Source organism: Mytilus trossulus, chromosome 10, assembly GCF_036588685.1.
Source record: "Mytilus trossulus isolate FHL-02 chromosome 10, PNRI_Mtr1.1.1.hap1, whole genome shotgun sequence".
Lineage (NCBI taxonomy): Eukaryota > Metazoa > Mollusca > Bivalvia > Mytilida > Mytilidae > Mytilus > Mytilus trossulus.
The window spans coordinates 30,726,678-30,832,058 of record NC_086382.1 but is presented as its reverse complement, the minus strand read 5'-3'; the positions used below and the strand labels follow the sequence as shown (position 1 = coordinate 30,832,058).

Below are 105,381 nucleotides of genomic sequence, written 5' to 3'. Positions count from 1 at the left end.
ATAGTTGACATATTGCTTATAGGCAAAACAGACTAAAAATTGACCAATGAACCATGAAAACGATGTCAAGGTAATGTGAACCATGCCAGACAGACATGTACACCTTACAATCAATATATGCATTAACTATAGTTGACCTATTGCTTGTAGTATCTAAGAAGCAATCTTCACCATGACCATTGACCTATTGCTTGTAGTATCTAAGAAGCAATCTTCACCATGACCAATCTAGAAACAGTATATCTAACTGTTAATATGTATGTTCCAGGACCAAGGAACCACCAAAATGAGGTCAAGGTCAGATGAAACCTGCCAGGCAGACATATACAGTTTATGATACTTCCATACAACAAATACATTTGACCTTTTGTTTATAACACTAGAAAAAAACCCAGACCAAAACACGAAAACTCAAAACTGAGCAATGAACTGTGAAAATGAGGTCCAACTCAAACAAAACTTTCGAAACAGACATGTACATCATAAAATATTCCCATACACCAAATACGGTTGACCTTTGGAATATAGTATTAGACAAAAAGACCAAAACTCCTTAACTTATTTTGACCACTGACATGAAGATGAGGTCAAGGTAACATGACACCAACCTGTTGAGTACACCTTACAATCATTCCATACACCAACTATTATAGTAGACTGCATAACAGACCAAAACACAAAAACTTAACTATAACCACTGAACCATGAAAATGAGGTGAAGATCAGATGACACCTGCCTGTTGGACATGTAAACTTTACAATCCTTCCATACACCAAATGTACTACACCCATTGCTTATATTAGTATCTGAGATATGGACTTGACCATCAAAACTTAATCCCCTAATTCATGAAATAGGATCGAGGTCAAGTGAAAACTATATAACGGACATACCAAATGTAGTTATCCTATTACTCATAAGAGAGAAATTAACATTACAATAAATCTTTACTGTTTTCCTTATCTTCCTGCGACAAAAGCATAAAATTTAAAGTCAGGTCATTACCGAAATTCTGACAACTAAGCTAATGATAGTCCACCTGGATGTGTGTTTGGTGAAGTTGTTGCTTGTAAAACACAATTTGTAACTGGGTTGCATTGTAGAACCACAGGCGGATAAAGTGACCAATAAGGTGACTATGAAACCTTTCTAAATTACACACGACTGTGTTCAAGGCTTTGTTGGGATCTTTCTTAGACTACATAGATTTTAAGGCAGTCACAGTTGCATTGCTCAATCTTTAGTTGTTTTGTGTGTCACTTGCCTCTTTCTACTGTTGTATTCGAAATCATGTAAAATAAGGTCAAAATATTTTTTTAATAATATTATATACATTTATGTACATCTGGATATTATATAGTCTAATGTACCCTAATAATGATTTAATCCAAGCTTGGTTTAATTGGCCCAGTAGTTAAATTGAAAGCAGGTCATCCCATTGTAGTCTTACAACAGTAACTGAAGGCTCCTAATCATTATTCAAATTTGTTTTCCAGTTGTGACCATTTGAAATTATATTTTTTTATAATTTTTCCTTTGACTTTAATTAAACCCCAATGTTCTAGTTTTAGCCATGATGGCCATGTAGGTTGGATGACTAGTTCATCGGATACATTATGCAATCAAAACACCCTATTGAAAATTGTGGCCAAGATAAATTCTATTTGGCCCGCAAGTAGAGACAATTTTGTAAAAGATTACAAAAAATGACGAAAAATTTACTATCAAGAACAATAACTTCTGAAGGGGTCAATTGACAATTTTAATAATATTTTACTTATTTGTAAATCATACTTGGCTGAACATTATTTCTGTTTACAGTTTATCTCTATCTATAATAATATTTAAGATAATAAAACTGCAAAATTTACTCAAGGGGAGCAACCCAACAACGGGTTTTCTGATTCGTCTGAAATTGTCAGGGCAGATAGATCTAGACCTAATAAACATTTTCCAGCCACAAATTTGTAGATGTTACTTTGCTGAAGATTATTGTTGTTTATTCTATCTATAATAATATTCAAGATAATAACCAAAAAACATAAAATTTCCTTAAAATTTCAAATTCAGGGACAGCAACCCAACAACATGATGTCTGATTTGTCTGAATATATCCCTTTAAAGATTTTCTCTAGATGCTTTAGTTTCAGAGATATAAGCCAAAAAATGCACTTACGATGTTCTATTTCAAGCCATGTTGGTTAGCAGGCGGATCATCAGAGACATCTTTAACTAGATATCCTCATTGGTGGATCAAGGGTAGGGGTTCCGGGGTTGAACCCCCCTTTTTTTGGCTGATCAATGCATTTGAAAGGGGACATATAGTTGGACTCCCCCCCCCCCCTTTTAAATGGCTGGATCCGCCCCTGTATCCTAATGATGAATGTGGCCAAGTTTGGTTAAATTTAGCACTGTAGTTACAGAGGAGAATATTTTTGTAAAATTAAGCCCTGACAGACGTCACACGATGAGAAGGTTCACTTGGCCCTTTTGGGCTAGTGTGCGCTAAAATGCAAATTCTCATTTGGGCAATGTTTTGTTAAGTTTATTGTTACTATCTTTCTTTTTTCCTTTTGTTTGCTGCATGTCTGCCTGCAAAAATCTGAATAATGTTTCCATTACACAATGTTAAAAAGCAACTCTTCTTATTTTTTAATCCTTTTAATACTCAATAAATAATGTATAAAAAACCATAACTTATCACAGCTAATCAACAAACAATTGTATAAATAATAAATTATACGTCAAATTCCATCCCCTGCAATACAGTGTTATCTATAAATTATAAATGTCAGCATGTCTGAAGTGTAGTGCACATATGTTATAAACATTGAAATGGATTCTGTTGCTTTCAGGGTCACATGATAATATGATGCTATGATACATTGCAATAAATTTTTAAAAGACATCCTCTGAAAGGAGTAGAATCAATAAGGCCCATCATGTATTTCTGCAAATTTAAAATGTAACCTTATGTGATCTTTAATTTGTCTGACCAACCCTTAGGTAAAATATATTACATTAAAAAAAATATTCACATTTAACAATTTACCATGGCAATTTATTTGGTTTTGATAATTTCAGTTTCTTGGTACACAGACAGGCCTTAATGCTTAAATCCTCTTTTTTAGAGCAAAAAGAATTTCAATTTCACAAAATTTACTAATCACCAAGCAAACAATTAAATAACCAAGAAAAATTTGAGGTATTATTTTGTATTTTGTGGTCCAAATTATGCTTGACAACAAAGTGCAAATGTACTTAGAAAATTTATATATGATTAAATTTTTTAAACTTAACAACTTCAGCACAAACGTTAAAATCATGATATTAAATAATTCTTTGGTGTTCAGCTATAATGTATATACAGTGAAACCTGTCTAAACTGAATTTTGCATAAACCTAAAAAAAATACCTTTTTTACCAGATCTTGTTCGTCCAGCCATATGAAATTTTATGTTTTGTGAACCTGATTTAACCAAACATCTGTCAAAAACCAACAAAACCTTAAGTCCCAACAAGGTTCTGTTCAGACAGATTTCACTGTAATTATGAATATTTACTTATGGCATCTGACAACACAAATATATCACAGAAACATGAATGCATGAAATTGAATATGGTAATTCTTCGTTTCCATGGTTACTACAGCACTTTTTAATTAAAATGTCAATGTGCAGCACATTTCTATATCAATATAAATTTCAATATGAAAAAAAGGAGTTACTTCAAAGAGGCAATGTACAACACATTGAAAAATCTCCACAAAAAATATACATGCCATGCACTCACTTATTACCTTGGTACCAAATATATATCTTTTTAGTATAGGTGCAATGATATTACAGTAACCTAAATTTAACGCTTATTTTTTTAATACAATGTAATTTTTAAGATTTTTTTTCTCAAACTGTCATCTTTTTATAAATTGATAAGTATAATTTGTTGTATATGAATAAATGAATAATCAATTTAAATACCAAAGGGATGTAACTCTAATATTTACTGCTGCTGCAAATCATAGCTAATGAACTAAACTTTATGTATCGAAAACATTTCTTTTCGTAATCTCAATAAATTCAACTAGCATTAAAGCTAACACTTCACTCTCCACATTATAATATACTGTATAGCAGATTATTTTCGCAGGTGTAAAATTTCGCAATTTTTATTGAAAAAAGGTATACAAAATATTTTGGAAGTTATCATTTTGGGAGATTCAAACCCTTTATCAATACCTTTGAATATACACTTTTAAATTGGTAGAACAGTTACTTATTTTGGCGATTTTGTTCTATCTGCCAAAAGAAGCGAAAATTTACTCCCAGCAAAAATTAAACCGCTTTACAGTACTTTTAGAAATTGAAAGAAGTTTAAGTTATTTTTATAACAATAAAAACAGAAATTGTGCAACTAAAACCCAAATGAAGCAATCATGTTAAAGCCTAAGAATATGTGTTACAAGGAAAGAAAATTTAAGATGTTATGTTTGTAATTTTCTACCAAAATCTTTACGACTTTGAAACTTAAAAAAATTAATTAACTATTAATCAATCTTCACAAAATTAATATAATATTTGTTTTTGGGAAATAAGCAACATTAGATCAGAACAGGTTACAAGCTAGTCAATTTGTTATTATTTCACAAGTCAGTACATCTCCAATACAAGATTGGGACTTTTAATTTGTTAAAAGGGGAGAAATGGGGGAGGTGTTGCTGTAAAAAGTAAAATAAAGGATTATTTTTATTATCTTTGTAGATTGCAAATAAAGTCATGAATATAACCCTTTTCTTTAAAGTTTTAATTGTTTAATTGTTTATGTTGTCCTTTCAGGCTCATGCTCAGGCTCATACTTCTTAAATGATGGCAAAAATCCTTAAAACATCACTAAAAACCAAAAAGCAATAAAACCAAAATGCACTTAAATAAAGTTTTTAACTGAACTTCATAAAATGAGATGTTTAAAAGTTTTGAAATTAATTAAGACGAGTAAAGCATCTGAGATTCTATGCATGTATATAGTATACAAAAAAGTTAATTTTAATCTATTATAGATATTTGTAATGTTATTATTAATGAGATAAGGTTAAAAAAAGATATAAAAATAAAACTAACATCATTATTGGCACTAAATGTTTATAAATAACAAATAACAAAGGTAAATATTATGACTGATGTGCATATCGCATGAGCACAAAACATAATTTTTCTCAATTTCTCCTTTTAAAGAAAACTCAAGTATGATTAAAATTTCGGCCATCATAACTTGAATATTTTTTTGCAACTAAATTCAGTAATTTACATGATTTATCTAAGGATTTGTATAGTATCAACTGATTAATCAACTGGTTTCCTTTTTTTTTTTTTTTTTTAATTTCTCACTCTATAACTAAACTATTTTCTTGCATGTAGGCAGTTCCATTAAAAAAGTTTCCTCTTTATAATATAATCTTCAAATAAATATTTAATGGAGAAATTGTTAAAAAAAAAATCCTTTGTACTCATGACAATGATTCCTCAGCACACTGAGATTTTTTCTACCACCAATATAACACTGGGTTTTTCTTGTAAAAAAAAGCACACACAAAAGTCTTGACTAGCTATATACTAGGACATTAACAATGTGGAACGTTACAAAGAAACTATTACCTATTTGCATATTAACCTTAGAGGCCAACAGCCTTTCTGAAAAAGAAAGCAAAACAACTGTAAGCTCTTATTTTCAAAACAATGAAATTTCAATTTTTTTTAAAAAGTTTTTGATATAACGTAATCTTATTAATAATTTTTCATGGTATTAAAGAAATTCAAAAAATTTCAAATAACTTCTCATAAATGAATAACACAAATAAATGTTTAAAATTAAACAATGAGTCACCTGACATTACACACAAAACTGAAATATTCATCTGGAGTTTCTGTGATATACAAGATACATACTGGTAGGTCAAAGTCATTTGTAATATTTTTCAGTATATCATTGATTTTTTAAATTAAAATGATGTAGGTGTCAAAATAGAATAAATATTTAACAACACTATATGTATTTTAAATATATACTATAAATGAATAAAAAACTTTTTCATCTTTTGAAAACTGGTTATTCTGTATTCCAAGTATAATACATCTGTTAGAAAATATTAGATAAAATTCAACCATACAAAATAACTTAATACATCCTTAGAAACAGCAGGTTATTATAGTTAGCAAGAAACCATTTAATTTTATTAGTAGCAAGTTCTTTTTTCATAGAATCACTGACAAATGTTTTCTGACCTTAAATACAATACAACCATATTCAAAGGATCAGATTGTCAATGCCAAGTCATGGAGGGAAATCTTTCTTATACAAAACCCTTTAATTTAAGCCACCACAAATATTCATGAAGGTCTGAATGGGTGGTCATTTTTGTACCATTTTTTTTAATTTTACCCATAGTTCTATATTTTTTATTTTACCCATAACTCTCTATTTTTTATTTTACCCATAACTCTCTATTTTTTATTTTACCCATAATTCTCTATTTTAAAAAAAAAAATTGCTTTTTATTATGTACTTTTGAACTACTATTACATGATTACCCCCATCCAGACTCTCATACATGTATTTCTTTCAAAAGTCAAGTGAAAAATAAGTTTTTCAAACAGATATTAAAACACCTGATTAAAATGAGTTCAAACTGACTAAAGAAACAACATGGCCGAAGTTCCAACACATGAAAATACATTTGATTAAAATTAGTTCAAACTGAATACAGAAACAAAATGGCCAAAGTTCCAACACATGAAAAGCCAGAGGAAATGAATACCTACTGATGTATAATCGAATTCATCGTTCGGATCAATGAGATTGAAACCGATGAGTGACCGCTGTAAAGATACGGTGATAATTTTGACAAGTTATTTGTGATAGGATAAAACATTGTTAACAATCAAATTAAAATGAGTTTCCCACACTAGCTCCTCATTTTTAGTTGTGTATCCTAAAAACAATCAATTGACAGAAAATGAGGAGCAAGTGCAAATAACTGATTTTTTTTTTACAGATGTGATGGTGTATATATGTAGTTTGTGTGCATGTGTACATGTAGTGTAGTGTAGTAAAACAGGATTTGTTCAATTAATTCAGATTCGTGTCAATTGAAAATATTGTCCCATTGATTAACTGCTCTGATGATTAATCACACTCTGTTTCCATTTTTCAGTTTCCATCAATCTTAAAACCATAAACAAGAATTTCAAATAGGGAAAACAAGAGTTACTTCCCTTTATCTATTTTCCCCCATTTTTAATACAAGTTAAAAACTCTTTAAAGAAATTGCCTGTTTCAATTCATTTTCTCCACCTTCATACCAGCACTAAATCTGGTCATATATATAGCATAAATCACAAAATAAGCACATCTTAATAATAAATAAACAAAAAATAATTTTAGTGTAAATGCACTATGAGTATAAAAATGACTAGACACGTAACTATTCTTCTAACAAGTAAAAAAACATTATTAATAATTTATGTTAATACAAAAATACATATATCAAATTTCCAATGTCATATGCATCTTATCGTACTCCAATAAAAAAGAACAATACATTAGAAAACAAATACTTTTACAAAATGTTACAGCAGTGTGCATTCTTATAAAAGTTTTCCAGGCACAAAATAGAGATAGTAATGTGCATTCTTATAAAAGTTTTCCACGCACAAAAAGGAGATAGTAATGTACATTCTTGTAAAAGTTTTCCAGGCACAAAGGGCAGATAATAATGTATTCTTATTAAGTTTTCTAGGCACAAAGGGCAGATAATAATGTATTCTTATTAAAGTTTTCCAGGCAAAAAGGGGAGATAATAGTATATAGTTACTGACTGCATCACAATAGTATTTCCTGAATGAAAAATGTAATTATATATCACTTCAATATAAAGAACATTGACAAAATAATTCAAATTGAAAAAAATTTGCTCTCTTCTTATGAGAGACCATTGATAATGCTGAGTAAGCAGTTTTTAACAATTTTAAAAAAAATACGTACAAAAGGTCTAATTTTTAAACATCGAAAATCTTTATCAGAAAATATAAGTCTTAGTTCCACCAAAAAATATTAAAAATCCATGCAAAAGGTGTTAAAATCTTAAAAATTCAAGTTTTGTTTTAAATGATATGAAATCAAGAATAGTTATGACTTTTATGGAATTACAAAAACCTCTAAATGCAAAAGTATCATGAATCTTATGAAGAAATTTGACTCAAATTCCAAGAGTCAATATTGACTCTTTGAATTTAAGCTTGAGAATTCTTCTAATTCCAAAAAATCTAAATATTGTTGAGGAATACAAATATTTTAGTTCATTCATATTCATAGTGAGATCAAACAAAAACAATTAATAAAATTAGAACATTCAGAAATGTTTTACTATTAATGAACAGACAAACCAACAGGAAGAAATTTATGTCAAATTCTTTTACCCTTACAGACTGTAATTTTAAAAGTTTTGAAATATAAGGGTATAATATGTTGGACCAATAATTTAAAGTCATTGCAAAAAGGAAAATAGTAACCATATTAACCATTAAACTGTCCAAATGAGATGGTTTTTTTATCTAAAGTAATCAGTGACTGTGTTTAAGTATCTAATCTATTTGTTTTCCAAGTCAAGTTCTCCAGTAAAATGGTTGATATTCTATTTCAAACCCTTATCATTAGAATAAGTTAACAAGATTTCAAAGAAAAAACTATGGTATTAGTGAATTATCAAAATATAAGTGGACATTTCAGAGATGAATATTAAATATAATCTATCAAACATTTCCAGGAATTCTATAAAAAATATTGAAGGACTACGTAAAAACAAAAGCCTCCAAAAATTTCTTTAAATTCATTAGTAACTAAAATGTTCAGCTTCAATCATTCAATATTCAGAAGGTTAGAGTAATTAATTCTACCCTGTATTTCATATGAACCATTCTCAAATGCAAGAAGTGACTATTTCAAATAATGCATAAAGGTATAATAAACCCTAAATTAACTATTGATCTATATAACTAGAGGCTCTAAAGAGCCTGTGTCGCTCACCTTGGTCTATGTTAATATTAAACATTGTACACAAATGAATTCATGACAAAATTGTGTTTTGGTGATGGTGATGTTTTTGAAGATCTTACTTTAATAAACATTTTTGCTGCTTACAATTATCTCTATCTATAACAGTAGTTTCTGTGGAAAATGTTAGTAAAAATCTACAAATTTTGTGAAAATTGTTAAAAAATGACTATGAAGGGCAATAACTCCTCAGGGGGTCATTTGACTATTTTGGTCATGTTGACTTATTTTTAGTTCTTACTTTACTGTACATTATTGCTGTTTACAGTTAATCTCTATCTATAATAATATTCAAGATAATAACAAAAAAACAGCAAAATTTCCTCAAAATTACCAATTTAGTGGCAGAAACCTAACAACCGATGATCCAATTCATCTGAAAATTCTAGGGCAGATAGATCTTGACCTGATCAACAATTTTACCTCTGTCATATTTGCTCTTAATGCTTTGTTTTTTTGGTTATAAGGCAAAAACTGCATTTCCCCCCATGTTCTATTTTTAGCCATGGCCGCCAATTTGGTTGGTTTGCCGAGTTTTTATACTAAATACCCCAAAGATGATTGTGGCCAAGTTTCAATTAATTTGGCCCAGTAGTTTCAGAGGAGAAGATTTTTCTAAAAGATAACTAAGATTTACGAAAAATGGTTCAAAATTGACTATAAAGGGCAATAACTCCTACAGTGGTCAACTGACCATTTTGGTCATGTTGACTTATTTATAGATCTTACTTTGCTGAACATTATTGCTGTTTACAGTTTTTCTCTATCTATAATAATATTCAAGATAATAACCAAAAACAGCAAAATTTCCTTAAAATTACCAATTCAGGGGCAGCAACCTAACAACGGAATGTCAGATTCATCTGAAAATTTTAGAGCAGATAGATCTCAACCTGATAAACAATTTCACCCTTTGTCAGATTTGCTCTAAATGCTTTGGTTTTTGAGTTATAAGCCAAAAACTGCATTTTACCCCTATGTTCTATTTTTAGCCATGGCGGCCATCTTGGTTGGTTGGCAGGGTCACCGGACACAATTTTCAAACTAGATACCTCAATGATGATTGTGGCCAAGTTTGGTTAAATTTGGCCCAGTAGTTTCAGAGGAGAAGATTTTTGTAAAAGTTAACGCCCGACGCAGGACGACGACGGACGACGACGACGACGACGGACGACGACAGACGACGGACGCCAAGTGATGAGAAAAGCTCACTTGGCCCTTCGGGCCAGGTGAGCTAAAAATGTAGTTTTTCTTAAATAGCACTACAAAAATATACATCTGGTATAAAATAATGGCACTTTAAAATAAAGCTCTTTGGTACAAATAATATGGCAAATATAAACAAGTTAAAAATAATATTTTAAATGCAATATATATATGCTAACAATATCAAAAACAGGTTCTCAGAAGTAAGTATCTATCTTTATTTTCAGTTAAAAAAGTTTACTTACTTAAAAAACATTTCAGGAAGTATCTATTAGTCAAGAAAAAAATAAACCCTTCAAATATTTTTCCATGATTAAGTTTTCAGTTCTACTGAAATCTAAGAATTCTTTTTATGAATTATAATAATGAACTCTATCGCCAAATTTAAAAAAAGAAGAAATACTCACAATAACAACATTTCAAGTTTCTGAAATTTAGTAATAATACAGAGGCAACGCTGATATGATGAAATTGTTTTTTTTAAAGAAGATAATAATGCTGAAATGTTTAGAAAAATATATTGACCGATCAAAATTATCAACTCAAAAGGAATAATAGCATAATAATTCAAATCAGTATTTGAGTATAATACTTCAATCTATACTTTATAACTATGGCATTCATACACATTTGTTACATCTTACACTATGGTAAATTGTTTGTGCGTCTGCTACATGCAGATTTCGTTCTTCTTTTAGCAAGCAAGTTTGTATTTTCTTTTGACTTATTCTGGGTTAATTGAAAAAATGGACTTTCAAAAGTTTTAAAATCTGAATCAAAATAAGTAGTCAGATCTGGATATATAAATTTTTCTGGTCCATATTCCATAACATTTTGTCCATTTTGAGAAGAATCTTCAGGAGGAGAATGAAATACAGAGTTCTGATTGGCTGACAAAGATTTAGTCCTAATCACACCAGAGTTTGTTAATGAAGAAAAGTCCACACCATGACTGTCATTTAGCACTTTTTGAAGCATTACCTCAGACTTTTCACTCTTATGTTTGATGATATCACTCAAATCACCATCATCCATTGTTCTAGCTGACCTTGACCTTTTATCTCCTTTCTCATTGGATGAATGTTCTCCTGAATCTTCACCAGATATAATAGTTGTACACACGTTATGATTGAAAGCTGAAGGTAATGGTTGTTTGCTGAGATGTAATGTTCCGTTTGTTGTGGACATCCAAGATTTTTGTTCTTCTGTGAGGTCCAAGAGAGGTGGCAGCATGTCTTTTCTTCGTGGTGTAGTCCATGCATTATTATTATTTGACAAATTACTAGACACCTGTGCAGTAGATTTTTGTGAAATATTTTCTAGATCATTCTTTATGACCTTGTTCACAGGTGACTTTAATTTAACTGACGAATTTGAGGTAAATGTCTTCTGAGAGGCCACTGAGGTACTAGACTTAGTTTCAGACTTTTGAGATCTCAAAGAGATGTTTGACAAGTCTGATGACCTTTTTGATTTCCCTGAAATTTCTGAATTTACAGATATTTCTGATTTTAAAGATTTAAATGATTTGACCGACGAAGAATCAAAAGATTTTAAAGAAATGGTATCAGCTTTATCATTAGGGTTACTACAATGAGATACAAAACCACTATCAACCCTTGGGTCTTTTGTGTTGGGTTGCTGGCTTATTTTTTCTACGGGCGTGTAATCAACTTGACTTCCCCCTTCCCTTGAATCACTACTGCCATAACAATAGTCCTCATATTCACTACCGGCAGAATCCGTGGACAGACTACCTGTGGGACTACCTGTTTTGACCCCTTTAAAACGTCTTCTACGAATGTGTCTCACCTTATCAGTACCTATTCTTCTTCCTTGTTTAAGGCGCCTAATGTAGGCTGCTGGCGCATTTTTTTTCTGATGGTGTAAATCAAGCCCATTTAAATGGGCAATGGCTTTCAAATGTTTTTTGTAACGATTTTCGTTTTTCATGAATGCTGGTAATTTTAGACAGTCTAAGCGAGCTATGCGTTTGCATCTTTGAACTTCATCAACACAAATTTTTCCACTCATCATTACGTTAAAATCTATCATGTCCAAACTTCTCAGAATTTCAACAGCTCCTTAAAGATATAAAAGTTTATAACATTAAAATCTAAAATTTCATAACTCAATAGTACCGGGGTACTTTGATAGCTCCTGAAACATATAAAGCTTTGTGTAGAAATTTCCCCAAATACATGTATAGAATTTTTAGATATTATAATGTTATACTGGCATAGTCTTTTATTCTGTTTTCTTTCTATGGATTCATTTATTTTTGTGGGTAAATGTACCAATTATGGATTGTGAACTGAGTTATGTTGTTCATATTATATTTGTTTAGTGCCAACAGTGGTTTTGCTAATTTCTGTTTTGTTGACATAATGACATTAAATTTGTTTTAATAGGCTTTACCTTTATCTACCTAACGAACATAAATTGATACCCTATGAATCATTATTATCAACAGTATAAATTTGTTTTTGGGCCAGCTGAAGCCGTCTGTGGGTGCAGGATTTTCCCTCTGTGTTGGAAGACCCATTGGTGGCCTTTGGAAGTTTTCTGCTCTTTTTTTCAGGGTTGATGTCTCTTTAGACGCATTGCCCATTTTTATTGTCAATTTCATTGTTCTATTCTGTTGCAATTGCATTCAGTATCAAAATTTTCACATTACATTCATCAGTATTACCTTCAAAATAGCACTGATCTTTTCCATAGCCTCCTAAGTCATTAGGATCTAGGAGTCCCCGTTTGACTCTCATACAAAGTCTCCAGCGATGTTCAGGACTTTTGACATAAATGGTCAGGTGATCATACAATTGTTTAAATGTCATCTCTGCTGCTTTACAAGCTGTGTCTGTAAAACATGGAAATAAAAAACTTAATTTACCTCTTTGAATTCCTGAATTAAATTTAGCATAATTTTATTTTTAAATTTTACAAAAGAATTGACTCTAAAATTCTTGATTTTTTAGTATAGACTGCAATGAAATTGATAAAAAAAATCCTAACACAACATTTTGTTATTAAAAATACATAAAAAATAGGAGAAATAGATAAGAAAAATATGATAATTTTTTTATACTAATTTCATCTTAAAACTGCTATTGCTGTAAATTTGATACTGCTTTCAAGACCTTAATTATGATAAATTAATATGTTAAAACAAAAAACTCTAAATGGGAACTGAAAAAATAGTAATAACAAATTTATAAAAAAAAATCATGTGCAAATTTCAGATATTTACTACATGCCATAACATATTTAAACTGTATTATATTATACATCCTGTTTTAATACAAATCAACATTTCCTTCTGAGTAGATTTTAACATCTATGACATAATGTCTGAATTTCTCAGTAAACTTTCAGAAGTTACTAAAATAGGATGTTCATATCAGCTTAATATAATGACAATTAAATCCTTCTTAAATGTTAAAGGATAGATATAATGATAATATGAAAGTCAATACATTTGAGTTAAAGTACACCCAACATGCTAATGTATATATGTAATAAACTTGAGATTGATGAATAATCCATCCACAAAATAACAACCATGCATTAGTTTGTACATGTTAAAATACAAATTCTATGCAAGACAAAAAAAAGTACAACAACCAGTCTTAAATACAAAGACATTGAAGAGAGCTACGGTTAGTCACTGAAACATACAACAGTAATATTAAAAGTTACATAGAAAACACATGTGAGTAAATGCAAATCTGTTATTGTAAAAACATTTAAATTTAAGACCATAATGTCTGTTGAATTTTTAAACTTGTGAGCATGAAATTATTGCAGTGCAATTAAACCCTTTCCAAAAGAATCACTGGAGTTTACCTGTGTCTATATCATTTTTTGCAAAGTGTACTGTTCCTTTTTGATATTTTTTTTTTGTAATTATTATCTCTTACTTAGAATATTTATTATTCTGTTACTTTGCTACATGTATTTTCATCACAAGGAGATTATTTTTTTTCAAAACATTTTGTACAGCAAATTAATCAATGAATGATTGCTTTTCAAGGAGAAATTCAAAGTTTTCATTAAATGAATTTCACATAGAACAAAAGCTTTTGTGTCAATTCAAAGGACAGAACATCTTGTTAAAATATTAATGGACTGGTGAACTCCATTGACTCAGAACTGGTTCTATGAAAAGGCTTGATATATAGCCATCACAATAAAAAAAAACTTTTTTGTTGAATCAAAATTACAGATTACAGGTAAAGTTTTAAAAAAAGTCCCTGATGAATCTGTTACACTTGATGCAATATTCAAACATAGATTAAACAAGGATGTGTCCAAAGTACACGGATGCCTCACTCTCACTATCATTTTGTTTGTTCAATGGACCGTGAAATTGGGTAAAAAATCTAATTTGGCATTAAAATTACAAAAGATCATACCATAAACAACAAGTGTACTAAGTTTCAAGTTGATTGGACTTCAGCTTCATCAAAAGCTACCTTGACCGAAAACTTTAACCTGAAGCGGGAGGAACAAACGCATGCACGGACAAACAAACAGATGGAAGGACGCACAGACCAGAAAACATAATTCCCCTCTACTATCGTAGCTTGGGCATAAAAACAATATGAACTAGGTACTGGTGATTATAAGCAGTATAAAATTAGTATTTTATAATAAATTCATACACTAAACAATGAAATATTATGAGAATGATATTGAGCAGATACTTGGTTTATAATAATAAAGCATATATACATAGAAATGGGGTAGTTTAAGCAGGGGTTATCGAAGAAGTGGCACAGTTAACTGTAGTAGAAAAATAAAGAAATTAATGCAACTTCTACACAGTAGAATATTAGTGTTTTTCAATACATTAAAGATTAATAATGCATTTTGAAGGGACAATGAATATATTCATGCATATAAAGAAATGCAAAAATCAAAGAAACATGCACAACATGCACAATGTTAGATGGTCATACAAAGCAAGAAAGATATAAGGGATACAAAGAAAGAAAACTTACAGTATAAAAGAGACGGACCCCAAAGGAACCTGGTTTTTGCATTTAATATAGTGTTTATTGCAGCAAGGCCTTCTTCTGCTCGTAATTCTTCTAAACAATTTCTTCCTCGGAGATCAAATCTTTTCCGGTCACTATACCAAGGTTGTAGGCCATCATTAAATGATCGAAACTGTGCAATGGTCAAGGAAACAAGTGCAAAAACAAAAATCTAATGGTAATTCAAATGAAAAATGCTAGTGTATATATTAATATACATACATACATTGTTTGTCATATGATATCTTATAAAAAAAAAATCACTGATAAGCGCTGAAAAAAATAATAAAGAACTTCCTATGAATTAATGACAAGCTGTCATATAGCTGTTCGTATTATCTCTTAAGTCTACAATATGAAAAGTATAAATTGATTAATGAATTGAAATGAACATGGATGGAATATTCCATGATATTATTTATCATAAGTCCAATCTGATGTGAACCTGCAACATAAATGGAATATTCCATGATATTATGTATCATTACTCCAATCTGATGTGAACCTGCAACATAAATGGAATATTCCATGATATTATGTATCATAAATCCAATCCAATATGAACCTGCAATATGAATGGAATATTCCATGATATTATGCATAATAAATCCAATCTGATGTGAACCTGCAACATAAATGGAATATTCCATGATATTATTTGTCATAAATCCAATCTGATATGAACCTGCAACATAAATGGATATTAATGCAAATTAATAGCTTGCTTGTCAAAAATGCCAGGGAGTTGATATAATCAATGCATTCTATATATATTGGTGTTGCAAATTTTTTTTCTGCCACACAACCTTTTTTGCACAGCTATACTAACCTAATATTGACATAAACTTTGCCACGTCTTTGTTGATTATGACTTTCAATTATTCATTTCATTTAAGATGCATATGCATATATCTTAGTATTGAAATCTGAGAGATCAAAATATGTAATTAAAGTGACTTTTAATTAGTAATCTAATGAATTAATATCAAACAACTGTGCAGTATTTTAGTTTGCAAAATGGTACATGTGTACTACACTTACAATATTGGAGAGCTGGTAACCATAAGTACTTAACATTAGCATTAAATACTGAATGAATGGCAGCAAGGCCTTCTTCAGATGCCAATCCTTCTAAGGTGTTTTGGTCCCTGAGGTGGAATCTTTTCCTATCAGAATACCATGGTTGAACACCTTCATTGCTAGACCGTAACTATTGGTTAGTCAAGGATTAAAAAGTAAGCAGATTTTCTAAAAATAGTTTAAAGCTATAAAAAAAATGGCTGTTTCAAAATCTATAGGATTGTGGGTAAAATCAGTGTTTGTGAATTACAATACTATCACATCCATTATTAACCAATTGAAAAAAATTATGCAAATGCTTATGAAAAAATCACCAAGAACGCATTAGATTCTGAAACACCAAATTTGATGGTGAAAAAAAAAGGTTTACAAGTTTAAATTGTTAGACCAATGATCAGTAAATTGATCAGGTCATGAAATTGGTGCATAGTGCACTAATTTGCAGAACATTTTATTTAAGTGAAGAAAATCTTGTTAGTAAAGATAGAAAACTATATTCATACTTAAGTGATGGACTTCAAAACCCTGGATCAAAAAGAAAACACTAACACCTAGTGTTGAAATGTGCTTTAAATATGAGATGCAAAATATCTTACAATTAAGATAACTTCGAAAGATGCATGCTTACAATACTGCTAAAATCTGTGTAGTATATTGCTTTCCATTTTAACCAACTTTATTCCACACAAAAAAAGCTCATTAGCTAAATTGATAATGCCCTCTACGAAAGTACTCCATCTTCATATAGATTTTACAAGATTTAGATATATCTTAAATCACAACAAATATATATAAAGACACTCTTTAAAATACTTTGTTTGCTATTTTTTTTTTTTTTTTTTTTTATAAACAACATATTAAAGTTTCAAAAACATGCCTTAGACAAGAAAACCAAGTTTAAGCAGACAAAAATCTTTAAAAAAAACTTGAAATGATTTTTGTTGTAATTTTATTAATTAGAGTGACTGCTCTAGATCTTTAGATGGCAACATCCAACAATTTAAATTTCATTTTTTGCTTTAAAAATATCCTGATTGTTGGCATCTGAAAATTTGAAAAAAATAAAATCTTACTGTTAGTGTTTATATGAAAGTTTAAAAATAAGTCACAAAGGGGGAAAAATCAATTTGTGAAAACTGGAGTACTTTTTCTGAGAAAAAAAAGATACTTTTAAACTTACAATATTGTAGAGCAGGAAGCCAAAGATATCTAACCCTAGAGTTCATTATAGTGTTAATGGCTGCCAAACCTTCTTCAGACCGAATAGCTGGAAGTGTTGTCATTTGTGAAGCACGTAGACTAAACCTTTTTCTATTGCTAAACCAAGGTTGAAATCCATCATTATAAGCACGTACCTGTGTTAGAGGGTCAAGGATTAATCTTTCCTTATTAGTTATTACTAAATGAATGAGGTGTGAATGATTTTGTAAAAAAAAACTTGAATGAAAATTATGCCAGTGCAAGTGTTGTGAGAAGATGGGAAAAGCGTGTGCTGATAAAACACTACAAGCTGTGTATGTAAATATTTTACATAAAAAGCAGATAATTTGTTTACTAACTCTTTCTGTCAGTTGAAAGCCTTGTTATAAAAGTGTACTATTTATTTTAGAATTGCAACAAACTGTCAATTCAGAAATTATTGCGATGTTTGTATCATTGTGAAAAATGCAACAGGGTGATAATCGAAATAATTCAAACTGGGATTTTGAAATTTTTATATGAATAATCTAAATATCGCATTAAATCAAATCACATTTTAGGCTTAAAGGACAAAATCTCAATGATAAATGCATGCAATAATTTCTGAATTTAAAGTATTGAACGTTAGTTTTGTTATAAATCGAATAAAATTTGGAAAAAAAGCTGAAATATTACTTTCTTTTTCAAATAAGGTTACTACTAAGAAGTAGATGACGTGAAAGAGTATTAGACTAGTTTGGTTTCATGATCACATTAAGTTGACTCTGTTATGTGTTTGTAAAAGTCAAGTTTCATCAACTTATTTTAAGCATTTAACTGAAACAGATTGAAAATAATCAATGTAACATAGAAGCTTTGAATATATTTATGAAAATGGTTGACACAAACATACTGATGATTTTAAGAGTTATTTCCCTTAACCTAGGTCTACCTCCTTAAGTTGACTCTGTGTGGTTCATGTCATAAAAAAATAAACAGATCTCTACTACATTCCAACCCGTACAAAGTTTGGTCCATCTTTACTATCAATTTTCTTTTTGCACATCACCCCCCTCCCTCTTGCCCCTTTCAGCAATTATGTTTGATACCTGAAATGAGACTGTTCTGTAAAACACAAAAAGCTCCAGTTCAAAGTACAGAGAAAATCAGCAACTATACGAAAATCCCAAGTACTGTGAGTGAAGATCAGCAACTTGAAGCAAAGCATGGCTAAATTTTAAAATAAACAAAAAATACATAAATAAAATGAAATAAATATGATGAAATAATCATTGGTGTGCATGTATGACTATAACTATGTAACTATGGATTCTTTTTGTTGATTTTGTGGGTACACATGAACCACAAAATTTGCCATAGGCTTGTATGTAGACTTTGGCAGAACCACGAAATTAAATGTCTAAGAAGGTGTAAGATTTGTTCAAACCCGCAAAAATTGGTACCCATGAAAATAAAAGAATCCACAGTAAGTGCTTTACAAAAATCAATGGAGAAAACACATCCTGCAACCATAATATGCATGTATGTTTAATATAAAAATTCAAGGTGAAAACACATCTTGCAACCATAGTGACAGTGTATATATAGAAAGATATTACAAATTGTTTGAAGGATACAAAATGTGTTCCTATTTCATGGTCTGCTAGACATCGTATACCCTGTTCCCTTAAAAAGTTGTTGTCTGTGGAATTCTTAATCCAGAATGAGTAGTTTCGGGCCTCTGGTCTATTGTGTTTACAATGGGGTCCAATCCACATCATACGAGCACTGAAATTAAATTAAGTCAACTGTAAACTTGCGTAGCATATAAATATAGAAAACAAATTTTTATTTACATATTTACATTCAAATTGTTAGATATGTCCTATTTTCGGTGCAAAATATAGTTAGCATGCATTTTGTGTCCGGGGATACATGGACACGTATGTATAAAACTATATAAACAGATAAACAATCAATGTCTATTATAGTGGTAACAGAAGCCCAGTGTTATATAAAACGTGTGATTTAGACGGACACAGCTGGACAAAAGGTTACTACAGAAGCCCAAGTGTTATATAAAACTTGTGATTAAGGCGGACACAGCTGGACACACGGTTACTTCTATATAAAACATAAAAAAAAACTACTGACTGCAGGCGGACACAACGCAATTTCTATATAAAACTTTCAAAATCTGCTGGCTACAGGTGGACACAGCTGGACACCGTGCTATTTCAATATAAAACTTCTAGAAATGAGGGTATACAGTCGGACACAAGTGGACACAACGTATTTCTCTATAAAACTTTATGAAATAAGGGGTTACAAGCGGACACAGCTGGACACAGTACTATTTCTATATAAGACTTATAAAATCTGCTGGCTACAGGTGGACACAGTGGTATTTCAATATAAAACTTCTAGAAATGAGGGGATACAGGCGGACACAAGTGGACACAACGCAATTTCTATAAAAAACTTATAAAATTTGCTGGCTACAGGTGGACACAGCTGGACACAGTACTTTTTCAATATAAAACTTCTAGAAATGAGGGGATACAGGCGGACACAAGTGGACACAACGCAATTTCTATATAAAACTTATAAAATATGCTGGCTACAGGTGGACACAGCTGGACACAGTACTATTCCTATATAAAACTTCTTGATATGGGGGGTTACAGGCGGACACAAGTGGACACAACGTTATTTCTATATAAAACTTATAAAATCTGCTGGCTACAGGTGGACACAACTGGACACAGTGCTATTTCAATATAAAACTTCTAGAAATGAGGGGACACAGGCGGACACACGTGGACACAACGCAATTTCTATATAAAACTTCTAGAAATGAGGGGACACAGGCGGACACAAGTGGACACAAAGCAATTTCTATAAAAAAAACTTATAAAATTTGCTGGCTACAGGTGGACACAGCTGGACACAGTACTTTTTCAATATAAAACTTCTAGAAATGAGAGGATACAGGCGGACACAAGTGGACACAACGCAATTTCTATATAGAACTTATAAAATATGCTGGCTACAGGTGGACACAGCTGGACACAGTACTATTCCTATATAAAACTTCTTGATATGGGGGGTTACAGGCGGACACAAGTGGACACAACGTTATTTCTATATAAAACTTATAAAATCTGCTGGCTACAGGTGGACACAACTGGACACAGTGATATTTCAATATAAAACTTCTATAAATGAGGGGACACAGGCGGACACAAGTGGACACAACGCAATTTCTATATAAAACTTCTAGAAATGAGGGGACACAGGCGGACACAAGTGGACACAACGCAATTTCTATATAAAACTTATAAAATTTGCTGGCTACAGGTGGACACAGCTGGACACAGTACTTTTTCAATATAAAACTTCTAGAAATGAGGGGATACAGGCGGACACAAGTGGACACAACGCAATTTCTATATAAAACTTATAAAATATGCTGGCTACAGGTGGACACAGTACTTTTTCAATATAAAACTTCTAGAAATGAGAGGATACAGGCGGACACAAGTGGACACAACGCAATTTCTATATAAAACTTATAAAATATGCTGGCTACAGATGGACACAGCTGGACACAGTACTATTCCTATATAAAACTTCTAGAAATGAGGGGACACAGGCGGACACAAGTGGACACAACGCAATTTCTATATAAAACTTATAAAATATGCTGGCTACAGATGGACACAGCTGGACACAGTACTATTCCTATATAAAACTTCTAGAAATGAGGGGACACAGGCGGACACAAGTTGACACAACGCAATTTCTATATAAAACTTATAAAATTTGCTGGCAACAGGTGGACACAGCTGGACACAGTACTTTTTCAATATAAAACTTCTAGAAATGAGGGGATACAGGCGGACACAAGTGGACACAACGCAATTTCTATATAAAACTTATAAAATATGCTGGCTACAGGTGGACACAGCTGGACACAGTACTATTCCTATATAAAACTTCTTGATATGGGGGGTTACAGGCGGACACAAGTGGACACAACGTAATTTCTATATAAAACTTATAAAATCTGCTGGCTACAGGTGGACACAACTGGACACAGTGATATTTCAATATAAAACTTCTAGAAATGAGGGGACACAGGCGGACACAAGTGGACACAACGCAATTTCTATATAAAACTTATAAAATTTGCTGGCTACAGGTGGACACAGCTGGACACAGTACTTTTTCAATATAAAACTTCTAGAAATGAGGGGATACAGGCGGACACAAGTTGACACAACGCAATTTCTATATAAAACTTATAAAATATGCTGGCTACAGGTGGACACAGTACTTTTTCAATATAAAACTTCTAGAAATGAGGGGATACAGGCGGACACAAGTGGACACAACGCAATTTCTATATAAAACTTATAAAATATGCTGGCTACAGATGGACACAGCTGGACACAGTACTATTCCTATATAAAACTTCTAGAAATGAGGGGACACAGGCGGACACAAGTGGACACAACGCAATTTCTATATAAAACTTATAAAATATGCTGGCTACAGATGGACACAGCTGGACACAGTACTATTCCTATATAAAACTTCTAGAAATGAGGGGACACAGGCGGACACAAGTTGACACAACGCAATTTCTATATAAAACTTATAAAATTTGCTGGCTACAGGTGGACACAGCTGGACACAGTACTTTTTCAATATAAAACTTCTAGAAATGAGGGGATACAGGCGGACACAAGTGGACACAACGCAATTTCTATATAAAACTTATAAAATATGCTGGCTACAGGTGGACACAGCTGGACACAGTACTATTCCTATATAAAACTTCTTGATATGGGGGGTTACAGGCGGACACAAGTGGACACAACGTAATTTCTATATAAAACTTATAAAATCTGCTGGCTACAGGTGGACACAACTGGACACAGTGATATTTCAATATAAAACTTCTAGAAATGAGGGGACACAGGCGGACACAAGTGGACACAACGCAATTTCTATATAAAACTTATAAAATTTGCTGGCTACAGGTGGACACAGCTGGACACAGTACTTTTTCAATATAAAACTTCTAGAAATGAGGGGATACAGGCGGACACAAGTTGACACAACGCAATTTCTATATAAAACTTATAAAATATGCTGGCTACAGGTGGACACAGCTGGACACAGTACTATTCCTATATAAAACTTCTTGATATGGGGGGTTACAGGCGGACACAAGTGGACACAACGTTTTTTCTATATAAAACTTATAAAATATGCTGGCTACAGGTGGACACAGCTGGACACAGTACTATTCCTATATAGAACTTCTTGATATGGGGGGTTACAGGCGGACACACGTGGACACAACGCAATTTCTATATAAAACTTCTAGAAATGAGGGGACACAGGCGGACACAAGTGGACACAACGCAATTTCTATATAAAACTTAAAAAATTTGCTGGCTACAGGTGGACACAGCTGGACACAGTACTTTAAAAGTTTTTCAATATAAAACTTCTAGAAATGAGGGGATACAGGCGGACACAAGTGGACACAACGCAATTTCTATATAAAACTTATAAAATATGCTGGCTACAGGTGGACACAGTACTTTTTCAATATAAAACTTCTAGAAATGAGGGGATACAGGCGGACACAAGTGGACACAACGTTATTTCTATATAAAACTTATAAAATATGCTGGCTACAGATGGACACAGCTGGACACAGTACTATTCCTATATAAAACTTCTAGAAATGAGGGGACACAGGCGGACACAAGTGGACACAACGCAATTTCTATATAAAACTTAAAAAATATGCTGGCTACAGATGGACACAGCTGGACACAGTACTATTCCTATATAAAACTTCTAGAAATGAGGGGACACAGGCGGACACAAGTGGACACAACGCAATTTCTATATAAAACTTATAAAATTTGCTGGCTACAGGTGGACACAGCTGGACACAGTACTATTCCTATATAAAACTTCTTGATATGGGGGGTTACAGGCGGACACAAGTGGACACAACGCAATTTCTATATAAAACTTATAAAATATGCTGGCTACAGATGGACACAGCTGGACACAGTACTATTCCTATATAAAACTTCTAGAAATGAGGGGACACAGGCGGACACAAGTGGACACAACGCAATTTCTATATAAAACTTATAAAATATGCTGGCTACAGATGGACACAGCTGGACACAGTACTATTCCTATATAAAACTTCTAGAAATGAGGGGACACAGGCGGACACAAGTGGACACAACGCAATTTCTATATAAAACTTATAAAATTTGCTGGCTACAGGTGGACACAGCTGGACACAGTACTTTTTCAATATAAAACTTCTAGAAATGAGGGGATACAGGCGGACACAAGTGGACACAACGCAATTTCTATATAAAACTTATAAAATATGCTGGCTACAGCTGGACACAGTACTTTTTCAATATAAAACTTCTAGAAATGAGGGGATACAGGCGGACACAAGTGGACACAACGCAATTTCTATATAAAACTTATAAAATATGCTGGCTACAGATGGACACAGCTGGACACAGTACTATTCGTATATAAAACTTCTAGAAATGAGGGGACACAGGCGGACACAAGTGGACACAACGCAATTTCTATATAAAACTTATAAAATTTGCTGGCTACAGGTGGACACAGCTGGACACAGTACTTTTTCAATATAAAACTTCTAGAAATGAGGGGACACAGTTTCTAGAAGTTTTATATTGAAAAAGTACTGTGTCCAGCTGTGTCCACCTGTAGCCAGCAAATTTTATAAGTTTTATATAATAGTATGAAATTATAAATCATTAAGCATTTATATGAAACCGGTACCGTATATGCTGGTGTATTTCAGATACATGTTTTGTTGTAATTATTTTTGTATTTTATCGCTTAAGAAGGAGATGCGAGTTGTATCTAACAGCAACAATTCTCTTTAAGTTCAGTCAAAGTTAGAAATTCAGTATATGGCTTGACCACATGCTATTTTGAATTTTGAAGATGAAAATCCTTCCATTTAGTGTTAAACAAACAACTCATTGTCATCAATATTAGTTTAGTATTTACAACCGTTATTGGTGGGGACTGGTGATATATTAAATAGTGGTTTCTTGTGGCACATTTCACTATGTGTAGACCTTTCACTTCCTCCTTTGTTAGGAAAGGCATGACAATGAAATACAACTTGGTCTCATTAATAAATAAAAAGAAACAATAAGCTTTCCCTGTTTGTTAAAACGGCAAATGAATTTCCACTTGTATTTTTTTTCCATCTGATTAGTTAAGCTTTTTTCAACTGATTTTTATAGTTCGTTCTTATGTTGTACTGTTATACCACTGTCCCAGGTTAGGGGAGGGTTGGAATCCCGCTCACATGTTTAACCCCGCCACATTATTTATGTATGTGCCTGTCCCAAGTCAGGAGCCTGTAATTCAGTGGTTGTCATTTGTTTATGTGCTACATATTTGTTTTTTGTTCATTTTTTTACTTAAATAAGGCCGTTAGTTTTCTCGTTTGAATTGATTTACATTATCTTATCGGGGCATTTTATAGCTGACTATGCGGTATGGGCTTTGCTCATTGTTGAAGGCCGTACGGTGATATATAGTTGTTAATGTTTGTGTCATTTTGGTCTTTTGTGGATAGTTGTCTCATTTGCAATCATACCACATCTTCTTTTTATTATTACCACTTAAGATAATTGAATATATTCAGGTATATCAAGATTTTTTTCTATGCATACAAAAACTGCAGTTGAATTTTCCTCGTGACTTTTTTCCGTTTACCATCAGGACACACCAGCACAATGGCAGGACCAACCAGTACAGAATCAGGACATTTCTAAATTGAGAAAATGCACAATTTTAATATAGATTGTGCAGGTTTTTCACCAAACATTTTTGTCGTGTGGTTTTGGGTAAAGAAAGCGGTCTCCAGGGGCATTTTTATTTTATTTTTTGTGTTCAACATTTTCAAAAAGTAAGCACTTTTGCGTTACTTTTACTGAAACAGTTTACAAGGTCACATTTTTAAATTGGTGGCCCATAAACCCATAAGAAACAAACTAAAAAAAAAATCATCATTATCGTCTTCTTTTTTTTACATATTCACCAGAACCAGTCAGGAACAAATCACCAGAACAGAAAGATTTCTTGCAGGGCAACCTTACCCACCGTGATGTAGACATTTTTCGTATCGTACTGCACGCACGGAGTGTGTTACGAAAATGATTACAAAAACTTTAATTTTGATAATTAGATAAATCAGTACCCACATACGATGAATGACAGAAACTGAATGGAAAACGCAGATAAATTCATTTTTCAAAAGGAGTACATGTAGGTCCGGTGAGGACCGATTTGGACTCAAATTTCAGGTTCATCTGACGAAAGATTTCGACCACTTTTTAAACACTTAAGTGTCTATTTTATTTAAACCGATTAGTTTATGTGAAAGATTTAAAGATGGTTTAAGAAATTATTGCCAGAGGCACCGTGATGTCACCAATGGTAAACATGTAAAATGAAACAATAACTTACCATATACCAAGGATTTGTATAGTTAACAAATACAAATCCTTGCATATACCAATATAAACTTTTGTTGTATGTTTAATATACAAACAGAAATCGACCCTAAAAAAGTAAAAATACAAGCTTATAGTATTTTGAAGCTTTTTTGAAGCATTCAAATATAATGAAACGTACGATATTTTTTACGAATACAAAGAAAAAGCAAGTCTGCCCAAAAATGATTGATATTCAGTCAAAGAAACATGTATAGTGTGTTCATTGTAAACGTAAACCAGAATGCGTATAGATGTCTCTACGTATAACAGTCACAAATCACTTCTACGATTATAGATCAGCGATTTACCATTCATGCAATAATATTTTGTCGAAGGTGATCGAGATGTCCTTACAGTGGCGGATCCAGGGGAGGGTTCTGGGGGTTGGAACCCCTTTTTTTGAAAGATCAATGCATTTGAGTGGGGACATATAGTTGGAAACCCACTTTGTCCTAGGTTGCCCCCCCCCCCCCCCCCCACACCCCTTTTTTCAAATGGCTGGATCCGCCACTGTCTTATTAGGTAATTCAAATTCTCATACACTTAATTTTTTTCCAGAACACGTTATAGTTAATATCTGAGCCATATAATACATGTATTATACTATATGGGACTATCGGCGTTTTACGTTTCCGCAAATTGGCATTACTTTTCCGGAAAAAAAATATGACGTTTCCGCAAATAAATATCTTACTTTTCCGGAAAAAAGTTACTATTCCAGAAAAAATAAATTATAACTTATCCGCAAATAATTATGGAATACCTGTTGATCGAAAGCAAAGTCATAATCAAAAAAATAAATATTTATTAAGTAAAAGTTCATCAGTGCATGCAAGAAAAACTCGTCATAACGTAAGAAAACGTATGTCCAAAAGACAGCACTAATCAGATATATCTACAGTAGTACATTCACCGTTTACAAGTTTTGTATTTTGTTCAAGAAGGAAGACTTAGTCCATCTTCTTTTTTCATATTTCCGAAGCGTTGCTTTTACGGTTAGATTTCTCATCTGTAAGATGTTGTTTGAAGTTTCAATACATCGACAGAGACAAAAATATTAGGATGGCTAGCGTAAAACTGCTCCTTTTGGTGGGTATGAAAGACTCGGCACCATTCATTGTTCTCTTTTCCTCGGGGGGTCAAGAGGTGATGCCTAATTTATCTAATATATATTCAACCAGGTAATTTTCCGGAAAAGTTATAAATGCAAATTGCGGAAACGTATACTTTGAATTTGCGGAAACGTAGTATTGGGACTTTGAAAAATTAGCGGAAATGCAATACGCCCGGGACTATAAATTAATACTTTAGTATAATAGTCCCTGATTATATTCTCTGTTGATGTGCATCCTTCTTTTATTATTAAAAGTCTTGGGTTTTTTTTTAAACACTAAATACTAAATACTAAATGCACTGCCGATAATCTTTCAAAAAGCAAATTTAAGTTTCAACCTTTAAAACGTATATGTCACATAATTTGACCACATGGCAAGAAATTATACAATAAACATTGGTCACGCACGACAGATTCCGATGTAAAACACGTGCCGTTACAATAGCCAGTTTACGCGCATCAGCGCACACAGTTTTGTCGAATAGGCCAGTTGCATGATTGTAGGAAAGTTACCGAAAACCACGCCTACCTTTAAACTAATACCCAATCAAATGCCTTTACAGAGATTTTGTTGCGTATTCAATATTTGAAAAAGTTTAGACTCTTAATTCAAACTAAGAAGTATACTATAGAATATGCCCGTTATGCAATTTTTCAATAAATTTAAAATATTATTTCACGTACCTAATAAAAAATACAAATTAAAAAAAAATGCAAATTACAAATATTTCGAAATCCTTGATTATGCCAGAGACATAATGTATTATATGTCTCTGATGCTAATAACAGAATAGAAACTAAGTGGATATCATATATGAAAAAATGTTTTTGATAATTACGGTGTGATCTGCGGTATGAGTATGTTCAATATTATAGAGTCATTATAATGCACAGTTAGAGATAAATAGGTGTCAATATTAATCAAACGGAAACCCAAAGACCAGTTTCAACAAGAATGCTTATCTGTTATTACATAATTCTGAGACTACTATAACTGTGTTATAGTAGTCTCAGCATAATTGCATAAAACTTAATGTTGTTGTATTTTCAAAAAGAATTAATAATTTGAAAACTTCTTTTCATAATGACATATTTACCTTACTAAATTCATTTATATAATATGCAAAATGAATATAGATGTGGTAGTCAGTCGCCACTTGCCGATTGAATCTGGAAGGTGGCAGGATTTAAAGAGAGAAAACATAATCTGCCGTCGCTGTGACACAAACAACATTGGTGACGAGTACCATTACAAATATGAATTGTAGAACATTTTAACTATAGAAAGATTTTTTTTTACGGAACTACTGTTAGTCAAACCCTAATATTTTTAAAGTTGATCAACAGTTAAACTCATCAAATAATTCCTTTAAACTATAAATTACACGAAGAAAGCCTACGAGTAAAGTACAAGTGAATATATCATAAAGATTATATTTAATCCTGATTCGTCCTTGGAAATGGAAAACTCTGGATTCTCTAAAGTCTTTGATATTTACCTGAGAGATCAGTAAAAGAAAAATCTAACAAGACTTTCAAAAGTTTGTGAAAAATGAATAGAAATAAAAGATTTTTGTGTAGACGAGTAACAACATTGCATTAGCATGATTAGGAAATTTGACCAAATCAATGAAACTAAATTTAAAAAAAATAAGTGCACATCTTTCTAGTGGCGAAAACCACACATATCGAGTTACGTCGACGAAAGAGAATAAGTACATTAATAATAATTATGATGTCAATTTCATGAAATTATAGGATTTTAATTAGAAAATAATCTTAAACATGATTCGTGATTCCCCATGTATATATAGATTAAAACAGAATTATGATTTTTATTCTTAAATTAACCGATTGACCGAACACAAATGTGTGAGATTCAAATTGTAAAATCAGCCGCTGGACGGTAGAATTTCTATCAATCATTCAACGATATTAAAAGACTTTTGAGTGTAAAAGTATGATATAAATACTTTTAATGTGTTGAAATAATTTATCAAATGGAATGCTTGTTAAACTGTTCCAGTCATTGTTACTATAGTGACTGTCAGTCCATTGCGATATTACACAGCTTTTTTACAAATTCTGAAGAAGAAAAAAAAAAATTAAAAAAAAAAATGTTCCCATGGGAAAAATATATCTTCCCATGGGAAGAAATTTAGTTCCCATGGGAAGAAAAAATGTCCCATGGGAAGAAACTATCTACCAATGTTCCCATGGGATATTAAAGTTCCGATGGGAACTTTAAAATTCCCATGAGAACTTTTACTTTTCCCATTGAAACTTTTCCTTTCCCATGGGAACTTTAACTTTTCCCATGTGAAATGTACTTTTAATCAGCTGTGGTGACAATAGTGACAATGGTGACATGTTGGGACATATGGGGAAATTTAACATTTTTGATTATCTATCACTTGGGCAAAAAATATTTTTGATATCTTGTAAACCGACAAAGTCAGATTTGCCAATCCTGGAATGGCAAATTTGTCCCGCACAGGGTTTAATAAATAAACATAGGCATGCAAGGGCGGTTATGCACTTTATTATACAAATAACGCATACCGGTGCCAACTTTTCAAAATGCCCATGGGGGTTTTGCGTGCAAGATGGCTGTCATAGTCCTAAAAAACCTTCAAGCGGGTATTCAAATACATTTTAATTTTCATACTCTCATAAGCCTAAAGTCATTGTATACTGAAAAGTGCTATAATTCTATACGCATGGAATTCATGCTACTATTTTCTTTTGTTTACTCTGTATGTGCATGTTTGCACAAATAACTTTGAATTCAATTGTAACCTTTAGTATAAAAACAGTATAAAGGAAGGAAGAGATGAGTAACTTCGGGAATGCAAATGCAAAAACCAATTTTCTGTGTATACTATATAAGTATAATACTATTAGTCCTAAGTATACTGATTTGTATCACTACAATATAAAAGTTATTACGGTGCGGTTGAATTTCCTGTCATTTATTCATCATCCAGACACGAACTTGTTTCAGAAAAAAATTATCTCGGCCAGTGTACATTTACCTCAGTTTCAGGTATAGAGATGTGCTCTTTTTCTGTGACATGTGCTTTTGACCATCCACAAGAACTAACTGGCTATTTTTCTTGTTCTTGTATTTCTAAAGTTTTTTTATAAATAATTTGGAACCAAATCGAAGGCCTGACTAACGAGTTCTGTCCCCTATTTGTTTTAAGTTTGTAATAGATTCAGATTAAGTATGCTAATAAGATATGTGCGCATAAAAAGTGCACACAAATCTCAGTGTGTAATTTTAAATTCTCAATGTGTGTTTTCAGTTTATCTATTCTCAGTGTGTCTTTTTGAAATGTCAGTGTGTAATTTTCAATTCTCAGTGTGTAATTTTCAATTCTCAGTGTGTAATTTTTAATTCTCATTGTTAGTTTTTCATTTTTGTAATCTCAGTGCGTCTTTATGAAATCTCAGTGTGTATTTTTTTAATTCTCAGTTTGTGCTTTGAAGTTTTTAAATCTCAGTGTGCTTTGTTGTAATTCTCAGTGTGTAAATTTTTCGAAAAATGGTTTAATAGATATAGGAAGATGTGGTGTGAGTGCCAATGAGACAACTCTCCATCCAAATAACAATTTAAAAATTAAACCATTATAGGTTAAAGTACGGCCTTCAACACGGAGCCTTGGCTCACACCGAACAACAAGCTATAAAGGGCCCCAAAATTACTAGTGTAAAACCATTCAAACGGGAAAACCAACGGTCTAATCTATGTAAACAAAACGAGAAACGAGAAACACGTATATATTACATAAACAAACGACAACGAAAACATAGTTTTGACGAGAACGGCTTGCCATAATTTTGTTGTGCTTGCTCACAGTTACTTGAGAAAATTGTAAGGATTCCATGGCGCCAAATAAGAATAGTCTGGGATCCCGGCCTATTCTGAGTTCGCATTGCAATGACAATTGGAGACAGGAACCTAGGCTACAGATGAAAAGCGAGTTCTACCCCCTAGTTATTTAAGCTTGTAATAGATTCAGATTAAATATACTAATTCGATATGGACGCATAAAATGTGCGCACAAATCTCATTGTGTAATTTTCAATTCTCAATGTGTGTTTTTCAGTTTATTTCATCTCAGTGTGTCTTTTTGAAATCTTAGTGTGTAATTTTCAATTCTCAATGTTTGTTTTTCAGTTTATTTCATCTCAGTGTGTCTTTTTGAAATCTTAGTGTGTAATTTTCAATTCTCAATGTTTGTTTTTCAGTTTATTTCATCTCAGTGTGTCTTTTTGAAATCTTAGTGTGTAATTTTCAATTCTCAGTGTGTAATTTTCAATTCTCAGTGTGTGTTTTTAGGTTTTTTGTAATCTCAGAAAGACAGTTCGTCTTTATGAAATCTCATTGTGTACTATTTTATTCTCAGTGTGTGTTTTTAGGTTTTTTAATCTCATTGTGTTTTTTTTTTAATTCTCAGTATGTAAATTTAAAAAAAAATGGTTTAAACATAGTTTTGACGAGAACGGCTTGCCATTCTTTTACAGCACATTTCACGTTATCATACAAAGACTGAATCGCAGACAGGAACTTTCCATTTATGCCCGTTCCTTGCAACTTCGTTTCTCTCTGAATCCGTTCTGTTAATCACACAGTACTTTGCGAGCCATGAATTAAAACGAGTATTGAGAACATGGCCGAATATATTTTACTAGGGACAGATATTAATGTAACTACCCGGTAATTTAAAGGAATCGTTCTATCTTCAGATCCAGGTTTAAAAACTGGATTGATTATGCTTTTAGTCCATTTATCTGGTACCTTTCCCAGTTCGAAACAATCGTTACAGATTATATACAAAAATTCAATGGCTGCTGTGTTTTTTATTAACTACTGCAGGCATCTCATCAAATCCTGAAGCTTTTCGTAGTCAAAGTTCGCGCATTCGACTGCACCATAGTGATCTCACCGTGTGGTGAGTTCATTCATCGTCGAAACGTCACGTTGGTTATAATCGATGTCACTATTATTTCAGGATGTACCCCTCTGAGGAGCCCAAAATTTCTAGAATTAAACTCTTTTTTTCTAAACCTGATTTTTGGGTTAATATGACTGTAAAAAATATTGGTGAAGAAAAAATTATATGGTGGTGCGCTTCTTTTTTTGCTACGGCCTCTGAAAGTACCCAATTTTAAAGATTTTTCCATTTTTAATCAGTTTTTACCCATTTTTGGGCAATTATCGTGAAAAAAAATCACAGTTCCAGAATTAAACTTTTTTTTCAAACTCTCAATAAAGATGAAGGGGACCAATCTGAATAAATTCAACTCACAAAAACTATAGGTAGGTGTTAATACAAGACAGTTTTATCAGATTTTGATGCTTTTTCGTGTCAAATTTACCATATTGACAATTTTGTATTTTTTTTTATTTTTCTCTCTTTAAAGAACAAAATGCATATTTTTCAACTCTCTTGTTATAAATGATTGAAAAAAATACATATCTATGAAATTTGAAAAGACAATTAAAGGTATATGGAATGGGTAGGTTTCTGGTAAATTATTTTTTTCTGTACCGCTCACCCATTTTTCTCAAAATTTCACTAAATAAGATTGACTTGATTAGTAATAAAATTTGTAAATTTCATTACTCAAAAACTATTTATAAGATAGACAATTCTTTCACAGAGTTAAGTTTGATTATGATAATTTTCAAATTCATTGCTATTTTCTTCTTATATCCCATGTTTTGGAAATAATTCTAGAACGAGATTTCAATGAGACTGAACGAGAACGAAATGTCAGAAGAATACATCCTTAAGCTGGCATTTGGTTAAATTCCATGATTGAACTTCATTTCTAAGTAAATTATACATGAAAAAAATCGTCAAAAGTAGTATTTTATCCTGAAACTTGCATTTGAAGAACTAGGGAGAGGTGTTTGAGAAAACAGGCCACTGGAAACGTCTACTATTGCTTGCAGGAAACAGATTATGGTTCGGTTCCTTCCGTGCAATATATCATTTGGTACTAACAACTCTCAAAAAAGAAATTTTTGGTACTTGAACTTGCCGGGATCGTTTTTCTCCGCTCGAAACCGCCACCCAATGTGAAGCATAGCCGACATCCAGCATGTGGGTGTTCTAGACGCTGTAATTGTACTAAGGTAGAAAAATAATGAAAAGTAATATGTATTTGAAATTCAATTTGTTTAAGATTCGTTTAGTCTATTTTACAAATTATATAAACGTAAATCCAAGGAGTTTGTTTTGAAAGGTGACAAAAAGAGGAAGTAACTCAAATTGTTGTAAACAACTTTCGTACATACACAAGGCCGTTATATTATTTTTCTCGTTTGTATTGTTTTAAATTGTCATTTCGGGGCCTTTTATAGCTGACTATGCGGTATGGGCTTTACTCATTGTTACAGACCGTACGGTAACCTAATTTATGTGTCATTTGGTCTCTTGTGGAGAATTGTCTCATTGGCAATCCAACAAATGGAGGTGTTTAACGACCTTGGCTGGGTTATTGCCCTCGCACGGTCGAATATGGCAATCCGCATACCACATATTTTTTTTATATTTGAAATACACAAATTATTTACAACCTATAAAAGCTAAGGTAATTAGTGTGTTTGACACCAAAGCTGTCAAGAGAAGCCATACAATTAATGGGTCAGTTAATTTGACAGCGCACACAGCTAGTTAAACGGCCCTTCCTGGTCATTGTAGCTAGAATTACGAATTTGCTGCCGTATTTCAAAGGAAAATTACTTAAGAAATCAGTCTGATGGCTTAGGAATCATAACGAAAGCGGACCATTTTCGGAATTCCTGGGTTATTTAACGGACTAGCGAGTATCACAGGTAACCCTGAGAATTGTGAAACACCCACAGGATACAGGTCAGTTGACAGAAATGCAGCCGCCTGACAATTTCTTTAATATAGCGGAAAAAAAGGAGGAAATAAAATATTTTTAGTAGTTTGAAATAGTGTTATACTAAAATATTTTATATCATTTAGTGTTATACTACACATACTGCTATAAATATTTTATTTCCCCCATTTTTTCGCTATAATTATGAACATTAACGCCAGGCGAGTGTGAAACGTCTAATACGCATAGATATCTGATAATTATCTAGGTATATAATACATATTCTTACTTTGAAATAGTTGCATTGCCATTTGATTTTATTATCAATAGTCATGAGGACCAATTTAAAAGTCGGCTCTACACCTTCAAGTGGATTCCCTGTACCCTGGATTAATAGATTGAACGTGCGCATTTCGTATTTTAAGTTCATTACAATAAAAGTTGCAAGAATTTGGGCAACGCAAGTTTGTGAAAAAAAGGAGGAAATAATATAAGTAGTTTGAAATAGTGTTATACTAAAATATTTTATATCATTTAGTGTTATACTACACATACTGCTATAAATATTTTATTTCCCCCATTTTTTCGCTATAATTATGAACATTAACGCCAGGCGAGTGTGAAACGTCTAATACGCATAGATATCTGATATTTATCTAGGTATATAATACATATTCTTACTTTGAAATAGTTGCATTGCCATTTGATTTTATTATCAATAGTCATGAGGACCAATTTAAAAGTCGGCTCTACACCTTCAAGTGGGTTCCCTGTACCCTGGATTAATAGATTGAACGTGCGCATGCGCATTTCGTATTTTAAGTTCATTACAATAAAAGTTGCAAGAATTTGGCCAACGCAAGTTTGTCCCTTTTCATACTTCATATAAGGGTATAATATTGTATTATATTGACGATTAATTCACTCAATATCTTGATTATATCCAGGAATGATTTAAAATTTAAATAATTAGTATAGCCATTGGTGTTCTATATGGATGTGTCCGGTGCCTAAACAATGCAAAAAGAGATTTGCAGTATAATTTATTTATTTAAGAAAATTGAATCTGATTGAATGTTCAATTGTGTCATTTGTCATGTGGTCATTTATATTAAATCAAGCATCTATGTTAAACTGAATTACTGTATTCAGTATTTGTAATTTATCGTTGTGTCCATGTGTCCGGACACAAAATGCATGTCAACTATATTTTGCACCGAAACCTTGCCACTAATGCAAATTGTCATGAAATTGTGATTTTTTTTGTAACCATCTTGGTCATGTTTGTTGACGGGTCTATTTCTTACATAAAAATATAAAAAAAATACCTTTTTAGTATGTATATTATGTACTTTACAAATGAGCATAACAATTTGGAAATTGAACATTACTACTTATAATCATGATAATATACATCTAAATAAATTGAGGATAAAAACCTCTAATTTGTCATTTAAATAAGAAAGATCATATATATCATAGGGAACATGTGTACTACATATACTAAGTTTCAAGCTGATTGGACTCCAACTTCCTCTTAAACTAGTTTGAGTCGACCAAAAACTTTAACATGAAGTGGGACAGACATTATAATAAAGAAAAGATATAAACTTAAGAATAGGGCTTTCTTCATGTTCTTATCAATAAGATTAAGAAGAGGTAAAAAAGCTTTATGGCATATTGTATAAAAATAAATAGTGCATCATACCCTTATGTCACATCTACAATGTATATCTAGATAAGCATTAAAACACAGACATGTATTGTATGCTTAAATCTTTTCAGAATTTTTACTATGTAAATTTTATCATGTTTAATATATTAATTATTATATAAATGATAACAATTTAATTCAGTCTAGATGATTAATACATTTGTACTGATGTCTATCTAACATTTGTCAAAAGCCATAATTGTAATTTTTCATAGATTAGATCTGGTTAACATATGGGTTATTCATTAAACATTATAATAAATTTAATTTTATAATTCTGCTAATCAGCAGTTCTTTTGTTTGATTTCATCAAGGTTTAAATCTAAATAGCCTATCTCAGCAGAACAAATATAGATATGTACATAAAGGTGGCTATTCAAATACGTTTTGTATACATTTGTGAAATGTATGCATCACAACCTTTCAATCTTTTATGGTCAATTTCATTAAAATGAATGACAGTATGCAAATAACATAAATATAAGCCTTGTTGACAAACATCAAGGGTCTTTTGAATTTCTGTCATTAAATTCGTCTTTGACAGAAAATCCAATAAAATTACTGATTGTAAGATTGAAGTGTGCAAATGAAAAATAAATTTTGCTTCTATTAAATTTAAATTTGGGGAGACATTATATAATTTTTGTTTGAATATATTAAACATGTTTAAAAGTCTACATTTATCTGTGAAAAATTGTTTTCTAACGACATATATATATGAGTCACATTCAAAAGTTAGCATTCAATTGATTCACACATGTTTATAACAATTTTTTTGTGTAAATTAATGTAATATTTTTAGCATACCATTAATTGGCAATCATTTCCAAAGCATATTTCATTATTTTTATTAAAAAAAATTTGAGTGCTGAAATTAAAAATAAGTAAACATCATGAACTTTGGAGCATGATTATCGTACTATTAAGACTCATGCTGAGTCAAAAATCTAATCAAAATTTATAATGTATTTGGAGTTTTGAGCACAAATTGTGTACTCCTAGTACATGAAGTATTGAGTAAAGTTTATGACCGAGGGCCAAGACATGACTGAAATGGTGAGAAATATTTGTGAAAATTTAAAATCAATTACCTTGAAGCTAAATCAGCACACCAAACAATACTCATAGCACCATCTAGATTGTTCTCCCTAAGATATTGTTCCAGTATTTGAGTTGCCTCCTCTTTGGTAATCTTATCACCAAACTGTGCTGCAAGGTAATTATCACCATCACCATATTTCTCTTTAACAGTTTTCAAAATGTACTCAGCTTCACCAAAAAGGTCAAATCGTATCTGATTACGAGCTTTGTTGAATAAATTTTCGATCTCGTCTTCTGAACCTTTTAAAACAAATTTTGGTAGTTTCCCAAACTTCAAGAACCTCTCTTTTTGCTCTTCTAAATTAAGAGGACATATGGCGGCAGCAAATTTGATTGGTTGTTTTTCTAATGTTTTGATTGTTGTGTTTCCAACACGACGTGAATTGAATCTCTTTGTCATGATTATTGCACATAAAAGTTAAGGCTGGTTGTGATTGGCACTTCAATAAAAGAAAAATATCTGTTATAAATAAAAATGAAATGGCAAATGCTTATATTTTTCTTTAAGGTGTTACTAATACTCAATTAGAGGACTGTACTGTATTGGAAAAACATGAAGATACAATGTACTTACAATTCATGAGGTATCCTAGGTTAGGAGGATCAAGCTCAAGGCTTTGACACCCACAAACTAGTTTTACCCTGCCTCATTTCTGTATGTGCCTGTCCCAAAAGACTATATTCATTATATTTCGGTAGATTGTTGCTGTGTATTATATTTGTTGTATGCTTCATTGTTTTGTACATACATGTACACCAGGCTGTTAGTTTTCTCATTTGAATTGTTTTGCATTTGTATTTTTCATGCCTTTAATCATGTTTATTGCTGACTCATAATGCTGTATGAGTTCTCCCATTTATGTAATATGAAGACTGAATGGTGACGGTCACCTGTAGTTGTTAACTTCTATGTTGTTTGGTCTCTGGTGGAGACATGTCTCATGAGCAATCATACTTGCTCTTCTTAAACTGTATACTATAAATGGTAAAAGTCACTGTTTGTTTGGCTATGGTCAGGTTGTTGTCCCTTTGACATGTTCCCTGTTTCCATTCTAAATTGTATGGCACATACAATCAAATTCAATATTTTCATAGAATTGAAAATGGAAACAAGGAATGTGTCAAACAGAAAACAAGCAAAGCAAAGAGCAGATTTTAACAGAATCCAGGTACACCTTGGCAGCCTGCACTGGTAAAATAAATTGTAATGACTATATCATGAATGTGGTTGGTTTGATTTTGGAGGAAAGGCAACAGAGTTGGTGAAGAGGAACCTTTAGGATTCATGACTGGAAAACATCATTATTACATTAAAGGGGCTACTACATGTAGATGCATTTTTGGTACATAAAAATTTAAATTAGGATTTTTTTATTTGTTCAATCATTATCATGATTATATTAATGTAAGTGAAGTAGTGAAATAATTTTCAGCTATTAGCAGTCAGTATTATGAGTATGGTTCAATTTTGTTCTAAATTTAAGCTAAGAAACATTGATGACGAATTATTCACTTGCAAGTCATTTGCAAGTGTATACATCGACCTCAGTGAATCCATATTCAATTTCATGTGAACTTCTATTCACCCATAATTATTGCCTTAAGCTAGAGATGGATTAAGTATGATTGATGTTTTTTAGGCTATTAAAAGAAAAAAATGAAATATTGAAAGTGAAACAAAGTCAAAGGAAAATCAATTGATCTGACATGTTGATTTGATCCACAAAAAATCATTCTAATACTGATAATTAAAATAGAAAATTAACCTTAAAATTCAAATTAATTGAAATCAAACCAAGCTAGACATAGAAAAATCCATCATGATCTAAATTCACTATGTTCAAACGAACATAAAGTATTTATGTGCTAAATCTCTCTCTAGATTTTTGTAAAGCAAACATTACTGAGCACATTTAATACATTTAACTTCAGTGTTTATTTGGTTTTTTTTCCAGATTCCCAGAACTGAATTATTACACTGAACACTAGTCCTAATAATTATAGATCATTTTGACGTCTGACAAGGCTATTTTTTTCTTTCTGGGATACCTTTTAGCTTCCTACAATGTCCTATGCCAGAAGTCATAATTACAATGTATGTTGTAGGAAGGCGTCCCAGAATTTTTTTTTAAAAAAGCCTTGCCAGATGTCATAATTATTTGGACTAACTGAATGTACAAATTACAAATACATGACATAAAGATGTCATATATATATTTGCTTTAATTGTATAACAGTTACCTGCTTGTACTCACAAGTAAATGATCGTTTCCTTATAAATCTTGTATATTCAGTTCAAGTATGCAATGCTACGTTATTTCAGCAATATTGACAACTCGTGCTCGGAAAATGTCTATTTTTGTCTTTTTTAAAAGACCTTTTAGAACTAAACTTGTATGCTAGCTATTTTATTCAACCAACAACAACAACAACAAAATGTGCCTCAGGACAAGATAGTGGATGAATTGAAAATTGTCTAAATATATAAATTGTTAATAGATTACATGTACATAACTTTTAATGCTGAATACACCTCATTTGTACGCCATTACTTCTCCTTCTTCTTCCAAGTAAGGAATCAGATTCAATGCTGAATGTTAATGGTTCTGCTCAAAAACTTTACGCAGTGTCGGGCAACACAGAAAGATTTCTCTTGGCTATTTACAATTTACATTTAAAACGTTGATATCACGAAGGTTCCCGCTAAATTTGGACGTCATAATACAAAATACAAATGTATCTAACACCAAAATGGAAAAATTATTGTTGTATGATATCATTTCTAACAATAGTTCAAGCAGGACAGAATCTATGGTAAATCGAGACAGATTTCAAGGCCTATTTTAAACTAGACAAAAGCTTTCAGCCATAAGGTGTATTGCCATACTCCTTATCACTATTACCCTATTTACTCAACTGGCCGACCCGGCTGCTTGACCTTTTGACACATACAACAATCACTTTTCCATTGTTGCGTCAGATATTTTGTTTTATGACATCAAAATTTTACAGAAACCTGTGTGATATCCAGTAATGGCGTACAAATAGCGATTATTGGGGCAAGATCGACTTGAGCATAAAGACTTGGTCATGTTTATGATGTTATGGATCGACTTCATGGCTGATCTGCATGAAAGAAATCTATAATACTGTCATAAATTTACTTGTGGTTTGGGTAAAGCAGAAAAATAATAAACAGCTAAAGGAGAAACGGCTGTGAAAAATTATTTCACTAGCTGAAAATTCACAAATGTCATTTCTTAAGGAATGTTGTTTTCAACTCTTACCAGTTTCAGACATTGCTTAATCCCATCCCTGACATATATGTATCTCCATTTTCCAGTGTAATCCTAAGATTCATTTATGTTAACTGAATGCCGCCATATCTAAATAAATAGGTAGCCAGGGATATTAGTGACGTATCGATTGTTCGGAAGTTCAATTCAAACCGGAAGTTCTGTCCCTACGATGATAAACTCCGAAGTAATCGAAGGGATAGTTTGGCGAAGTTTTTGGACCCACGTTCTTTTTCTGAGTATTTTTCTGGACAAGTGCAAGCGTCAACATCTACAACACGCGAAAAGTATATTAACATATTCACCAACTTTTACTTCACATTTCAAACGAACAGTATTAATTATTATTGCTCAGTTTGTTTGAAATGTTAGAATATGAGAAAAGGGGGGGCTTACAAAATGATAATTTAGACCTTCAAGATGTTTTTTGATATGTTTTATTCAGTGTCGGATCCAGCCATTTGAAAAGGGGGTTCCCAACCGAGGACAAAGGGGGGGATGTTCCAACTATATGTCCCCATTCAAATGCATTGATTGTCCAAAGAAAAAGGGGGGGGGGGAGTCCAACCCCGGAACTTTCCCCCTGGATATGCCACTGATATAATAACAAGATAAGGTGTCTCCCCTGCTTTACTGAACATTGATTTTAATTTGGAAGTCTTACAGATAAAGGTTTTACTACTTTCGTATCACATATATACTATTTAAAAATATCATGGATGACAATGAGAACAAGGTCAAATAAATCATGCCAGACAGATATGCACACCTTACAACTACATACTATCATACCTGTCAACCTGTATTGATAAAAATGCAGGTCATGACCTGCATTGAAGAATCAAATCTCAGGTCATAACGCGTACAAAATTTTTCCAGCTGAATTTCAGTATTTAGTGTACATTTTTCTTATTATTTAAATCAAAGTTACCAATACATCAATGCATTATCACTTGGTTAAGTAATTTTAAATCTTATTATTTATTATTTCATTGCATCACTACGGGTAGTTCACCTACTGCATAAAGTATATATATGAGAAACTATAACCTTTCTGACTTTCATAAATACTTTCCACCTACATTGCAATTGCATGCGAGTTGTTACCCCACTTTGCACTTTTTACTCATTGAAACTCATGATTGTTTGATAGACTAGCTATTTTCATATTAGCGACTTTTGACTGTGAAGTTTATATTTTTCGACAGGTTACCTAGGACATCCTGGTACCAAGTCAAGTTATAGCAATGTTAAGAAGTAACATCAACATGATCAAGCTTTTAATCTGTTCAATTCTTCTAATGAAAATATACTGCTTCATATTTTCTTAACACGACAAACTAATGGTGAAATAGTAAGATTTTCTCTCAAATTACACCGATTAAATGCTTGATTTTACTTATTATGACTACTCAAAATTGACCTAGTACATTTGTACTTGTATGTCATAGGTAACCTGTCAAAAAATGATATAAACGAGTCGAAAGAAGGTAATATGAAAATAGTCTTAAGACAATTTACCTGCATGCTGATATAAACTGAATCATTTAAACATATTGCTAATCTCAATGAGTATTTAGGTTATTTTTTTTCAAGCTTACCATTGCTTATAGAAAACACAAAACACAGCAACAGGCTATATCTGTATTAGTTTATTGCAGTATATATAATCTACAGAAATATGTACATGTATGTGAATAATGATTTAACTTAAGTTTCAGTCCTTTATGAAACGAGAAGAATTTTAATAAGTATTTTTCTTTCCACTATGAACTCCACTATAAGCATCACCATGCACACGTCCGCCACTATGCAAAACAACTCCACCACCATAATTGGCACCATGCACACCATTATTGCCACCACGCAAAACAACTCCTTCACCATGATTGCCACCAAATACGTGACTATGTCCACCATTATCTAGGCTTACATGATTTGCACTTTTTGCTTTTACATGATTCCCAGCATATTTTATACCATATCCAACATGATATTTGCCACCATTCACTTTCCTATGGTTGTCACCGTTTTCTGTACCATGATTGACAACTTTCTTGGTACCATGATTGACACATTTCTTGGTACCATGAGTGACACCATTCACTTTACCCCAGTTTCCACCATATATGCCACCATATCCAACATGATATTTTCCACTATTCACTTTACCATTATTTCCATCATTCTTCTTACCATGAGTACCACCATATCTGCTACCATATCTTATATGATTCTTGCTGCCATGATTTCCTTCATTTACTTTACCATGATTGTCACCATATTCAACATGATTTTCATAACCATGATTTCCACCATTCACTTTACAATGATTGCCACCATTATTTCCATTCACTTTACCGTGATTTCCACCATTTACTTTAACATGATTTTTACCATTCACTTTAACATACCTGCTACCATATCTAACGTGATTCTTGCTTCCAAGATTTCCAGCATTCACTTTACCATATCTGCTACCACGATTGCCACCATTATTTCCACCATTCACTTCACCATGATTGCCACCATTATTTCCACCATTCACTTTATCATGATTGCCACCATTATTTCCACTATTCACTTCACCATGATTGCCACCATTATTTCCACCATTCACTTTATCATGATTGCCACCATTATTTCCACCATTTACTTTACCATATCTGCTACCATGTTTGCCACCATTATTTCCACCATTTACTTTACCATATCTGCTACCATGTTTGCCACCATTATTTCCACCATTCACTTTAACATATCTGCTACCATATCTTAAGTGAGTCTTGCTTCTATGATTTCCACTATTCACTTTACCATATCTGCTACCATGATTGCCACCATTATTTCCACCATTCACTTTACCATGATTGCCACCATTTTTTACACTTTTCACTTTAACATATCTGCTTCCATGATTGCCAACATTATTTCCACCATTCACTTTACCATGATATCCCCTTCTATATCCAGCATGATTTTCAATGTCATGAGGGTCATACTGAGTGATTGAGTGATCTTCAGGATCGTCATCATCATGATTGCCACCATTATTTCCACCATTCACTTTACTGGGATTGCCACCATATCCATAACTGTATCCAGCATGATTGTCACCATTATGATTTTCACCATTATGATTGTTATCATCATGATTGTTACCATTATGATTGTCACCATTATGATTGTTATCATCATGATTGTTACCATTATGATTGTCACCATTATGATAGTCACCATTATGATTGTCACCATTATGATTGTTACCATTATGATTGTCACCATTATGATAGTCACCATTATGATTGTCACCATTATGATTGTTACCATTATGATTGTCACCATTATGATAGTCACCATTATGATTGTCACCATTATGATTGTTACCATTATGATTGTCATCATTATGATTGGTATCATCATGAGTGTTATCGTTATGATTGTAATCATCATGATTGTTACCATTATGATTGTTATCATCATGATTGTTACCATTATGATTGTCACCATTATGATTGTTATCATCATGATTGTTACCATTATGATTGTCATCATAATGATTGTCACCATTATGACTGTCACCATTATGATTGTTATCATCATGATTGTTACCATTATGATTGTCACCGTTATTTTTGTCACCATTATGATTGTTATCATCATGATTGTTACCATCATGATTGTTACCATTATGATTGTCATCATTATGATTGTCTCCATTATGATTGTTATCATCATGATTGTTACCATTATGATAGTCGCCATTATGATTGTCACCATTATGATTATCACCATTATGATTGTTACCATTATTATTGTCACCATTATGATTATTACCATTATGATTGTCACCGTTATGATTGTCATCATCATGGTTGTCACCATTATGATTGTTATCATCATGATTGTTACCATTATGATTGTCACCGTTATTTTTGTCACCATTATGATTGTTATCATCATGATTGTTACCATTATGATTGTCACCATTATGATTGTTATCATCATGATTTACATCATTATTTCCACCATTCACTTTACTAGGATTGCCATTATATCCATAACTATATCCAGCATGATTGTCAGCATTATGATTGTCACCATTATGATTGTTATCATCATGATTGCCGCCATTATTTTTACCACTCACTTTACTGGGATAGCCACCATATCCATAACTATATCCAGCACGATTGTCACCGTTATGATTGTTATCATCATGATTGTCACCATTATCATGATTATGATTGTCACCATTATTTCCACCATAACCACTTCCGTATCCTACATGATATTTACCACCACTACCAATACCATATCCTATGTGATCTTTTCCACCATGATTGCCAACTAAACTTAATCCATTGTATCTTCTATATCCACCTCCATATCCTGTGTATCCTTAACCATAGCTGTTATATCCACTATTCCCTAAACCATAGCTGATATATCCTCTGTTTCCTAAATTAGAGCCACCAAATCCACAAAATCTACCATTCCAGCCCCAAATCCAATTCCCACAATCCTTCCCATAACATGGTAGATGTGCATTTGTGCACACAGCTGACAAAGTGAAAAGCAGAGCAATGGTGAGTGTCATTTTAAGCTTGAAACAAATTGTAAATATTATTAATGAAAGTGAAATACAGACATGACAGAGAACAGTTAATTATGACATTTTCTCAAAACCTAAAATACTTTTGTTAAATAAACTAAAGTGTAATAAATCTCCTCCGAAGATTTAAAGCTTGTGAATTTTTGAGACTGAGGCAAGTTATATACCTGGTTTAAGAATAAGTCACTGGGATTATCTGCTTGGACAATATGCAGAAATTGTATGATTTACAACGTGGCAGCCGCTATCTTCAGAGTAGAAACAGATTAATGTGAAAGTGCAACTGTTGAGAAAAAAGTTAAGAATTCTGAATTTCATAAATTTATAACTATATTCACTTTTGTATCATAAATTCATAACTATTCACTTTTGTATCATAAATTTATAACTATTCACTTTTGTATCATAAATTCATAACTATTCACTTTTGTATCATAAATTTATAACTATTCACTTTTGTATCATAAATTAGAGTCATCCGACACTTTAAACATAATTTTAGTCAATATAATTTTTTTTTCTTATTCATTATTTCAATTTCATTAATTTTAAATTCAAACATTCTGATTTTTTTGTCCCACTGAGGGGCATTATATTTTTCCATTCGTTCGTCAATCTGTTCTTCTGCCTTTCCCACTCCAAGTTAGAGTTTTTGGTCAAGGTAGTTTATGATGAAGTTGAAGTCCAATCAAATTGAACTAAGTACATGAAGTACACATATGTTCCTTATGAAATGATCTTTCTAATTTTAATGCTAAATAAAAATTTTGAGCCCAATATCACTGTCCATTGAACATAGAAAATGATAGTGTGAATGGGGCAACTGTGAAATATGGACATGATGGACACATTCTTGTTCTCATGTGAAGTTCATGGGCTGATCCCGCCATTTCAAAGAGGGGGGGATTTGGGGTTCCCAACCAAGGACAACGGGGGGCTCCAACTACATGTATGTGTCCCCATTCAAATACATTTATTGGCCAAAAAAAAAGTTGGGGGTCCAACCCCTGGAACCCCCCTCCCCCTCCTTGATCCGCCAATGAAGTTCATTGTCTGTGTCAACTGAATGGCTCCTTATTTCGCCCATTTATTGTCAATATAAACTTTATGTATGATGTGATGGTGTTTATGTTTTAGTTTGGTGGTGGCTTCATGGCAAATAGTTACCAAAAACATTGTACAAAGAAAATTATGAGAAATAAAAGAATGAGGACAAAACGTTAGAACCTAAAACAAAATACAAGATATTAAACTTACCTTTTGCTACTTTAAAATGTGCAGATGCATTAATTTGAAAGATTTATATACTATAGCATGCACAACAAAATTGAGATTTATATGGTCAAATTTTCCAATCAATAAAAAATTTACATTGAAATTGATGATTTTGATTTTTTCAATTTGCTGGTTTTTATACCCGTTTAACATGTTTAACAATGTAATAAATCTTAAAAAAATAGCCTCTCATCAAAACATCATTTATCAAGTTGTTTACAATATATTTCCAATTGTATAATATTGGTAGTATTGGGTTCTATTTTAAACTTCAATCAAGAGGATTGATGAAAACTGTGTGCTCAATTTATTTCTATTTTTATATTTACCACAATGTAATGGTTGTCACTTTTTAGGATGCACATGTACATGTTGCTTTGTTTTATAACAGTTACAATACACGTTGTGTTTTGTTTTCTATTTTGCTTAAACTGCATGCATTATTTTTTATTTGATAGAGGACTTATAGGAATGAATGTGGTTGCAATTTATCTTAAAAAGTTCTGAATATCACCAACAGTAGGGCAAATTCAATGCATATTTTAGACAAGGACATTTAAGTGTAATATGGTTATGAACTCTGCTGTTTACTAGGTTGCCATGTTGAGCCAAGTTTTAAAAGTAGTCCTCACAAGGTAACAGTCTGCAGAAAGACATGGCTCTCTTTAAATTTCATAACACATTATTCAGACTTGAGGCAGCAGACTGGCTTACTGACAGGTGCAAACAATTGCAGCAGGTATAAATGTTTTAATGGTACGGAATCTTCATCCTTATCTGAAACAATAGTGTAACCTCACAACATTGAATGACACACTTTAAAATTAATCTCATTATATATTTTCAGTTAGTCATGGATGATGATGCTCCCCAGTTGTCTGCCCATACATTAGCAGCGTTACAAGAGTTTTATACAGAACAGAACAAACAAGAACAAACTTTAATTGAGGCTCAACAGGGAAATTTAAAGGAGCTAGAAATATCAGAAGATTGGGTATGAATTTACACTGACAAATTATTTCATTAGTTTTATAGCTACAATATTACGTTATCATATTGATTCACAATTTTCTAATTATGTGCAATTAGTTTCAGTTTGGCAGTAAAAGTGGTAATTGGTATAGTCAATTTATGATAAGATTTCCATGCACAAAACACCTGCTACTGGAACTTCAACAAGTATGATGTTGACCAGAAGTATGGAAGATAAAAATATGATATTATAGAGCATCCAAATTTTAATTCTAACATGATTAATTCTAACTCTTGAATTGTACAAAGTCAGACTTTTGTGGATCAAATATCAATTGTGGGATAACAATTTTCATAGGTATAGGTATACCACTTTTTTTTTTAATAGTCTTTATAAACAAACCACCAATTCAATATTAAAATACAAATCTTCTCAATGCATTAAAACTGGTAACCATTTTCTTTGCTTGTACATGTCTTGACTCTTTTTCTCACATGAGTGGGTTTTAGTGTCAGACTGTCTGATGTGCTGTGCTGCACTGTCATTTTTTTGTTGGCAATTCCAGGTGAAACTAAATCCTTTACAACAGATCAGGATTCAGGGAATGATATTTAAAGTATTAGCTTTAACATTTTTAAAATAAGTTAATGTGAAACCGGAGTTGAGTTTCCACTGGCTTCGTTTTTCCATTGTTTACCCAAGTTCTGGGATATGGGACAAACTTCGTAAAACACATAAATATAAACAAGATGTTTATTTAAAGACATACATTATGATTAAATACAAGTTACATACAAGAAATACTAAAATATACCGTACAGTGTTGAATATAGTCTACTTGTCCTTATGAAGTTCCATATATGTAAGCCAAACGGTCTGCTCATTTCAAATCGTAAGTGTAGATTGCCCTGAACCCAGTGAGTGACGTCATACTTATAGTTCCAAGGGACAACGAGTACGGCCGGCCGAAAGTTGGGCACATGCAAGAAGCAGAAAGTCCCGACAAGAATAATTACATGGCCAGTCTCAGGAGAAAGGTTACAGAACTATAAGTAATAATATCATTAACAAATTTCCCTGAATAAATAGAATGAACAAGTGAGGGCCCTCATGGGGTTTTTGATTATGTGATTACTTGGCCGTTTTTTTAATGATTATTTGATTATTAAGCCAAATATTTCATGATTATTTGATTACCTAGGACTGTATTTTTAGTTTATGATTATTTGATTACTAAAGATAAGCAAATATTTAATGATTATGTGATTATATTGGCAAAAAAATGGTGATTATGTGATTACTAGGACCCCCCATGAGGGGCCTCACAAGTAAACAAAGAGACCACCATTACAAATGTATATGTGTATTTTATGGGTTTCTCTAAAGCTTGTTAATATGAATTTGATATTAATTTAATATGTTTATATTTTCAGCAATTAAGTCAGTTCTGGTATAATGAGACTACAGCAACAAGATTGGCGGAGGAAGCATTAAGAGCTGTAGGAGAACAAGGGAGGTAAGTCCAGAGCCCCAGATAAGAATTCACAAATTGGGGTTTTTACCCACCATTTTCTTATGTAATTGGGTGATACAGATTTTTAATTGCATTATCAATTCCAATTCACCCCTCAAGTTAATATCAGATTGGGTCTTTTACCACCAAGCTCCTTAATGTATTGGGTTTTTTCATCAACACACTATTGAATATTTAGGCAATTTCAACCCCGGATGTGTTTCCATTTTAAATATGTTTCTTTCTTTGAATAATATGTGCTATAGCTGTTTTATTTTCTTAATTCACTGACGAGCAATTGTAGGTTTAATTTGTATCCCGTTTCAAACCTTCTGCCAGTTTTGTATTTTCTAACAACTTGTGTAAACTGTAAATAACGGACATGTGTATTCCAAGGCAATCGTCTCAGATATTTTTTTCTCTTATATACCTTTATATAAATTCTGAGAGGAATGTCTGTGTGTGTATTCACTCATTAACCGTAAAACGAAAAAAAAATAGTATATAAACTCTAATTATACTTGAATGTTTTTGTTTTATTCAATTTACATAAATCTGGGTTAAGTTATCCCTTATTTGAACTTTTGGTTTCCAATTACATATCATTCTGTATTTGATATCATTTGGCCTTTCACATTTTCTAACAGCAACTGATTCAGTTTTTGACGAAGTCCCGTGTTTATTAGCAATGTTCTCGTTTAGGTAAGCAAACACGCCCATGCGTTTGACGGACGCTTCCTAAAAACACTTGCTGACTGTTGTTATCATCATATCTTTCCCTCACTGTTATTCAAAAGAAGCTGAAAACATGTTTCTAATCAATATTTTATCCGACATTCACTTTCGTTTTAATTCAATGTATGTTATGATAAATCTCGAACAATTCGAAAAAAATATGACAAAATGACAAACGCTAATTGGATAAACCCTGAGAAGATCGAAATGATTTCAAAAACACATGTACCTTTTGAGCAAGGGAAAATTCCAACAGGGACCCATTTCAGCTATTTGATGCAGGGAACGAAAGGACATTTCCAATTATAAATATAATAAAAATAGATTTACGCAACAAGTGAAAACAGATAAGGGTAAATAACGCATACGGTAGCCAACAAAAGGGTTGAGAACTCATGGTTTTGGCATATAATTGGGTTTTCCTGTGAATTAATTGGGTTATTGAACCCTGCAATGGACAATTGCATTGTGTTTTCTATTATTTGTATTGCGTGATCATGCAATTACGCAGCTTATCTGGAGCTCTGTAAGTCAAAGTCAGACTTTTTCTTTGCAGATAGAATTGTAGATTTTGTATAAAAGATTTTCCAGCTGTAGAACGAGACATTCTAGAACTTATGAAATAATGTCAAAAGTCTAAAACTAAAATGGAAAATGTGTGAAAGAGGCAAATAAAACATTTTTGGTCTAATTGTAATATGGGAACATGTAGAAGATATATATGGAGCAATGTTTTAAAATATTTGAACTAAAAGTTTACATTATAAATTAAGTATTCCATAAAATCATTGACACCTATTGTAGAATTTCATGACCTGAATCAAGTGTACTAATTATGTAATGCTGCATTACACTGCAGATTCATTATTATTCATTGGATACAATTTTCTTCAATCTACCAAAATTTATACCCACATAAATGAATGAATCCACAGTACATTTTGTAGTTTTTAAAAAGGAGAAGTTACATTTTTTAAAAGGCTTTCTTGGAAATGTTTCTTTATATGATACCAATACATATAAAAAAAAAATAGCGTCTGGAAAAACAGTTACAGAAAATCATGACACAAATTGACTGTGACATAAGAAAAAAATTATGTGTTTTTTTTTTCATAAATATTAATTAATAATAACAATAAACATTTTACATTAAAGGACTGAATTGTCACTTACATGACTAAAAAATAATTAAGTTCAGTGAATAGACTAATACATAATACACTTGTACTTTACCATGTTTGCAGATTGCTGTGTTATTTCTAAGCATACACAATTCAACTAGATTTGTGTAATCTTGCCATTTTACTGAATTTATTATCATTTCATGACTGAATTACCCAATTACCTGGCCAATACTGCAATATTTGATTTTTGTAGGCGGATCCAGGGGCTCCCCTTTTGTGGAAAAAAAATGGTTGATTATATAGGGAATCCCTGAAGCATGACTGGAGTAGGCCCCCCTTTGGTCAGTCAGCAGGGCCCTTGTTAAAAGTTCATGATCTGCCACTGGAACTGTTAGATTATTATTCTTAAATCAAAAATACATTAAAATAATATGCATATATTTATTTATTTTTTCCATCTTCTAACTACATAATTGAAGTATATTTAAAACAATAGCTACTGGTTATGCACAGATTTAGTGTTTAAATAGTGTCATTTAAAAAAAATAATAACATAATAAAATTTTGTATTTCAGTATAGCTTGCCTTAGTTCTCCAACAGCATACAAGAAATTAAGAGAATTAAAACCAGACTCAGTCACACTGAAATGTTTAGAATATGACACGAGATTTCAGGTGTATGGAGATGACTTTCTATTATATGATTACAAAGAACCACTGAAATTCCCTAAAAACTGGAAGAACTGGTTTGATCTGGTCATTGCTGATCCACCATTTTTGTCAGAGGAATGCCTGTGTAAAACTGCAGTTTCTATTAAATATTTGGCCAAAGATAAAATCATTTTATGTACAGGTATTTGTATATACTTTTTTTTATTTACAATGTTTACTTTATTAAAGCAATATTTGAATAGGCATCTAAAAGGTATATTTTATGGATGCAGATTATAAAATGATGAACACAAATATTACCAATAGATATGCAGATGAAGACACTGTTATGCTTTAAAAGTATTTAGGGCTGTGAAAAATGCAGTTTCATTGATAAATGAATATGATGTTCATGAAATAATTAATGTACATTATAACATGATATTGTTGGGGCGGTTCCGATTGTACTCCCGCATCATATGTGATTATGTAAATAACAGACAAAGGATACACAACTTATTGTTATCAAAATCAGGATGAGAGAAAACACAAACAAATCAAAAGCAATAGATTGGCTTCTATGGCATAGATCAAGTCAGAGTTATTTCCCTTAGCTAGCTGCAATCAAAATCAAACTGTAGAGGGATATTCCTTTTTTTGCCTCACTATTTTGAAACATGTGATACATAGAAGCCTGATATGAGATCATTACTTGATTGTAGTGGTGAATTGTTAATCAAAGAAATAAATGTTAAATTTGGCTGGTTTAATCTTAGGCAACCAACATTGTAACAAAAGGGAAGTAACTCTTGCTCAAATTGTGTCAATCAAAACCTATCAATAGAATGATATTAATCAGCATCCAAATCACTCACAGGCAATTGCTTGAATATATTTATACCTCTATAATTTAATTTTGGATGTAACACATACTCTGATTGGCTGACGTTATTTTGTTATGAGCCCATAGACATAATTTAGTCATGTGACCATGACGTCATCAACTTTTTTTCATGGTTTTCTACTGTTTAAAAATTAAATTATAAGAAATGACTAATATTTTTTCTGTCTTTTCGAAAAACATAAAAAATGTGGTGCACACTGTTAAATAACCCGCTACGCATGTTCTTCAGTGTGCACCAAATTTTTATGCCTTTTCTTCATAGACAGAAAAAATATTACAGTCACTCCTTTAATACTTTTAAAAATATAACAGATACATGGTACCCAACTCATATTTTGGAGAAATGACACCTGATAGTGATATTGTGTTATATTTAGAATCTACAGTGCCTTTTGCATCGAAACTTGTAATGTCGTATTAAAATCTACATAAGGTTAACTACAAAATTGTGTATTCACGCCTAATTCTAATGTTGGAATTACAGTAATATGTAAATTATACAGTGATTGATATATATGCAATATACATACATACCTGTCAGAAAATATTACAGATAACTTTATTTATACCTTTAATATTCAACCTTTAAAAAAAACAATTCCAAGATCATAAAGATGAACAAATATTTTTATTTTTTGCTGTTAAGAAACAACAAAACATTACAAAAAGCTAATTTAATAACTTGTTTACAATCTCTATTTTCAGGTGCTGTGATGACAGATTTAGCAGATAAACTCCTAGGACTCAAACCATGTGTTTTCCAACCACAACATACAAACAATTTACAGAATGAGTTTAGATGTTACACAAACTATGACAGTCAACTCTTTAATAAAAGTTGATATTAAAATTACTTTATAAAAAGCTGATTAGTTCTTTTAATAACTTTCTATTCCATTACTTAATCACATGTGTATTCTATGGAACTGCAACTGATTTTGATGGTTAATTTTTGTATGGAAACATGTATAGAACCATTGTTAAAATTACTTTCCATGTCAAAGTAGGCCAAGATATAGATAACTATATTTGGTATGTGCATACCTTACAAGGTCTTCATGCCGGTCAGACATTTTAACTTCACATTGACCTCATTTCATGGATTAGTTAACAAGGTTAAGTTTAGGTGGTCAAGTCCATATCTCAGGTACTAGAAGCAATAGGTCTAGTATATTTTGTGAATGAAAGGACTGTAAGGTGTACAGGTCTAGCTGGTAGGTGTCATCTGACCTTGAGATAACTCCTGTTCATTCATTCAGGAAATGATTTTCTTATCAGAGCAAAGAAATGTATATGCTTTTTGGACACTGAATCACATGAAAGTAAGAACTGGTATTTAGATCTATCATTTCAGGGTTCTTTTCAAATTTTGAATTCTTAATTATTGAAATATGTTTACGTCTCTCATTTTATTTTATGCACATATTTTATTGACTGATAATTTTTTTAATTTTTTTTTCAAGTTTCACAATCTGCTTTTGTATCAAAAGATTTTAAAGTAAATCAAGAGAATATAAGAAAATGTGCTTTGAAATTTTCACCAGATGTAAGATTTTACATGAGTCCAGGTTGGAATTTCTTAAAATTTTTAAGCTAGATATAAGAAGATGTGGTATGAGTGCATATGAGACAACTCTCCATCCAAGTCACAATTTGTACCAGTAAACCATTGTAGGTTAAAGTACGATCTTCAGCATGGAACATTGGCTCGCACCATACTGAACAAGACAGAATTATAAGTGTTGTTTTTTTTTTCTGTCATCATTGTTCAAAGTATTCTACTGAAAGAATAGCGTGGTTTAGTTAAAATCTTAATCTGCCATTTAATGATTATTTTCATATAAAGTCCAAACCAAAACAAATGTAGATCGTTTTACATTTTAATAATGTGTATAAAAGAAAATTAATAATCTGTCTGTTCTATTGTATCATGTGAGTGTATAGACTGGCTGGATTTTACGGCATACATGGCATAATTGATATCTGTGTTACTAATCCATGACCATCTGTTGATAACTGGGTTATAGCACATTCCATGTAGCAGACGCACTGTCATTCCATCTGGAATCAAAAGAAAAATAAATCAATCCTTTATGAAAGGGCTGTTCAAAAATCTATAGGTTATGGGGATGGAAGGTATTCAAATTAATTAAAATATGGGAGATTGCATTTTCCTTAGAATTTTGTAAAATGAAAAATTTAATTTTATGGGCATGATAGGTGGTAAGATCTGAAACTTTTGGAGCAACAATAATTAAATTGTATTTGCAATTACATATTTAGTTTTAGGTCTATTGGGATAATATTTATTCAACATTTTTATACTACTGCAAAATTTGAAAAAAATTTCGTCGTATATTGCTATCACGTTGGCGTCGTCGTCTGCGTCGTCCGAATACTTTTAGTTTTCACACTCTTACTTTAGTAAAAGTGAATAGAAATCTATGAAATTTTAACACAAGGTTTATGACCACAAAAGGAAGGTTGGTATTGATTTTGGGAGTTTTGGTCCCAACATTTTAGGAATAAGGGGCCAAAAAGGGCCCAAATAAGCATTTTCTTGATTTTCGCACTATAACTTTAGTTTAAGTTAATAGAAATCTATGAAATTTTGACACAAGGTTTATGACCACAAAAGAAAAGTTGGGATTGATTTAGGGAGTTTTGGTTTCAACAGTTTAGGAATTAGGGGCCAAAAAAGGGCCCAAATAAGCATTATTCTTGTTTTTCGCACAATAACTTTAGTTTAAGAAAATAGAAATCAATGAAATTTAAACACAATGTTTATGACCACAAAGGGAAGGTTGGTATTGATTTTGGGAGTTTAGGTCCCCACAGTTTAGGAATTAGGGGCCAAAAAGGGACCCAAATAAGCATTTTTCTTGGTTTTCGCACCATAACGTTAACTTTAGTTTAAGAAAATAGAAATCTATGAAATTAAACACAAGGTTTATGACCATAAAAGGAAGGTTTATATTGATTTTGGGAGTTTTGGTCACAACAGTTTAGGAATAAGGGGCCCAAAGGGTCCAAAATTAAACTTTGTTTGATTTCATCAAAATTGAATAATTGGGGTTCTTTGATATGCCGAATCTAACTGTGTATGTAGATTCTTCATTTTTGGTCCTGTTTTCAAATTGGTCTACATTAAAGTCCAAAGGGTCCAAAATTAAACTTAGTTTGATTTTAACAAAAATTGAAATCTTGGGGTTCTTTGATATGCTGAATCCAAACATGTACTTAGATTTTTGAGTATGGGCCCAGTTTTCAAGTTGGTCCAAATCAGGATCTAAAATTATTATATTAAGTATTGTGCAATAGCAAGTCTTTTCAATTGCACAGTATTGCGAAATGGCAAGAAATATCTAATTGCACAATATTGTGAAATAGCAAAATTTTTTTTAATTAGAGTTATCTTTCTTTGTCCAGAATAGTAAGCAAGAAATATCTAATTGCACAATATTGTACAATAGCAAGATTTTTTTTTGATTGGAGTTATCTTTCTTTGTCCAGAATCAACTTAAATCTTTGTTATATACAATATACAATGTATATTCACTTTTTACTACTGATAAATTAAAATAATCTTTACCATTCAGTGATAACAAACAGTTTTTTTTACATCTTAATATTTTATGATGTATTTAAATGAGTAGTTATTGTTGCAAACTCCATTAGAAATTTTAATTGAGATTAGTTTTGGAATAAGGGAAAGGGGGATGTGATTGAAAAAATTAGGTTAAATTTTTCTCATTTGAAATTTCATAAATAAAAAGAAAATTTCTTCAAACATTTTTTTGAGAGGATTAATATTCAACAGCATAGTGAATTGCTCTAAAAGAAAACAAAAAATTTAAGTTCATTAGAACACATTCATTCTGTGTCAGAAACCTATGCTGTGTCAACTATTTAATCACAATCCAAATTTAGAGCTGAATCCAGCTTGAATGTTGTGTCCATACTTGCCCCAACCGTTCAGGGTTCAACCTCTGCGGTCGTATAAAGCTATGCCCTGCGGAGCATCTGGTTGTATATTGCATTACTCTTTATTTTTGCTCTTTAGTATGCCATAATCGTGTTACAGTTTTCAAGAAAATAGCCAAAAACAATAAAATTTGTGACCAATTATTATCAATTAAGTGTAATAACTTACATAAAAGGTTAACAGAATAATGTGATTTCCACATGGCGTCATGGTTGTTAACAGTGATACACAGTTATTCCTATGCAACTCATGGACATTTACCTTTTTGTTGACTTAATATTTTATATGCACAATACTTACTTTGCTCCAGGGAAAGTTGAAGTTCCTCTGGTGAAATAAATTTATTCCAGTCATGTGTACCAGGTGGGACAATTCTTAACAGGTGCTCAGCACCCAGTACTGCCAACAAATATGATGCATAAGTTTTATTTAAAGTTGTTAGGAAGAAATATCCTCCTGGCTGAAATAGAAAGAAAAAAATATATATTTAAAAACAAAATGTCTGACAGACAAAAAGCATTTGGTCAGACAGAAATGTTTACATTATTTATTTGACCATATACCATTTGTATATCAAATTAGAAAAGCTCAAATTTATTTTTTGGTCAAACAAACCCTAAAACAGTTTGGCACATAACCATAACCACAATCTCCAACTGTTTTTTACTCCAATGTGTTTTGTATATAAAGATTTCACAACTGCATCAAGTGTATTACGATATTTCTCTACTCGAGACAGCAAAATTTTAATATTCAAAGCATGAGGCTTGCCAAGCTTTTTAAATAATTAAAATTTAACTGTTGAGAGTGAAGAAATATCGTAGTACACTCGTTACAGTGGTGGAATCTGTATCTCTAATTATTTTTATCCTTCCTTTTCAAAGATTTGAGGAAAGTTGTGTACTTTTGATGTGACGTCATCAGGCATGGTCCCCATTTTTCCTGACATCACAATAAGAAAGTTCAGTAGAAAACAAGAAAATTTAACGTCACAATTAAATTTCAACCATTATTTGCCAAGAACAGATTTTTCTCACACCAGTCAGGAAATGTGAAAATAGCACAAAAATTAGAGAAACTGTTGTTTATTTCTTTGGTCATTTTTTGTATTTTGCCAAGGCATTGTCGATTTTGTTTTCGACTTATAAGTTTGACTATCCTTTAGGTATATTCTGTCACTCTTTGTTCAATGTTCTTAAGTAAACAGAGTAAATCATATTAATCAGATGTATATTTTTCATATGAAACTACAATTATTGACAACATAGTAATTTTTAATAAATTTGTGGATTTTTTGGCTTAATTTTTCATATGAAACTACAATTATTGACAACATAGTAATTTTGAATAAATTTGTGGATTTTTTGGCTAAATTTTTATCTCTTCTTGTTTGAATGCTGAGATTTATTATACAGGAATCATATTCCTGCTTTGCTTTGATTATAACATATTCAATAATGTTTCATCAAAATTCAACTTTTACCCCTCTTTCATATTATTTTCAGTCTGAAAATATCTTCAACAATTAAAAAAAAAGTGAAGCAATGAAGAGGAAAAATAACCTCCATCTTTCATATCTTTCTTAAATCTATTTTTGAACTCACATGTATACATGAAAAATTGCGATGCAAGCTAAGAGATCTTCTTATTTCAGATTGCAGATTTATAGCAACAAATTATGGTTTTGCAAAAATAAAAACACACATTCATGATTTAATCAATGATTTTCCTTCATAAAATTTTGCAGTTGCATAATTATGAATTCACATTTTTGTCTAATGTCAATGATTTATATTATTAAATTTGTGCATCAATTTCTTCATTTACAGTAAAATCATGCATTAAATACTTCCCCTCACCTTTATAAGTTTACAACATGATGAAATAAACATTTCAACATCAGATACATGTTCCACAACTTCAGAGGCCACTACAGCATCAAACTTGCCTTCCTCAGTCAAATCTTCTACGGCACCATGAATATAATTTACACGTCCCGATATTTCTGGATCCTGGGAAATATGTGTCTGAGCTATTCGTATGTTCTCTTCAACCATGTCTATACCAGTTACTGTAGCTCCTAGTCTTGCTAAAGGCTAGAAAAAAATATTTGTCAAAAAATTATAAAGCCTGTGTACAGTAATGAATTTGCAAGTCATGGAAAATAGTTGTGTTTGGACAAGAACAATAAAACTGTAATTATAAAGAATAATATAGAAAAATAGAGAGCATTATTTAAAGATATAGCTGGTTGTTTTCTCAATTGAACTGTTTTAAACTTTTCATGTTTGGGCCTTTAAAGGTAAACATCGTTGAAGGTTGTGTGGTTGTCTTGAATAATTGCTTACATTAACTTCATTTGATCCTATGAGGATAATTGTCTTATTGGCAATCATAACACATATCCTTATTTCTAAATGTATATATACTTTACAATTGAAACAGGTCAATTTATAAAACTACAGTCTTGTTTCGAGAAACAAATGAAACAAATGATCATTTGCTATATGTGTATCTTTGTGACATTTATCTGATAAATATGTAGTACCAGATAAACAATTTGACCTTCATAATGTTAATAATCATGTTAAGGCATATGGTCAGATTCTCTTAGAAGCCTTATATATATTGATACATACAGTGGGACAGTCGTCTCATTGGCAATCATATCATGCATGTATCTCCTTATTTTCTCGATCAGTTACTTTTTGGATCTAACTGTTGCCATGCATACCATATTTGGTGCTGAAGGTACTAAAATACTCCTCTTCAACATTTATAAGACAACCTTAAAAAGTTATTTGTACTCCTACAATGTGTTTCTGGCTTATTGAAATTATCTATTGGTGTGGATACCAACTAAGGTGGATTATGGTGGGAAAAAATCTGTTTTGTTAATACTTGATTTCTTCCCTGTGGCAAAGTTTGCATACAATCCTTTGAAACATTTATGTTTTGTTGCACATTAAAATTCAAATTTTCATCCATAACAATGAATCATGAAATCCATGAAAAATTGTAAAAAAAATCCTATCTATCTATTTCTACCTACCTCTGCGATAATTCCACCTCCACTTCCAACATCTAGAATTAATTTATCCTTTAATGGAAATATCTTTGATCCTTTATCTGAAGCATCAACAAAAGCATCACGTATCAAAGGAATCCTTAATCTATTCATGGAATGAAGGGCATAAAATTCTCCTTTTTCATCCCACCAATGAGATGCTAGTTTTGTAAACTTGTGATGTTCATCTTGATCTATCGTAGTATGTGTATTTGTAGGATCTGCTGTTGATGTGCTGTTGAATCTCAAAGCATGAGAAGCAATATAATTTCTAAAAGAAAAAAACAATATCAAAATGTATGTTCTTTATAAACATGATAAAAAAATTTACATAGAATATATATATATATACCGGTATATACCGGTAGTGTATATTTTTTGGCATAATCATGATAATGGCCATTTTCATGTCCATAAAAATACAACACTTTTGAGTCCACTGTTTTCCATAAAGGTATGAAACTTTGGCCCCAAGAAGCCTGTATTGCTCACATGCTAAATGATCATGTGATGATACCGCTTTAATGTCTTTGATCATATTGATAAGCATTCTTTTATCTTATTTGTTATACCCACCTACGATAGTAGAAGGGGCATTATGTTTTCTGGTCTGTGTGTCTGTCTGTCCTTCCGTCCTTCTGTTCGTTCGTTCAGATTAAAGTTTTTGGTCAAGGTAATTTTGATGAAGTGAAGTCCAATCAACTTCAAACTTAGTACACATGTTCCCTATTATATGATTTTTCAAATTTAATTGCCAAATTAGACTTTTGACCCCAATTTCACGGTCCACTGAACATAGAAAATGATAGTGCAAGTTTAAGGTTAAAGTTTTTGGTCAATATAAAAAAGAAGATGTGGTATGATTGCCAATGAGACAACTATCCATAAAAGACCAAACTGACACAATCAATAACAACTATAGGTCACTGTACGGCCTTCAACAATGAGCAAAGCCCATACCGCATAGTCAGCTATAAAAGGCCCCGATAAGACAATGTAAAACAATTCAAACGAGAAAACTAACGGCCTTATTTTTTGATTTAGTTGAAGTCCAATCAATCTGAAACTTTGTACACATGTTTCTTACATTAAGGTTATGATCTTTCTAATCTAAATGCCAAGTTATATTTTTTATCCCAATTTCACAGTTCACTGAACATAGAAAATGATAATGGGGGTGGGGTATCCGTGTACTATGGACACATTCTTGTTTGGTACAAATTACAGACACATAAGTTATTATGCTTTTTTATATATATCTTACTTATCACATTTATGGAAAAATCTACTTACATACCCACCCTACCTTTTCTGCCAGAAGACAACTGAGGAAACATCGACATTTTTAGCTTGCACCTGCTGACAATGCAGCCAACAATGTTGTTGGTGTTAAGCTCAAGTAGTGTAAGTATGTGGAAATTATTAAAAACGAGAAAACAAATGTAAATACTATCATACATGTACCTGAACATTCTATTAAATAAATAAAAGAGAGACAAAAACTAAACATCGACAAATTAACCATAAAAATAAGGTCAAGGTCAGATGAAACTTGCCAGACTAACATGACTGTGTACCTAGCTTATAATTATTATACATGAACTATATTTTATCTACATGTAGTGCTTATCATGCTTATAGTATATGAGACCCAGACCTAATTTGTAAACTTAATCAATTTCCCATTAAATGAGGTCCAATGTCAGTTACAGCTAATGTCTGACAGACATGTAGATGTAATCATGGTAATGCAAGTAGCCCATACCAAATTTAGTTCCCTAAATTACTCAAAAGTAATAAATTAACATGACAAAAACACAAAAAAAAAATTCTAGCAGTCACTGAACCATTAAAATGAGGTCAAGGACAATCATGAATGGACATATACAACTTATAAAGACATGTCTTTTTTTAAACTTTAGTACCATAAGGTATTTGGTATTTGCATACATAAACAAGGTATAAAAAAAAGAAATATAAAGCTTTAAATGTACATTGCTGTCGCATGTTAGTAATCCTTGTGTACGTCTTGCATAATGAGACTATTCTTGAAGACCATCTCGAGACAATAAACTGCCTCAGCTAAAAAGGTGTCATATTATACTGGTAATTGTGATGTGAATTATGAAGGGGGTCTTTGATCCTGGATCCTGCTTAATATTTGTTAAACTCCTGTATCCCGCCTACACTATGTACATATAAAGCAATTCTCATTTTCTTGTAATTTCCTGTCTTCCAGTAAAGTTTGTTACCCGTTTTTCAGGGCACAATAATTTGACTTTCACGTGTCACGCTTAAAAAATTGGCAATCCCGCAGTACGCTTAGACCCTAATGAGACCCACTATGATGTTAGTAATTTAACCCCTACTTAAATCTTTACTTTTAGACTTTTCCCCTAAATTTAAATTAATTCATAATTAGTGTCATATATATATAGTGAATTAAATTATCTTTTTTGACATATTAAAAATGGATACTAACTGGCAACTTCTAGGATTATTTTGCAAAACTTTTCCACATATCTTAATCAGCTGATATTGCTTTGTTCTAGTATTACTTAGGACAGTAAAACATTTGTGACATAATCTTAGAGATGTCATTTTTTTCTAATAAGGAGTCAGGTTGAGCTCATTATTGAACTTTATGCAGGAAACCAGTTGATGTGTTTCAGTATAGTGTTCATCAAAATGTTATATATTTCATCGCAGAATCTGCGATGTTACGCACGAATTTAGAAAAAAAAAATTGTAGACCTGTATTATTCACTACTATGATGAAATAAATTTAAAAAAATGAGACACCATCATTTAATCGTATTCTAAAAGTGACACAAAAAGTCAGCATTGATCTAAAATAGCGGAATAAAAACATGTCTTTTCCGTTAAGGGATTTATTATAAAACTAAAATTTGATTGGTTGATAAACAGACCAGAAAATATCAATGCAGAACATGGCGGCGGAAAATTACATGCGTTGATGAAAGACTTTCCTCTATGTATTAAGCTTTAATTTGACTTTAAAATGTATGCAATATATTTGTAGTAACTGTCCGTCATCAAGAAAATTTCTTGCATCATCCTGGTAAATAGGGAATTATGTAATAACACCTTGTTTCTAGAAACTAGCATGACATCCATCACTATATAAAACTAAAGCATTGTAAAGTGTAAGAAATATATCATTTCAGATAGCATCACATTCAACCTATATAGCATTACATCATCATAATGCTAATAAGAAACTGCGAATGTTCTGAAACTTGCACAGTATTTATTTCCACCAACCAGAGATCAGGTTTGAATATGGGTGGTGTCGCTTGCTGCTCTTGAGTTAGTGTATAGTCCTATACCACATAATAGGGCTCTCCACGGTTAGTTGCAATATTGGATAGGGGGCAGATTTTTTTGAAAGAGGTAGAAATAGTATGAAAGCGTGGGAAATCCTATGCATGTTTCTAAGCAACTGCTCTGTTTTAATTATGTTTTCCCGTATTTTTCACACCATCTTTACCTCCATTATGAAAATCTGCTCCCCATCCAATATGGCCGAACTCAAGGTGAAGAGCCCTATTATGACGAATGGCAAGGCTATTTTAATTTTTTTCTGGGACACCTTCCTACATGTCCTACTACATCACAACGCTGAAGCCATTTTTTACGTCGGCAGTTTGAGAGCAAATTTTGGGGGGAACTTTGAGATCTTATTTTGACTTGAAATTTTCATTGCTGGTTAGAAATTTTTATGTTATTACAAAGTCCTAACTTTTTTGTGCTTATTGATGTAAACCAAAAGAAAGGATAAAATAAGATACGATTCCATTTGAAGTGGGAAAATATTTATTTTGTTTCAAAGAGATTATCCACAACTACTAACGAAACGTCACTTCAGATGAATACAAGATTTTAAATTCGGTAAATTTTAATGGATTGGAATATCGAGAATGTTTGATAAACATTATCTGGAAATTGGGGTCTTCTCAAATTTTTACGGTATACCAGATTTTAAATTTTATATTCACCGGAAATGACGCTTTTTTGGTAATGGTGGGAAATCATTTCTAAACAAAATTAAATAGATATTTCCCCACTTCAAATGGAACTGTACATGCTGTATCTTATTTCATCTTTTCTTTTTGATATTTCTGGAAATATTTTACATCAATAAGCACAAAAAATTTGTAAGGGTTCCACAGATCCCAGTGTCTCGTCTACTTTTGCTGTAAATCGCAGGCTCAACAAAAATGAGGAAAAAAAATCAATAAATATATTCCTCTTGATACGATCTTATAATTGTTAGAAGCTTCTGTCCAATTTTGGTAAAAATCTAGGATAGTTAATGAATCTATTTATGTTGTGAGAACTTTAACTGCAGACTGTATACATGTACTTTTAACTGAAAGAAAATCTTAAGTCTATTTAAAAGTAAAATACGGAAAAAATGGATTTTTTTTTTACAAAATTTACTTCTGGGTACTATCTTATGAGCTTAAACAAGCTTCAGTCCAAGTTAGGTACTACATGTACAAATCCAGGTTAGTTTAGGAAAGTTATTAAAATCTAAAAACTTGAACCACAGAGTGAATGTTATGTTTCCCCGCAGAAAAAACTAAGTCCATTTAAAAGTAAAAATACGGAAAAAATGGAACTTTGTTTTTACAAAATTAACTTCTGGATACTATCTTATGTTGATAAACAAGTTTGGTAGAAATCCAGTATAGTTTCAGAAAGTTATTAAAATTTCAAAAACTTTAACCACTGAGTGAATATTTATACCGACGACTACGGAATGTAGAATCTCTTAGTCTCGCTTTTTCGACTAAAATTGAAGCCTCGACAAAAAGGTAGGACTGGACTTTGTTGTAACTACGTAAAAATTTTTTAACAAGCAATGAAAATTTCTTGTCAAAGTTTCCCTCAAAATTTGATCTCAAACACCAGACGTAAATAATGGCTTCAGCGTTCTGACTTCATAGGAAGGCGTCCTAGAAAAAAATCAAAATAGCCTTGCCAGACGTCATAATTATTTGGACTAGAGTTACTAGTTTTACATGTAATATAATGTATGTCTCTCTGAATGGAATAAATAATGTTAAAGAAGTGTTTATAATAACAGCAGACATTTGTTACCTTATGCCTAGGTCACACATTCACAGATTTGATGCCGTATTATCCATGGACTCGATTCTGCATCATTTGTGGCAATCTGTATTATAGTTATATGTAAAAGTACTTGTTATTCTTGACAATTTTTGAACATGGGCCAAATTTGACCACGGATCAAAACAACTACAGTAAACCTCACTAAAAGGTCAAAGAACATACAAATCTGTTTTATTCCCTATTAAAACAGTATTAAGTCGTACTTATTCGAAGGCTCAAATGATTTTTATACGACCGCAAAATTTGAAAAAAAAATCGTCGTTTATTGCTATCACGTTGGCGTCGTCGTCGTCTGAATACTTTTAGTTTTCGCACTCTAACTTTAGTAAAAGTGAATAGAAATCTATGAAATTTTAACACAAAGTTTATGACCACTATAGGAAGGTTGGTATAGATTTTGGGAGTTTTGGTCTCAACATTTCAGGAATTAGGGGCCAAAAAGGGCCCAAATAAGCATTTTCTTGGTTTTCGCACAGTAACTTTAGTGTAAGTAAATAGAAATCTATGAAATTTTGACTCAAGGTTTATAACCACAAAAGGCAGGTTGGGATTGATTTTGGGAGTTTTTTTATCTAACTGTTTAGGAATAAGGGGCCAAAAAGGGCCAAAATAAGCATTATTCTTGTTTTTTCACAATAACTGTAGTATAAATGAATAGAAATCAATGAAATTTTAACACAAGGTTTATGAACACAAAAGAAAGGTTGGGATTGATTTTGGGAGTTGAGATACCAACAGTTTAGGAATTAGGGGCCAAAAAGGGGCCCAAATAAGCATTTTTCTTGGTTTACACACCATAACTTTAGTATAAGCTAATAGAAATCTATGAAATTTAAACATAAGGTTTATGACCATAAAAGGAAGATTGGGATTGATTTTGGAAGTTTTGGTCCCAACAGTTTGGAAATAAGGGGCCCAAAGGGTCCAAAACTTAACTTTGTTTGATTTCATCAAAAATGGAATAATTGGGGTTCTATGATATGCCGAATCTAACTGTGTTTGTAGATTCTTAATTTTTGGTCCCGTTTTCAAATTGGTCTACATTAGGATCCAAAGGGTCCAAAATTAAACTTAGTTTGATTTCATCAAAAATTGAATAAATGGGATTCCTTGATATGCAAAATCTATAACTGTGTATGTAGATTCTTAATTTTTGGTCCTGTTTTCAAATTGGTCTACACTAAAGTCCAAAGGGTCCAAAATTAAACTTAGTTTGATTTTAACAAAAATTGAATTCTTGGGGTTCTTTGATATGCTGAATCCAAACATGTACTTAGATTTTTGATTATGGGGCCAGTTTTCAAGTTGGTCCAAATCAGGATCTAAAATAGCAAGTCTTTTCAATTGCACAGTATTGCACAATAGCAAGAAATATCTAATTGCACAATATTGTGCAATAGCAAGATTTTTTTTAATTTGAGTTATCTTTCTTTGTCCAGAATCAAATAAAATCTTTGTCATAAACAATATACAATGTATATTCACTTTTTACTACCAACTGATAAATTAAAACAATCTTTACCATTCAGTGATAGCAAGCAATTTTTTTACATCTTAATATTTTATGATTTATTTAAATGAGTAGTTATTGTTGCAAACATTAGAAATTTTAATTGAGATCAGTTTTGGAATAAGGGAAAGGGGGATGTGAAAAAAATAAAATTGGGTTCAATTTTTCTCATTTGAAATTTCATAAATAAAAAGAAAATTTCTTCAAACATTTTTTTGAGAGGATTAATATTCAACAGCATAGTGAATTGCTCTAAGAGAAAACAAAAAAAATTAAGTTCATTAGACCACATTCATTCTGTGTCAGAAACCTATGCTGTGTCAACTATTTAATCACAATCCAAATTTAGAGCTGGATTCAGCTTGAATGTTGTGTCCATACTTGCCCCAACTGTTCAGGGTTCAACCTCTGCGGTCATATACAGCTATGCCCTGCGGAGCATCTGGTTACAGTTTATTCCGGAGAACCGAAACTAGAATGGTTACACCACACATATGTTAAGGTTCCTTATAATTTTCACCTGAAAACTACTCTGTACAGACTTGTCTGTGCAGTTTGGAAAGTTTTGCATCCGTATTTGCAAAGTTGCAGGATCATCTGTGAGATTTAATCAGTAGTAGATCCCACTAGGTGATCTGTGAATGTGTGACCTAGGCATAAGTAGGGATCTCCATAGATTCAAATGTAACCAATTGGAATCTCATATATTTCGTGACAATTAAATTTTCTACTTTTTTTCACTTTCAGATAAAATAACTTTTCTAAATACACAATGTGGGCCAATCCGTTTCCAGGGGGTATGAACCCCATGATGCAGCAGTCCGCTATTCAAGGCATGCCTCATGGACAAGGTAAGCTTCTTTTAGTAGCAGCCTGAAACTTTAGGCATTAATTTTCAGCCTGTACCAAGTGATGAGCCTCTGACCTTTGTTAGTCTTTGTATGATTTTAGTTTAGTTTATATATTTTATAATTAAAAATGACATCCATTTTTACTCAACTAGTAAACGTTTTTTATTTAGGGACCAGCTGAGACCACCTCTGGGGGCAGGATTTTCTTACTGCTGCCATTGAAGACCCATTAATGGCCTTAGGCTGTTATCTGCTATTTTGTCATGTGGTTGAGTTGCAATTCATATCCCTTTGAAATATTCCCCATTTCCATTCTCAATTTTACCTTATGATTAAGGCCAGCTTCTTTAACCTGTTTTCAAAGCAGTATATATATATATGCAATTTATCTAAACATTAACCCAACAATGTCAGTCAGAGCTCTGACATAAACAAGTCAGAATAAAATGACTTCCATAGGTCAGATATAATTTGATGTAAGTGTTGTCTCCCTTCTTGCACTCAACAGAATATGACTTGTACAGGTCAGTTTATGTCAGACTTTAATTTATCATAAAATGACTTCCACAGGTCAGCTTTTGCACAAAATATTGTGACTTAATATCGTCATATTCTAATTAGATTTATGTCCCTTTTTGATGCATTTTGACTTAGAGAGGTCATTTTTTGTTCTGACTTGAAGCAGTCATTACTACCACTTTGTTATCAATCTCCATAAAAATATAGTGATTACTTGTTTCCAATCAAAGAGTTTAAAAAGTGGGGCTCATCAAACCTTCTTCTTTCCAGAATCTTAACATAAAATATTTATCTCATTAAATTTAATCATTTCAAAATACAAACAAAAACTAGGGGAGAAAAAATGGATCATACAATTTTCTGTCAATATCAAAAGATTTACAAAATACAATATTGGATACATTTACTAGTACCATGACAATACCTTCAATCTTCCAAGGAAAAAATAAAGGATCTATTCTCATCCACCTTTAGCTAAATTTATCAAGAGCAAAACATTTATTATTTTAATATTTCATTGAGGTAAATACTGCTGTGCTAACTGACTCAAACAAGTCACACTATGTTCTGACTTAAAAAAGTCAGTCAAAACTAAACTTATTTCAACCAAGTCTAGTTCTGTCATATTGATTTAAAAATGTATTGGAAAGCCAGATATAGCACAGAGGAAATAAGGTCCCCTCAAGTCACAATGAGGACTATAAAAAAAATATTTGGTATATTCAATATTTAAATGCATTTTCTTTTAAACAAGTCAAATCATGTTTTGACTTTTAACAGTCAGTCCAAAACTAATTGTATTGCAATTTTTAGAGTGGGGCACTGACATATGATATGAAATGAAAGTATGGGAACGTCAGAATATAGGAAATGTATCTTAAGATCCCCTAAAATAAATAACCATTTGACTAAATTGTTTCTAAACATTTATCAAATAATAAATTCGCAGATTCAGAAGCAGGGCTTAAAGGAACTCATTAATATTGTACACCTATCATTGATTTGAAAATTTGTTCTGCAATCTGACTTTAACAGGTCAAATCATGTTCAGGCAAATTGACTTTAACAGGTCAAATGGGCATGTTCAGACAAATTGACTTAAACAGGTCAAATCATGTTCTTACTTAAAAAAATCAGTCAAAAGCTAAGTTTATGGAAATTTTGAATTTTTTAAGTCAGGCATTGCCATACATGTATGATATTAATGTTATGTAAGAGTCAGATAAAAGACACGTAAACTACATGCAAGATCCTCTAAGATAAATGACCATTTGATTTAATTGTTTCTTAAAAAACTTATTAATAAATAAACTCAACAGTGGCAGATTCAGAAGGGGGGTAAGACTAAGAGGAAGATCACTTCGCTTTGATTTGAAATTTTGTTCTTCAAACTGACTTGAACAGGTCAAATCATGTTCTGACTTAAAAGAGTCCGTCAAAAACTAAATGGTTTGCAAAGTTCTGTAATAGTCGGGCATTATCATGATTGTGATGTAATAGTTAGAATGTATGGATACAAGTAGGAAAAAAAATCACAAATATTAAGTCACAATTGTAAGAACTATATAAAAGATAATTTGGTATATTTTTGATATCTTAATATTTCATTGAGGTAAATCCTGTAAGTGCAAACTGACTTGAACAAGTCACATTATGTTCTGACTTCAAGGAGTCAGTAAAATACTATACTTTAATTAAGTATTGCAACTTTAAGTCTGGGATTGTCATATGCATTTAAGAATGTATAAGAAACTCAGATAAAAGACACCCAATAATAAAGTCACAAAAATGAGGACTATAAAAAAGTGTATGGTATACTAGTATTTAAAATTCAAATATATTTTGTTAACAAATTTCTTCAAATTATCTTAAAAAAATTATTATATTTCTGTATTTTCATGACTATTTTCTGTTAAATTAATATTTGGAACTTTTGGTTTTAAAAAAAACCCATTATTTTAAAAACCATTTGACTGAATTGTTTCTTAAAAAAAATTCAATCTTATTAAAATAAGTTCTCATCACTTGCTCCTCGATTTTTTATATGTCGCTGTGTGCGACATATAAAAAAATCAAGGAGCAAGTAATGAGAACTTATTTTAATAAGATTGAAAAAAATAATGAATTAATTAACTCTACAGTAGCAGATTCAGATATGGAGGGGGCTTAAAGAAAGAAGACCTAGTTTTGATTGGACATTTTTTCCCTGTCAACTGACTTTAACAGGTCAAATCGTGTTCTGACTTCAAAGAGTCAGTCCCAACTAAACTTATTTCAACTTTATAGTCTAGTTTTTTTCATATTGATTTAAAAATGTACGGAAAAGCCAGATAAAAGACTGACGAAATAAGGTCCCCATACGGCTCAATAATGAGGACTATAAAAAAGTTTAATTTGCATATTCAATATTCAAATATATAATTTGCAAATTATGTTCTGACTTCAAAGAGTCAGTCAAAAACTTCACTTTAGCTTATTAGTACAACTTTTAAGTCTGGCATTGTCATATGCATTTAAGAATGTATTGGAAAATCAGATAAAAGACACCCAATAATAAAGTCACAATAACAAGGACTATAAAAAAATGTCTTTGGTATATTTTATATTCAAATATATTTTGTTTACAAATTTCATCAAATCATCTTGAAATTATTATTATATTTCTGTATTTTCATGACCTTTCTTTTCTGGTAAGTTAACACATGGAACTTTTGGTTGTAAAATAAATTATTTTTAACCATTTGACTGAATCGTTTCTAATAAACCTATCAATTAATTAACCCAACAGTAGCAGATTCAGATAAGGGGAAAAGGGGGGGGGGGCATAGTTTTCATTGGATTTAATTTATCTCTGTAAACTGACTTTTACAGGTCAAATTCATGTTCTGACTTCAAAGAGTCAGTCAAAACTAAACTTATTTCAACTTAATTAAGTCTAGGATTTTCATATTGATTTTGAAATGTATGGGAAACCAGATAAAAGACTGACGAAATAAGGTCCCCCAAAGTCACAATAATGAGGACTATAAAAAAATGTATTTGGTATATTTTATATTTAAATGTATTTTGTTAACAAATTATATCAAATTAATATCTTAAAAATTTATTCTATTTCTGCATTTTCATGAATTTTTTACATATAGAACTTATAGTTGTAAAAAAAATATTCTAAAAACCATTTGACTGAATTGTTTCTTAAAAAAAATTATCAATTAATTAAAATCAACAGTAGCAGATTCAGATAAAGAAAAAGGGGGATGCTAAGATGAAGAAACCTAGTTTAATTGGATTTTCCCACCTGTAAACTGACTTTATCAGGTCAAATCATGTTCTGACTTCAAAGAGTCTGTCAAAACTAAACTAATTTCAACTTTTAAGGCCAGGATTTTCATATTGATTTAAAAATGATGGAACATTTTTATTTGATATATTCAATATTCAAATGCATTTTGATTTCTAAAGATTTTTCATCAAATTATTTTTAAAAAAAATATTGTATTATTTCTGTATTTTCATGATTTTTTTCTGTTAAATTAAGATTTGGAACTTTTGGTTTAAAAAAAACATTATTTTAACCATTTGACTGAATTGATTCTTAAAAAAAAATATGAATTAATTAACTCAACAGTAGCAGATTGAGATATGGAGGGGGCTTAAAGGAAGAAGACCTAGTTTTGATTGGACATTTTTTCCCTGTCAACTGACTTTAACAGGTCAAATTATGTTCTGACTTCAAAGAGTCAGTCAAAAACTTCACTTTAGCTAATTAGTACAACGTTTTAGTCTGGCATTGTCATATGCAGAATGTATTGGAAAATCAGAATATATTAATTTTAAACGATTTGACTGAATTGTTTCTAATAAACCTATCAATTAATTAACCCAACAGTAGCAGATTCAGATAATGGGAAAAAGGGGGGGGGGGGGGGGGCTTAGAAGAAGAAGACATAGTTTTCATTGGATTTAATTTATCTCTGTAAACTGACTTTAACAGGTCAAATTCATGTTCTGACTTCAAAGAGTCAGTCAAAACTAAACTTATTTCAACTTTTAAGTCTAGGATTTTCATATTGATTTTAAAATGTATGGGAAACCAGATAAAAGACTGACGAAATAAGGTCCCCCAAAGTCACAATAATGAGGACTATAAAAAAATGTATTTGGTATATTTTATATTTAAATGTATTTTGTTAACAAATTATATCAAATTAATATCTTAAAAATTTATTCTATTTCTGCATTTTCATGAATTTTTTACATATAGAACTTATAGTTGTAAAAAAAATATTCTAAAAACCATTTGACTGAATTGTTTCTTAAAAAAAATTATCAATTAATTAAAATCAACAGTAGCAGATTCAGATAAAGAAAAAGGGGGATGCTAAGATGAAGAAACCTAGTTTAATTGGATTTTCCCACCTGTAAACTGACTTTAACAGGTCAAATTATGTTCTGACTTCAAAGAGTCAGTCAAAAACTTCACTTTAGCTAATTAGTACAACGTTTTAGTCTGGCATTGTCATATGCATTTAAGAATGTATTGGAAAATCAGAATATATTAATTTTAAACGATTTGACTGAATAAGTTTGGTGACTTTGTTGTCCTTCAAGAAGCGGTACATATAATACATAATATTTTCACTGTTTTTTAAATACATGTAAAAGTTGAAAGATAACTATCTATTGGGTGTTTTTAAATAGATTTTTTAGCAACATTTATAACTTTGTAATTATGTTCAATTGTACACTTGTTATTTTTAATATATATTTTTTGGGAACAAAATCTTGTCAGGATTTCTTATGGTACTAGCATGGCAAGAGCATTCATATTCTAAAATACTCATAACATTAAAAACAAGTCAGTATCTTCAGATCATTCTGAGTCTTATTGAATTAAAGTCAGAATAGTTATCAAAAGTACCAGGATTGTCATTTAGTATGCCAGACGCGCGTTTCATTCAGACTTTTATAAGTCGGAACATACTGACTTCCAATGTTCTTCTCACTTCTGTAGAAACAAAGACTATCTATATTTTAAATAAAAGGTTAATGCTTTATGTGGCTATGCATCTGGGGTAAGAATTATAGATGCGTACGGTAACTTCATAGGAAAACATATATGCCATGTAATTAATAAGAAGTGATTCATGTGAGAGGAAAATAATACTGAATAGACAATTCTGTTTGCACAAACACTGATCAATATAATATGTAAAGGTGGTCTCTCAGCAAATAAAAATAATTGTAACAGGATGCTGTTAGGAGGTCTCTCAAACAAAGCTCCAATAATTTGTCATTCCCATGGTCGCCTGACATTGAGCAAGTTCAAGTAAAAATTGGTTTGGTCTAGTAAAGTGATATGCATACATGTAGGTAACTTCTAGGGATTGACCCTGTATGTCATTCAAATCTTCTTGAAATGACGAACAGGAATATTATACGGTTAAGGGGTGGTGATCCAGACCATTTCAGAAAGGTGGATGGGGATGACCCCCATGGACTTTCCCTTTATTTTATTTGATTCGTTGTATTGTCCCATATAATAATATATAGGCTAAAGGGGTGGGGATCTCAACCGCTTACAAATTTACAAACATAAGGGAGTGGGGTGACCCCAAGGGACTTTATCTTTATTTCATTTGATTTGTCTTGTTGTCACTTACACTTATATATATGGTACAGTTGTGGGGGTCTTGACCATTTACATGTTTTCACACAGGAGGGGTGGTGTGACCCCCCCCCCCCCCCCCCCCAAGGGACTTCCCCTATATTTCATTGGCTTTGTTTTATTTTCCCATACAAGAATATATATGGTTTATGGGTGGGGATCTCGACCGTTTACAAAATATGAGAACATTCACAAATGGCAAGGGGGGGGGGGGGTTAAACCCAGAGACTAGCCCAGTATATTTCATTCAAATCAATTTGACATTATAAAAAGGAATATATATGGTTTAAAGCGGATCTTATCATTTTCAAGATGTAAGATTTTTCTCAAATGACAAGGGGTGGGGCGACCCATAGAGACTTGCCTGGTATATTTCATGATACTTTACAGAGAGAACAAATTGAGTTTAGGGGGCAGGATTCTCGACTGTTCACAAGTTAAATGACAGGGGTAGGGGTTATCCATTTGAGACTCACCCTACATTTCATTTGATTTATTTTTAATATCATATTCCATAATCATAACTGAAAACCCGTTTTGTGAATCTTTTAATGTTCTCAAGTTAAAATCCTTTTTTTTTTTAAATAAAACTAAAAAAATATTTGGTTCTTTAGTTAAACCCTCCCTTCCTTTTTCCTTTATTTAAATTATTCCGATTTTCATTTCATTTTCATGAATATCAATATTCAAAAGATCGTTTTTCTCATTGGGAGAAACGAAAAAACAAATATATTTAATAAGCCGCAAACTCGGAAAGGTTTAAAAGTCAATTCATGATTGAGTTTAAAAATAGAAAAATCACGTGACGATGTTCATCTTGAAGCAATAATTTCACTTTTAAAATTGCACTGACTGGTTAATAATGTTAATACTGTTTAAGACAACACGAGTTGTCTCCCGAAAATAACAGTTCAGTATCATAACAACATTTTCTGACCTGAACAAGTCAGAATTGTCAGACACCAGGTCATCTCAAAGGCCACGCGTCCGTATTTACAGGTCACGCGCCTTCATAAAACAGCAACAAAATCACTTGCAAAGACCTTCTTTACATGTAAAAAATATTAAAATGGCCATGAAAATACGGAGGTAATATGAATTACCATCTGAAAATGACCACATTGACCTAGATTTTCACAAAAAAAACGTAAATAATCACTATATTTTCAATAACTTCTCGTTCGAGAAACTCACAAAACAACGACTCTCAAACACGTGATCTCTCGCAAAAAACCACGTGATCGTATGTGTCTTAGATCGGCGGCAAATTCAAAATAACTTCTGGTTTGACGGACTCGATGGAAAACTACGCAAAACAAAAATTGACCCGTACAGGTCAGAATTTCAAAACATTTTCTGACTTGAAGAAGTCAGTTTATTCTGACTTGTTTATGTCAGAGCTCTGACTGAATGTTAGATCTGTAAATTTGCTTTCGCATAATTTTTTGTTTTTACCTCGCTGGGATTTGAACTCGTGCTACTGAGATATTGTGAGACCAAATCGCCAGCACTGTATCCGGCACACTAGACCACTCGACCACCTGGACTTCTATAATAAAGCTTTCAGTGGCCAGGTGTTTCCTTTCCTCATCAGTTATAATCTAGCGCCGTAAATTCTCTCTTGTAATACAGAACATGATATATATAGTTACAGATCAGCTGAAATATCTATAGTAAAGAATCCTACAAATTAATGTATTAAGATACAGTCACAGAAATAATTATATTTATATGTACGTCTAAACCAGTGACAACTCTACAACAGATTTATCCATCCGATCACTACAAGTGGTGGTGATACATGGCTGTGTACATTCTGCATAGATGCCAACCATTACGATTTTTCAGTAGTTTTTCCGATTTTGCGATAAAAACTACGCTATTATGGTCAAAGTCGAATAGTTACGGATTCCCATTCATCGCCGTTCAATTTTGTAAAACACGGATTTTTATCATTACTTTTCCGTCCTGGTCCGGTATTTAGAAAACGCTAATGTAATGCTTCCGGTTTCTCTGGAGTTATCAACCTATTGTTGGGAACTAACTGACTTCTGAAGAGGCAAACTTGCATTTTATGAAGTAGCTTTCCCCCTTTCTCTACTTCTCCTTGACAAAACGAAAATGTACGAGTCGAGAACATCTGAACAATTAATGAATGGAATACATACTATGTACAGACAACATGTTGAACGACAAGTTTTAGTGCACATCATTTTGTAACCACTTGTTGGTAATTTTTGGCATCTATGATTCTGTATATAAAACTTGTCTAAACATAAACCCAACAATGTAAGATCTGTAAATTTCCTTACACAAAGCCAAAGGGCTATTTTTATTTATTTTTATTTTATATATATTAACAAGAAACTTTCAACAAGGGTGTATGATTGGTCTTATTCTCAGTTAAATGGTTTTGACTGATTATAATAGTAAACCTTGTCATGCTTGTAAACAGTTGAAGCTTAAATTGAAATAATGCATTATTTTTTTATTTTGACAGTTGATTGGGCACAACTGGCAAAACAGTGGATACAACATAAAGAAGTAGCAGACAGCAGTCAACCAAACCATGGCGTTGTTGACCTGGCACAACCCCCTCCTCCTCCACCTCCTATGCCTCAGAATGATGACATGGAGGTGGTGAATGAAGGAGAGACCTCTCAAGATTCTAACAGCAATAGTATGTATTCTGGAGGAAACACAGAACCCACATATAGTATGTATCTTACCTTAGAATTATTCTGACTTGTGAATTTTTTTTATAGATTTTTGTTAAGTGTTGTTACCAATCTTTTTGAAATACTGACCCCAATACAGTGTCAAAGCTTTGCTTTCAGGGATCTGAAATCAGACATTCTACATTATGTTTACCAGTCCTTTCATAAACATCTGATTTAGTTGTTATGCTGCAATGGCATGTTTAGATTTGTGTGGTTTTACTTAATTTAGTGGCATGTGGCTATTTGCAATATATTTTGAGGTTTATTTCCATACATTTTTGGATTCAGCATTAAATTCTGAAATTATTTCTATATATTTTATATATAAATTGTAATATTTTTGCATGCTTTGTATTATTTACCAATATTATTAATTTTTTTCAGCATACCCAGGTCAAACTGGATGGAACTGGAACACACAATGGAATGCACAAGGTTGGAGTGTGCAAGGTGGAGAAAATAAGGTATAAATCGTCATAATGAAAACACAATCTGGTTTAGTTTGGCTTTGTTTACATGGCTAGTTAGAAAAAATTGTAGTTTATATTTTATTTAGAAAAAAGGAGTTGTGGTATGATTGCCAGTGAGATAACTATCCACAAGACTCCGAATGATATAGATTTAATCACTCAAAAGGCTTTGTACAGCCTTTATCAATATTAAAGCAAAACACTTACTGTATTGTCAGCTATATTAAGTTTAGACTTGACTTTGATGTGAGTCTAATTAAGAGATCCTTACTTATTCAATGTGGTGAATTTAAGAGGTTTGAAAAGTTTGTTGGCAAAGGGAAACACATATTTTAACCTAAAGCTATTGTAAAGAATAATTTCACCCTCTTAAGTTTGTGCTGCCACTGTAGCTGTGTAGTATACAACTTATCATTTTTGTCACTGTACGAAGATATTTAGGAATCAAAATACTAACGATACCTGAATTATGAACCTAATAAAGAAATTTTGTACGGTAAGCAACAGCACAAATTAATGATATGTATTTTGAATTTATAAAATTTATTCTCTAGGATGAAGGTACATTTGAGTATAGTCATGGTAACTTTGGGGAGCAATTTGAATACAATCATGGTGGACAATTTTATGATCAGGTATTTCAGTCAGATAATAATGGAGAACAGATGTATTATCAGGTTAGCCTTTCATTTGTGCATTTATGTGATGTCTAGTCTAAGCTGTTGTAGACCCACACTCTGTAAGAATGGCAAAATTGTCTTTTTCTTATTCATATTACAATTATATACGAGAAGTACACACACAAAGACATAGGGCGATTTCTTGTCGTATATGTTGATTATTTTTTACATCACAAAACAATGTCATCATGATTAATTTAAGAAATAATTCCTCCATGTCATGCTCTATGCTCATTTTAACATGGGTAGGCATTATATTTGTCGATATTTTACACGGAGCGTTAGCGAGGTGTAAAATGTGGTCAAATATAATGCCTACCCATGTTAAAATGAGCATAGAGCATGACATGATGGAATTACTTCGATTCTAATAGGGCAAATACAGTATTTTGATAGGTCGAAGCGTACGAAAATACCGTAAAATTGTTTGGCTTTTCCCGTTTCCTCCCTGAGGAGTCTGTGCATTACATTTCATATTTGATAAATTTTTAAAACACAGAGCAGGGTAAATATATGTTGTTTTATAAAAATATATAATAAAAGTTTATGCTAGCTGTTTAAATGTATACATTTTAAAGAATAACGATGGAACTAATGTTTATATACACAGTAAGTTTGTGCGCATGTGTCAAACATATTTTTTATGCTCATTAGAACACAGCTTTGTTTACAAAGCGTAATAAGGACGTCATATTAGAATTCACTAATCAAAGCTGATTTTTTTTCCAAATATTTCTTGGGTTTTTGGAGAAAAAATGTTGTGGGATTGGAGTGATTACATTTTACAGACCCTTTGATGCACAGAATGTTTCCTTGGATTGTTTCAGTCTAAAGATTCCTCAAACAAATACATTTTGAAAAAAAGTCCTCATGATTTCTGTTGTTGAAGAAATGGGTTTCTGTCACTGCATAAATACTCAATGTTAATTTTTTTATTATCATAAATATTTCTTTAATGATTTTAAAATTTCGTGCAAAATATTTTTCTCAGAAGATGAAATGTTGGTTATATCATATTAGTGATGTCATCACACATGGCATTCATTATATCTATCCATGTACCTTGTCAGCACAATTTTCAAAAACAGCTTCTCAGATGTCAATGAAACTTGACTCAAATTTATAGCAATACCCAAGGGTGTAAAAAAAATAGTCAACAAGGGGAGAAAATCAGATTTATTTGTTTCAATGATGCAATATGGGTTAAAGGTATCTCATAAGCAAAACCCCTCCTACACAGATAAAGCAATATTCAGAAAACTCAACACTTTTGTAAAACACTACCTTAGGATATTTGTGATGGAATATTGTCCATATTCTATATGATCAAACTGTAAAAGGGGAGATAATAAATATAGTAAATCTATTGCTGTGTTTTCCTTTTCATTGGGTTTACTTCAATTTAAGTTCTAGTTTCATGCAGGAGCAAGGGAAAACTCTGTAAACAGCAAATTGATTTGAAAACCTCATTGAATTTACAACTGAAATATAAGTTAAAAAGCATGCCTAAGAAATCATTTACTTAACATCGATACACAGTCACACAAATCTATCTGCCTGTCACTTTATTTCATACTTTGTAATTTCATTATTTGTTGTACAGGATCGGAAAACATTTGCATACATAAAAACAAAATTTAAAAAAAAGGTAGACTAAAATTAATATTTGAGAAATCATGAACTTAAAAAAGATATGGAATGAATAGGTTATAGATGCAATTTATTTTTGTAGGGTGACCAAGGGCAAGGAGAATATAATAACCAGTACTGGAATAGTGAGGAACAAGATAACCATCACTATCACCGCCCACGTAGGGATCGTAATAATAGACAAGATCGAGAGAGGTTTAGACACAATGAAGACAGCAATCCTCCTGATGATTCTGGACTTGGTTTGTTTATATTGGTCTTATAAATGACAAATACTTAAGTACATATGGAATAGAAGATGTGGTATGTGCCAATGAGGCATCTCTTCACAAGAGACCAAATGACACAGAAATTTAAAAATTATAGGTCATCTTATGGCCCTTCAGCAATGAGCAAAGTCCATGGTATATAGTCCACTATTAAAGAACCTAAAATTACAAATCTAAAACAATTCAAACAAAAACCCTCACAAAATCCCAGCCTCAAACACTGGTTTACTTCTTTATATAAATGTATTTATAAACTTTCTGTGGAAATTGTCATCAAACATTGAGAAAATGGCAAACATATAATACTAGTTTTTAATTATAAGCAAGCAATCATTATGAGAAAAAATGTTATTGCTTATGACATAAACACAACAAGATGTACAATTATACAAAGTTATGGAAATACATCAATGAAAAAAGATTTGCCAAATAAAAATGTGTATGTATATAATTACAAATCTAAGTCTAACACTGTTCAGTCTGTTGGGTTTAATTTTGCAACATATATACAGAAATATATTTGTGTATTAAAATCTTGTTATAATGAGCTTTAGTATAGAAATGCAAAGTATTCAAGTTTTTAAGATGTGTCTTAATATTGATTACATGTAACTTGTAATGTATAGATGCAGCCAAAAGAAAGTCTTTACCAGCTTGGATACGAGAGGGATTAGAAAAAATGGAGAACGAAAAACAAAGAAAGATACACAAGGAGAAAATGGATCTGGAAATGCAAGAAGAGGAGAGGCTAAAGGAGGAAAGAGAGAAAGCAGCAAAGGAAGCCATCATGGCTCAAAAAGAGGGTAACGACTCAGAACCTTCATTGCCCAAGAAAAGTCGATTTGTAAGTTTATCTAACTCGACTTGTAAATAACATTTGAGAATCCATCATTTGTATAATAAATTATGATTGTGTCAAGATTATATTAGATTATATTCCAAAGCACATTTGGAAATGCTGAATTTGAGCAGTTTGATTGAAATTTGCTTTCTTGTAGTGCTGATATCAATTAAATATAGTTTAATATGTAGTCAACATGAACAGTTACGAGGGATTTGCCAATTATCTTAAACATCACGAAATTAGAGGGAAAATTTGCTATAAACATCAGTTATTGATTTCTTAACCAATGCCCCAAAGGGGCAGCGTGCAAGTGGAGGGGAAGGCACTTATTGAGGATGAGGAAAGGGTACTTGTCAATTTATATAATTTTTGGAAATTTTGAATAGGATGTAGGGGCAGGCAAGCTGGTCTAAGGGCACCAAGGGACTGAGTCATTTTATTTTGCACAAACCAGACCACAGTTCTTTAAAAATCCTTAATTTCAACCAAAACTGATTTTGGAACACCCATGTATATATACAAAGCTTTCTATGTGGAATTGAAGCAATTTTATACTGACAAGGTAAATACTTTATCTAAAATAAAATCATAGTTTTAAGTTCTTGCTAAAGAATATCATTTTAAGAAAAAGAAATAAATCGGAACTAAGAAAACCAGATTTGCCAATGCTTTTTAAATTTATTTCTACTGTTCTATTTTATTCATTTTAGGACTCTGATGATGAAGCCAGTGACAAATCTCCTTCACCAAGGAAAAGTAGGTCACCAGAACCTAGTCCTATAAAGAAACGAAGTCCTTCACCAGATGAATTTAAAACTGAGGAGGAAAAGCAAATGGAAATGGTAAATAGGAAGTTAAAAACAAAATACTAAATTCAAAATCATCTTAAATCTCTATACATTCCCAAAACAGAGGGCCTCAGGGAAGATTAGTGATTGTAACTAACTGTGTTTACCCTCTTTAAATAAAGAATTTATTATTATTATTATTATTATTATTATTATTATAAAACAGAACATTCAGGTGAAAGTCAAAGGTGCAAAAAAACAATTTCAGGAAAAACAAAGTTCAAAAATAACACAGCATATTTTGACAGTGACTTAATGTTATCTGATTTTAGTTTTTGAAAATGATAAAAATGAAGAAAGTGAAAGGGCAAGAGTTGGGTGGGTTTCTTTTATGGAAGTTGTAAGATGCACTTAATCTACCTGTATGTTTAAGCTTAAAAAATATTTGAATGGTTGATAGTGCATTCTGGTTTCTTTTAATAAGAAGCCATGTACAAATATGAAAGTAAAGAGTTGTGGTGGGTTAACCTGAACAAGCATGAAATATGTGACACTGTAAAAAAAACAACATAATAAACCACTGTTTGGAAAAGTTGGCATTTGTACAGTAACTTATGCTGGAAATGTTTTAGTGTATTTAGTTAGATAAAAAACACATTCTACATAATGCATTGTCCTGTACTGAATTTTTGTTCCCTACTTTAATTGTAATGGTTTACTAAAACCTACTTTTGAGGTGTATTTTCCGGAATGCCATGCATTAATAATCGATGCATGTGATAATTTTTTCATGTCACCTTGCTAATCACTATTTTAGATTAGAAAAATGTGGAATTTAATGCTATTATCATACTGGAAAAAATATATGTTATTTCCTCTTAAGTATAAATGATAAATAGACATTAAAACATAAATCAATTATCATGTCAGCTTTATTTAAAGTTAAGTAGATAAAATAACAAAACAACATAATTACATTGAGTTGTTTAACGGACATGAACATTTATGCAAATAATTAAATATGTAGAGAGGGACTGTAACGACATATAACACATACAAAGCATTGGAAAGGTATACATGCATGTAACACAAACAGGTAGAAAGCAGATACACATATGTATACAATGTAATATGAAAGCAGAAAGCAAGAAATAAGAATATAATTGCCTATCCAACTTTTAAACGATATGGCTGAGAAATATATTGTTTATAATTTGTAAAATACAGCAAATACATAATTATGTAAAGTTTGTCAAACACAGATCAGTACTTTCTGCAATTTGTTTCACGGTATACCCTGTAATCAGATACATGTATAAGAAGATGTGGTATTAGTGCCAATGGGACAACTCTTCATCTAAGTCACCGCCAAGCTTGGGAAGGAAAATTGAAAATTCTAATCAATTAAGATGGAAGTTTCAGCATATGGGGTTAAACATAAAACCGTAGTGTTGATAGGCTAGTGATACATTATATTTAAATCTTAAACAACTCGGTTACTAAGCTGAATTTGTGTTAAGATTATGGTAATAAAGAATGCATGATAAAAATTGTAAAAAATAATAATTCTATGAGTACATTTTTCTTTGCAGATGATCAAAGTGAAAAAGACGTTAACAGAAGTATTATTAGATGTGACTAACAGTGAACTACAGGAAATAGCTAGAGAAGTCTTCTCTAAAGCTAAAACTAAAGCAGCTAAAGGTACTCATTGTTTATAATAACAAAACCTTTATTCTGGGTGCAATCTTACCTGAACGTAAATGTCTTCATACAATTACATGTGCAGAGTTTATTTTCATCATGGCTAAAGAAAACTACGAAATTGGTACCTAGTGAATACATTTTATTCTGCTCTATCTTTTTTGTACACAAGTCTAATAAGACATTTTAATGTGACAATTAAGTGATAGGTGGGAAGCAAAAAAAGTCATCAAGATTTAGTAGTTCTATGTCATGATTCAGTACTCAGAGCACTTAAATATTTGCTGCAAACACCAAATCCAGTATTTGAGTGGTTTAATTTTGAATATAATATTGCAGGAACTTCCAATGACCACAAGCCAAATGTGCAAAAAATGTTTGTTTAGATTTTAGTTCCTATCATAACAGAGTAAACATTCAAAATTTTTTTTTCTCCGTGAGCTTTGTATGTAATTGTTTGTTTTGATGTCGTTTAAATGTGTAAATCTGAGCTGATTTTCGTACCTGTTGTCCTTTTAAAACAGTGCACATCATAGTTATTTCTATCGGCATATTTGCAAAACTGTTTTAAATATTTTAATTTTAGAAGAGATACATTTCTGCTGCTGGTTGTACATTGGTACGTCCTTTCTCTGCCGAAATCCAAAAAAGGGATAAAAAAAATTTAAATCAGAATGGTAACTTTGAGAATTGTATTGCTTTTATTCATTGAGATATATTATAATAAAAGTTGATTGCAAAACTCAGGTCACACCAAGTCCTGATTAGTTTATAGGTATGTTATAAACACAGGACTGGCAGGTTTTTTTCTAGGAAAACTTGCGTGTTGTAAGTGACCATTTTTTCTCACCCATAATTTCCAAGTTTATTTTATGAAAAATGATAAACTTCCTTCATGTTAAGTTTCCAGTATTATTTATAGCAATTTTTAAAAAATCCAGTGATACTTCAAGTAAATGTGAAAAATAGATAATGATTCATACTTTGTATTGTGTGTTGTAACTATGTTCATATATTAATCAAGATTTGTATTACAGCATTTTGGAGAAGAAAAAAAAGTTACCTTGATTTGTAGGGGATTTTCTACTTTCACTTTCACTTTGGAGACTAATCATATTTCTCTATAATTATAAAAGCTCCAGCTAAGCAGCTTGCCAAGTCCACTGCTTTAGCCACCATCACTGGTCTCGGTAAGTTATATTCTAGTTTTAGGTTTGTTCTTATAATGTAAAAATTATTAGTTGCAGTGGTTAAAATGCTACCTGAAATTAAGACGGGGAAGTATATTTTTCTTTCTAAACATGCAAAGTCCTCCCTTGAATATTCTTGTATTTGATTGGTTGAGATTTTTGTTCGATTAGATATTAGAAAAGTTTATATCACATATGACCTTAGAAATGTTTTGATAACCCTGAATATCATCTTGCAGTGTCAGAGTAGGTTCCGGTCTCTTCACTTTTCTTTGTTGTATTGCATTAGAATTTTTTTGTATTATAAGTCTTTTTCAAGTTTGGGTACAAAACATATTTTGTATTTAATTCTTTTGAAACTAAAATTCAAATGCGTTATTTAAATGTAGTAGAATTAAAATTCATATTACAAATGTATTAGGGCTGTTCCAAAATAAAGTGGGGGATGGTAGGCACTTAAATTTATAAAATATGGTGTGGTTGCATTTTCCTAAGAATTTTGTAATATTTATGAGTAAAATTAACATTTTATACTGTGGGCGGTTTAGGTGAAAAAAGTACTCTCTATTCCCCCATGCATTAGTCTGGAACAGGCTTTAAAGTAGTTGTGGTTGGCCTAACCTCAAGAATTTGGCACATTTTTTCTGCAATGGCATATTTTAATTCCATTTCTATAAATAACTCTGACATTGAATATTGAACTGATATTTAGAACTTTAATACAAAAACGAAATTTACTCTTTATTTATGGTACATATATATATAAGTTGAGTAAAGTAATAGAAAATGTAAAGAATGTCCTGTATTCAGTAGTTTTCTATGTCCCATATAGGACTAGGCTATGGTACAGACAGTGAGGACGAGGATGATGATGATGATAACGTGGATGGTAATGACAATGGAGGTGGTGGGGACTCAGATGCTGAGTTAGAGGCATCAATCAGACGAAAGAAGAGAGAGTTTGCAGAAAAGATGAAGAACCAGGCGATCTATATGGAGGACGAAATTGGTAGGTTTAAAAATTGCTTTTGAATCAGAAGAACAAAATGTAAGACACTTTTAGAAAACTGACGTAACATTGTTGACTGTTGATACGGAAATACTAGGAAGATTTATTCAAGACAAATCTCTACTGTATAAATAAAATATTTACATTATTTTTAACAATAAAAAATCGAAGAAATAAAGATTATAGAAAATGAAGCACTAATCAGGATTTACCTTCATCAGAAACACTCAAAGCTTAATATTTTACTGTTCTAGAGTTATGCTCCTTTCCAAATGAAAAAAAATAACTGAATTGTTCATTTCCTTTCTCTAACTTTTTTTACCAAATGTTATGAAACTTATACACAACTTGAAAAATTACCACAAAACTCAGATCAAGTAAAAATTTTGGTAGCATCTCTTACTTTTCTTCAGTTATGTCCCTTTATAACTGTATATGATATGCCAGTGGGGGTATCATCTGTATCCCATACACACATTCAGCATATGTGTTATAGAGGACCTTTCACTTCAAATTTCAAATCGTTCTGGACCTTTAATTAATTAAAACAAATTTGAATTCTTGAAGTGATATATGACCTAAAAAAATCAAATATAATGGTGAAATCTATCAAGTTCAACTTTGCCTGAAGAAAAATCTCAATTAGTTGAGTTAAAAATGTATGTGCCAAATATACCATGCGAAAAATAAGATAAATATATATTTATTTGTTACTGTTCATAACCTCAGACGTAAATGTTATAGTATTGTTTATCTCTACAAATCTTCGGTAACAATATTTTGCATGAATAAATTGGTGTAACTGTGATTGAGGTTGATATCACCAGAAACTTATCACTGAAATAATTCTCTTACCAAATTACATATCTATATATTCAGGAGCACAGTGTCTCAAATACATTGGCAGAAAATAATACAAACATATTATTCTGTACTATGGGGAATTAAATCTGTGCCTTATAGCTTCAATACAAGAACAAAAGTGTATACATTTAATGTATGTTTCATTCTGATTTACCTAGACTTTTTTAAAGTATATAATACAGGTTGATGAAAAAGAAAAGTTATTTTGGTGGTTAATCTATAAAATTGTAATTTATGATATTTGTTTTTTTAGATGTTGGTAGAAACTAGTTATTAGTCATTTGTACAATAAAAAAAAAGTGCAAATATACACAAATGTGACAAAAACAAGTTAATAATTCAGGTCAGAATTGAAAAAAGGAAAGCTACAGGGCTTGAAAAATCATCTAAATGACCTAACCAGACAATTATATGTAGTCTTTGAAAGAAACAAAAAGCAGGATAAAAAAAAATAAAGTTGATACTTAGAAAATCAGAAATTTACTGATAGAGACAAAACATTGAAAAATACAATTTCGTAGCCCAAAAAAAGAAACCAAAATTTGAACACTCTTTATAGGTAAGAGCAAACCTCTACAAAAACTGTTATTAGATCTATAGACAAAAATGACGCAAGTTTAAAGTAACAACTCATGAAAATCAGGGGGAAAATACACAATCAAACAGGGGCACCAGGTTGTCCATTAATGTCACACAACTGTGGATTCATTATCATTTGTTGTGTACCAATTTTCATGCATTCAATGTCAACAGGTTAAAAAAACATTCAAATATTCAACAACGGACAAATTTTTGAAAAAGGTTTGAATGCAGAAATTTGTAAAACCATGATCAAAATTTCATTAATCCATCAATACTAATGCTAAATTAAAGGAATCCACAGTATTCAATATCATATCTTCAGGTCTACTGTTCATATTATATTTAAACTCGCTGTACATTCTCAGTTTAAATTATTACTTACACAATTAATTTTTATTGCTTTTACAATTGACAATTATTTTTACTATTTTCTTTTCAGAACCAGAGACACCAGCCTATTTAAAAAACCCTATCTCTGAAAAGAGTAGTAATCCATTTGAAAGCAATTATAGTGAAATTCCAGGATTAGAAGTTCAAAAGGAGGAAAAGGAACCTCCAGCAAATCATGATAAATCCAAAAAATCTGGGGGCAAATCAAAAGAGAAAAAAGTGAAAAAAGATAAGGGAAGGGTTGTGGGTTCTAGTGAAAGTTCAAGTTCTGGGACCACAAGTTCTAGTTCTTCTGACTCTTCCAATTCAAATAGTTCTTCCAGTTCAAGCTCAAGTTCTAGTTCAGATTCTGAATCAGAATCTGAGAGTAGTTCAAATGCAAAAAAGAAAAAAGCCAAAAAAATACAAAAAGTACAGAAAGTACAACAAATAGAAAGAACTTCAAGTCGAGATGAAAATGGTAAACGACATAGTAAAGACTATATTGAGGAATACAGTGACAGCAAATCTAAAAGGAGAGATAAAGAATCACGGACCCAAAGTAGGGAGGGGGGTAGGTCACATAGTAGGGAAAGGGATCGTCGAAGACACAAAAGCCGTAGTTATAGTAGAGAAAGAGACTATAGTAAGTCACATGACAAAAGTCGTCGGAAATCAAATGATGGCGATCATAGAAGGCGGCATTCTAGTTACTTAGATAAAGTTCGTGAAAAACATAGTCATAGAGACCGTAGTTTGGAAAGGGAAAGTGATCGGGGGAAAGGAAGGTCTAAACGTTCAGAAAAATCTGAACGACATAGGGAAAGTAAGTCCAAAAAACGTAAGCGATCTAGGTCTTACTCTGTGGAAAGTAATGAAGGTCGTAGTAAGCATAGGAAATCACAAAAGAGTCGAAGGAGTCCGTCGGAAGAATCACGATCAAATAGGAGGAGAAAGGAAGAGCGTAGTGGTAAGAAGTCCAGTCGTAAACACCGGTCAAGATCAAGGTGGGAAACCTTTTATTATGTTACTTTTCTCGTTATATATAAAATTTTAGCACATGGTTTCATTGATGCTATCTTTGTGTATCAATGATTTTAAAAAGAAATCATTATTAATAAGAAACATATTTGTCTATCATTAAAAGCCTTTTATCTTAAAAAGTCAGAAATATTATTCAGATAACTTCAAATTGTACTTATATGAACTTGGTAGTTAATTTATGTATGGTAATTAGAGTTGAACAATAATTCTTCTTTTTGTAAATTTTAGCATACCTCATTTTTGCTTTCCTTCATGGTCAGAGGTTGAACAGGAATTTAAAATGAGAAGTCAGAACTCTGATCTCAATGAATTTATGATACATGATGATAGAAAATTTCAGAAAGTACTCCAAAGTACATTTTTAGCAGAAATTATAAATATCTTGTTCCTATATGATTTGGCCTTTGAAGTTGGAAAAGCATAACTTTTTAGACCATGAAGTATATGTTTATGGGAAATGCACAGAGAAAAACTACATTACACAGTTTAGGCCCAATAACTTTTTTTAATATCAAGTTATGTGTTTGTTTGTTTGTTTTTCATACATGTCATAGTATTACTAAAATTTCACCCAAGAATTTTGAATATTGAAATATAGCTTGATTTTATTTCTACAAGAAATCCTAGTTTAGGAATAGTATGTTTTCATATCTTTCAAGCAATTTATAATGGTAAGAATATGATACAAGGATTTTCGTATTACCCTTGACAAAGGGTCAGCATCTCAAACCAAGCTTAAGGTTTTGGGCTGATGAGGGAAAAGCCATATAAATGAATGTTAATTTTTACAACATCTAGAATGTTTATTTTTAAATTTGAGAATTATAAATCTTGTCTTTTTCAGGTCATAACAGTTATAATGGACAGTATTTAGAAGTGGAGTGGTAACAATACCAGCCGTTGGATTTGTATCAAATTATTTTCTAGATTTTTAGCCATGTAAATGATAAGTTAATATATCTTCGTGAATGACTGCAGTGACAGATGAGACGAAGGCAATATGTGCACAACCAAAACTTATTCTCGTTGTTCAAATTCATTTTGTACAATAAATTAATTTAAACATAGACTAATTGTCCTTCACATGTAGTGTTTTATTGTTTGTACCAGGAATATATTGTACTGGTAGTTGAGCTTTGAAGTAAAGGATGTGCACTAGTATATATAAAAAAAAAGATGTGGTGTGGTTGCCAATGAGACAACTCAACACAAAAGACTAAATGACACAGAAATTAACAACTGTGGGCCTTTCAACAATAAACAAAGCCCTCACTTCTTAGTCTGTTTTAAAATGCCCTGAAATGACAAATGGAAATCAAATCAAAAGAGAAAACTAACAGCCTAATGTATGTTCAAAATAATGAATGAAATACAAAAAGGTAACAAATTTAGTGGAACAGGCACAAACATACAGAATGTTGCAGGGTTAAACATGTCAGAGGATTTCCAACCCTCCCCTAAAAGAGAGACGAAAATACCAGAGGGACAGTCAAACTCGTAAATCAAAAACAAACTGACAAGGCCATAGCTAGAAATTTAAAAAGATAAACAACAATCAATAGTTCACATGAAACAACAGAGAAAACTAAAGAATAAGCAACATGTAACCCTAACTTGGGACATTTGTGTAACAGTACAACATAAGAACAAACAATAAAAATAGTAAACCAATTTTGATATGAACCTGTCATTTTGATCTGAACAGTTCTAAAAAGACTAAACAATAAATTTTTAAGCTATCATCTGTCCTTACGTTTTAGACTTGTCAACTGGGGTTAATTTAATACATTACTGATCAGTCAAGGCACTTGCAATCAATAAAAGACCATGTTCAGACTGACAGCAAGTGAATTGTCTGAATTCTACTGAATTTCTGCAGTCTGTTAGTCTGAAAATGGACGAAAAGACTTAAACGTGACTTATTAATAGTATAAGATTTGCTCATTGTTTAAGGCCGTACAGTAACATGTTGTAGCTTACTTTTACAACATATTTTCTAAGATGTGTAATTGGCAGTCATATCACATCCTTTAATTTTTTTATTGCCATGATTTGCCCTATTAGGTTCTGAACAAATATTTCTTTGATACTATATAGATAACTCAAAAACAAGAGAAATGGGGAAAACATGCAGTGCGGTATTGTCCTTTACAAGATACCAAACATATTTTGTCAGGCCTGCGATTACAATGTGTCAACAGAAAACTATTGATATAAAGCTTGATACTTCAGAAGGGAAGAAGACCTGGATGCATCAAATACATTTGTCACAAAGTTTCTTTCTGTAATGTGTGTAAATTGTCCTTATTTTTAGGCTTCAGTTACTACTTGTAAACAAATATACATGTCGTGAAGTGAGATAGGATAACTATATTTGGTGTTTGGGTTCTTTGCAAGTTTGCATGTCTGTCAGGTAGTGTTAATCTGACCTCGACCTCATTTCATGGATCAGGGATTAAGGCAAATGTTACATCGTCAAGTCTGTATCACAGACACTTAAAGCATTATTGCAACTTTATTTAGTGTATGAAGTGTATGAATATATGTACATACCAATCTGTTAGTTTCTTTGTCTTTGAAGAGCTCATTGGGCAAAGTCTAGATTTTGTGGTTTGGTCTATTTCTTAGATATTATAAGCAGAAGGCAAACTATATTTGGTATAGGAAATGATTGTAAGATGGTCACGTCTTTTTATCAGGGTTTTAATGTCTTTAACCTCATTTCCATTGTTCATTGTACATGGTTAGTGTCAAGATTTTGTGGAACTTGTAAAACCTTCATAGGACAGACTTTCACCATGAATATAATGATAAATAAATCAGACGATACATTTGACTGATTTACAGAATGTGCACTAATGTTTTAGTTTGGCATAGCATTATTAGGCTTAGGCCACTTTTTTTTTGAAATTAAAGCTAAGTTTTAACTAAAGTTAAACCAAGGACATAGCATAAGCACTTTAGAGCTTTTTTACAGTTACAGATATACAAATAATAGAAAACAAAATAGGCACTGGCTACGGTTACATGGAAATGTAACAATAATAAAAATATTATTGTTACATGGGAGACTAATTGCCGGAATGCATTGTTGGGTAAGGAACCGATTAATTACGGATGTAACAATAATTATTAAGGCTACGGTTACATGGCGTTATTGTTACATGAAATTCAAAAACAGCAATGAATGATGGGGCTAGTAATATGAACTAATGATAATAAAAGTTAGACACTTATTTTATATACAATATGATATACAATAATAACATACAATTGCTTGATTTTTTTTATTTACAATGACAGTTTCTACATATCCAGTCATTGAAGTGGTTTTTGGAGCATGTTCGAGTCCGACAAATTTTTGATGAAACAACTCCAAGCAATATTCGTATATAGGTATATTGGTTAAAAAAGGAAAACAAAACAATACTTTGGTTTGGGTGAGCTCCATCTGATTTTGAAATGAAATTACGTCCTCTATGGACGAGATTGAGCCCGGAATGGAAACATCATCGTAACATGTACATACAGAAGTTCATAGTATTGTTAAAGTTCACAGTTAGCAAACTTTGCTTTTGATGTTTATATGAAGTTGTAGGTTTGTGTCTTGATATTGTTTCAGTTTCGTTTCAAACGCATCCCAAGTTTTAATGTTTTCACCCAATACAAAATTGGAAATAGGAATCTCTTCTTCCATTTTTCAAAGTATAATGACAGTTATAAAAGTAGCTGTGCACTTAGATACTTAGAAGGGCACACTTTTCTCAGCCGGAGTTCTCGACAACAAACCATCATGAACTATAGTTTTCGCCTTTGGCACCACTTATCTGAAGTAAGAACATCAAAACCATTAATACGTAAAACTATTTTAACACCATTTGCTGAATAATGATATTTATTATTTATCATTTATATAACAAGTATTATTTAGTACAAATGAAGGAATTAACAACAAAACTATAGAAGATTTAAGTTTAATAAATCTAACGTACATTGCTGTTTTCCATGTAACAATAACGCAATGTAACTGTAGCCTCAATAATTATTGTTACATTCGTAATTAATCAGTTCCTTACCCGACTTTACCCGGCAATTAGTCTTCAATGTAACAATAATATTTTTATTATTGTTACATTTCCATGTAACCGTAGCCAGTGCCAACAAAATATGCAAGCAGATACATACATTAAGAAGACGAAATACCAATATGCAAGCATATTGAAGTTGGACAAGACATACACAGAGTAAACAAATAAGCACATATAGCCTATGAATTGTGATTCAAGTCTAAAAATGATCCTTAAAAATTGTAAACTAATATCCATAGGCTCTTAAAAAACAACGAAACATCACAGGAGTGTTCATATACAAGATTAAGCTAGTTGGGAGAAATCAAAACAAGTAGAAACATTGCTTAAAACAAACAAAATACCAACATATATCAATACATAACAAAATTAATATTTAAAAGGAACAAAAACGAGGGAATTACATGCACTCCGGAAAGAGAAGACCCTGCTCCACATTTTACAGTCCGTACATGTTACTCTTTTCAAACACAATTTAAGTTCAAAAGGTGTGTTACCATAAAGGGGAAATGGCTACGACTTGGAATGCATCCGTCTTTAGAATGGCATTCCAAAAGGAAACTCTTATGTCGTAAAGTTCTTCTCTTACCAACACTTGTTGCCAATTTCTAGCTTTTCGTAGAGATGTGAGGCTGACTAATATCGGTATCTGTGTCATCCTTTCTATTTCGATTGGATAGACGAATTCAACATAGTTACGAACTTTTGAATTGTTTAGAGAGACATCAACTATATATTGCGGAACATGCATTTAAGGAATGATAATAGCTTCAGTTTTCATTATCTAGTCTCCTGTATGGAGCCTGCCTCATGTGATAATGGAACACGTCCTCCAATCAAATACGTTGCCAACTCCATTTTTATCCATTTTTTTTGTATCTACGTTAGCCATTCTATGGTTTGTGTTATAAAACCTGGACTAATTTAAAATTTCTCCTTTAGTTGAGGATGAGAAAAACATTTGAAAATGATATGGAATGCGCATGTGTTCATACAAATGCAAGAAGAAAGAGATATAGAATTATGTAATCTGGTATGCAAACGGTAATAATGCGTCAGCAGTTTGTCATTTGTCGTTTGTTAGTACAAACGCTACATTTGTTTCTTACTTCAACCTGATTAAACGAAGTTTTGTTTCTACCTTTGTAAAAAGTCTGTTTACCAACAACATGTGCATGCATTATTGAAAGTTCAAACAGGGTCAGTAAAGACTTGTCGAACGATGTATTTGTCTCTACTTTTGTAGCGTTTAGAAAACAACAACATGAACGCATGAACTACTTTTTCCTTTGTTTTTACAAATATCATACTTCACAGTTGAAGAACAAATATTATGATGGAAGGAAAAAACATTAAAATAATGTCCTATAACTGTCAAGGACTTCACATGAAGGAAAAACCATTAAGGTACAGTATTCGACAATCGATTGATTCGACAAGAGTTGATTTTTCCTTCAGGTTTTAATTCAATTCAATTAAAAAGAATGAATTGAATAGACACATTAACGATCGATTTATTCAACAAAACTTTAATGATAGATACGATCGATAACGATTGAACATTGTTTGTCGATTCAATCAACTTAATGTATTAATGATGGATACTCGATTGTAACGATTGATACGATCGATAACGATTGAACATAGTTTGTCGATTCAATCAACTCAATGCATACGTGTTATGACGAAGACTCGATCGTAACGATCGATACGATCGATAACGATTGAACGTCATATGTCGAATCAATCAACTCACTGTATTTTGATGAAGACGTCACTCGATCGTAACGATCGATACGATTGATATCGATTGAACGTCAAATGTCGAATCAATCAACTCAATGTATTTTGATGAAGACGTCACTCGATCGTAACGATCGATACGATTGATATCGATTGAACGTCAAATGTCGAATCAATCAACTCAATGTATTTTGATGAAGACGTCACTCGATCGTAACGATCGATACGATTGATATCGATTGAACGTCAAATGTCGAATCAATCAACTCAATGTGTTTCATGAAGACTCGATTGAACGCCATATATTGAATCAATCGACTGAATTTGTTAATGGTGTAAACTACTTAATAAATTTTATTAATAAAGATTTAACAAAATAAGTTATATTAATACTGTATTTCCCACTTCAGCACTGATGGAAATAAACTCTATGGTAATAATATATGTCAGATTGGGTACGGAGATATTAGTATAGTGAACATAAAATGTACACACAATTGAAACTGATACAAAAGTTGAGGCATAGGAATTTGTTGATAAAACATTTTTAACATTAATTCAAATTTGAAGAAGGTTCATAGCAACAGTTTCAGGAGAGAAAAATATGAATGTCACAAAAATGTGTATTTTAGTAGCCAGTTTATGACAGTAGTATATATAGATCATTAAAATGAAGAAACTGAAGTGAGTAAACAAACATGAAAATTTAATTATTATCAAATGAATATTAGAGGAAAGATCGTATAATGTGCCTGCTTGTGCTGTAGTATGTAAATATATGATGGCTTAATTGCGCATATACAAATTTTTTTATAGCTGTTTTAAATATAAGCCATCTAGAGTCGTAGACTGTGTTTATGTGCCTTTTAGCGCCGTAGGCTGTGTCAATTTATCGCTTAGCACCGAAGTCTATGTTGTTGTGTCAGACTCCGGTTAGGGTTGGAGCAGGAACATATATATTACTGTATACTGTTCTTAGGTTGGAGTTCGGGTGACAGTAAGACTGCATACGACTATACTAGCCGTAGGCTGTGTCAATATGCACCATAGCGCCATAGGCTATGTTATTGTATCAGACGTAGGTTATGGTTAAAGTTAGAGTAATAGTAAGACTGTATTAAATATACTTCTACCGCAAAAGACTGTGTCTATATGTCACCGAATGCTACCGTAGGCTATGTTATTGTGTTAGACCTATAGGTTAGGGTTATATTTAGGGTTATATTAAGACTGTAATGAATATGCCTTCTAGCGACGTAGGCTGTGTAAATATGACACTTAGGAGCGTGTACTATTTTATTGTATCATACTTAGGTTAGGGTTAGAGTTGGTGTAATAGTAAGAATGTACCAAATATAAGCCATCTAGCGTCGTAGCGTGTTGATGTGCCTTAATTGTAGCACCGTAGGCTGTGTAAATGTATCGCCCAGCACCGAAGTCTATGTTATTGTGTCAGACTAAGGTAAGAGTTAGAGTTAGGGTGACAGTAAGACTGTAATACAGACGGATTCTAGAGCCGCAGGTTGTGTCAATATAATATACCGTAAGACTGTATTAAATATGCACTCTAACGCCGTAGGCTGTGTCAATACGCCGCCAGCGCCGTATGCGTATGTTTATGACAATCCGTCCTCGTCAAAACTATGTTTAAACTATTTTTCGAAAAATTCACATACTGAGAATTACAACAAAGCACAGTAAGATTTAAAGACTTCAAAAAAACACACTGAGAAATAAAAATTACACACTGAGAATTAAAAATTACACACTGGGATTTGAAAATTACACACTGAGAATAAAAAATTACACACTGAGATTTCCTAAAGACGCACTGAGATTACAAAAATGAAAAACACACACTGAGAATTGAAAATTACACAATATAACACCTATCTATATATATATAGAGTGCCATAGACTTTTTAATTGTGTCATACTTATTTTAGGGTTATATGCCTTCTAGTGCCGTAGGCTATGTATATATGTCGCCGAGCGGCACCATAGGCTATGTTATTGTATCAGACTTAGGTTAGGGTTTAGGTCAGAGTAATAGTAAGACTGTATTAAATATGCCTTCCAGCGCAGAAAGCTGTGTTAATATGCCTTATAGCGCAGAAAGCTGTGTTAATATGCCTTATAGCGCCGTATGCTGTGTCAATATACGCCGCATAGCGCCTTATGCGTATGTTATTGTATTAGACTAAGTTTTTAAGAATATCTATTAAAATACAGAGTTGCCTGAGTTGACCATATTTATCAACATTCAAAATTAGTTTGTAATTTTAATGAAGAGTTGACTGAGTTGATTAGATTGATCAACTGTGGCACAATCGTAACGATTGAATACGATCGATACGATCGTGCAACGTTTAAAATATAAAAAAAAACAGAGTTGACTGAGTTGATTAAATTGATCAACTGTGGCACAATCGTAACGATTGAATACGATCGATACGATCGTGCAACGTTTAAAATATAAAAAAATAGAGTTGACTGAGTTAATTAAATTGATCAACTGTGACACAATCGTAACGATTGAATACGATCGATACGATCGTGCAACGTTTAAAATATAAAAAAAACAGAGTTGACTGAGTTGATTAAATTGATCAACTGTGGCACAATCGTAACGATTGAAAACGATAGATACGATCGTGCAACGTTTAAAATATAAAAAAAACAGAGTTGACTGAGTTGATTAAATTGATCAACTGTGGCACAATCGTAACGATTGAATACGATCGATACGATCGTGCAACGTTTAAAATATAAAAAAAATAGAGTTGACTGAGTTAGTTAAATTGATCAACTATGACACAATCGTAACGATTGAATACGATCGATACGATCGTGCAACGTTTAAAATATAAAAAAAAACAGAGTTGACTGAGTTGATTAAATTGATCAACTGTGGCACAATCGTAACGATTGAATACGATCGATACGATCGTGCAACGTTTAAAATATAAAAAAAATAGAGTTGACTGAGTTGATTAAATTGATCAACTAAGGCACAATCGTAAAGATTGAATACGATCGATACGATCGTGCAACGTTTAAAATAGGAATATACAGTTGACTGAGTTGATTATATTGATCGTACAGTTGACTGAGTTGATTAATCCCGACACTAAGAAAGTTTGTAAATTTGGTACAACAATTGATTGAATCGACACATTGACACGATCGAATACAGTTGACAAGATAATTATACTATAAAAAAAATTCTGTCGAATCAATCGATTGTCGAATACTGTACCATACTCGGAAAAACGGGGAGATATTTTTGATTATCTTAATTCAAAAGACTTAAATATATATTGTCTCCAGGATACACACTTTATAGAACAAGATGAAGTTTTGATAAAAAACTAATGGAAAGGCCATTGTGTTTTCAATTCATTTGCTTCAAACAAAAGAGGAGTTGCTATACTTTTTAAAAATAATTTTGACTATAAAATACACAAAGTTAAAAAAGACGGAGATGGCAATCTGGTGGGATTGGATCTTAATATTGAAGACAAGAGATTTACTCGGATAAATGTTTATGGTCCGAATATTGATAATCCCTGCTTCTATGACAAATTAACAGAAGCTATAAATTTCTTTGGAAATCAGCTCTGTATTATTTGTGGGGACTTTAATCTTGTTCAAAATTTCAACCTTGATACCCATAACTATATAAATATAAACAATCCAAGATCTAGAGAGAAAATTTTAGAAATTAAAGAATATAAGAATCTTGTTGACCAATTCAGAGAAATATACCCTGATGTTAAAAGGTTTACATGGAGAAGGAAAAACCCCTTTAAACAATCTAGATTAGATTTCTTTTTGATTTCTGAAAGCCTTATAGATGACATGTGTGATGTAAACATTGGTAATAGCTACAGGTCAGATCATTCACCAGTGATTTTAACTTTAAAAATAAATGAATTTATAAAAGGCAGAGGCCTCTGGAAATTTAATAACTCTCTCCTTCAAGATCCTGAATATGTAAAACTAATAAAACAACAAATTACTAACACAGTCGAGCAATATAAAATTCCAGTGCATAGAGGGGATGCTTTACATTGTATTGATAATTTAGAAATTGATTTTTCAATTAATGATCAATTATTGTTGGAGACCCTTCTTCTTGAGATTAGAGGTAAGACTATTTCTTATTCAACATTTATAAAAAGAGAAAGGACAAAACAGGAAATCCAACTGACTGAGGAGATACAAAATTTAGAAAATGAGGTAAGTATAGAGGACACTCTTGATGAAATAGAAGCCAAAAAATGTCAACTTAGAATTTTGAGACAGAACAAGGTTAAAGGTCAATATGTTAGGTCAAGAACCCAATGGATTGAAGAAGGAGAGAGGCCAACAAATTTCTTTTGTAATTTAGAAACACAAAACTTTGTCAATAAAACTATTAAAAAACTAGTTACTGAGGAAAATACTGTAGTAGAAAATCAAAAAGAAATCTTAAAACAATCAAAAATATTTTATGAGAAACTTTACAAAAGACAAGAATGTCTTAAAAAAATAAACCTATCAAGGGAATTACCATCTTTGACATCTAAATCAAATGATATCGAAAAAGAATCATTAGAAGGTAAAATTTCCTTTGCTGAATTAACACAAGCTTTGAAAAGGATGAAAAATAATAAAAGTCCTGGGTCAGATGGTTTTACTGCAGAATTTTTCAAAGTATTTTGGATAGACATTGGAAAGTTTGTTTTGAGGTCAATAAACTATTCTTATCAGATAGGGGAAATGTCTGTCACACAGAGGCAGGGAGTTATCACATGTATTCCTAAAGAAGGCAAGTCAAAACAGTTCTTAAAAAATTGGCGTCCAATTACACTTTTGAATTCAACATACAAACTAGCTTCTAGTTGTATTGCTGAGAGGATAAAGTCGGTTCTAAACAGAATTATTGATTCTGATCAAACAGGCTTTATCCCGGGTAGATTTATTGGGGAGAACTGTAGACTTATATATGATATTTTACAATTTACAGAAGAAAATGATATCCCTGGTATATTATTACTCATTGATTTTGAGAAGGCCTTTGACTCTATATCATGGGCCTTTCTTTTTGAAACATTGAAGTATTTTAATTTTGGAGACTCTATTATGAACTGGATAAAAACATTTTATAATGATATTACATCTACCGTCACCCAGAACTGCTGTCTGTCAGACTTTTTCCGTGTTGAGAGAGGCTGTAGACAGGGTGATCCTTTATCTCCTTACCTTTTCTTGCTATGTGCTGAAATATTAGGCATTTTGGTAAGAGGTAGTGAGGAGATAAAGGGTATTACGATAGACGATTCAGAGTATATCTTGTCTCAATATGCAGACGACACATCACTGATTTTAGATGGGTCGCCTTCCTCGCTGGATGCATCTCTCCGTATATTACAGTTCTATGCTGAGATATCAGGACTGAAAATTAACTTAGACAAAACAAACGTTATATGGATAGGTAGTAAAAAACATAGTCAAGACAAAATATGTGTAAAGTGGGGACTGAAATGGGGTTTCAGTACCTTCAAATTATTGGGTATCACTTTCTGTGTTGATTTAGATAGAATGTTAAATCTAAATTATGCTCCTCGAATACAAGAAATAGAAAAAATATTACAAAAATGGTCAAAACAGTCACTTACCCCATTTGGTAAAATAACAATTATAAAGTCATTAATTATATCAAAATTTAATCATCTGTTCCTGTCTATCCCAGGACCAGATGATAATATGCTAAGTCAACTTAATAGTAAAATTTATTCATTCATTTGGGATGATAAGCCTGACAAGATCAAGCGGGACCTTCTATGTCAGAAATACTTCCGAGGGGGCCTAAAAATGATTAATTTGAGAAATTTTATACAAGGTTTAAAACTAACTTGGGTTAGAAGATTATTAAAGTCAAAATCTAAGTGGATTCAATTATTTACCTCCACCCAAAATATAAATTTTACAGAGTTGGCTTATTTTGGAATTACTAAAAAATCAAAAAACAAATTTTGGGATGAAGTTTTCCATGCCTGGAAAACTATGTCAAAACTCAGACATCCATTTTATTTTGAGGAAGTCATTTCTACATCTATATGGCATAACGAACATATCAAAATTGATAATGTCAGCGTTTACTATAAAAATTGGGCAAACCATGGGGTATGGACTGTAAATGACCTGTTAGATGAACATGGAAATATATTAACATATCAAAATTTTGAAATAATGTACAATTTTAAACCCATGTTTCTACAGTTTTATGGACTTATATTAGCACTAAAAAAGTGGCTACAAGATATTGGAATCAACACTGAAAGAGAAAAAAACATCAGGCTATTATACCTTTTAATATTAATATTTTCTTCAAGTCCGAAAAGGGCTCAAAGGACATGTATACTATTTTAAATCAAGGAATCTTACCTACAGATTTTGTAGCAGAAAAAAAATGGGAAGGTATTCTTAACAAAGTTGTAGAAAATTGGGAAAAAATACACTTGTGTGTTACCAAGGTTTCAAAAAACACTAGGTTATGTTGGTTTCAATATAGAATTATTCATTATATTTTAGGGACAAATGCTTTACGTTTTAAAATGAAGCTTGTTAGTTGTAATTTGTGTACATTTTGCAAGGAAGAGCCTGAAACTATAGAACATTTACTTTGGGGTTGTCATATTGTAGCCGACATTAGGCACAATCTAAATTCATGGATTTTCGATAAGGTTCTTATCGAAATTCCACTTAATTTGAAAATTGTCATTTTTGGCCTCTATGAAAATTGTAAATTGAACTTTATTAAAAATAAAGTTATCTTACTGACGAAGTACTTTATTTACAGATGTAAGATGCAAGATATAAAACCTAATATAAAAGGTCTTCAAAACTACATAAAAGAAAACTTGATTTTAGAGAAACATATTTCTTCAAAATACTTAAGTGTGGAAGAACACAACTTGTACTGGAACCCCTGGGCTAATGTCATTAATTAAATTTAACATGTATGTATATGAGCATATGAAATTATCTGTATACTGTTATACCATACCATATGTATGCTCATATATATTTCTTGCACTACTATAACTATATTAATGATAATGTTATTACTATACTTAATCCATAGATTTCTAAGTGTTAGTTCATAGAATGCTTACAATGCTTTTTTTCTATTTCATTTGTCTGCTTGTTGTGCCACAATATAAATATATGTTGATACTTGTAGATCCATGAAGAAAAATAATAAATTATAAAAAAAAAAAAAAAAAAAAAAAAAAAAAAAAGAAAACAACAACAAACGCCAAACAACGTTTACAAAATTTTAGTTAGAAAGAAACGCGGCCATTGCAGAATTATTTGGAGTTGTTTATAGTAACCACATCCGATTCATACGGCTCATACTACAATAGGTAGTTACACACGAGCTCTAAATCCCGATTTAGATTTCTAATAAAATAGATGTTAATAATTTAGAGAGAGATTTCGTTGAGCATCTGACAAACTTAGCAATATAGGTATATTTTAATTACAGACAAAACAATTCGTCAATCATTTCGGAAAATTTAAGATCATTTAAGACCAACCAGCTCTATAATTTTCATTTGCAGAACAAATATTTAAAGGTCTTTAAATAAATCCATTCCGTTGTAAATGAGCAAACCTGAAGTAATTCTTAGTAGTTATGTTCAATTTTTTTTCACACGCACAAAAAGCGAAATCTCACAGGAATGGTTTTATCAGATGCGTAAACACATACTATAAGTATTCATCATTTAATGCGGACCAAGTGTCTACATTTCTGAGATACGTTGCCATTGAAATCCGAAGAATTTACATTTATACATCTAATTCGGAACTGTTTGGCTTGAAGACATTGCATATTAGTTGAATGATATTGTTAGCCTAACGATTTAACGTATATTTAATCATAAATGTCCAAAACTTAGAAAATAACATTTACTGTCTCGACATTTCTCTCACAGAATTGGTCCTCCTTAATATTTGCCTGTTATGGATATTATTAACTTGTTTGCCATTAGTGTATTGTGACTTTCATTGTCTTAATAATTTCTCGGAGATGTATAAAGGCAACAGTTGTATACAGATGTTCAAAAGTCATAAATCAATTGATTATATATAATTATAATTGGCTTACAAGAAAAGAACAAGACAAACAATTTATACCGTTCTCCAAGGTTATTTAAAATAATGAAAGTCCATATAAAACCTGAAAGAACTTAACCTTAGATTCTATCGTCCAACGTAAAAAAAATAATAAACCACTGATTGTATTCCTGACTTGATACAAACCTGCACGTACGGTTATAAGAAGGGTGGATATGAAATAAAATTCTTCCTTTTTATCTTTTATATCTGTTTTTATTTTTAAATTCAGACGGACAAATAAATGGTTTCGCCAACTTAATTATTATAGTTATGATTAAAAATTAGACTGTTTTTTTATGATTTTATAAAATAGTTTTATTCTTAAAGTTATTTGTTACATAGTTGAAAAGGGGTTCGCTTACATTCGCTTACAAGATAAACTTTAAATTATACATTTAGTGTCTATCGTGAATACATTTTGATCCCTATATAAATCATAACACTTGATGCGTTAAACTGTATTGTTTGATGGATAGTATCTCTTTACACTTTTGCTCATATTTCATCTTCAATAATTTTACTTTGTCATCTTGGGTATATTCTTACTTTACTAAGAAGAGGTTCACCACGGGGATTCCGAAATATGCATTTCTTAAAATGCAATTTATTACCATTATAAGGAATATGATATATATCCACAGTAATTACCTATATCACGGATTTATATGTTATTTTGAGTATTTCTTCACGAAGATTTTATTTTAAAGCATGTTCTGATACACAATAAACTCTAAGCACCCCTTAATTATAATCTGATTAAAAAAGTCTAAATGAAAATGAATACTATATTGTTTTCTTACATTCAGTCGGTATACAAACTTGTTACACACGTTAACTTGTAACAGCTAGTAACAACATTTTTAAACACAGAGTGGCAACAGCTTGAAAAGATTGAAAGAATTACAATGCTAAAGCGAGAGGAGAGTTTGACAAAGATATATCTTTTAACCACATGCGACAAATGTCTGAAACAAAAATGTGCGCGTTGGAAATGTGTAACCTGCAAACAAGCATTTTGTGAAAATTGCAAGAAAGGCCATGTCCGAAAATCAATCTTTAAATCCCACAGTTTTGTGAACCTCTTTGGATCAAAAGGCGGCACTGCAGAAGCTATTGTGGACATTTTATGTTCTTGTGAAGCAAAAGGCAGAATTTCTCTATACTGTACAATTTGCGGTGAGCTTGTTTGTCTAGATTGCGTCACCTCGAATCACAACGGACATACATTTGAAAAACTTGAAACCGTAAACGAGCAACAGAGAAACAAAATTCAGTCCATTACATCAGAAATTGAGGGGATCCAGATACCAGCTGTGAATCATTTACAGGAGCGATTACAGACATGGAAATCAGAGCATACAATCACAACAAAACGTCTTAAAGATGAAGTTATCCGTAGGAATGGTGAGATCAAGGAGCAAATTGATGGATGGACGAAGTCTTTATTGATGGAATTAGACGAATTTTCTAAAACTGAACAGAGGAAAGTTTTCGATTTCCAACCACGTATTCTGAAGCGCAATAAACGTCTAATCCAGGAAAGGGAGCGTCTTAGGTTGCTAGCTCAGTCGAACGACACCCATTTGTTATTACAAGGTGTCAACGCAAGTGTTCGAGATTGGGAACCGTTTGAATACCCGGAACTGAATGATATTCAATATCTTCCAGGCCCTGACATTTTATCTAATTTCCCTTCACCGCTTGGATCGTTAATGCTCACCCAAAGAGAAACGGAAAATGAATCCACCCCAAAGAATGTTAGTTCTGGAGACCAAGCGATGGACAAAACTGTGGACCATGCTTTCAACTTTTTGGTAGATGAAGATGAATCCCACGGGAATTCGAATGGATTCTCCGTCGATTTGAGTCGAATTACGTCGTTGAGTATCGTTAGCCCCGATATAATTTGGATTGGAGACATAAGAATGAAACGTTTGGAGCTTGTAAGAATAGCGAACGACAAATCAATCCACAAACTTACCCAGGTAAACGTAAACTTTCTGGACTTTTCTATACAAAAGGAGAGTGAATGTCTTTGGGTATCTTGTGTTGATGATAAAAGTCTGTCTGTATTCACCCGTCGTGGAAAAAGAAGAGCAGTAAACTGTTTCCAATCTCTTTTACCAACATGCGTTTGCATTACAGCTGCTGATACAGTTCTCTTAGGACTTTCAGAGAAAAGAAACTTGTGGGTAGATAAAAACAGTGTTAGAAAAATTGTCGAAATCGAACCACCTAATACGGTTTTGCTAGAAATAGAACGTGATCAGAATGGAAAACTTCTTTTTACATTTCCACTTAGATGTTCAGTGAACACTAGAACAGGTGGAATCATTGCGATCGATTCCACAGGACAGACAACCGGACGACTGATCATGTGTGATCCAAGGGGACATCTCAAACACATCTACACCGGAGAGACATTTCACAACTTTAGAAAACCTTTTGACCCAACGGGAGTCACTTCCGTTTCTACCGGAAACGTTGTTGCCTGTGACCATAGTAATGAGACTTTCCACGTTCTGGACAGTGATGGAATTCTCTTGAAGATATATCGAGCTGACGAACTTGACGTGGAAGTGCCATACAGTGTTGCATGTGACGGAAATGGGAACTTTATCATAGGAAACTGGCCCAAAACTGAAGATCAGGAAGCGAAAATATTTCTATTAGAAGAATCTGTCTTTTCGGCATCAGAAATTTGTATTTGAGATACTTTATTTAGAATAACCAGACAAATATTCAGAAAAGTAAAACCTATACTTGTCACAATAAACAGTGTAACAGAAAACATTAATACCGTAATCGGAATGAACAATATAGTTTTATGAACCGCTGGAACTATTAGAATTAGATGAAAACAGGGTATTCCCAGCTAAGACAATTATACATACTGACAGTTGCAGAAAGGAGTTTTGCATTTCAAACTTTTAGTGCCAATAGCTATACTCAGGGAACATGGTGATAAGTAATCACAAAAAAGGTCAAAAAGAGATGTTAATATAATTTTTAACCAAATGTTATATACTATTGTTGTGTCTTAATTCTAGTATACAGAAAGCTTTAATTAAATTAGTTAAGAAACATAAAATTTTATTTGAAATTTCCTTGTGTAGAATCTTTCTGTTTTTGTTTGATACGTTCCTAAAATGCTGTTCTAGGCTATTACGCTTAATTGTTGCAAACCAGCGAATCCGGGTCCGTTCGCCCAGATTTTTATTTTTTACTAACTGTTGTCTAGTGGCATAATTTTAAGTATTTGAATAAAATATGTTGAAATTTGTTGAAAAAAATCACCGAATATTGATATTGCCGCAATCAATTTCATCATTTTCCCTTTGATTGCAGTAGAATACTGGAATACAATGTATTTTGTTGATATTTGTTAACAAAATAATTGTATTCAGTCATTCACTAATGTATGCAGTATAACTTAGACTAGTCTCAGAGTATTTTAATGAATGAACTTGTAAATCCGTTTTACAGTTCATACATTTAAAAAAAAAAAATTTTGAGCTGAATATATTATCAAAACAAATTTGTTTTTTATATTATAAATCCATCAAAAGACAGGTATCACAATAAGCAGTGATCCGAATTGTTACGAGCTGACAATAGTGATGGTTCCCAGCTAATGGGAATTATATATACATTGCTGTATTTACAAGTCTCGGTTTCCAATGACAATTGAAAATTTATTTGACGCCCCGTTGTCTAAATAAATAAACTCATCATAGATACCAGGACTAAATTTTGTATATACGGCAGACGCGAGTTTCGTCTACAACAGACTCATCAGTGCATGCCGATCGAATTCAAAAAAGTTGAAAGGCCAAATAAAGTACGAAGTTGAAGAGCATTGAGGACCAAAGTTCCTAAAGGTTTTGCCAAATACCACTAAGGTAATCTATGCCTGAGGTAGAAAAGCCTTAGTATAATCGATTATGAATGATGACAACCGTCCAACAACGGGAATAATGGAATTCAACGTTTCTATCATTTTGTACTGTGGTATAATTAAAAGATCAAAGAGACATCCACCAATGAATGAGACATGAACCCAGTGACAACTGTAGGGGTATACGTTTATTGCGAAAAGGGATGGAATATATTTGTTAAACCCTATCAATGAAATATGTCCTATATCGGTGGATTTAGCTTTAGTATGCAATTATACAGATCATCGGGCTATGGTACATTTTGCATTCTCGTCTTTCCTTTTTGCCAATGTGCTTTGTCCAAATCACTTTTGTTTTTGTCTTTTGAAATATTTGTTTGTTTGATAATGATTAAGATTATAACACAATGTTGACTGCTGTTATCCTATTTTTAATATTGTTGCC

The 105,381-nt window shown here is 31.9% G+C and overlaps 6 protein-coding genes across 12 annotated transcripts; 3 read left to right on the top strand and 3 right to left on the bottom strand.

Annotated features, from left to right (window-relative positions):
- Positions 1 to 10,347: 10,347 nt before the first annotated feature.
- On the bottom strand, positions 10,348 to 40,441 carry LOC134687202 (uncharacterized). Of its 3 annotated transcripts, none has more exons than XM_063547308.1 (6): positions 40,294 to 40,441; positions 36,997 to 37,446; positions 19,248 to 19,398; positions 16,393 to 16,561; positions 13,005 to 13,172; positions 10,348 to 12,396 (listed from the first exon to the last, which is right to left on the bottom strand). In XM_063547308.1, the coding sequence occupies exons 2-6, from the start codon at positions 37,404 to 37,406 to the stop codon at positions 10,958 to 10,960; spliced, it is 2,337 nt and encodes a 778-aa protein (XP_063403378.1). In that variant the 5' UTR covers positions 37,407 to 37,446; positions 40,294 to 40,441; the 3' UTR covers positions 10,348 to 10,957. The 3 variants fall into 3 exon arrangements, with proteins under 3 accessions (XP_063403378.1, XP_063403377.1, XP_063403375.1); XM_063547307.1 differs by lacking the exon at positions 16,393 to 16,561 and adding an exon at positions 15,316 to 15,484 and having other exon boundaries at positions 36,997 to 37,466; positions 40,294 to 40,440; XM_063547305.1 differs by lacking the exon at positions 16,393 to 16,561 and adding an exon at positions 15,316 to 15,484 and having other exon boundaries at positions 40,294 to 40,438.
- Positions 13,843 to 52,961, top strand: LOC134687203 (EEF1A lysine methyltransferase 1-like). 2 transcript variants are annotated; one of them, XM_063547310.1, is made up of 5 exons: positions 13,843 to 14,024; positions 47,040 to 47,186; positions 48,599 to 48,681; positions 51,113 to 51,390; positions 52,798 to 52,961. In XM_063547310.1, exons 2-5 carry the CDS (start codon positions 47,046 to 47,048, stop codon positions 52,932 to 52,934), a joined length of 639 nt encoding a protein of 212 aa, XP_063403380.1. In that variant the 5' UTR covers positions 13,843 to 14,024; positions 47,040 to 47,045; the 3' UTR covers positions 52,935 to 52,961. The 2 variants fall into 2 exon arrangements, with proteins under 2 accessions (XP_063403380.1, XP_063403379.1); XM_063547309.1 differs by lacking the exon at positions 13,843 to 14,024 and adding an exon at positions 40,468 to 40,589.
- LOC134687810 (GATA zinc finger domain-containing protein 14-like) lies at positions 42,047 to 44,902 on the bottom strand. Its single transcript, XM_063548267.1, has 2 exons — positions 44,797 to 44,902; positions 42,047 to 44,694 (listed from the first exon to the last, which is right to left on the bottom strand). The coding sequence occupies exons 1-2, from the start codon at positions 44,900 to 44,902 to the stop codon at positions 42,047 to 42,049; spliced, it is 2,754 nt and encodes a 917-aa protein (XP_063404337.1).
- A 997-nt stretch (positions 52,962 to 53,958) lies between the features above and the next one.
- Positions 53,959 to 61,795, bottom strand: LOC134687201 (ubiquinone biosynthesis O-methyltransferase, mitochondrial-like). The gene is made up of 5 exons (XM_063547304.1): positions 61,627 to 61,795; positions 59,130 to 59,415; positions 57,937 to 58,173; positions 56,378 to 56,537; positions 53,959 to 54,153 (listed from the first exon to the last, which is right to left on the bottom strand). The coding sequence occupies exons 1-5, from the start codon at positions 61,743 to 61,745 to the stop codon at positions 53,996 to 53,998; spliced, it is 960 nt and encodes a 319-aa protein (XP_063403374.1). The 5' UTR covers positions 61,746 to 61,795; the 3' UTR covers positions 53,959 to 53,995.
- Positions 61,796 to 62,046: 251 nt separating this feature from the next.
- LOC134687200 (arginine/serine-rich protein PNISR-like) lies at positions 62,047 to 88,104 on the top strand. 4 transcript variants are annotated; one of them, XM_063547301.1, is made up of 13 exons: positions 62,047 to 62,140; positions 66,562 to 66,665; positions 75,353 to 75,568; positions 75,957 to 76,036; positions 76,597 to 76,719; positions 78,455 to 78,614; positions 79,268 to 79,485; positions 80,196 to 80,327; positions 81,866 to 81,977; positions 83,114 to 83,167; positions 84,000 to 84,176; positions 86,062 to 86,998; positions 87,880 to 88,104. In XM_063547301.1, the coding sequence occupies exons 2-13, from the start codon at positions 66,587 to 66,589 to the stop codon at positions 87,884 to 87,886; spliced, it is 2,295 nt and encodes a 764-aa protein (XP_063403371.1). In that variant the 5' UTR covers positions 62,047 to 62,140; positions 66,562 to 66,586; the 3' UTR covers positions 87,887 to 88,104. The 4 variants fall into 4 exon arrangements, with proteins under 4 accessions (XP_063403371.1, XP_063403373.1, XP_063403370.1 ...); XM_063547303.1 differs by having other exon boundaries at positions 62,066 to 62,226; positions 76,597 to 76,677; XM_063547300.1 differs by having other exon boundaries at positions 62,066 to 62,226.
- Positions 88,105 to 101,859: 13,755 nt separating this feature from the next.
- On the top strand, positions 101,860 to 103,804 carry LOC134687199 (uncharacterized). Its single transcript, XM_063547299.1, has one exon. The coding sequence runs from the start codon at positions 101,944 to 101,946 to the stop codon at positions 103,747 to 103,749; it is 1,806 nt and encodes a 601-aa protein (XP_063403369.1). The 5' UTR covers positions 101,860 to 101,943; the 3' UTR covers positions 103,750 to 103,804.
- Positions 103,805 to 105,381: the final 1,577 nt, after the last annotated feature.

Bases quoted from the DNA above. Each gene is read 5' to 3' on its own strand.
- LOC134687202 (XM_063547308.1), bottom strand. From the start codon at position 37,406: ATGACAAAGAGATTCAATTCACGTCGTGTTGGAAACACAACAATCAAA. The intron at 16,562-19,247 runs GTATCCTTCAAA...ACTAACCAATAG, and splicing joins ATGAAATAGGAACACATTTT to TTACGGTCTAGCAATGAAGG. The intron at 13,173-16,392 runs GTAAGTGTAGTA...CATGTTTTACAG, and splicing joins GTTACCAGCTCTCCAATATT to ACACAGCTTGTAAAGCAGCA.
- LOC134687203 (XM_063547310.1), top strand. From the start codon at position 47,046: ATGGATGATGATGCTCCCCAGTTGTCTGCCCATACATTAGCAGCGTTA. The intron at 48,682-51,112 runs GTAAGTCCAGAG...TTTGTATTTCAG, and splicing joins GCTGTAGGAGAACAAGGGAG to TATAGCTTGCCTTAGTTCTC. The intron at 51,391-52,797 runs GTATTTGTATAT...CTCTATTTTCAG, and splicing joins TAAAATCATTTTATGTACAG to GTGCTGTGATGACAGATTTA.
- LOC134687200 (XM_063547301.1), top strand. From the start codon at position 66,587: ATGTGGGCCAATCCGTTTCCAGGGGGTATGAACCCCATGATGCAGCAG. The intron at 66,666-75,352 runs GTAAGCTTCTTT...TTATTTTGACAG, and splicing joins AGGCATGCCTCATGGACAAG to TTGATTGGGCACAACTGGCA. The intron at 83,168-83,999 runs GTAAGTTATATT...TGTCCCATATAG, and splicing joins AGCCACCATCACTGGTCTCG to GACTAGGCTATGGTACAGAC.
- LOC134687201 (XM_063547304.1), bottom strand. From the start codon at position 61,745: ATGACATCTCTAAGATTATGTCACAAATGTTTTACTGTCCTAAGTAAT. The intron at 58,174-59,129 runs GTAGGTAGAAAT...ATTTTTTTCTAG, and splicing joins GAGGTGGAATTATCGCAGAG to CCTTTAGCAAGACTAGGAGC. The intron at 54,154-56,377 runs GTAAGTATTGTG...TTTTGATTCCAG, and splicing joins TCAACTTTCCCTGGAGCAAA to ATGGAATGACAGTGCGTCTG.
- LOC134687810 (XM_063548267.1), bottom strand. From the start codon at position 44,902: ATGACACTCACCATTGCTCTGCTTTTCACTTTGTCAGCTGTGTGCACA. The intron at 44,695-44,796 runs GTAGATTTTGTG...AAGGATACACAG, and splicing joins TTGGATTTGGGGCTGGAATG to GATATGGAGGTGGATATAGA.
- LOC134687199 (XM_063547299.1), top strand. From the start codon at position 101,944: ATGCTAAAGCGAGAGGAGAGTTTGACAAAGATATATCTTTTAACCACA.